At 45.4% G+C, this 144179-nt stretch overlaps 1 protein-coding gene across 4 annotated transcripts; it reads right to left on the bottom strand.

Moving 5' to 3' along the window:
* Positions 1-63233: 63233 nt before the first annotated feature.
* Positions 63234-143871, bottom strand: spsb1 (splA/ryanodine receptor domain and SOCS box containing 1). 4 transcript variants are annotated; one of them, XM_055659621.1, is made up of 4 exons: positions 143722-143871; positions 82981-83028; positions 79717-80546; positions 63234-64350 (listed from the first exon to the last, which is right to left on the bottom strand). In XM_055659621.1, the coding sequence occupies exons 3-4, from the start codon at positions 80405-80407 to the stop codon at positions 64223-64225; spliced, it is 819 nt and encodes a 272-aa protein (XP_055515596.1). In that variant the 5' UTR covers positions 80408-80546; positions 82981-83028; positions 143722-143871; the 3' UTR covers positions 63234-64222. The 4 variants fall into 4 exon arrangements, with proteins under 4 accessions (XP_055515596.1, XP_055515593.1, XP_055515594.1 ...); XM_055659618.1 differs by lacking the exon at positions 143722-143871 and adding an exon at positions 129329-129465; XM_055659619.1 differs by lacking the exon at positions 143722-143871 and adding an exon at positions 90346-90470.
* Between the last annotated feature and the right edge of the window lie 308 nt (positions 143872-144179).

Here is a 144179-nt window from a genome sequence, read left to right as displayed (position 1 = left end):
AAAAAGTCAAACTTGTGTTTATAGAACACCTATCATGGCCAGGAGATTCAGAAAAGTATTGTTAAGTGTTGCTACTTTTCTCCGTGGATCATTGTTCATGTTGTGCTTCTGTCTGAAAACAAACAAATAGTCCATGCAGCAGCAAGATGGAGACAGAACGAAGTGCAGATGCTGGAAACTTGAACAAAACACAAAGTGCTGGAGTAACTCAGTGGGTCAGGCAGCATCTGAGATGGGAAAGGGACAGAGAGATGAGAGAAGAGAGAAGAGAGGGGGAGAGGGGGAGAGGGGGAAAGAGAGAGGGGGAGGGGGAGAGGGAGAGGGAGAGGGAGAGGGAGAGAGAGAGAGAGAGAGAGAGAGAGAGAGAGAGAGAGAGAGAGAGAGAGAGAGAGAGAGAGAGAGAGAGAGAGAGAGAGAGAGAGAGACACACACACACACACACATCTTGGTGCACAATACGTAACAGCATGCCATAACCTGAGAGACGGTGAATGACCAACATGCACATGCACGCACACACTAATTGACATTAACTAACACTAAGAAATTAATATTGAATTGCTAAACTTGCTATTGTGTTGTACTGCTTACAGCTGCAAGAACGTGTAGCAATCAATAAAGGGCTATAGGCCTATTGCGAGTTTATGTACAGGGACATATCTATCCATGCACTGTATACTTGTATTTATACTGATGCATTTTAAATATGTATGTCATGTTTTATACTTTGGCAATATAACAATGTTTTTTTATCATGCCAATAAAGTTTTTAAATTGAAATTGAAATTAAATTGAGGGAGAGAGAGAGGGAGAGGGAGGGAGAGGGGAGAGGGAGAGAGAGAGAGAGAGAGAGAGGGAGAGACACAGAGAATTAGAGAGAGAGGAGAGAGAGAGAGAGAGAGAGGAGAGAGAGAGAGAGAGAGAGAGAGAGAGAGAGAGAGAGAGAGAGAGAGAGAGAGAGAGAGAGAGAGTACAGTCATGTTATCTGAGGAAATAAAGGATTTATTTGAAGTGTTATCAGTGCCAATTTGATAAGGGAAATAAAATATCACTGTACTACTGAATCATAACATTTAGATTTTATCATCAAGGATAACGTTCAGCTGTGAATAAATATTGCCTTTCTTGTGATACTTCACGGCTATCTCTAAGTAAAATCAATTGTTCCTGCAACCTAGAGCAAAGATCGCCTGATTTGGGGTCAAGTTGTGAGGGGTAGTGGTGTGGGGGAAGCCCAGGAAATAAATATTCGTCAGTGAATGTGAAGAAAAGTTTTGTGACTTTAGACTTTAGAGATACTGCGTGGAAACAGGCCCTTCAGCCCGCTGAGTCTGCACCGACCAACAATCACCCCGTACACAAGTCCTGTCCCACAGACTAGGAACAATTTACAGAAGCCAATTAACTAACAAACCGGCACGGCTTTGCAGTGTGGCAGGAAACCGGAGCACCCGGAGGAAACCCACGTGGTCACAGGGAGAACGTACAAACTCCGTACAGACTAAAAACTCATCTGTACTCCCAAGCCTTTCTTGACGTCCTCTGAGCGAGGGCTATATGTATGTTGTTTAAGAGGGAACTGCAGATGCTGGAGAATCGGAGGTTACACAAAAAAGCTGGAGAAACTCAGCGGGTGCAGCAGCATCTATGGAGCGAAGGAAATAGGCAACGTTTCGGGCCGAAACCAAGGGTTTCGGCCCGAAACGTTGCCTATTTCCTTCGCTCCATAGATGCTGCTGCACCCGCTGAGTTTCTCCAGCTTTTTTGTGTAACCTCCGAGGGCTATATGTATGTAGTTTGTTTGTTTATTCTATTCTTATACCAACGTAAAGCACTTTGGCCAACGAGAGTTGTTTTTTAAATGTGCTATATAAATAAATGTGACTTGACTTGACCCGTAGTCAGGATCGAACCCGGGTCTCTGCTGCTGTAAGGTTGCAGCTCCACCACTGTGCTGCCCTGAAACAGATAATGTGGGCATCAAGGTCACAAGGGAGGCAGAAATGAAGAAGTCTTTCAGACATGATTTAGACCCGATTTGGTCAGAGGCCCAATGTCGGTGGAAGATATACAGTTGAGGGATGGGCCATTAACAGCGATGGTGTGCGGAGGGGACAGGGATACAGGTACATAACTCCTGAAAATAGCAACTACGTTGAGAGCGATTGAGAGGGAATAAGGAGGTGTTACAGTACGCTTGCCTTCATCGGTTGTGGCACTGAGCATGAGTCAGAATGTCATAATGCAGCAATTCATTCTTTGATTGGGTAACATTTGTAGTAGAACCCTCACCCCTAACAACCTATTACCTGCCATGCTTTGTCCTGCCCCTCCTCTCTTCCAGTTTTCTTCCCCCCCCCCCCCACCCCCCTATTAAGGGGGGTCCTCAGCCCGAAATGTCACCTATTCCTTTTCTCCAGAGATACTGCCTGACCTGCTGAGTTACTCCTGCATTTTGTATCATTATTGCATGCAATTCTGGTTGCCGCATTGCAGTAACAATGTGGAGGCTTCAGAGATTGTGCACTAGAGGTTTTAAGGAGATAGAGTAATAGAGTGATACAGTGTGGAAACAGGCCCTTCGGCCCAACTCGTCCACACCGGCCAACATGTCTCAGCTACACTAGTCTCACTGCGCTTGGTCCATATCCCTCCAAACCTGTCCTATCCATGTACCTGTCTAACTTTCTTAAATGATGCGATAGTCCCAGTCTCAACTATCTCCTCTGGCAGCTTGGTCCATACACCCACCACCCTTTGTGTGAAAGAATTACCCCTCGGATTCCTATTAAATCTTTTCCCCCATCACCGTAAACCTATGTCCTCTGGCCCTCCATTCACCTACTCTGGGCTATTCCTGATCTATTCCTCTCATGATTTTGACAACGGCAAGATTTTTACACAGAGAGTGAAATGAAGGAGATTACAGAGAATGGTAGATACTGCTGGTCCATCATAGATACTGTTCTCCTCACAAATGAAGGTGCTGCCTTGTAAAGGCAGCCACTATCAACAAAGACCTATTCCACCCCAGCCACGCTCTCATTTCACATCATCAGGAAGGAAGTACAGGAGTCTGAAAACCGTGACCACCAGGTTGAAGAACAGCTTCTTTCCACCCGAAACGTCATCCATTCCTTCTCCCCAGAGATGCTGCTGCCCGTCCCGCTGAGTTACTCCAGCACTTTGTGTGTAGCTTCTTGCCAAATATCTCTCAGGCTCATGAACATTACGTATAGCCCCTGTCCCACTGTACGAGGTAATTCACCAGTTCCCACTGATTCGAACGCGGAGAATGCCCGTAGCGGCTCGTCCGAGTAAAAAGTAACGGGTTTTTTCATCGCGAGTATTTTTGTTACTCGTGGACATTTTTTACAGGGATGAAAAAACGTCACCAGTTTGCCGGATGTCCCGGGTACCTACCGTTAGCATTACGAGCCGCTACGAGACATCCACGAACTCCTACGGACCCGCGACGGACATTCTCCGAGTTCGAATCAGGAGAAAACGCGGGAGAACTCATGAATTACCTCGTACAGTGGGACAGGGGTTTAACACTAACTAAGGACTTTCTTTGATTGCACTAAGGACTTCGGGTTTTGGGGTTCTCGGTTCATAGGAGCAGAATTAGGCCATTCGGCCCATCAAGTCCCACTCTGCCATTCAATCATGGCTGATCTATTTTTCCCTCTCAACCCCATTCTCCTGCCTTCGCCCCATTACCCCTGACACCCATACGAATCAAGAATCTGCCAATCTCCAACTTAAAAATATCCATTGACTTGGCCTCCACCGCTGTCTGTGGCAATGAATTCCAGAGATTCACTAACCTCTGACTAAAAAATTCCACCTCATCTCCTGTATGTGAGGTTATCTACTTTGGTGGCAAAAACAGGAAAGTAGATTATTATCTGAATGGTGGCCGATTAGGAAAGGGGGAGATGCAACGAGACCTGGGTGTCATGGTACACCAGTCATTAAAAGTAGGCATGCAGGTGCAGCAGGCAGTGAAGAAAGCAAATGGTAAGTTAGCATTCATAGCAAAAGGATTTGAGTATAGGAGCAGGGAGATTCTACTGCAGTTGTACAGGGTCTTGGTGAGACGACACCTGGAGTATTGCGTACAGTTTTGGTCTCCTAATCTGAGGAAAGACATTCTTGCCATAGAGGGAGTACAGAGAAGGTTCAGCAGACTGATTCCTGGTATGTCAGGACTTTCATATGAAGAAAGACTGGATAGACTCAGTTTGTACTCGCTAGAATTTAGGAGATTGAGGGGGGATCTTATAGAAACATACAAAATTCTTAAGGGGTTGGACAGGCTAGATGCAGGAAGATTGTTCCCGATGTTGGGGAAGTCCAGAACAAGGGGTCACAGTTTAAGGATAAGGGGGAAATCTTTTAGGACCGAGATGAGGAAAACATTTTTCACACAGAGAGTGGTGAATCTCTGGAATTCTCTGCCACAGAAGGTAGTTGAGGTCAGTTCATTGGCTATATTTAAGAGGGAGTTAGATGTGGCCCTTGTGGCTAAAAGGATCAGGGGGTATGGAGAGAAGACGGGATACTGAGTTGGATGATCAGCCATGATCATATTGAATGGCAGTGCAGGCTCGAAGGGCCGAATGGTCTACTCCTGCACCTATTTTCTATGTTTCTATGTTTCTATGTATAAATGTATTATATTTTGTCTACTATAAATTACCTATGTCTATTGTGTTTTCAAGCCTGTTATGTTGCTGCTTTAGCCTCTTTTGATTGGGGATAGTACCTGCAATTAAATGAGCATGAAATGAGCATCTTTCAATAGTATAAAAAAAGAACTGCAGAAAACCAGGGAGAAAACAGTGGGGGAGGCATGGTTGCATAGTGGTAGCTACAGCCTTACAGCGCCAGAGACCCAGGTTTGATCCTGTCTACGGAGTTTGTACATCCCTCCCATGACCTGCGTGGGTTTTCTCCGAGATCTTCGGCTTCCTCCCACACTCCAAAGATGTGCAGGTTTGTAGGTTAATAGGTTTGTTGTAAATGTGAAATTGTCCCTAGTGTGTGTGGGGTAGTGTTAATGTGCGGGGATCACTGGTTGGAACGGACTCGGTGGGCCGAAGGGCCTGTTTCCGTGCTGTATCTCGAATTGAATTTAATTGAATTGAATTCCTTTATTGTCATTCAGACCTTACTGTCTGAACGAAACTTCGTGCCTGCGGTCATACATACAATCATACAATAATAAACAACAATAAACACAAATTAACATCCACCACAGTGAGTCCACCAAGCACCTCCTCACTGTGGTGGAGGCAAAAATCTTAGGGCTGCAGTCTCTTCCCTCCTCTTCTCCCTCTGCGCTGAGGCGATTCCCCACCGGGCGATGGTACAAACAGTCCCGCAGCTCACCGAACCCCGCAAACGGGCCGGGTCAAACACCGCGGCCCGGGGTGGTCGAAGCTGCCGCCCTCCAGTCCAGTGGACGCAGCCGCTGGCCCGCGGCTGAAACCCGGACTCAGGTCACCGCCGCCAGAACGCCGTCCCAGCCACCCGAGCACCGTTCCAGCCCCGAGCCAGATCGCCCTCACGTGAGTGCCGTTCCTCCCTCGAGCTGGGCCGCTCCGACGGAAGCGCCACAGCCCCTCACGGGAGCGTCTCAGCTCCTCGCCAGGCCGCCCTCACGGGAGCGTCACAGCCCCTCACGGGAGCGCCGTTCCAGCCCCGAGCTGGGCCGCCCTCACGGGAGCGAGCCCAGGGTGAGTCCTGACTGGCTGCCTCTAGAGTCTCGAGGTCGCCAGCTCCGCCATTAGGCCTCAGCGCAGACGGAGGCAGAGAAGGACAAAAAAGTCGCATTCCCCCCGAAGGGAGAGACAGCAAGCCCCGTTTTCCCCCCCCCCCCCCCCCCCCCCCCCCCCCCCCCCCCCCCCCCCCCCCCCCCCCCCCACACATAAACACAATCTAAAAACCAAAAACTTAACTAGACAAAACAAGAAAAAAAACAACACAAAAAACTCCAGATAAAAACTAAACTAAAACGGCGATGAGAAACTCAGGCGGGTGAATAATTAAGATGAGATTGTGTGACAATCCCTAATTACAAAGCACACACGGATCAGTCTCATTGCATCATCTCTAGTGCCCGCAGGTCGCTGGCAGTACTTTTGAAGTTCCTGAAATAAGATGACAATGCATTTTGACACTGAGCCAACTTCATCCCCATAGCAACGGTGCTTCCAGTAAAGCCTAAAATCCAAAGGCCCTGAGTTTTCCCCTATTGATTCCCTATTGCAGAAATACATTTCACTATTAAAGATGATGAGTGATGGAATGAGGTGTGGCGGAACAGGCCACATGCAGTACATAATATGTATTAAATACAAATGTAATAATCCCAATACTCATGCAAAATAGAAACATAGAAACATAGAAATTAGGTGCAGGAGTAGGCCATTCGGCCCTTCGAGCCTGCACCGCCATTCAATATGATCATGGCTAATCATCCAACTCAGTATCCCGTACCTGCCTTCTCTCCATACCCCCTGATCCCCTTAGCCACAAGGGCCACATCTAACTCCCTCTTAAATATAGCCAATGAACTGGCCTCAACTACCCTCTGTGGCAGAGAGTTCCAGAGATTCCCCACTCTCTGTGTGAAAAAAGTTCTTCTCATCTCGGTTTTAAAGGATTTCCCCCTTATCCTGAAGCTGTGACCCCTTGTCCTGGACTTCCCTAACATCGGGAACAATCTTCCTGCATCTAGCCTGTCCAACCCCTTAAGAATTTTGTAAGTTTCTATAAGATCCCCTCTCAATCTCCTAAATTCTAGAGAGTATAAACCAAGTCTATCCAGTCTTTCTTCATAAGACAGTCCTGACATCCCAGGAATCAGTCTGGTGAATCGTCTCTGCACTCCCTCTATGGCAATAATGTCCTTCCTCAGATTTGGAGACCAAAACTGTACGCAATACTCTAGGTGTGGTCTCACCAAGACCCTGTACAACTCAATTCAATTCAATTCAACTTTAATGTCATCGCACAAATACAAGTATCAGTACAACGAAATGCAGTTTTGCGTCAGTCCGTAGTAGTTGTACATAAAGAGAAAGAACAAGAAAAAAATAGAAAGAGAGAAGATACAGAATAATCAGGAAATACAGAATGATTAAACAAAGGGGGACGGAGGGACCAGAGAAGTCTATCGTCGGGACTCCGAGTTCAGCAGTGTGATTGTGTTGTTATAGAAGCTTTTCCTCATCCTGCTGGTACGTGACCTGAGGCTCCTGTACCGCCTCCCTGACGGGAGGAGGGCAAACAGTCCATGGTTGGGGTGTGAGGGGTCTTTGATGATCTTCCCAGCCCGTCTCAGACACCGTTTTCGGTGGAGGGCATCCATGGCAGGGAGCGGGGCACCGATGATGTGCTGCGCGGTTTTCACCACCCGTTGTAGTGCCTTCCTGTCCGCAGCAGTGCAGCTGCTGTACCATACCGTGAAGCAGGTGGTCAGGATACTCTCTATGGTACAGCGGTAAAAGTTGGTCAGGATCTGGGGGGACAGGTGGGCTTTCTTGAGCCTCCTAAGGAAGTAAAGGCGCTGCTGTGCCTTTTTGATCAGCTTGGAGGTGTTGAGGGACCAGGACAAGTCCTCCGAGATATGCACTCCGAGGAATTTATAGCTGGAGACGCGCTCCACCTCAGTCCCGTTGATATGGATGGCGGTATGACTGCCTCCTCTGGTCTGCCTGAAGTCGACAATAATCTCCTTCGTCTTTTTGGAGTTGAGGATGAGGTTATTGTCGGCACACCAGGTGGTCAGGTGCTGGATCTCATCCCTGTAGGCTGACTCATCGTTGTCGCTGATCAGTCCTACTACCGTGGTATCGTCAGCAAACTTAATAATGGCGTTGGATCCGTACTTTGGGATGCAGTCGTGGGTGAAGAGGGAGTAGAGGAGAGGGCTGAGCACACAGCCCTGTGGCACTCCGGTATTCAGTGTTATAGTGGAGGAGGTGAGGTTATTGACCCTAACAGACTGTGGTCTGTTAGTGAGGAAGTCCAATGTCCAGTTGCAGAGGGAGGTGGAGATGCCAAGTCCACTGAGTTTGGTGATCAAGCTGGCGGGGATGACGGTGTTAAAGGCAGAGCTGAAATCAATGAACAGCAGCCTGATGTAGGAGTTGTTGTAGTCCAGGTGGGTCAGGGCAGAGTGTAGGGCCGCCGATATGGCGTCCTCTGTAGACCTGTTGGCCCGGTAGGCAAACTGATGGGGGTCCAGTGTGGGGGGGAGGCAGGCTTTGAGGTGAGCCAAGATCAGCCGCTCAAAGCACTTTGCAATGACAGGGGTGAGTGCCACTGGGCGGAAATCGTTGAGACTCCCTGTAGCTGACTGTTTGGGCACTGGCACAATGGTTGATGTCTTGAGGCAAGTGGGGACAACACCCTGGGCCAGTGAGAGATTGAAAATGTCGGCGAGGACTGGGGATAGTTGTCCGGCACATGCCCTAAGCACCCGGCCAGGGATGCCATCGGGGCCGGCAGCTTTGCGCTCATTCACCTTGCTCAGTGCATCTTGTACAGCAGAGGTGGAGAGGCTGAGAGGTTGTTCATTCGGGGGTGGAGCAACTTTAATGGCTGGGGTTTTGTTGTCTCGGTCAAAGCGAGCATAGAAGTGGTTTAGCTCATCAGGCAGGGTGTCGTTGTCTGGGGGAGGGGTGTTAACTTTCTGATAATCGGCAAGAGATTTGATTCCTTGCCACATGCGCCTGGGGTCAGAGTTGTTGTGGAAATGCTCCTCAATCCGCCGTTTATGATTGAGTTTAGCAGTCCTAATTCCCATTTTCAGATTGGCCCTGGATGAGCTGTATCCCTCAGCGTCGCCAGATCTGAAAGCGGCATCGCGAGCCTTCAGTAGGAGTCTGACCTCCCTGCTCATCCACGGCTTCTGGTTAGGGAAAGTCTTTATCTCCTTGTGGGTAGTGACATTATCGGTACAGAATTTTATATAGTCCAGAACTGTTGAGGTGTACGAGTTGATGTCCACTTGTGAATTGGAGGTGGACTGAGTAGCAAAGAGACTCCAGTCTGTCTGCTGAAACTGCTCCTGTAAGTCAGAGACAGCCCCCTCAGGCCAGACCTTCACTGTCCTCATGGTAGGTTTCACACGTCTGATCAGAGGTGTGTATTTGGGGAGCAGGAACAGGGAGAGGTGGTCAGACTGTCCAAGGTGGGGGAGGGGGAGGGCTTTGTAGGCTTCAGTGATATTAGTGTAAACTAAGTCCAGAACATTGTTTCCTCTGGTTGGGCAGAAAACATGCTGATGGAACCTGGGGAGTACAGTTTTAAGGTCGGAGTGGTTGAAATCACCCGCAACAATAAATGCCCCCTCTGGGTGGGCAGATAGATGTTTGCTGATAGCAGCTTGCAGCTCTTCCATTGCTAGCCTGGCATTAGCGTCCGGGGGAACATAGACTGCAGTGATAACAGTTGATGTGAATTCCCTGGGCAAATAGAAGGGCCTGCACTTTAACATCAGGTATTCCAGGTCAGCAGAGCAGTGACTACCAATCTTAACAACGTCCGTGCACCATGTGTTATTCACATAAATGCATAGTCCGCCGCCCTTGGTCTTACCGGAGTCTTCCACTAATCTGTCGGCCCTGAAGACAGTGCGTCCCTCCAGCTCAATGGCGTTGTCTGGGATGTTGTCCTTTAGCCATGTCTCAGTGAAGACCATGGCGTTGCAGTCGGCGATCCTTCTGTGTGTGGTGATCTGCAGTAGATCCTCCCTGTTCCTATACTCAAATCCTTTTGCAATGAAAGCTAACATACCATTCGCTTTCTTTACTGCCTGCTGCACCTGCATGCCTACCTTCAATGACTGGTGTACCATGACACCCAGGTCTCGCTGCATCTCCCCCTTTCCCAATCGGCCACCATTTAGATAATAGTCTGCTTTCCCGTTTTTGCCACCAAAATGGATAACCTCACATTTATCCACATTATACTGCATCTGCCAAACATTTGCCCACTCACCCAGCCTATCCAAGTCACCTTGCAGTCTCCTAGCATCCTCCTCACAGCTAACACTGCCCCCCAGCTTAGTGTCATCTGCAAACTTGGAGATATTGCCTTCAATTCCCTCATCCAGATCATTAATATATATTGTAAATAGCTGGGGTCCTTGCGGTACCCCACTAGTCACTGCCTGCCATTGTGAAAAGGGCCCGTTTACTCCTACTCTTTGCTTCCTGTTTACCAGCCAGTTCTCTATCCACATCAATACTGAACCCCCAATGCCGTGTGCTTTAAGTTTATATACTAATCTCTTATGTGGGACCTTGTCGAAAGCCTTCTGGAAGTCCAGATACACCACATCCACTGGTTCTCCCCTATCCACGCTACTAGTTACATCCTCGAAAAATTCTGTAAGATTCGTCAGACATGATTTACCTTTCGTAAATCCATGCTGACTTTGTCCAATGATTTCACCACTTTCCAAATGTGCTGCTATCCCATCTTTAATAACTGACTCTAGCAGTTTCCCCACTACCGATGTTAGACTAACTGTCTGTAATTCCCCATTTTCTCTCTCCCTTCCTTCTTAAAAAGTGGGGTTACATTTGCTACCCGCCAATCTTCAGGAACTACTCCAGAATCTAAAGAGTTTTGAAAGATTATTACTAATGCATCCACTATTTCTGGAGCTACTTCCTTAAGTACTCTGGGATGCAGCCTATCTGGCCCTGGGGATTTATCGGCCTTTAATCCAGTCAATTTACCCAACACCACTTCCCGGCTAACCTGGATTTCACTCAATTCCTCCAACTCCTTTGACCCGCGGTCCCCTGCTACTTCCGGCAAATTATTTATGTCTTCCTTAGTGAAGACGGAACCAAAGTAGTTATTCAATTGGTCCGCCATATCCTTGTTCCCCATGATCAACTCACCTGTTTCTGACTGCAAGGAACCTATATTTGTTTTAACTAATCTCTTTCTTTTCACATATCTATAAAAACTTTTGCAGTCAGTTTTTATGTTCCCTGCCAGTTTTCTTTCATAATCCATTTTTCCTTTCCTAATTAAGCCCTTTGTCCTCCTCTGCTGGTCTTTGAATTTCTCCCAGTCCTCCGGTATGCTGCTTTTTCTGGCTAATTTGTACGCATCATCCTTCGCTTTGATACTATCCCTGATTTCCCTTGTTATCCACGGATGTACTACCTTCCCTGATTTATTCTTTTGCCAAACTGGGATGAACAATTTTTGTAGTTCTTCCATGCAGTCTTTAAATGTCTTCCATTGCATATCCACCGTCAACCCTTTTAGAATTAATTGCCAGTCAATCTTGGCCAATTCACGTCTCATACCCTCAAAGTTACCTTTCTTTAAGTTCAGAACCATTGTTTCTGAATTAACAATGTCACTCTCCATTCTAATGAAGAGCTCAACCATATTATGGTCACTCTTGCCCAAGGGGGCACGTACAACAAGATTGCTAACTAACCCTTCCTCATTACTCAATACCCAGTCTAAAATAGCCTGCTCTCTCGTTGGTTCCTCTACATGTTGATTTAGATAACTATCCCTCATACATTCCAAGAAATCCTCTTTCTCAGCACCCCTGCCAATTTGATTCACCCAATCTATATGTAGATTGAAGTCACCCATTATAACTGTTTTGCCTTCGTCGCACGCATTTCTAATTTCCTGTTTGATACCATCTCCAACTTCACTACTACTGTTAGGTGCCCTGGACACAACACCCACCAGCGTTTTCTGCCCCTTAGTGTTTCGCAGGTCTACCCATACCGATTCCACATCCTCCAAACTAATGTCCTTCCTTTCCATTGCATTAATCCGCTCTCTAATCAGTAACGCTACCCCACCTCCTTTTCCTTTCGCTCTATCCCTCCTGAATATTGAATATCCCTGGATGTTCAGCTCCCAGCCTTGGTCACCCTGGAGCCATGTCTCCGTGATCCCAACTATATCATAGTCATTAATAGCTATCTGCACATTCAACTCATCCACCTTATTACGAATGCTCCTTGCATTGAGACACAAAGCCTTCAGGCTTGTTTTTACAACACTCTTACCCCTTATACAATTATGTTGAAAAATGGCCCTTTTTGATTTTTGCCCTGGTTTTGTCTGCCTGCCACTTTTACTTTTCACCTTGCTACCTATTGCTTCTACCCTCATTTTACACCCCTCGGTCTCTACGCTCACACATTTAAGAAACCCTTTCCCTTTAACTCCATCCTCCACTATCCCATTCGACACCCCACCCCCCTTATTCAGTTTAAAGCCACCCGTGTAGCAGTGGCAAACCTGCCTGCCAGAATGCTGGTCGCACACCTGTTAAGATGCAATCCGTCCCTTTTGTACAGTTCCCCCTTACCCCAAAACAGATCCCAGTGATCTAAGAATCTAAATCCCTGCCCCATGCACCAGTTCCTCAGCCACAACCAAAATATAGTCGTTCGTGCAATCAAAGACAGTCCAGAGTTGATGTAAAGGGCCTGTCCCACTGTATGAACTAATTCAAGAGCTCTCCTGAGTATCATTCTACTGTGGTAAGCACGTAGAATGTACGTAGCGGGTACGTTGGAGGTCGGGACGTCCCTTAGTGGCTCGTAATGCTAACGGCAGGTAGTCGGGAAACGCGGTAAGCTCGTGAGGTTTTTTCAACATGTTGAAAAATGTCCACGAGAGCCCCGAGTACCTACGAGCGGCCATTACCGTAATTCACCGAGTTCGAATCAGGGGAAACTCGGGAGAACTCTTGAATGAACTCGTACAGTGGGACAGGCCCTTTTCGTGTTGTGCAGTGTTCAGGAGCCTGAGCGGGTATTTTGAAAGAAGCTATTCTTGAACCCGATGGTCACAGTTTTCAGATTCCCGTACTTTCTTCTCGATGGTCTGAGTGAAATGTGAGTGTGGCCAGGGTGTGAGGGGGTCAGTGATGCTGGCTGACTTTTGGAAGAACAACTTTTGTGCCGGCACGGTGGCGCAGCGGTAGAGTTGCTGCCTTACGGTGCCACATACCCGGGACCCACCCTGACCACGGGTGCTGTCTGCTCCGAGTTGGCACGTGGATTTTCTCCAGCTGCTTCGGTTTCCTCCCACACACGCACTCCAAAGGCGTACGGGATCGTAGGTTAATTGCATCGCTGGGCTGCCCTGAAAAGATCATTTAGTATATTATTCTTTATTGTATATTTATTATGAAGTTGCGTTAATGTGCTTGTAAAGACATAGCAAGTGAACACTTATTTGCTCTGTTTCCAGTGCATACAATTAAACTCTTTACCCCCATCCCCAAGCAAAGCTGCCTCAGTGTTTTTTTCCAATGACTAAGCATTCATGAGAACTTCCTCAGCCCAGCTAGCAGCAATAACATTTGTAACAGATTTACTGCTTCTTCCCCAAAACCCACTTTCCTAATGAATGACTACCAGTTCCCTGAATTATGCAACGTGCACTGAGCAGCTGCCAAGGAAGCGTGTCCTGGACTCCCTGAGGCAAGGTGGCGCAGTGGCAGAGTTGCTGCCTTACAGTCCCAGGGATCCGAGATCGATCTTGCCGCCTCTACGGAGTTTATACGTTCTCCGTGACTGCGTGGGTTCTCCCCGGTTGCTCCGGTTTCCTCCCACAATTCCAAAGGCGTACAGGTTTGTAGGTTGATTGGCTTCGGTAAAAATGGTCAAATATCCCGGGTGTGTAGGAGCTTCTTCTTCTTGCGAATGAAACATGAACCAAAAGGAAGAGTTAGATCTCAAGCCGGGTGTTGAGCAGCCAGGTTGTTGTGTCTGTTGGCGTCAATGTCTGCCAGGCCCTGACACAGCTCCATTGGGTGGGTGGTAGAGCGGGCACCCAGAGATGACATGGTTGGCTGGCTGTTGTTCTGCTCCGCATTCACAGGCTGGGCTCTGGCGGAGGGAGCCCCCATCTCCACACGCTGGCATTGAAACGCCCAACTCCTGTACCAAGTCTGTTGAGCTTCACCCGTCCACGCTCCTCTGGGGAGGTCAGACCCTGGACAGCTTTTATGTGGTGATAGGATAGCGTCAGTGTACAGTCATTGAAAAAAAAAATGAAATGATTCAATTTATTGTCATTGTCAGTGTACAGTACAGAGACAACGAAATGCATTTTTAGCATCTCCCTTGAAAGGGAGACACAGGGCGTCGCGGTGTGCCCGCGCCTGCCGCCGTAACATTCCATTACAGGCAAAGGTGGGTGAAGTGTCTTGCCCAAGGACACAACGACAGTATGCACTCCAAGCGGGATTTGAACCGGCTACCTTCCGGTCGCCAGCCGAACTCTTAGCCCATTGTGCTATCTGTCGTCCTGCTGGTCAGTGTGGACCCGGTGGGCCGAAGGGCCTGTTTCCGCATTGTGTCACTAAACTAAGCTAAACGAAACTCTCCCTCGCAGTAACTCAGCGGCTGCATTCTAGCTGGCGGGTTGGGAGTTCAACACAGAGGTTTGGCTACAAACAGTGGTGGATATCCCAGGAGGGCCAGGGGGACTCTGTTTTGAGAGGAGGGAGTTTACCCCCCTCACCCCCCTCACCCCCCCTCACCCCCCCCCCCCCCCCCCCCCCCATTTTTTGTAATCCGGATTTTAAAACCCGGTGAAATCTCCGCTTTCCGCGAGATAGTGGGGGTAGGACTGCTGATCGAGGCCGCCGATTGGACGAGAGAGACATCAGTCAGCAGGCAATGGGGGCTGGACATGATGATTCAGCGCGATGATTGGAGGAGGGAGGTGTCGATCAGGGGTGGAAGTAGGGGGTGGGACTGAGGATACAGCGCGGTGATTGGAGGAGGGAGACGTGCCCAGGTCATAGGGTCACAACGGCAGCCCTGGACACAGACCTGCGCCTCATCCGCAGCCACAATTGTGTCCCCCCCTGTCCCCCCCATATTTTGATAGTGATTTCCATCACTGGTTACAAATATCACAGCTGACGCTCTTGAGGGAGTGTTGCATCGTCAGTGATTCCAATATTACAGACGTGGATGAACCTTTATCTCCCCCCTGAGATGGACATGCGACAAGGCAGTGACATCCTTTGCTCGTGGACCCAAGGAACACAAATAACAGCTGCCTACCGCATGACAAAATTACAAAAACTTTAGCATGGAGTCTGCGGAGCTGGTGCGCTCCAATACTGAGAACTATATTCTGCACCCCGTATCTTCCCCTGTGCTCTACCGATTGCACTTGAGTGTAGCCTGTTTGGATTTACGAATAACATCTGGCATCTGAGAAAAGTTGAACAAAGTCAGGTTTGATTTGTGGCAGTTTTGCAGATTAGTTCTTCTTATTCAAGTGCCGTCTAATAGAGTTGTAGAGTCGTGCAGCGTGGAAACAGGCCCTTCGACCCAACGTGCCAATGCCAGCCCTCTACACTACTCCCACCTGCATGCATTCGGCCCATATCCCTCCAAATCTATCCTCTCCACCTACCTGTCCAACTTGTTTTTAAATATAGTGATAGTGCTTCAACTACCATCCCTAACAGCTTGTTCCATATACCTATCAATCTTTGTGTACAAAAGTTGCCCGTCAGGTTCCTATAAAATCTTTTCCCCCGCACCTTAAACCCATGTCCTCTGCTTCTTGATTCCCCTACTCTGGGTAAAAGACTATTGATTCCCCCGTTTGGGGCCGAGACCCTTCTTCAGTCTGAAAACTAGCACTAGTGTACTGGGTGACCATTGGTCAGCAGGGTCTCAGAGGCCTGTTTCCATCTGTATCTCTAAACGAACCTAAACTCTTGTGTTAACCCGTGCCCTCCAGTTCCAGCAACGTCATTGTGAATCATTCTCACCAGCATAATCGTACCCTCCCTGCAGCTGAGCGACCAGAACGGTGCACAACGTCTTGCAACATCAAACGGAGATGAGGAGAAATTTCCTCACTTTGCTGAATGTGCCTTTTTGAATTCAGCTTCGGAGAACTGTGGATGATCAGAGTACGTTTGCAGCTGCCACGGGGCTATGGGGAGAAGGCAAGAGACTGGGGGTGAGAGAGACAGATAGATCAGCCGTGATTGAATGGCGTGCGGTAACTTAATTCTGCTCCTATAACCTATGAACTTGTGAACTTCTGTGGAATCTGTGGAATTCATTGCCACAGACGGCTGTGGATGCCAAGTGAATGGGTGCTTTGAAGGTGCAGATTGATAGATTCTTGATTAGTCCGGGTGTCAGGGGTTATGGGGAGAAGGGAAGAGAATGGGTTTGAGAGGGAAAGATAGGTGAGACCAAAGATAGACACACAATGCTGGAGTAACTCAGCGGGGCAGGCAGCATCTCTGGAGAGAAGGAATTGGTGACGTTTTCGGGTCGAGACCCTTCTTCAGTCTCTATTTCTCTATCTTCGGTGTAAACCAGCATCTGCAGTTGCTTCCCACACATGGGGGTTTCAATAACTGGCTCATGTAACTCAGGCCCAATACACAGATAAACCATAGATACAAGAGACGGCAGATGTGGGTTTACTAAACTGACACAAAGTGCTGGAGTAACTCAGTGGGTCAGACCATCTCTGGAGAACATTTTTAAACAATTTTACTGGTCAGGGGGTTTTCTTCTTCGGACTGATAGTCAGGTGAGGGTGGGGGGTGTGTGGGGGGGGTGAGGGAGGGTGAGGAGGTGAGGGGGTGGAGGGGGTGAGGGGGGGGGAGGGGGGGTGAGGGGGGTGAGGGGGGTGAGGGGGGGTGAGGGGGGGGAGGGGTGGGTGAGGGGGGGTGGGGGGTGAGGGAGGGGTGGGGGGGTGGGGTGAGTGGGGGGGGGGGGGGGAGGGGGGGGTGGGGGGGTTGGGGGTGGGGGGGTGGGGTGAGGGTGGGGGGGGGGGTGAGGGGGTGGGGAGGGGGGGGTGGGGGGGGGTGAGGGGGGGGGTGGGGGGGGTGAGGGCGGGAGGGGGGGGGGGGGGGGGGGAGGGGGGTGGGGGGGGGGGGGGTGGGGGGGGGGGGGGGGGGGGGGGAGGGGGGTGGGGGGGGGGGGGGGGGGGGGGGGGGGGGGGGGGGGGGGGGGGGGGGTGGGGGGGGGTGGGGGGGGGGGGGAGGGGGGGGGGGGGGGGGGGGGGGGGGGGGGGGGGGGGGGGGGGGGGGGGGGTGAGGGGGGGGGGGGGGGGGGGGGGGAGGGGGAAAAAAGGGGGGGTGGAGGGGGGGGGGGGGGGGTGGGGGGGTGAGGGGGGGGGGGGGGGGGGGGGGGGGGGTGGGGGGTGGGGGGGGGGGGGGGGGGGGGGTGGGGGGGGGGGGGGGGGGGGGAGGGGGTGGGGGGGGGTGGGGGGGGGGATGGGGGGGGGGGGGGGGGGGGGGGGGAGGGGGGGGGGGGGGGGGGGGGTGGGGGGGGGGGGGGGGGGGGGTGGGGGGGGCGGGGGGGGGGGTGGGGGCAGGGGGGGGGGGGGGGGGGGGGGGGAGGGGGGGGGGGGGGGGGTGTGGGGGGGGGGGGGGGTGCGGGGAGGGGGGGGTATGGGTTTTATTGGCGGGGGGGGGTGTGGGGGGGTAGAAGGAGCTGACGGGAAGGAGGGTGGGGGCAGAGACAAAAACCTGGCAAGTGTCTGTGAGGGGGGGGGGGAGTTTTATTGGCAGGTGATTGGAAAAAGGCCAGAGATGCAAAGACAAAAGTCTGTGAGATGAGAAGATGAGTAGAGGCATGAAATATGAAGCCAGAGGAATGAAAAGGTGTAAGGGGACTAGTGTAAGGGGAAAGAGAGGGGGGAATAGTGAAATAAATGTGTGACCATGTAGGGGGGCAAAGAGAGGATGAAGGTAAAGAAGAGGAGGAGGGGTGGGGCATTTTACTTTAGACTTTAGATTTAGAGATTCAACATTAGAGCAACAGGCCCAGTGATCCACGCACGCTAGCACTATCCTACACATACGAGGGACAATTTACTATGTTACCAAAGCCAATGAAACTACAAACCTGCACGTCTTTGAAGGTAGACACAAAAGTGCTGGAGAAACTCAGCGGGTGCGGCAGCATCTATGGAGCGAAGGAAATAGGCAACGTTTCGGGCCGAAACCCTTCTTCAGAGTGTCGGAGGAAACTGGAGCCCCCGGAGAAAATCCACGTGGTCACGGGGAGAACGTGCAAACTCCGTATAGACGGCACTCGTACTCAGGTTGGAACCCAACGTAAAGGCAGCAACTCTACCGCTGCATATGAGATAATGACAATAAATTGAATACATACATACATACATACATACATACATACATACAAACATACAAACATCACCGTGTCGCCCTTGTTTGTGGATTAGTTACTTAAAATTGAAGAATGCAATGTTTGTTGTAAGCTACTTTGTGCCTTTCTATTTTCACAGACAAACCACAGTCTTCGTGGACAGTGAAGCCATCTCATACAATGAGCTGTATATACGGCTCCTCTGGTTAAGCCTACACTGGGAAAGGCATTGGAGGGAAAGAAAAAGATAATACAAGTCCCACGCTGCAGAGAAAAAACACATTAGCAGCAGGATAATGCTCAGTAAACAGCCTTTGAACCTAACACCACTTCTCACAACCCTGCAGACATGCTTGTAAAAGAATGACTGCACCATAAAACTTGACTAAATGTGGACTCAGTAACTATTATTACAAAAGGGCAGAGTAACCTGACACTGTGTGTGGAATACATCAGGGATCTTTACTCTCTGTTTAATGCACGGTCCGACCTGAACCAAAGGAGCTATTATCAGCCGGAGGAAAGGAAGCCTTATCCTTCCAGCGAGCAGCGAGACATCACGCAGAGAGAGCTATGTCTGACTTTTATCACCGGTGAAGAAAATAGAGCGAGTTTAAATTTATTACAGTGTCAATGTGTCTGACCCAGTCTAGACGGCTGGAATGAACAGTCCGATTGAGGCATACTGGATTCTTGAAGTCAGCTCTTTTTTATGAGATGTGTAGAGATAGAGCAGCTCATTTAATGTGGAGAATCACGACACGGCAGCAGGCAGGAATTGTCCAGGTCCCATTGTAATCAGCTGTCTCAGGTAATGGAGAAAAGACACAAAGTGCTGGAGTAACTCAGTTCAGTTTAGTTTATTGTCACGTGTGCCGAGGCAACTCAGAGGGCCAGGCGGCATCTCTGGAGAACATGGATAGTTTAGAGATACAGTGCAGACACAGGACCTTCGGCCCACCAAGTCCATGCCGACCAGCGATCCCCATTCACTATCACTATCCTACACACACTAGGGACAATTTACAATTTTTACCAGAGCCAGTTAACCTACAAACCTGCTCGTCATTGGAGTGCGGGAGGAAACCGGAGAATCCAGGGAAAACCCATGCAGGACAAGGGGAGAACGTGCAAACTCCATACAGACAGCACCGTAGTCGGATCGAACCCGGGTCTTTGGCACTTCTGATTGCGCTACAGTCTGAATATTACTTCACTCGAGAGATGCTGCCTGTCCCGCTGAGTTACTCCAGCATTTTGTGTCTATCTTCTCTAAACTTAGATATAATAATAATAATAATAATAAATTTTATTTATGGGCGCCTTTCAAGAGTCTCAAGGACACCTTACAAAAATTTAGCAGGTAGAGGAAAAACATGTAAGGGGAATGAAATAAATAGTAGAGACATGACTAGTACACAAAGTAAATACAGAATTCAATACAAAACACAGTATGAGGCAATTAATGCACAGATGAAAAGGTCTAATCCAGCATCTGCAGTTCCTTTCTCCAAGTAATCGGTGAATACAGTTGATGATGATGGACAAACGCCAGTGATGAAACGTGGGAGACAAAAGGATTAAATTGTGAATTGTGTAGGAATGCAGGTGGAACGGGTGAGGGTGGGGATAATGAGGTGCAAGTACAAGTGGGGTACAGGGGAGAGAGGGGAGCTTTGGTAATTGCCCTAAAATGGGGAATTCAATGTTCATACCATTGTGTTGTGAGCTACGCAAGGGGAATATGAGATGAAAGTTCCTCCAGTTTGTGTGTGGCCTCACTCTGACAATGGAGGAGGCCCAGGACAGAAAGGTCCGTGTAGAGGAGGGAAGAGAAGTTAAAATGTTAGCAGTCGGGAGATGCGGCAGAGCTTGGCGGACCTAGCACAGGTGTTCAGCAAAACGGACCACTGCTTGGTCTCGCCGATGTACAGTATGGATTCGGCCACCATTTCATCGAACACTTTCGAGTCCCGACCCGAAACGTTACCTATCTATTCCTTCCACAGGTGCAGCCTGACCCGCTGAGATCCTCCAGCACTTTGTGTTTTGTTCAGGATTCCAGCGTCTGCTGTTCCTTGTGTCCCGAAAGCAAAACACGCACTAGTTATGATTCTCACCTCACAGCTGAGGAGTTGATGAAGCTGGTTGTAAAACTGCTCCACTTGTGGTCAGTGCTGGCATCTTTTGGGTTTGTTAATGTCACACGTACTGAGATGCAGTGAACAGCTTTGTTTTGCATGCTATCCAAACAGGTCAGATGATACTAAACATAAATACACTCAAGTCAAACTCAAGCACGATAGTTCATAAGTGATAGGAGCAGAATTAGGCCATTGAAACATATAAGATTGTTAAGGGCTTGGACACACTAGAGGCAGGGAAACATGGTCCCGATGTTGGGGGAGTCCAGAACCAGGGGCCACAGCTTAAGAATAAGGAGTAAGCCATTTAGAACGGAGACGAGGAAACACTTTTTCTCACAGAGAGTGGTGAGTCTGTGGAATTCTCTGCCTCAGAGGGCGGTGGAGGCCGGTTCTCTGGATGTTTTCAAGAGAGAGCTAGATAGGGCTCTTAAAAATAGTAGAGTCATGGGATATGGAGGGGAAGGCAGGAACGGGGTACTGATTGGGAATGATCAGCTATGATCACATTGAATGGCGGTGCTGGCTCGAAGGGCCAAATGGCCTCTACTCCCACCTATTGTCTATTGTCTATTGTCTAAGCCTACTCCGCATTCAATCATGGCTGATCTATCTTTCCCTCCTAACCCCATCCTCCTGCCTACTCCCCATAACACCCGTACTAATCAAGAATCTATCTCAGCCTTAAAAATGACCATTGACCTGGGCCTCCACTACCTTCTGTGGCAATGAATTCCACAGATTGCCCACCGTCTAACTAAAGGTAGAGCAAGGGGGTGCAGGATATAGTTCTCAGCGCTGTAGAGTATGGAGAAAACAGGGAACTACAGACCAACTAGTCCAATATCACGAATAGAGAAATAGTCATAACAATCAAAGACATTTGGACATATCCATGGGTAGGAAAGGTTTAGAGAGATATGGGCCAAATGTTGGCAGGTGGGACTAGTCGGGTGGCATCTTGGTCAGCTTGGGCGAGTTGAGCCGAAGGGCCAGTTTCCATGCTGTGTGTGGGGTCAGGTAGAATTTCATAGATATCCAGATGTTAAGGGAATCTGGGTTTAGTGTCAGAATTAGTTGCTGAGATACGAGGTCATCATTATTTCATTCCCATGAAGAGGAAGCACCAGGGGTCAAATGGATTCCCCCAGCCTCTCTTCCTGATGATCTTAATAGATGGAGAAGGAGGATTTGAATTGTGTAGGAAGGATCTGCAGATGCTGGTTTAAACCGAAGATAGACCCAAGAATGCTGGAGTAACTCGGCGGGACAGGCAGCATCTCCGGAAAGAAGGAATGGGAAACTTTTCGGGTTGAGACCCTTCTTCAGATGGAGAGTCAGGGGAGAGGGAAACAAGTGGTCAAAGGGGATAAAGTTGAAGGAAAATGTAGAATAGATCATAGCTAGCTGGGGACGGTGACAATTGTTGGTCCTGATCACTGTTTTTGGTGGACTGCAGGGGTGATGCGCCGTTGTGTATGGCTGCTCCTCCTGCAGTCCGTCCTTTCACCCTTTTTTATTTTTATTTTTAGTCCTGTCCGTACAAAATGTTTATTGGAAGTCTTCTTTTATGTGGTGGGTGGGGGGAGGGGAAGGGGGAAACTGTTTTAATCCCAGTCCTACCTGGTCGGAGATGCGGTTTTCTTCCGAACCGCTTCTTTGTCCTCTCTGTGCGGCCTACCATCGAGCTGGAGCAGCGCTGGAGCGGCGTTTCCTGCCGGGACTACAGCTTCGCCGGCGGTGCAAATGCTGGGACACCAACATCGTTGAGCTGCGGCTGCAGAGCGTCCAGCCGCGGGCGGGCGGCACTGGATTTACAACACCGCGGGGCCTGGTATCCGAGATCGCCAGAGTCAGAGGTCCGGCCAGCGCGGCCTGAGAACTTTGGACATTGCAGTCTTCGGGGAGGAAGCGGCCGCTTCAGTCCAGGCCGCTGAAGAATGTTCACCCGACGCCGATGATCCAGCTTCGCGGCAGAGGGCCTGAAAACATCGGGTTGGCTGAGGAGGCCACATATAGACCCCGACCTCGGGTGGACTATGAGGGGGGAGAACTGGATATTTTTAGTGCCTTCCCTCACAGTGAATTCTGCTGTGGGGGGACGTTTCTTGTTGATTTCTATAGTGTACTGTTCTGTGTCTTTTTTTCTTTTTCTTTTTTATTTTGTATGGATTTATTGACATTTAATCTATTCAATTAGTTTAATCAATCTCTGTAAAGCACTTTGGTTCAAAGTGATTTTGTTTAAAAGTGCTATATAAATAAACATTATTATTATTATTATTATTATTATTATTATTATTATTATTATCAGTGGGTGGATGTGTGGGGGGTAAGAGATTCACTCTGCCTGTAATGTGGGTGCAATGTCGACAACACACAGCGGCGTGTCTGGTACAGCCGCTGCATCACAGCACCACAGACTCCAGTTCGATCCTGACCTCAGGTGCTGACTGTGTGGAGTTTGCATGTTCTTCCTGTGAACATGATTTCCTCCGGGTGCTCCAGTTTCCTCCCACATCCTAAAGACGTGCGGGTTTGCAGGTTAATTGGCCCTCTGTGAATTTCCCCTGGTGTGCAGGGAGTGGATGGGAAAGTGGGATGGCGTAGGACTAGTGTAGACGGGTGATCGATGGTCGGCGAGCACTCGCTGGGCCGAAGGGCCTGTTTCCCTGCTGCATCCTTCAGTCAATCAACTCAATCAAACTCTAGGTCAGATTTCAAAGTCCATACCAAGCATTTGATTCAATTCCAGTACCAACAAACTCAAAGATGACACATTAAACTGAGCCTCCGGCCTTCATGCCCAGGCATGATGCTAAGAAGCAGCAACACGATTAGGCCACACAGTATCTATCTCCAGTTTGATTCACAACCCAGCAAGTTAAAACGTCACAGGTTTGAGCAGGAAGGTCTGAGAATGCATAAGCATTCCTCCCTTGACCTATACCACCCATAAAAACATTGCCGGGTCAGTTACAAGATATCAAAAGTGACTGCTTTGCCCACACGAGAGTCAAGGTTATTCAATATCATAGTTGGCAACAACCCAGGGGAACTGAAACTACACGACGTGAACACCCTTAGTCTCTGCATCACAGTCAGTGCTTATGAGGCAACCGCTCTTTCATCATCTCAGGAGACTTGTTTTTCTGACCGGGTCAAAATATCCTGATCGTTCCCCCACAATTCTCTCGGCACGGTGGCGCAGCGGTAGAGTTGCTGCCTCACAGCGCCAGACACCCGGGTTCCATCCTGACCACGGGCGCTGTCTGTACGGAGTTTGTACGCCCTTCCCGCGGCCTGCTTGGAGTTTTTTTTTTAGTTTAGTTTAGTTTACTTTTTAGATACAAAGCGGAAACAGGCTCTTCGGCTCACCGAGTCCGTGCCGACCAGTAATCCCCATGCACTAGCACTATCCTACACACACTAGGGACAATCTACAATTGTTACCAAAGCCAATTAACCTACAAACCTGTACGTCTTTGGCGTGTGGGAGGAAACTGAAGATCTTGGAGGAAACCCACGCAGTCACAGGGAGAACGTACATACTCCGTACAGACAGCACCTGTAGTCAGGATCGAACCTGCATCTATGGCACTGTAAGGCAGTAGTTCTATCGCTATACCACCATGCCACCCGTGTAGGTTAATTGGCTTCAGTAAAACTGTCCCTAGTGTGTGTGGGATAGTGTTAATGTACGGGTATCAATGGCCGGCACGGACATGGTGGGCCGAAGGGCCTGTTCCCACGCTGTATCTATAAACTAAACTAAAAGTTCTACCCACTTATTATCATTCGTAGCTTCTGCAGCCCATATTCCGACCTCGGCTGCTGTCTGTGTGGAGTCTGCACGTTCTCCCTGTGATCACATGGCTTTCCTTCCACATCCGAAAGACGTGCAGGTTTAAAGGTTAATTGGCCACTGTAATTCACCCCCAGTGGGCAAGTGAGCCGTGGAGTCGAAGGGGAATTGATGGAAATGTGAGGAGATTAAAAACAGGATTGGAGTAATGTCAGTGTCAATGTGTAATGTGTGCCTGGTGGGCAGTATGGGCCTGATGGGCCAAAGTACCGATTTCCATGCCCAGTCAGTCTATGACTATTTTTCAATCGTTCAGATGTTTCCGTAAACCCCATTCTTCATCGCCTGGTTGCCATGTGATTTAGTAATCCCCTCTCCACGCCATTAAAATGTCTGCACCCTTCACACCCTCGGGCTGAGGCTAAACGCAACACAGCCAATGAAGTCACAGAGTCATAGACCATTACATCCCGGCCACAGGCCCTTCAGCCCATCGGGCCATCTTTGATAGCACCTTACTGATCTTTATCTTGCACTAAACGTTATTGGCAGGCCGGCAGAGTCGACAGAGCCCGCGGCTGGGGCCTGGGTCGGCACCACGGAGGACACGGCGGTGTTAGTGGAGAGGTCGGTGCACCGGTCAAGATGGCGCCGAGCGATGTACGATGACGGACACGTGGAAGTGAGGACGCTGCTCCCGTGGGAAGGAACATAGGAGGACACGGTGTGGGGGGGGGCCGCCATGAGTGAGGGGAGGGGGGAGGAGAACAAAGGATGACCTGGCGCGGGGAGACTTTGACAGTGCTCTTTATGGGCGACTATTTGCATACCTTTTGCATACCAATTACATACCATTTCACCGTGACAATAAAGTATTCATTCATTCACTCATTCATTCTCTGTCTCATGTATCTGTACGCAGTCGACGGCTCAGTTGTAATCATGTATTGTCTTTCTACTGACGGGTTAGCACGCAACAAACAAACATTTCCACTGTACCTCGGTACACGTGGCAACAAACTAAACTCAATCTCAACCATGCCGACCAAGGTGTCTCACTGATGGAGAATGTCTGGCCAACAGCCCTCTAAACCATTCCTATTCACGTCTCTGTCCAAGTCTCTTTGAAATATTGTAATTTCACCTGCCCCAACCCCCTCCTCTGGCAACTCGTTCCATGTACACACCGCACCCTCTGTTAGTCCTCACTCCCCTTTTAAATATTTCCCCTCTCAGCTTAAACCAATGCTCTCTAGTTGAAGAAAGGTCTCATCTGAAGGAGGGTCTCGACCTGAAACATTATCCATTCCTTCTCTCCAGAGTTACTGCTTGTCCCACTGAGTTACTCCAGCTTTTTGTGTCTATCTTCTCTCTAGTTTTAGATTCCCTTACCCTGGGGGAAAAGACTGTGGCTATTCACCTTATTTATGACCCTATATATGTCTATAAGATCACCACTTGGCCTTCTATGGTCCAGAGATGAAAGACAGCCCATGGCATCTACCTACAACTCAAGCCCTCTCAACCATCTCAATCCTCGTGAATCGTTCTTGACTCGTGTCCAGTTTAATGACATTCTCCCTATAGCAAGGTGATCAGAATCATAGACAATACCCTAAATGTTGTCTTGTAATCTTTTGTACAGCTGAATCATGAAGTATTGAACAAGAAGGGACCCAACCTGAAACGTCACGTATCCATGGTCTCCAAAGATGCTGCCTGACCCGCTGAGTTGCTCCAGCACTTTGTATCTATCCTTGGTATAAATCAGCATCTGCAGTTCCTTCCTTTACCACCCTGTCCACCTGAGTCGTCACTTTCCTGGACCTCGGTACCTGCAGCCATTCGACCTACAAACCTGCACGTCTTTGGAGTGTGGGAGGAAACCGGAGCACCCGGTGAAAAATCGGCCGCGGGATCTTCCATCGCCCCGCGGGCAATTTGCTGCGTCGAGGCAATCGAGGCTCCCGTTGTTGAAGCCCCCACCAGGCAATGATCCCCAGCGGGGCTTCAAGATCCCGCGGCCGGTTTTAAGCCGCGCCAGGCGATGAAAGGCCCCGCTAACGGGCCGATTGAAGCCCCACAATTCAGGGCGGACGAAGTTACTGGAGTTCGGAGTCAGTCACCAACCAGGTCATTTCTCGATGTTATCGTCCACAGGGCCCACGGCCAAAGCCTCGTGTGTGTGTGCGCATGCGTGTGCGGCCACCAAGATATTGTGTCTCCCCCTATGTTTTGATCGCGATTTCCGCCCTGCGTTCCCCCAATGACTGCGTGGGTTTTCTCCGGGTGCTCCGGTTTCCTCCCACACGCCTACATGTTTGAATTGGCTTCTGTAAATTGTAAATTATCCCTAGTGTGTAGGATAGAATTAGTGTACGGGTGATCGCTGGTCGGCGTGGACTCGGTGGGCCGAAGGACCTATTTTCACACTTGTATCTCTACAAAAAAAATCTAAAGAAAGAGTCTCGACCCAAAACGTCACCTATCCATGTTCTCCAGAGATGCTGCCTGACCTATTGAGTTACTCCAGCACTTTGTGACTATTTGTGTATTAAACAGCATCTGCAGTTCTTTAAATCTAAATGTATTTTTCCCTTCCCTCCCCCTGCTCCACCCACCGTTCCCTGGATCTTAAGGTCAACAAGAACAATGAGGGAAATGCTTTACTTCCAACTCCTTTGTTGCCTTTATTACTACGTACATGCCTGACGTTACCAGTGCAAGATTGTCAGTAAATATGATTAAATTAACCACCCATCGAGAGAAGTGACTACCCCATGGTGAGAGTAATGGTGACCTGATGGTGGAGGGCAGTTCAACAACACACACCAAGGGTTTATAAAATCAATGGGGCCCACGTCAAATTGTTTGTCTCCAGTGCGGTACTTCCTTGAATTCGATTCTTTGCTTATTTGAGTTCCCCAAACATTGCATTATAACACGATCCAAAGTTTCTTCATGGTTCAGAGAGTATTGTGGTTACATGAAAGTTGATGCTGAACGTTTCACTTCATAGAGCAGAAGATGTACCGGACGGCATACTGCACACAGCATGGTGTTAGACTTTTGGCCGTATTTTTTAGCATGTCTTAAAGTTTGTTTTTAGTGTTTTATAGACAGTAGTGGGGGGGGGGGGGGGGCAGGAGGGGGCCATTCGGCCGCCTCGAGCCAGCACCACTTTTTCAAGGTCGATCCCCCGTCCCTAATCAGCGAGGTTCCGGCCTTCTCCCCTATCCCCGGGACTCCACTATTCTAAGAGCCCTATCTGGCTCTCTCTTGTCAGCATCCAGCTGGGGCTCGCCTCCACTGGCGCTCTGTTCAGAGTTGGCCCGCACAGACTCAGCCTGAAGCTGCGGTCTGCAAAGCTGTTTCTCGCGGCGTCTACAGCCCGGAAAAAGTCGTGGGAGACCCGGGGGTTTAGAGAAGCTTTACAGCCGGCCCGCGGCCAAAGACTACAGCGCGGAGATACAGGACTTACAACACCCCTTCGGCCCCACCGAGTCCGCACCGCCGGCCCTGCCCGCTGCATTAACGGCTGCCTACGTGGGGGAATTTTTTACATTTACAGCCAAGGCCTTAACCAATTAAAATGCCGCGGTCTTTGGAGTGTGGGGAGGAAAACATTCTGGAATTGTCACTAGTGTGTGTAACCTTGTCTGGTGTATGGGGTTCGCTGGTTGATGCGGCAGAGGGTGGGTCGAAGGCCACAGGGGGAAACAAATTGTGTGCCTTCCACCACAGTGATGAATGCTGTGGTGGATGTTTATGTTAAAATTTTATTGTGTTTTTGTGTGTGCCCTTTATCATTGTATCGCTGCTGACGTATCATTTCACTTGCACTTTTTGTGCAATGTGATAAATAAACGTTGTATTGTATTGTAGACGGCAGACTGAACACATGGACCTCGACTGGCCGTAGTTGCCAGCATGTTTAGTTTAGTTTTGTTTTAAAGACAGTAGACAATGGACAATAGGTGCAGGAGTAGGCCCCCCCCCCTTTCGAGCCCTCCATTGTTCCCATTGATCATCCCCACATCATTACCCCGTTCCTGCCCCTCCCCCCCACCATCCCCTGTGTCCCAGCTGGGCTTTGTAAGTTCAATTTCTTCCCTCTCTCTTGAAAGCTCCAGAGAACCTGCCTTCACAATTTGAAAAGCTTCTATCCTTCCATCTCTGCACTTCTGTGAAAAAAAAAACCTCACCTGTATGCTCTCACTTAGATAAAAAAATGCTGAGAGTAACTCAGCAGGACAGGCAGCACAGAAGGGGCAGAAGGAATGGGTGACAGCACGGGGTCGAGACCCTTCTTCAGATCGAGTTCGCACCGACCAGGTTTTGTCCTGCACGTTCCTCATCCTACACTCGGGGCAATTTTTACAATGGTACACCCTGCCTCAACCAATTCCTCTTGCAGCGTCTTTGGATGTGGGAGGAACCCATTGTAAATTGTCACCTCTGTGTGTAAGGTAGTTACTGGTGTATGGGGTTGCCATTAAATGCTTTCTCCCTGGGTCGAAGGCCGCTAGGTCAAGGGGTTCTCGATTCCCCCGTTCTGGCCTGGCCTGCATGGGTCATCTGTGCCCTTTTGTTCAGAGCAGCGTCCAAACTTTGACTTGTTCTAGGTTTGTACGCTCCAATTGCACGTGTGAGAAACTTCAGTAACATTTCACAAACAGCGCCTGGGTCGAACAGCCCAAGGTGAAAGTCTGAAGAATTCTCCATTTTTCGTAATAAAAACCCCCCCCATTCCTTCTCTCCATCGATGCTGCACCTCATTATTCCGCTGAGTTCCCTCCCAGCATTTTGTGGCTTAGTTCAATTTCTTCCCAAGGTGAACTCTCCTGCTCATAAAATCAATTTGAATAACCCTATCCTTCCATCCATTGCACTTTGACGAACGAAAAACACATCATCTGTATCTACCTCTCACTTAGATACAAAATGCTGGAGTAACTCAGCAGGACAGGCAGCATCTCCGGGGCGAAGGAATGGGTGACGTTTTGGGTCGAGACCCTTCTTCAGACCTTTCACTTGTCAGGTTTTGTCCTGCCGTTCCTCACTTCCTGCAATGGTACCTGCCTCAACTACCTCCTCTTGCAGCTCGTTCCATACACCCACCACCCTCTGTATAAAAACGTTACCCCTCAGGTTGCCATTAAATCTTTCCCCCCTCACCTTAAACCTATGTCAGTGAAGGAAGGAACCGAGATTCCCCAATTCTGTGTATTTACCTCATCTGTGCCCTTTTGTGTAGACCAACATCTGCAGTGACTTGTTTCTAGGTTTGTGTCTTATTGCACGTTGCAACTTCAGTAATATTTCACAAACAGCCAAAAGAACAGGCTAAGGTGAAAGTCTGAAGAAGGGTCTCGACCCGAAACGTCACCCATTCCTTCTCTCCAGCGATGCTGCCTGACCCGCTGAGTTACTCCAGCATTTTGTGTGTATCTTCAGTGAGAATGAACAGTCAGCCAGAACTTCCTTCTGATCTCCTGTCAATATTTACTGCCCGAAAAAGTAGTTGGCAAGAGAACTGCAAGAATTTTAAGAGTACGTATTTCTCCCTTCCCCCCGCCTCATCCACCGACAGCAAGTGGGGCACCTTGTGTCTTGGTTCTCTTGAAACACATTTAGTGCATTGATGTAGAGAGAGATGTTGGGATCCAGGTCCATAGCTCCCCAATAACAGCAACATAAGCTGGAAGAGTTTGTGTGGGAAGGAACTAGCAGATGCTAATTTAAACCGAAGATAGACACAGAATGCTGGAGTAACTCAGCGGGACAGGCAGCATCTCTAGAGAGAAGGAATGGGTGGCGCTTCGGGTCGGGACCCTTCTTCAGACTCAGAGTTCTCTCGCTGCTCCCCCTCTGTGGTTCTCCTCCTCTCCAGAGATGCTGCCTGTCCCGCTGAGTTGCTCCAGCTTTTTGTGTCTATCTTCAGCAGAAAGGGTTTGTCGTCCTCCAGTCATCCGTTAAGGCCAAGAAAAATGTAGACATCTGTCACAGCCCAAACAATCCCCACTGCATTCTGAAGTACATCTCATCAGGTCCTGCTGACTTATCCACCTCAAAGCTTATTCAGACAACTTAAAGGGGCTGTCCCACTTGGGCAACCTAATTGGCGTGTTTAGAAGAGTTAGAAAAAATGACATGTTGAAGACCTCCTTCGACTATGTTGAAGACTAGCTACGACTAGCTACAACTAACTTTCGGGAAAATTGGACACCGAATAGTGGAGAGTGAAGACGACCTCCCTTCGACCTCCCTTCGACTATGATCAAGACTATCTACGACTACCTTCGAATACCCTCGATTACCTACGACTAACACGCCGACCTACTATGGCCTACTACGACTAAACCTACGAGTAAAAAAAGTATCGATTTTTTCCATGGCAACCTTTTTTTACTCGCGGGCATTTTTTTAAATAATGAAAAAACACCAGGACTTAGCTGAGGCCTTGAGTGCGCGGAGACCACACTCGAGCATGAAGGAGAGTTACGAAGACCTCCTATAACCTCGTGTCGACCATGCTGCGAGTACGAGTCGAGGGCAAACTCGCCAGAACTCGCGGATTAGGTCTCCCAAGTGGGACAGCCCCATAATACCTCCTGCACTGAAATGAAAGCAAATTCCCCTCCCCAAGTTCTCCAACTACAATGGACTTCTCCTTGGGGAATCCAGATAAGAAATATTTATCAAAGAAGGGAAGGCGGGAGAAAGCAAGGACTACCTGCATTTGGAGAAGTCAATGTTCATCCCGCTGGGGTGTAAACTACCCAAGCAAAATATGAGGTGCTGCTCCTTCACCAATACAATTCTTAAGGCATTGGCAGACAGGAAAAATGTTCCCCATGTTGGGGGAGTCCAGAACCAGGGGTCACAGTTTAAGAATAAGCAGTAGGCCATTTAGGACTGAGATGAAGAAAAACATTTTCACCCGGATAGACGTGAATTTGTGGAATTCTCTGCCACAGAAGGCACGAGAGAGTTACATATAGCCCTTGGGGCTAAAGGGATCAAGGGATATGGGGAGGAGGCAGGAACGGATTTTGGATGATCAGCCATGATCATATTGAATGGCGGTGCTGGCTCGAAGGGCCTACTCCTGCACCTATTATTGATGTTTTGATGTTTCTATCTATGTCCTCTGGCACCAGCAGAGACGGCCATTTTGGGTCCCAGTTCCTGGTTATCAGTCTCCATGGACTTTCAGTCTGAAGAAGGATCTCGACCCAAAACGTCACCAATTCATTTTATCCAGAGATGCTGCCTGACCCTCTGAGTTACTCCAGCACTTTGTTTCTATGCTGGTTATCCTCTTGTCGTTAGCATGCTTTGTGATTTAGTTTATAGTTTAGTGCCACGAGTATTGTGGTTGTGTGCTATCCAGTCAGCTGAAAGACTATGCATGATTACTATCGAGCCGTCCATACTGTACTGATACAGGAATAAAGGGAATAGCGTCTATTGCAAGATAAAGTCCAGTAAAGTTCATGTAATGATAGTCCCAGTATCTCCAATGAAGTAGATGTACGTCAGGACAACTCTTGTTGATAGGATGGTTCCGTGACCTGATAACAGCTGGGAAGAAACTGCCCCTGAATCTGGAGGTGTGTGTTTTCACACTATTGTACCTCTTGCCTGATGGGAGAGGAGAGAGGAGGAAGTTGCCGGAGTGAGACTCATTGCTCATCAATGATATTCCATGTCCCTTCTTTATCTACTACTTCCTTTTATAGGTATCCCCAACACTTTCCAATCTCGTAAAGTCCCTCTCCCATTATCAGTTTTCCGCAGTTCCCCCCACTGCTTCCTTTGTTTATTCATGCAGCCCTCACTACCTCTCAATATTAAAAGTTCCTTGGACCTGTTTTCCTCACATATCGCCTTTTCACGTTGGCCCTGAATTCTCACTATTTCACTTTTAAAACACTCATATTTATTGACTTAGCTGCTCTCAGTTAATTTTTGCCACATTCTGTCTTACGATATCAAAATCGGCCCTCCTCCCGGAATGGCACACCATTTATTATCTGAATGGTGTCAGATTAGGAAAAGGGGAGATGCAACGAGACCTGGGTGTGCTTGTACATCAGTCACTGAAAGTAAGCATGGAGGTACAGCAGGCAGTGAAGAAAGCTAATGGCATGTTGGCCTTCATTGCGAGAGGATTTGAGTTTAGGAACAAGGAAGTCCTATTGCAGTTGTACAGGGCCCTGGTGAGACCACACCTGTAGTATAGTGTGTAATTTTGAGGAAGGACAATCTTTCTATTGAGGGAGGGCAGCGTAGGTTCACCAGGTTAATTCCTGGGATGGTGGGACTGACGTATGATGGGCTTGTATTCACTGCAGTTTAGAAGAGTGAGAGGGGATCTTATAGAAATATATAAAATTCTTCAAGGATTAGACAGGCTAAATGCAGGAAAAATTCCTGATGTTGGGGGAGTTCAGAATCGGGGGTCACAGTTTAAGAATAAGGGGTAAGCCATTTAGAAGTGAGACGAGGAAAAACTTCTTCATCCAAAGAATTATGAATCTGTGGAATACTCTGCCACAGAAGGCAGTGGAGGCTAATTCACAGGATGTTTTCAAGAGAGAGTCGTCTTAGGGCTAAAGGAATCAAGTGCTATGGGGAAAAAGAAGGAACATTTCTGATTTTGGATGATCAGCCACGATCATATTGAATGGCGGTGCTGGCTCGAAAGGCCGAATGGCCTACTCCTGCTACTATTTTTCTATGTTTAACAGGGTCCGCACCAACCAATGATCCCTGAACATTAACACTATCCTACACACACAACACACTAGGGACAATGTTTTACATTTATACCAAGCCAATTAACCTACAAACCTGTACGTCTTTGGAGTGTGGGAGGAAACTGAAGATCTCGGAGAAAACCCACGCATGTCACGGGGAGAACATACAGATTCCGTACAGACAGCGCCCGTAGTTGGGATCGAACCCGGGTCTCCGGCGCTGCATTCGCTGTAAGGCAGCAACTCTACCGCTGCGCCACCGTGCCGCCCCACGGTTCCTATGTTCTATGTTTCTAAAATGCTGGAGTAACTCAGCAGGACCGGCTGCATCTCTGGAGAGAAGGAATGGGTGACCTTTCGGGTCGAGACCCTTCTTCAGACTCTGCCTTCTTCAGAGATGCTGCCTAGCTCGCTGAGTTACTCCAGCATTTGGTGTCTATCGTCAGTTTAAACCAGCATCTGCAGTTCCTTCCTAAATTTCCCCCCCTGGCTGTTTGGGTTAAACATCAGACCCATTGTATGCAGATATCTCGTGCTCAGAAGTGCCTTTGCTGTAATTTGTCTCATTACCAGAGACTCTGGTGTTCTTTAATGTGAAACTGATGCAAAACACAGACAGCTTCTTTTAGGCCATGACGCAGTGGATCAGTGGAATTTATCAAAGGATAAGATTCAACAGACAGAATCTTAGCAGAATCGAGAACCAGAGGACATAGGTTTAAGGTGAGGGGGGAAAATAATTTAATAGGAATCCGAGGGGTGACTTTTTCCCACAAAGGTTGGTGGGTGCATGGAACGAGCTGCCAGAGGCTGGGACTATCGCAATGTTTAAGAAATATACAGACAGGGGGTATGTGGATAGGACAGGTTTAGAGGGATATTGGCAGGTGGGACTTGTGTAGATGGGACATGTTGGTTGGCGTGGGCAAGTTGGATGGAAGGGCCTGTTTCCACGTTGTATGACTATGTTTTCAACCAATTCTTTCTCAAATCTCCCACCCAAGTCGTTGTACTAGTTTCAAAATCGTCTTGTTGAGTCTCGTTGTCTGAAACTCATTTTCACTCGAGCCCACAGCCTGTTTCCTTCATCATTGTTACTTTTTCTTGCACATCTTTGATTCATTTGTCCTCCATCTCTCTCCATCACTGTCTATACCTCTCGTTTCCCTTTCCCCTGACTGACTCTCAGTCCGGTGAAGGGTCTCGACCTGAAACATTTACCCATTCCTTCTCGTCAGCGACGCTGTCTGACCCACTGAGTTACTCCAGCTTTTTGTGGCGACCTGATGTTTATCCAAAGAGTGTTTAAGAGGGAACTGCAGATGCTGGAGAATCGAAGGTTACACAAAAAAGCTGGAGAAACTCAGCGGGTGCAGCAGCATCTATGGAGCGAAGGAAATAGGCAACGTTTCGGGCCGAAACCCTTCCTCAGACGGAGTCTGAGGAAGGGTTTCGGCCCGAAACGTTGCCTATTTCCTTCGCTCCATAGATGCTGCTGCACCCGCTGAGTTTCTCCAGCTATTTTGTGTAACCTTTATCCAAAGAGTTCCTTTATGGCCTACTCTCCAGTGACATCAATCTGAAATAAAAGTGTAGTGTGCAAGATCCAATCTGCAGTCAGGAAGACTTTTGATGTCTTTACCTCAGTTGACTGACAAGGATTAAAGGCTGATGAGATGCGCATCTTATGTTCTTTGAAATTAAAACTGTGATTAATGAGAATCAGACGTTTATCTGCAGCTAAATTCCCTGAAGCCCATTTGTTTAGTAGTCACAAACCAATGATCCAGGTCATAATCTCCAAAGCCCAGGCTCACAGGTCCCTCTTCCCTGCCTGAACACCACACGCACTCTTATAATGACACTTTCACACACATCTGTGAACAATGATGCACTTCTATGCTTTGTATTTCTTTGTGATATTAATTGTATTACGTAAGTGAGGCCACAAGCTGCTTTCCCTGATTGCTCACTCTCACTTGAAGTTTGAGTCAGAGTCATAGTGTGTGTAAACAGGCCCTTCAGCCCAACTTGCCCATGCCGACCAACATGCCCCATCTACACTGGTCTCACCTATTTACGTTTGGCCCATATCCCACTAAACCTGAAGTTTAGGAAGTAACTGCAGATGCTGGTTTAAACCGAAGAAAGCCACAAAAAGCTGGAGTAACTGTGCAGGTCAGAGAGAGAAAAGGAACTGTCTGACCTGCACAGCCCTCCGTTTCTTCCTCGACCGCAGAACCAGCGGTCGAGGAATGAAACGTCACCCATTCCTTCTCTCCAGAGATGCTGCCTGTCCTGCTGAGTTACTCCAGCTTTTTGTGTCTGTCTTCGGTTTAAACCAGCACCTGCAGTTCATTCTTACGCAATTAGCATCAGGATGTGACACAAACATTGCATCCGCATTCGACACACGCTGACGTGTCAGCGGCACATTGACAAGGGTGGGTTGAAGTGTTTATCTCCACTCTGCCTCTACAATGTGTATCTTGTCCTGATCAAACATGACATAGCTCAACACCTGTCCCGTTCATGAAACAGTTCCTCTTTTACAGAACTACAGATCAGGAACTACAGAGCTTGGTCCCACAATCGGAAAATACACAAAAATCACTCGGCATGGCAACCACACACACCCCCGCAATAACTTAATGAACGGTATCAAACGCACTAAACACATGAATAAATATTACTGAATGCGGAGACAGAGAGAGAGAGAGAGAGACAGAGAGAGAGAGGGAGAGAGAGGGAGAGAGAGAGAGAGATAGATAGAGAGAGAGAGAGGAGATAGAGAGAGAGAGAGTCTGGGTGAGAGAGAGAAGAGATAGAGGGAATGAGAGAGAGGGAGAGAGAGGGGGCGGAGAGAGAGTGAGGGAGAGAGAGAGGAGAAAGAGAGAGAGAGGAGAGAGAGGGGGCCGCTGAGAGAGAGAGAGGGAGAGGAGAGGAGAGAGAGAGAGAGAGAGAGAGGAGAGAGGGAGAGAGGGAGAGAGAGAGAGGGAGAGAGAGAGAGAGAGAGAGAGAGAGAGAGAGAGAGAGAGAGAGAGAGAGGAGAGAGAGAGAGAGAGAGAGAGAGAGAGAGAGAGAGAGAGAGAGAGAGAGAGAGAGAGAGAGAGAGAGAGAGAGAGAGAAAGGCCCTGTCCCACTTGGGCGTCATTTGCACGTATATTACGCAACATAATTTACGGGTCACGACACATGACGTGCGCACGGTGCGCGGTGACTTAGGCAGTGACGCGCGCGGCGCCCCGGGATTTTGGAATGTACAAAATCTTCGCTCTCCATCTGCGTGACGCGCAACTGACGCCCAAGTGGGACAGGCCTTTACACAAAGTACTGGAGTCATTCAGCAGGTCAGGCAGCATCTCTGGAGATGATGGACAGGACAGCGGATGTTTTGTGTTGGGACTCTCCTTCAGACTCGGGTTCCATGTTCTCCAGTAATGCTGCCTAACCCATCGAGTTACTGCAGAACTGTGTGTCCTCAGTGTAACCCAGTGTCTGCAGTTCCTTGTTTCTACATTAGAGAGAAAATTCGGAGGAGAGAATGTACGTACAGTACGTATGTCAGTCTTGTGAATTTACTAGCATTGTGGGAGCTCGATCATTCTGATGTCAGGCTTTCGACTTTAGAGATACAGCACGGAAACAGGCCCTACGGCTCACTGAGTCTGCACCAACCAGTGACCTCTGTACCACTAACACTATCCTACACACACTAGGGACAATATAGAATTTACCAGAGTCAATTAACTGACAAACCTGCACGTTTTTGGAGTGTGGGAGGAAACCGGAGCATCCGGGGAAAATTCACGAGGTCGTGGGGAGAACGGTCAAACTCCGCACAGACAGCACCCATTGTCAGGATCGAACCCGGGTCTCTGGTGCTGTAATAAGGGAGCAACTCTACCGCTGCGCCACCGTGCGGCTCCAGGCGTTTGTAACCCAGACATGGGCTCTACCCAAGGGAGCTGCTGAGTCAATGAACACAGGCAGATGTCCTCCACCTCACTGCCCCCTCACTCCAGGAGCCGCGGGCGGAAGTTGCAAAGTTGTCAATGCCACACGTGAGCCGCTTGCAAACACAGGGGCCATTAGAGCAGCACTACATGGTTAGAACCATTCATTAACCAGCGCCACAAGCTGTTCACGAGAGTTGGGGAAGACACTAAGTGCTGGAGTGACTCAGTGGGTCAGGCAGCATCTCTGGAGAACAAGCCCATTCTTCAGACTCGAGACCAGGGTCTCTGGACAAGGGTCACAACCCAAAGCACGTGTGAAGAAGGGCCCCGACATGGAACGTCACCTATCTACGTTCCCCAGAGATGCTGCCTGACCCACTCTCTGTTGTAAACCAGCATCTCCAATTCCTCATTTCAGCATGACTCAGGGGTTTATTTCTCAGAGGTAATTGAAAATAAATAAGTTGTCGTCTCCAACGAGGTGCTGGAGGAACTCAGCGGGTCAGGCAGAAAGCGTGGAGGGAAAAGGACGTACATGTTTACAGATTGGCATCCTTCATCAAACCCGACCCACTTGTCCGAACAAGAGTCCTGACCCAGAATGTATATTTCTCTCCACAGATGATGCTGTCGGACCCGCTGAGTTTACAGTGTACTATGTTTACATATTCTGTTGTGCTGTAGCAAGTAAAGGGCCTGTCACACTTGGCGTCATTTGTGGATCATTTACGTGACATCATTTAACGTTATGATGCACGCATGTCGTGCATTACCCCCGCGTGGTGAGACGTGGTGGCGTAGACAGCGACGCACGGTTGCATGCGGTGTCCCAGGGTTTTGGGATTCACAAATTCTTCGCGAGCCACGTGCGTGACTCGCAAATAACGCCCAAGTGGGACAGGCCCTTAAGAATTTCATTGTTCTATCCGGGACACATGACGGCACTTTGATTTTTGCTCAGGATTCCGGCGTCTGCAGTCTCTTGTGTCTCCCCGCGTTTGTCCCAGTTTAGCGGAAACCAGTCCCTGCTCTTTCACTTCATCTGACGCCATTTAGAACGTGCAGGTGCAAAGCCCGCGATGGGGATAAAGGTGTAACCGGCTGCTAAGAATGAATCAGGTTGCAGTCGCTCCGGGACCTGAAAGAACTGGTTCTGCCGTTGCTACGTAGCAACCAAACAAGATCTTTACCAACCAACCGTCGGGCAGAAGTCCCCCAACAATGCGTGGCTGGAACCTAACCCCAATGGGACCGCACTGAGCACATTGTCCGATTATCCCACCTGTACAAAAGAATATCATTCAAGCCACATTGTTTGCTGGATAATGCTATGGGTCCCAGCTATAAATAGGTTGTAAGTACCTTGCTAGCAATTAGGTGAATGTTGTCTGAAACCTAGAAACAAAGATAGCAAAGTCACAGTGATAGGGCAGGGAAACAGGCCCTTCGGCCCAACATATCCATGCCCACCAGGATGTCTATCCAAGCCAGTCTCATTTCGAGTTGTGAGGGGTTAAAGATGTTTAGTTTAGTTTAGGGATACAGGGCAGAAACAGGTCCTTTGGCCCCCGAGTCCGTGCCGACCAGCACATTAACACTATCCTACGCACACCAGGGACAATTTACATTTATACCAAGCCAATTAACCTACAAACCTGGACGTCTATGGAGTGTGGGAGGAAACTGGAACTCCTGGAGAAAATACACGCAGGTCACTGGGAGAACGCACAAACTCCATACAGACAGCACCCGTAGTCAGCACTGAACCCGGGTCTCTGGCGCTGTAAGTCAGCAACACCACCGCTGCACCCATGTCTGTGAATACGTCTGCTGGCTGATCCACACAGGTCTTGTGAACATGGCCACAGGCTCCATCCAGGCCGGTCCAGGTACGTCGACCTTGCGCCTGCCACAGTAACCGTTGGTACAGATGCTCCCGAGACTGGCAGAGTGGGTGATGTACCCCCACCAACCTTCACTTCAGAGCGAGTGTAGAATGCATTGAGTTCATCGGGAAGGAACCACTGTTGCCATCGGTAAAGCAGCCCAACTTCGCATTCAAGCCGTTGCCACAGAGGGCCGTGGAGGCCAAGTCAGTGGATATCTTTTAAGGCAGAGATAGATATTCTTGATTAGTACAGGTTTCTGAAGTTATGGGGAGATGGGGTGAGGAGGGAGAGATCGGTCAGCCATGATTGAATGGAGGAGTGGCCTTGATGGGCCGAATGGCCTAATTCTACTCCTATTCCTAATGACCTTATAGTGTGCCAGCCATGCCCCAATCTAGGATATCCGTGACACTGCCAGGAGCCTCCAGCTCGGTCCAGGATTCCCTCTCGGCATACTTACTGGCCTGTGAAGGTTGTGGATAGATTCCTTGCACTGCTCTGGCTTATTTAATTTGAACGATGCAGACTTGGACTTCACACGGGAGTGGACCTCATGGTCCATCCATGGTTTCCGGTTGGGTAACACACATATCCTCTTCATTGGTCTGCAGTCCGCTGATGAAGTCTGGGCCAGCAGTAAGTAGCATGTGGAGGAAGGAACTGCAGATGCTGGTTTAAACCGAAGATAGACACAAAATGCTGGAGTAACTCAGTGGGACAGGCAGCATCTCTGGAGAGAAGGAATGGGTGACATTCCAGGTCAAGACCCTTCTCGTTTCAAACTCTCCTCCGAAGACAATACCCCCACATGCTTTGTCTAAACAGAATAAATACTGGTGCTATATTGAGAATTAAACATCTATCCCCCCGGTTTAGGACTGCTGAATATTTTCTTTAAAGTGTTTGATAAAGAGTTTTCAACCAGAATCATCACAGTGGTAGATACAACATGCTGGAGTAACTCAGCAGGACAGGCAGCATCTCTGGAGAGAAGGAATGGGTGACGTTTCGGGTGGAGGCCATTCTTCAGACTGAGAGTCAGGGGAAAGGGAAACGGGAGCTATAGACGGTGATCTATAGAGAGATACAGAACAAATGAATGAAAGATATGCAAAAAATGTAACGATGATTAAAGAAACATGGAGCCCACAATGGTCCATTGTTGGCTGTAGGCTAGGTGATAACGGGTTATACTGTCATGGTGGTGCAGTCCTAGAGCAATACCCCACAGAAACAAGCCCACCAAGTCTGTGCCGACCATCAAGCATCCATTTCGGCTAATCCCATGAATGTACAAGTAAACATGCATTTTAAATGCTATGCATCCTTGCACCTCTTATTTTGCAACAAAAAAAAAGGTTTGGTGGTTCATTTGACCAAAAAACCATAAGACATAGGAACAGGATTAGGACATTCGGCCCATCTAGTCTACTCTGCCATTTTCTCATAGCTGATCTATTTTTCCCCCTACCCCATACATCTGCCTGCTCGTCATAAACGTCACTAAACATGAACCATACCATCTCTCCTGCCAATGAGTAGGAAGGAACTGCAAATGCTAGTTTATACCAGAGAGACACAAAATGCTGGAGTAACTCCGCACGTCAGGTAGGGCCTTTGGTGTAAAGGAATAGGGAAGGGTTCCAGCCCGAAACGTCACCTGTTCCCTTTCTCCAGATATGCTGCCTGACCCGCTGAGTTACTCCAGCGGTTTGTGTTTGCCTTCAGTGTAAACCATCATCTGCAGTTCCTTCCAACACAAACAAAACCAAGCCTCCTTCAGTCTAGTCGATGGCTGTTGAATCACCACTGATGTTGACTCCCCGTACACTATCTTGCAGTTCAAACATCCACATTCAGTGAGATAATGCAGAGGGGGAAATTAAAAATGAAAACTCAAACACCACAAAGAAACCTCACGGTAAGATTCAGATAATAAATAATGGCCGAGTTTCGCTTAACTTTGGCAGAGAAAGTTGTCAACTCAAAAGGTTCTTGGGCAAAGAACTATAGAGACAGAGCCCACTTAGAATGGGTCTCCGATGTACCTGATAAGTCTTGATCCCAGACACACATCACTGGGGCTACTGTGATGAACAAGATGCAAAACTAGTCTTGAATAAAAAGTTCACACTCCTTGTAGTGGACAAAGGTAATATTTCCTAATGTTAAGGTAAACAGTATTATCAATGGGCATGACTTGAAGCTGTGTAAATGTTAATGCTCTGATATCTCTTGCTCATAACAGGTTTAGGGATACAATAGATTAGTTAGTATGGTAGACTGAGGAAGGTTATCTAATTTTGGAAGATTTTAGTTTAGTTTAGTTTAGTTTAGTTTCGTTTAGTTTCGTTTAGTTTAGAGATACAGCGCGGAAACAGGCCGATCAGCCCACCGGGTCAGCACCAACCAGCGATCCCCGCACACTAACAGTATCCTACACACAAGGAGCGATTTACAATTTTTACCAAAGGCAATTAACCTGTTCACTATCAAGGGTTTTTTTTTTACTATTGTACACTCGAGGGTGGCACTGAACAGATTAACCTACAAACGTAGTTTTGGATGCTTGTCAATCAAAACGCATTACATTTGTCAAACCTTTGGATGTTATTGGAGTGTGGAAGGAAACCTGAGCTCCCATGCAGGTCACAAGGAGAACATACAAACTCCGGACATACAGCACCTGTAGTCAGGATCGAACCCGGGTCTCTACCGCAGCGCCACCGTGCCATCCTAGATCAGTTGGGAGGTCAGTCAAGGAACAGCATGTGGAATTTAACTCTGACAAGTTGGAGTGTTGCACTTTGGTATTTCAAACCTGGGGTAGAAGATTGCAACCTTCACGTGGTCCGCCCTGTTTCGACTAATGCAATCAACTCGACGTGCACAAACGGAAGATCAAATAGAACAAGTTGTCCAACAACTTCAGGCTGTGCCCGCCACACGAAAGAAGAAGAAGATTTCAAACCAGGGCAGGGCTTGCACAGTAAATGGTAGAGCCGCGAGGAGCGTTACAAAACAGCGAGATCTAGGAGTACGCGGAAGTGGCGGCGCTGGTGAACGGACGGCTGCGGCTGCGGCTTGCCTGCAGTCCGTTTGTTTTTACTTTTTTGTGTTGTTTTTTTCGTTTTGTTTAGCAACGTTTTTGGTTTTAGGTTGTGTTTATGTGTGGGGGGGGTTGAAACAGGGCTTGCTGTCTCTCCCTTCGGGGGAATGCGACTTTTTTGTCGTATCCCCCTTCTCTGCCTCCGTCTGCGCTGAGGCCTAATGGCGGAGCTGGCGACCTCGAGGCTCCGGAGGCAGCCTGTCAGGACTCGCCCTGGGCCCGCTCCCGTGAGGGCGGCCCAGCTCGGGGCTGGAACGGCGCTCCCGTGAGGGGCTGTGACGCTCCCATGAGGGCGGCCTGGCGAGGGGCTGAGACGCTCCCGTGAGGGCGGCCCAGCTCGAGGGTAAAGGCGCTCCCGTCGGGGCGGCCTGCCCGAGGGGGCTGAGACGCTCACGTGAGGGTGACCCAGCTCGGGGCTGGAACGGTGCTCCGGTGGCTGAGACGGCGTTCTGGCCAGGCCGCGGAGTTTGAACCGGCCCGTTCGCGGAGCTCGGTGAGCCGCGGGACTGATTTACCATCGCCCGGTGGGGTATCGCCTCAGCACAGAGGGAGAAGAGGAGGGAAGAGACTGCAGCCCTAAGATTTTTGCCTCCACCACAGTGAGGAGGTGCTTGGTGGACTCACTGTGGTGGATGTTAATTTGTGTTTACTGTCTGTTCGGTTGTCTATTATTGTAATTGTTGTATGTATGACTGCAGGTAACGACATTTCGTTCAGACCGTAAGGTCTGAATGACAAATAAAGCATCTAATTCTATAAAAATGCCTCCCTAAAGGTGGAACAGTGAGACATGTGGACAATGTGGTGATGGCAGCAGTTGACAAACTCACCTTCTTTGGGAAGGGTAGCGGATACATTGAACTGCTTGGTGGGCAACACAGCTGTTATCAGGCAACAGAATTATCCTACCACAACTGGAGAGTAGTCCTGGACTACCATTCTGGAGAAGAAAGACAAAATTTGAGGAAGGGTCTCGACCCGAAACGTTACCTATTCCTAGTAGATCAAACAGTATTGCTGTTTTGATCCATGTCTGGTTTTGCTGCTGACCTGATCCATAATCCATGTCATGTTTCCACACTACCACCTAGGGCATGCGGGCAGCCTTGTTAGTTAGTTCAACTTACGACTACAGTACTCATTTCGATGGTCTCTGTATGTATTCTAATTAAAGTAGTTGTAATGATATATAATGACTCTGTATCAATAGTACTTTGCACATGGTACCATCTCTAAAGATGGTGTCTGTCCCGCTGAGTTGCTCCAGCTTTTTGTGCCTATCTTCTGCATCTGCAGTTGCTTCCTACACATTCGACTGGCTAGACTCTCTGGTTGGAGATAGTTAGGTTCTGGACTTCCATGGTGCAGATTTACCTGCCGCTGAGCTGATGCTTGAATGTTGTTCAGGTCTTGCTGCACGTAGGAACAAACTGCTTCATTGCTTGAGTCAAATTCAAATGAAATGGAATCTTGTGCAATCATCAGTAATATCCTCACTTCCGAGTATGGAAGGAAGGTTACTGATGATATCATCCAAGGATAGTCATGTCAAGGACACTACTGTAAAAAAATGATGCAATGCCGTCCTGGAGATGGGATGATTCACCTCCAACTACCATATCCACCTTCCTTTGCACAGGTGTGTTTATCCCCCTTGATACCAGGTTTCTCAGGGCCCTGTCGGCACTCAGTCAGGTGCTGCGTTAACGATAATGTACTCAGCCTGATGGGCTGCCACAAGTGAGGCTCGTCCTAGTGAGGTGGAGACCGTCGCTTGGTTTTAGTCTAGTTCACAGATACAGCACGGAAACTGGTCCTTCGGGCCACCGAGTCGGCGCCGACCAGTGATCCCCGCACACTGACACTATTCCTACGCACACTCGGGACAATTGACATTTAGACCAAAGCAATTAACCTACAAACCTGTACGTCTTTGGAGTGTGGGAGGAAACCAGAGCTTCCCCGAGAAAACCCACACAGGTCATGGGGACAAACTCCGTACAGACAAGCACCCGTAGTCAGGATCGAACCCGGCTCTGTGGCGCTGTAAGGCAGCAACTCTACCACTGCGCCACCATGCCGTCCCTCGGTTCTGTCCCTCAACGCTGAACGAAGGGCCACAACCCGAAACGTCGACTCCCCGTCTTCTCCAGGGATGTTGCCTGACCCGCTGAGTTACTCCGGCTGCTTTGAGTCTACCTTTGGTATAAACCAGCATCTGCCGTTCTTTGTCCAAGGAAGGTTACTGATGGAGCATCTGAAGATGGTCATCCTTCCATTGCTCCCTTGCCCATCACTCCTCTACCGTGATGCGGTTCTGCAGAGCATAATCAACGGCTCACTTAGCGATCATTTCCTATCTATGGGCTTGGGTTCTTTATGAGAACCTCGATCAGAGATCTACCCTGATCTATCAAGGCTCACGTACAGAGCTTGAACCCACAGATATGAAAGGTTCACCAACAGAGCCACAGATGAGAGACAACATGAGGCAACAACCCCAATGACCACATCCTCACCAATCTGCACACTACAGGTACCTCTACCCACAGCAACTTGTTAGGGTTGCCAAAGGATCCTGCACTCTGACTGTGAGCCAACAAAGCAGCCTGCTGCAGCTTGCCCAGGTAGTCTAGTTTACTATAGGCCTGTGATCCCCGGACAATAACACTATCCTACACACTGGGGACAATTTACAATCTTTACCGAATTCAATTCACCTACAAACCTGTACGTCTTTGGACTGTGGGTGGAAACCAGAGCACCTGGGGAAAGCCCACGTGGTCACGGGGAGAATGTACAAACACCACACTGACAAGCACCCGTGGTCAGGATCTAATCCGTGTCCCTGGTGGGGTAATGCAGTAATTACACCTCTACTCCATTGTGCTGCCCTTAAATGAGCTAGCCATGAGTAACAGGTGAATCAATGCACTCTAACCTGTTGCTCGTGGGTTAACACACGCTGATTACCACGAGGCAGAGGTCAGCTCTGGTCCATTGAGGGAGTCTGGATCAGAGTGAGAGGTTTAACGGACCACTTTAACACAGCAGTTCAATTGCAAGACCTGTTATTGATGTTCTGAAGATTTTCATTCAACTCAAATCTCAGCAGCCAGGAAATTAAATTAGCCAAGTCTGGGATTTCTAAAAGTTGGTCTCACTAACAACCGACATGAAGCTAACAGATACAGTAGATCAAAACCTGATGTTTCACGGGTGCCTTTTTTAAAGTTTAGGGATACAGTTCAGAAACATGTCCTTCGGGACACCGAGTCCACGCCGACCAGCGATCGCCTCGTACACTAACATTATCCTACACACGTTCTAGCTGCGGGACTTACCATCCGGAGCGGGATCCTCGCCGAGAATCCCTGGAGAAGCTCCGACCGCCGGCCTGCGGCCTACAACATCCTGAAGCCGCGGTCTCCAGTAGGGAAGCGCCGATGCGGGATTACCGTCCCGACGAGAGGGCCTGTACATCCGGCCGCCCGCAGCGGCAACTGCAGAGGTTTATGGCCCCGACCACAGGGGAACAATGGTGGAGGACTGACTACTTTGTGCCTTCCACCACAGTGAAGAATGCTGTGGTGGATGTTTGTGTTAAATTTCTATTGTGTATTGTGTGTTCTTTTTTTGATTGTACTGCTGCTGGCAAATTCATATCACTGCACTTTATTGTGTATGTGATGAACAAATTGATTGATTGACACACTAGGGATAATTTACAATTTTTACCAAACCTAATTAACCTACAAACCACACACAAGCACTCAGATACATCTTAGATAAGCATATCAGATACTGTGCAATTGGATATAGGTAGCAGTAGTACACAGGAGAGGATGCAGAGGAGATTCACCAGGATGGTGTAGGAAGGAATGGCAGATGCTGGTTTATACTGAAGATAGATACATGAGCGCCTGACTCATCAGGCACTTAAGCTGCAAACTACTGTAATACTGGACTCGAGAGATGCTGCCTGAGCTGCTGAGTTACTCCAGCACTTTGTGTAAATCTTCACTAGGATGAAGCCTGCGACAATATGTTTTGAATTACAAGGAGAGACGGCCAAATCGAGGGATACAAAATTATTAGGGGCATTGATGGGGGAGATAGAAGCCTTATCCATCGTAGAGGCGTCTTCAACTAACAAGTGTAGATTTAAGTGCAGGTAGAAAGGACTTGAATTTTTTTCCATCCAGATATAATTGAAATGTGGAACACTTTCTGAGATGTGTAGGTTCTCTGTGTTTATACATTTAGATAATATACAGTTAAGTGCTGGAAAATTGAATCAAATGAGATGTGAGATGCAAGATAGGACCCTGCTGGAATCTAAAGCAAAAACACTCAGTAGGTTGAGAGTCCAGATGAAGACTGGTCCCAGAACATCAACTGTCTATACATGTATACATTTCGTTGTCTAATGCATTTCGTTGTCTCTGTACTGTACACTGACAATGATAATTAAAATTGAATCTGAATCTGAAATTGAATCTGAATCGGAAGGAAGTGCAGATGCTGGTTTAAACAGAAAATCCAGGAGTAACTCAGCAGGACAGGCAGCATCTCTGGAGAGAAGGGATGGATGAAGTTTCAGGTCGAGACCCTTCTTCAGACTCCATTCCCTCCACAGATGCTGCCGGACCCACAGAGTTCCTCCAGTAGTGTTCCTTTGCTTGGTATAGGTCGGGGCTGGATTGTTACATCCACTTGGGCCAAAGAGCCTGTTTCCACAGAGTCCAACTCTGATTCTCGTGCTTGTCCCATCCATGAGTTTTAATTCATTACTTTGAAGCAGGTATCATTTATTTGATGGACTCATCACCCATACCATCTTTCAACCAGCATCACCTGCACAGGTACCTGTATATAACAAAACCTCCACACAGACGATGTTAGTGGTTCCCAAACTTTAATCTGCCCCAGAGCCACAAACCACAGTGTTACACTTGCCTATTAACTTTGATTGATAGATACAGGATAGAAATAGGCCCTTCAACCCACAAAGTCCATGCTAACCCATTCACACTAGTTGTATGTTATCCCACTTTCTCATCCACTTCCTTCACACTTGGGATGATTGACATTGGTTCAATGGCGTTTTATTGTAACCTGCGAACCACAGTGAAGTTATGTTACCAGTCGCCCGATTTGGCACCATTCTGAAAGTCCAGTCCATGTGCTAGGCCTTATGGAGCGGCTCCTGATCCAGGCGAGCCCCAGGCTGTTGCAGGGCCTCCAGCCATCGCCTTTGTCTGGGTTGTTCAGTGAAGCGACGTCCCTCTCCTCGCCCGCCCGCCCGCCTTTCTGCCCGGTGACGGCTCCAGCAACCGGCCTTGAGGCCACGTACGCTACAACCTCAGTTCACTTCCGGCCTTGCTCCATGGGACCGCCATCGCCGGCTCTCTCCCCGTCGGTTCTCCGGTCTTCGGGGGACGAGCAGGGGCCGGGCTCGGTGGCGTTCACCCTCCAGGCCGCGGCCCACCGGGTGTCTCCGTGCTGGTTCCCGGTTCCGTGGCGTGGGGCCAGCTAGGCCCGCTGTCGGGTATGGCCGCAACTCGCCGGGGCCATTAACCTACAAACCCGCTCGTCCTTGTGGGATGTGGGAGGAAAACAGAGCACCCAGAGGAAATCCACAGTCAGAGTGAGAACATGCAAACTCCACACAGAAAGTGTAGAGTTGCTCCCTTACAGTGCCAGAGATCCGGGTTCGATCCAGACCACGTGTGCTGTCTGTATGGAGTTTGCACGTTCTCCCCGTGACCTGCGTGGGTTTTCTCCAAGATCGTCGTTTTATCTCCTTCACTCCAAAGTCGCACAACTTTGTAGATTTGTGGCTTGGTGGAAATGTAAAGTTGTGACTAGTGGGTGTAGGGTGGTGTCAATGTGCGGGGATCGCTGGTCGGTGCGGACTCGGTGGGCCGAAGGGCCTGTTTCCACGCTGTATCTCTAACTAAACTAAAACGACAGAGTCAGTGGTCAGGATCGAACCGGGGTCTCTGGCGCCGTGAGGCTGCGGATCGACCAGCTGTGTCACTGTGCTGCCCTTACTTCTGGCATCTTGAACATCCTCCCCGCTTGAACATTCTGCTCTTTGCAGCAACGTCTGGAGATGCCCAGACTTCAGGGTTCTCCCCCCAATCCCCACTACCCTCTTATAACAATTACAGCACGGAAAACAGGCCATCTCGGCCCTTCTAGTCCATGCCGAACACTAATGCCCCTGTCCCACTTAAGAAAGCTGAACGGAAACCTCTGGATATTTTGTGCCCCACCCAAGCTTTCCGTGCGGTTCCTGGAGGTTCCCGGGGGGTTTTGTCAGTCTCCCTACCTGCTTCCACTACCTGCAACCTCCGGCAACCACCTGCAACCTCTGGGAACCGCACGGAAACCTTGGGTGGGGTGCAAAGTCTCCAGAGGTTTCCGTTCAGGTTTTCTAAGTGGGACAGGGGCATTACTCTCACCTAATCCCATCTACCTGCACTCAGACCACAACCCTCCATTCCTTTCCCGTCCATATACCTATCCAATTTATTTTTAACTGATAAAAACGAACCTGCCTTCACCACTTTCATTTCTTAAAACAAGTTTTTTTAGTCATTTTCCCGGATCAATCTCCCGCCCCTGGCTGTTTAATTGCATTTAATATGTTCTGCCCTAACACAGATTGCTGTGTTTCATTCTGGAGGTGCAGATCCGAGAGAGAAAAGAACGGTCTTTTACGCTTTCCACAAAGAAATTGCCACGTTGAAGCTGAAGAACCAAATGGGAACAAATATGTAAAACTAATTTACATAATAAAAATTTAAAAAATAAAAATTCCTCCCACATCCCACTTGTGATGAAACAAGATCGGACAACATAAGTCCGAGTTAAGCACTCGATTCAACTTTCCAACTACTTGGAACAGTTTAATGGAAATTAGTAGGTGATGGAAATGGAGATGGAAACATGCCAGAATGGAGTGGGGTCTTTTACTAGTCACAGTTGGAAGGTGATCATTTGCAGGTCCGCGCTCACTGGCACCAACTTCAAATACTCCCACAGCTGCGGTAGGTCTCAGCCCAGAACTGGGTTTCGAGATCCTGCAAGTGGCAAGAAGCGGCGAGCTTACAGCATTATTTAATGCACGAGGTATTAAAACAGTATTGTTTAAGTCTCTAAGAAGGAACTGCAGATGCTGGAAATTCAAAGGTAGACAAAAGTGCCGGAGAAACTCAGCGGGTGCAGCAGCATCTATGGAGCGAAGGAAATAGGCAACGTTTCGGGCCGAAACGGCCCGAAACGTTGCCTATTTCCTTCGCTCCATAGATGCTGCTGCACCCGCTGAGTTTCTCCAGCACTTTTGTCTACCATTGTTTAAGTTCCTCTCTCTCTCTCTGTCCAAACACCTTCGCAGCATTCCCAACTATGTCCAAATACAAACTTAATAACGCCATCCGCACAGGCAAAACCAGATGAACTAGTTTAAATACAGTAACCATAACAAACTTGCAGATATATAACATCTTTGGCATCCTTTTCTGTATGATCTGACGTACTTTGCAGAGCAGGGAGGTTCCAAGACTGCAGCAGTCAAAGTTATAGTATTGGACATGCTTTTTCCCCACTGACTTTGAATTACCAGGGGTCGCCGTCTGGAGCCCGGAGTGCTGGAACTGCTGCACCGACATCATGGAGCTGCGGTTTGCGGAGCTCCCAACGCGGGCGGCGCTGATCAACAACACGGGGTCCTGCGACTCTGCCCGGCTCGACCTGCGGACTCGGGAGCTGCGGACTCCGGCTGCGGGAGGCGGCTGATCGGGAGGTCCGGGCCACTGAGGAGGAGGATGTTCACCTTCGGGGATCGGCGTTGGCGTTCCACTAGCCCGGCGTGAGGGCCTGAACATCGGGCCTCCCAGGGGCAGCGACTACGGGTGCTCGATAGACCCCGACCACAGATGAACATCTGGGAAGATCGGAGGGGAGGCTGGCTGGACAATGGTGCCATCCTCACCTTGATACCGCTGTGTTGTGTTGTGTCGTGGACTTTCTGTGTTTGTGCTTTTTTTTTTAAATTCTATTTTATTTTTTTAATATGTTTAAATATTTATTATTTATTTATTTTTATGATACTGACTGTAAAGGGAAATTCATTTTGTTGTCTCTAATTGAGACAATGACAATAAATTTGAATACAATACAATACAATTAAATATAGTAAAGGGCCTGTCCCACTTTCACGACTTAATTCAAAACCTCTGCCGAGTTTAAAGGACCTAAAAAAACAAATCAAGATCGTGGTAATGTACGAACTCCTACGACCTTCCACGACTATGTTCACGAGCTCCTATGACAATGTCTACAAATTCCCACGGCTATTTTGATGCCCCCCTTACGAGTAAAAAGTTGCAATTTCTTTCGTCCCGACACCATTTTTTTTTACTCGTGGCCATTTTCTATCGGGCTGGAAAAAACGTCCCAACTTACCTGATGTCACGAGTAGCTACGGTCAGCATAACGAGCCGCTACGATATATCTAGGAACTCCAACGGACTCGTTACGAACATTCTGCGAGTTTGAATCAAGGGGAAAACCCGGGAGAATTCGTGAATTACCTCGTGAAAGTGGGACAGACCCTTAAGGCACCGTTAATGCGGCAAGCTTAAGACTTGGATGCAAGATTGGCCATTTGCAAACTATTAAATATTATCCCAACTAATACTCAAGCACGCTGGTGCTTCAGTTTTAAGATGTTACATAATAAATAGCATAATAAAATTTCCAGCAAACTCACAGAGTGTGGGAACAAGATTCCTGGAGAGCCAAATGCCAAACCAAAACTGTCTAATCAGATAGCCGAGTTTGAACTCCTTGCACCCTGGTAGCGTATATCTTCCATATATCTTGGTGACGCAAGGTCCAGCTCACGGTTTCATGGCTGACGGTCGATCCAGCTCGAGGTTTTCCATGCAACTGCCCTTGAACTTGAAGGTCGAAGACAGTCTTGTGAACTCGCGGATTAGGTCTCCGCAGTGGGACAGCCCCTTGACACCCACAACTAACACCAGTATTAACCAAAGGTTTGTAGAACCTTGTGATATGGCGCAACATGTCCACAATATAGCATCTCACTCCCAATAAACATATTCATCCCATGAAAGGAATGCCTGCTTTCCATCACTGAGTTTTTAATTTCACAAATGACTTGATTTTTTGACTCCATGGTGGGATGTCAAGATCAGCAAAGCAAGCCTTGCAACATCTTAACCATAATGCTACAGTAACTATTTTATTCTCAAGGTCTGGTGAATGAGTATTTATTAACCCTCCAAAGACATACAGGTTTGTAGGCTAATTGGCCTGGTATAATTGGAAAGTGTCCCTGGTGTGTGTAGGACAGTGCAAGTGTGCAGGGATCGCTGGTCGGCGCGGACTCATTGGGCTGATGGTTCTGTTTCCACGCTGCATCTCTACCGTTGCACCACTGTGCCGGCCTTCTTTGGTTCCAAGGTTCTTTGGCCTATTAAGTCCACACTGACCACCAAGCATTCCATGACACCAATACTACACCAATTCCATTTCCACCACATTGCCAGATTTTGCCGGTTAAACATGACAGAGTAATACAGCACAGAAACAGGCCCTTCGACCAAGATGCCCCAACTATACTAGTACCACCTGCCCACATCCCTCTTAACCTTTAAACTTCTAAACCTTTCCTGTCCAAGGGCAATTTGGTGGCCAATTAACCCATCAACCCACATCTTTAGGATTTTCAATGAATGTGTGGTACGGACTAGATGGGCTGAAGGGCCTGTTTCTGCGCCGTATCGCTAATCTAAACTTAAAACTAACCCTCCAGCCACCTTGGAATTGAAGTGGAAGCAAGTCATTTGGCTCTAATTTAATTCCAACTAGTTTGTAGGCTAATTGGCGCGGTATAATTGTCTATTTGATCTCTGAACGCCTGCCCAGGGCATCTAGAAAGTTGGATACGAACAAAGACCTCTGCTCAATCCAACTAACCAAAGAGTTAACATTTGAGTGAACACAGTCAGAGCCCATGGCAAGTTGTAATTGCCCTTGTGTATAATGAGTCAGCATTTCATAGAAGCCCGTGATATTTTTAAAAACTGTTTTTATTTCTGCCTTTCGCAGCAGTTGCCAATTAGAGTGTCTAAGAAGACTGCAATGTTTTGTTGCGACAGTGCTGTTTAAACAGTGAACACATCAAGCTCAGAGAAGACTCATTTATTTCAAATATTCAGCATTGCTGGAACGAGATGATGTTTGGGTGTCTGGATTCTACAGAGCTATTTTTTTTATTGTGAGGCAGTTTTCGGATTTTAACGCAGACATTCCGAAGAAAATGTGTCTTAGGAAGCAGTTATTTAGAACCCGTTTTACCACATATGGTAACTCAGGAACTACTGGGTTCATGTTAAACTCTTACCAGTGGCAATATTCAAAGGAATGCCAGACCACTTTGTTTTCCCCACATTTTGTGTCATGAACTATCAGCATTTAATTCAGACTTCCTTTCCAATAATATCCCATTGCTATTGCCAATCACCAAGCTTTCAAAATTAACTAGAATAACATCTAGACTGGATCCAGCTGAGATCAGCTCTGGAGGTTAAGGTTAACTGGACCAGCAGACAGCAGACACAGCTCCTCACCACTGATCCGGAAATGCTAAATTCCTTATCTCAGGGGCGGCACGGTGGCGCAGCAGTAGAGTTGCTGCCTCACAGCGCCAGAGACCCAGGTTCGATCCTGACTACGGGTGCTGTCTGTACGGAGTTTGTTCGTTCTCCCCATGACCTGCGCGAGCTTTATCTGGGATCTCTAGTTTCCTTCCACACTCCAAAGACAAACAGGTTTGTAGGTCGACCCGAAACATTACCCATTCCTTCTCTCCAGAGATGCTGCCGTGCCCGCTGAGTTACTCCAGCATTTTGTGTCCATCTTCGATTTAAACCAGCATCTGCCCTACACAGGTTCGTAGGTTAATTGGCTTGGTTAAATAGTAAAATGTCACTAGTGTGTGTAGGATAGTGTTAATAGGCAGGGATGGACTCGATGGGCCAAAGGGCCTGTTTCGGTGCAGTATCTCTAAACTAAACAACATTGAAATCAGATCTCTTTTCTAAATATATCCCATTGCTATTCGCAAATACCAAGCTTTGAAAATTAACTAGAATAACATCTATCTGGACTAATTCCAACTAAAATCAGCTCAGGGCACTGAAGGTTAACTGGACTAGCAGACAGTTCTGGACAGCTGATCCGGAAATGCAAACTTCCTCATCTACTATGGGATTCAGGTTCAATAAAGTTAAAGTTAAAGGCTTGTCTCAGTAACAGTAAACATGGAATTCCTGGATCAAGGAGGAACATCTGCCATCTGCAGGAACATCCAGTATTGTAAGCTCATCCTTGCTTCGAGATGGACATAGAATGCTGGAGTAACTCAACCGGTCAGGCAGCATCTCTGGAGAAAAAGGAATAGGCGATGATTCAGGTCAAGACCTTTCTTCAGACAGAGATTCAGGGGAGAGGGAAACTAGTGGTATGAAAAGGTATAGAACAAAACAGAGATGGCTCCGATGGCTAAAGAGCCCACAATAGGTCACTGTTGGCTGTGGAAAAGATGATAATGAAGGGATACGAACAGTGAAACGAGGGTGACTAGGGTTGGGGAGGGACGGAGAGGGAGGGAATGCAAGGGTTACTTGAAATTAGAAAAATCAATAACCATACCGCTGGGTAGTAAGCTGCTCAAGCGGAATATGAGGTGCTGTTCCTCCAATTTGGGCATGTACCGAGGTACAGCAAAAAGCTATTTGTCGCATGCTAACCAGTCAGCAGAAAGACAAAAACATGATTACAATCGAGCAATAACAAAGCCATTTACAGCGGATATATACATGAGAAGGGAATAAAGTTTATTGCAAGGTAAAGCCAGCAGAGTCCGATCAAGGATAGTCCGAGGGTCACCATTGATAGTTATATGGACGGGAAGGGAATGGAAGGTTATGGTCTGAGCGCAGGTATATGGGACTAGGGGAGAATATGTGTTCGGCACGGATTAGAAGGGTCAAGATGGCCTGTTTCCGTGCTGTAAATTGTTATATGGTTATATGGTTATTGTAATATTGAGGTGGGTATTAGATCAGCACTGCTCTCTGGTTGTGGCAGGATGGTTCAGTTGCTTGATAACAGCTGGGGAAGGAAGCCCAGGTCAGTGTGGGAACTGGAGTTTAAATGTTTGGCAAATGGGAGATCGCGTAGACCAAGGCAGACTGATCTTTGCTTAGTTTGAACTGGGACCCACCCAGCCTATCTCCTTCGCTCCATAGATGCTGCTGCACCCGCTGAGTTTCTCCAGCATTTTTGTGCACCCACCAACATTGTTGCCTCCTCTGCCGTGGTCAGAAGTGGACAATGAATATCAACAGAAGTTTAACACTACCGCCTGTGTTAAATAAATTAAATAGCTTGTGGTTGCCGGACCCATCGATGAGGAACACAAACCAATCAACCATGACCGAAACACAGATTATGACAAGTGCGGAAAAGTATAATTCAGCCCTGTGCTTCCCAACATCACAACCATTCCCAAACTGTCGTGAGAAAAACTACTAAAATACAAGTCGTCCTGACTGTGTGTGTGTTTGTGAGATTGTGTGTGTGTGTGTGTGCGTGTGTCACAAGGCTAGTTACACAAATCTGGAAATAATAATGTTCAAATTGGGCATGATTAGAATTTAGACACAGCACGGAAACAGTCCCTTTGGCCCACCATGTCCATGCCGACTAGTGATCCCAGTACACAATGAAGGCAGGTAATCCACTCTGGGAGCAAAAGACTCCTAACGTTCAACGATGTGCACAAAACAAATGGTATGTAATAAACACCATCTGATTCACCATTGGGGCAGGGACCAGCTGTCTTTACTTGATCCGACCCTGTACAAGACTCAGGTAGACAAAAGTACAGGAGAAACTCAGCGGGTGCAGCAGCATCTATGGAGCGAAGGAAATAGGCAACGTTTCGGGACAAGGTGTGAAAACGTGGCATCAAAAGATTTTTGTGTCTCTCTTCAGTGTAAACCAGCATCTGCAGTTCCTTCCTACACTAGAAATTAACTTGAGTTTAATCGCAGTTCTCGTCTGTGGCCCTTCAGGCTATGGTTTTCAACTGCTCATCAGGTACTTTAACTGCATTTAGAGATGGACAGTAAACAGCCAGAACACATAATGGAATAAATATGTCAGGTATGTCTCCCCATTGTGGACCTTGCGTAACAAAGCCTTCAGTGGCTCATGGAATTGTTTTTGATTGGTTAAATGCAAAAGTGCTCATTTCAGTACAGTCACTGGACATTGTTAACAGACAAACGAGTCATCTGTTCTTTGGCAAATAACCACAGACATTTATTCCATCAGGATTAAATTATACCAAATACAAAACATGACTTTTCCAAGGGCCAACTGTAGGAATCTGTCAAAACAATCTAATCAGGAATTTAGAATTTCTTCATGGATATACTTGGTTAAAGACTTATTTACAGATGAGTCTTTTTGTTTATTCTCTGTCCTAATCTCATAATCAACCCAGTACTTTGCTAGATACTGCATTGTTTTAGTAAAAGTCATACACCACAGATCCAGGGCTTTCGGCTCACTGCCTCACATCCACCATCAAACATCCACTTGCAACCACTCCATTTTCCTCTTACACTCATCAATTCTACTCACTGCACCCCACCTGCCTTTCTCCTCCCACACCACTGTACAGGGCAATTTACAATCATCAATTCACCTTCAAATAATCTCAAGACTACATAGTTTAAAGAAGGGTTTTGGCCCGAAACGTTGCCTATTTCCTTCGCTCCATAGATGCTGCCGCACCCGCTGAGTTTCTCCAGCACTTTTATCTACCTTCAAGACTACATAGATTGCTTTTGTATGTTTGCATGCATGTGCGTCTTTGTGTATGTATGTGCGTGCGTATATGTGAGCATATATAAAGTTCAGTGTGTGTGTGTATATATGTACACACACACATATATACACACATACAAATATATATACACACATATATACACACACACACACACATATAATAGTATGTAAACGATATAATAAACGTGAAAAAGTTCAGTTTGTGTATATCAGCGGCTGTACGTGTGCGTGTGCGTGCGCGCATGCATATATATATACACATATATATATACACATACATATTATATATATGTATACACACACACACATATACACACACACATATTATATATGTACACACACACACACAAATACATATTATATATATGTATACACGCACACATACATATACACACACACACACACACATTATATATATGTACACACACACACATACACACACACACACACACATATATATATATCTACACACAGTGATATACACACACACTACATATATAAATATACACACACTGAACCATTTTCACATTTATTGTTTACAGATTTTTACATATTCTGTTGTGCTGCTACAGGTAAGAATGTCATTATTCTATCTAGGACACGTGACAATAAAACACTCTTGACTCAACATGTTTGGCATTTGGAAACAGGGAAAACAAAGTTAAACTCCATGGAGCCCGTAACCGCCTGCAGCATCAAACTCTGGTGTTGAGGCTCGAGGGAGCAGCGCCACGCACTGCAGTTTGCTGCCTTCAACAACTTTACTGAGGAACACAAGTTGCTCAGCAAAATGTTGCTGCACGAGAACGAGGACCAGCTCCAGTAGTTGTGGCTGAGAGTTGGGGGCTACAAATACAAATTGCATTTGCAGGATCCCGATTACTTAATGAGCCTACTTACAAGGCAAGTCAATTGGTTCTGGAGCTTTTTGTTTAAAAAAAAAGTTTTTCAGCTTTAATATAGTTTTTGTCAAAGAATGTGACCATTTACTAATAATGGCCAACAACCACTGAAGATATATAGTCAATTATTTTCTAATGTTCCAAACTATAAAAGTCTGGAAGAGTGCAGGAGCACCCTTCGAGCCAGCACCGCCATTCAATGTGACCACGGCTGATCATCCCCAATCAGTATCCCGTTCCTGCATTCTCCCCATATCCCCTGACTCCGCTATTTTTAAGAGCCCTATCTAGCTCTTGAAAGCATCCAGAGAACCTGCCTCCACCGCCCTCTGAGGCAGAGAATTCCACAGACTCACCACTCTCTGTGAGAAAAAGTGTTTCCTCGTCTCCATTCTAAATGGTTTACTCCTTATTCTTAAACTGTGACAACCTGGTTCTGGACTCCCCCAACATCGGGAACATGTTTCCTGCCTCTAGCGTGTGCATGCCCTTAACAATCTTATATGTTTCAATGAGGTATCCTCTCATCCTTCTAAACTCCAGAGTGTACAAGCCCAGCTGCTCCATTCTCTCAGCACATGACAGTCCAGCCATCCCGGGAATTAACCATGTAAACCTACGCTGAATTAACCATGTAAACCTACGCTGCACTCCCTCAATAGCAAGAATGTCCTTCCTCAAATTAGGGGACCAAAACTGCACACAATACTCCAGGTGTGGTCTCACTAGGGCTCTGTACAACTGCAGAAGGACCTCTTTGCTCCTAGCTTGGTTAAGTTTGTAAATTGGCCCTAGTGTGTATAGGATAGTGTTAGTGTGGAGGCCGGCACGGACTCGGTGGGCCGACGGGCCTGTTTCCACGCTGTATCTCTAAACTAAATTATCCATTCCAGGGAAAGAACCTCGACCCATCATCACAATGCTGATTTGATAATTGCTAGCTCTTGGCTAGAGAAGTGTCAATTACCCTGATTGTAAACCTATCTAACTTCAGTGCTGACTAATGTGTTCAAACACAGGCCTCCTCTCGCCTCCAACCTGCAGGAACTCTTGTTCCTCAGGAGCTACTGCCCCATTGTTCGGCTTTGCCAAGGAGGCCATCTTATCGGTAGGGACAGGAAATGGCTGTGCCATCACCCCAGGGATCCAAACACTAACTCCTTCTCAAAATCTTTCCATCTGTCTTTAGCAGACAGAATCCTCTGCTTGGATTAATTATATTTGGCTTTAACTTGGGAGGCATGGATAAATAAATAAATACTGATTAATAACACTGATTTAAGCTATTCACAAGAGTTCACAATTTGAAGAGACACCCCCCTCTCACCAGTACAATTCCACTGTAATTTGCATCTTTCCTCATTGAGAAATAACCAAATATTTTGCTTCAATTATTTTTTTCTTGTTTCGAAACTGTGAAGAAACCAGGCGTGTTTCCTCATACATCACTAATACCAAGCTGTAGCCAGTCTAAATATTTATTCAACCAGAGGCTCACTTTAATGCAGAACTTTGAGGGGAGCAGGAATCTACTTGATGTCAGACCAGATATCTTGTTTCTGTAAATTCACTTTACTATTTATCCTCTACACTCTGCCCATCATATTACACAGGGATCAATATACAATTTTAGTTTAGCTTAGAGATACAGGGCAGAAACAGGCCCTTCGGCCCATTGAGTCCGCACCGACCAGCATTCTCCGTACATTAACAGTCCTCTACACACCAGGGACAATTTACACTTATACCAAATCAATTAACCTACAAACCTCTATGTCTTGAGTGTGGGAGTAAACCTAAGATCTTGAACTCACACTGTCACGGGGAGAACGTATAAACTCCGTACAGACCGCACACGTAGTCGGAATCGAACCCGGGTCTCTGGCGCTGCAAGGCAACAACTCTACCTCTGCACCACCGTGCCACCCTGACTAGTAGAAATTCATAGCTACATTAAAATATCTTTTCTGATATTAAATTAGTAGCACAAGCATCAGCAGTGAACCAGCAATGACAGAAGCATTCGCACGAGTTGCTGCCAGAAAGTAGATTGTGATCTTTTATCCAACCTGATAGAACTGTTGGCCCGAGTTGCATGTGGGTGCCCAAATGCTCAAAATGGGACCTCCAAAATACTCTGGAAAATGCTGGGCTTGTCACCAGTTCATAAGTGATGCAGAATTAGGCCATTCGGTCCAGAAGTCTACTCCCCCATTCCATCATGGCTGATCTATCCTTCCCTCTCAATCCCACTTTCCTGCCTTCTCCCCATAACCCCCGACACTCATACTCATCACGAATCTATCAATCTCTGCCTTAAAAAGTATATCCATTAATGGCCTCCACAGCCTTCTGTGGCAATGAATTCCACAGATTCACTACCTTCTGACTAAAGAACTTCCTCCTCATCTCCGTCCAAAGGCACAAACTTTAATTCCGAGGCTGTGGGCTCTTGTCCTGGACTCTCTCACTAGAGGAAACACCCTCCTCACATCCACTCTATCCAGGCCTTTCACTATTTCATAAGTCATGACACCTACAATTCCATGACTCAATGAATGTGAAAAGATAAAGATGAAATTCAATCAAGCTGGGGTTAAGAACATTTACAAATGATGAAAAGAATGGACAGAAATACTGGTCCTTTGATGTTTACAACTGATAGAAACATTTAATAAAAAGGACCATGTCTGGTGTTGACAAAAAAAAACCCAGTTAGAAGCATTTGAGAAGAGGGGGGAAAGCACAGATTATAAATGGAAGATGGTTTACTCCTGCCCAGTCCCTATCCTTTAGAAAATAGGAGCTGTCAAGCACATTCTGATCAATTACTGCTCAAGCCGTGTCCACTGGAAAGTTTAATTCATAACCAGCCACTTTTCCAATAAGTTGTTACACTTTGAAGCAGCTCGAGATGTACAAAGGTAGCACATTCAGTTTAAGCAGCAGACTGCAGAGGGTGAGAATTCACCCATTACGCGTTGGGACCAGCAGTGCAGTTGCTGCTTCACAGCTGCAGAGAGCCGGGTTTGATTCAGACCTTGTGAAGTTTGTACATTCATCCTGTACATCTGGGTTCCTCCCACATTCCAAAGACATGCAGGTTGATTGGCTTCCATAAATTGTCTCCAGTGTATGGGATAGAACTGGTGTACAGGACTGTGTGGGCCGAAGGGTCCATTTCTATGCTGTGTCTCTAAACTGGAGAGATTGGAATAGGTGATTAAGTTAGCATCTGGTCTTGAGTGCCAAGGACTGCTGGTCTAGAGAAGTAAGTTCAAATCCCACCAGAACTGGGAAATGTTTTAACACAAGACAGGAATCATAAGCTTCAGCGAGTGACAAAGTTATTGGGACTGTCATTAAAAACCTCTGGCTCACTGGTGTACCGGAGAGGAGTATAATCTACAGGACTCGAGTCTTTGAATTGCAAATGTGCTCAGGAATGGGCAGTCAATACACTCTCGGACCCCATCACAAATGGTGAAATGCTGACCGAAGCAGCAACACCAAACTTACTCAGAATAAAAACTCAGAATCTTCCACTAGCGCCTGGATTCAATCAGCAAAAGATGAAAATCACACGCAGATCAGCAGCAAAATATGAATGGTTGGGCGAGTGCTGCACACACACACACACACACACATCCCAAGTATGCCAGCGAACAGATTCATTGTAAAAGACTGGCCCCGCTTTAAAAAAACTAGTACATTACTTCAGCAAATATATACAGTATTCTGCAGAAATCCCTGATGCAGCACAACAAAGGATGTCATATTGGTGCAGAGGTAGAGCTGCTGCCTTACAGCGCCAAAGACCTGGGTTTGAATCCAACTACTGGTGTCTGGATGGTGTTAGTACGTTCTCCATGACCTCGTGGGTTTTCTCTGGGTGCTCTTCTTTCCCCCACACTCAAGACAGTTTTTGTGGGTAAATTGTCTTCAGTAAAATTGTAAATCATCCCTAGTGTGCAGGATAGTGTTAGTGTATGAGGTGATCGCTGGTCGGCACAGTATCGGTGGGCCAAAGGGCCCGTTCCCACGCTGTATCTCTAACGTCCATAGAAAAAGCTCCTCATTACTGTTATCCTTTCAAGGTCCAGTTTATTGTCCCTTTGGGACATGGGCTGGGGGAAGAGATAACAGAATGATGGAAACAAAGCAACAAACACGATACCTGCCACATCTATTTGGCCATCACACGATGAGATTAATAGAATGGTAGTCTAATCTGATGATAACATCATTTCAAAAGCGAACCTTTAAATTAATGTCAAGCATTTGCATTAGTAAACTTTTCAATTCTAAATAGATTTAAAAATATTTGTATACAATATCTACGGCATAATAGATTTATTATTTTTTTATTTAAATCGTTGAAAACATTAGCGACGCAGCGGTGCCGGTTTCTGACGGGCATTCCTTACAATGCTACGTAAGCCAGTGGTCGCAACTTCCACTGAAGTGTGGATGGCCTTTTGCTCGCTAGGAGCTCATCCGCCCTTTGACAGGTCTCATTTTTGGTCCTGCTGGGGGTCCACAGCCCCCTCCTCACCTGGCAAACCAGGTGGGGTTGACGGTTTAGTCGTATAAAGGTTCAAGATTTGTCTCAAATCAGAGGATCGCAGCATTGAAAATAGAGGTCAGTTGAACGGATTTGTTGAGTTCATGAAGTAATGCGCAGGCTGCCCTCGATTAAAGTGGTTCCTTCCACTAACAAACACTTGGTGACTGAACTGATACTTTTCTTCAGTTTATTATACAATATTCCATGTGGACACAAGATTCAAACCATATATCAAAGTATAAATCAAAATATATATTTTGTCATATCATAAACCATATATCAAAATATTTTAGACAAAGCTGGAGTAAGGTCAGACAGCATCACTGGAGAAAAGGGAATCGGTGACGTTTCAGTTAGAGACCCTTCTTCAGAATTAGTAACTACATCAGCAGAAACAAGTCATTTTCCACTTGCCCAGAGATGCCGAATCAGACTTTAAACAATCCCAATAATTGCTGCAATCAAAAATGCACGAAAAATGGTCCAACTTCCTTCAAGGTGCAATTAAGTTAAGTTGATAGAGTTTCACTGATTGCTGCAGCTTTGAGGCTTAGCCAGACTTCCTCAAGCTCGTTCAGCAGTTACAGCAACCATGTGTGCCACAGACATTGGGAATTTCTTGTAGAATCGCTAATCTGCTAACAATGTTTGCTGTTGTAAAAACACTGCTCCTTTCAGCGAAACTCAAACTTCAGAGGAAGCTAGGAAGTTATGGGCTTGTATTTTCTGGCTTGCACAGAGATTGGTGATAAAGCCAACTGTTCTCATTCCTTCCAAATCAGAAGGAAATGCATTCATACTGATGGCAGCCTTTATCATGAAGTGAGCAGGTGCAGTTAATCGTCTGTTTAGACTAAATTGTGAAAACTTATGGCATTGAACGAGCTTCAAAACGGACTAGTGACTGTTAAATATACAGCCATTTTAAACCACCACTCTTAACCCAATAAATGGAGGCTTCAGTCAAGAAGCAAATAGACCAATGGAAAAATATCACAGGCCATATGGTTCACCTGCAAATCTATTTTTGGTTGCCCTCTGATACCAATTTAAAATTAGGTCAATTGGTAAACTTGTTTAAATGTAATATACTATGCCCTTTGAATTGCCCCTTCTCGGGATACACAGCAGTTCCCCTTGCAAGTGATGCCACAGAGCTTGCAGCAAGGCAACCCACAGGATACATCTGACCTTGTACACATACTCATTTTAAACTATGTCAGTTGCATTCCTGGTCAGGTTTATCACAGAGTTACCGAACTGAAACCATGATAAGGAAATTGCACAAACTCTCATTAGTGCCTTCAAAGTATTAGACGGCAGCACAGTGGCGCAGCGGTAGAGTTGATGCTTTACGGAGCCAGAGACGCAGGTTCGCTCCTGACCATGGGTGCAGTCTGTGCAGTGTTTGCAGGTTCTCTCTGTGACCACGTGGGTTTTCTCCTGGTGTTCCGGCCTCCTCCCACATTCCAAAGACACGCAGGTCTGTAGGTTAATTGGCTTGGTATAAATGTAAATTGTCCCCCATGTGCGTAGGATAGTTAGTGTGAGGGAATCGCTGGTTGGCACGGACTCGGTGGGCTGAAATGTTTCCGCACTGCATCTCTAAACTAAATGTACAGGTTTTTAGGTTAATTGGCTTCTGCAAATTGTTCCTAGTGTGCAGGATCAAACTAGTGTACAAGTGATTGTTGGTCTGTGTGGACTCGGTGGGCCAAAGGGCCTGTTTCCAAGCTGCATTCCTAAACTAAACAGAATGCAGAAGTAAAGCAATAATGTTTGGCAGCGGCTCATTTAAATATATTGGCAACACACAAAAATAGATCCAAGAGCTGTGATGTTCCACAAGACTTCTGTTGACATCTTTCAGCAATCACCTGCAGGATTCAATTCCAAACTTTGTTGCAAAAAAAGTTAAAACTCTCAAAATAAACAGAAGGCAATTTAGAATTTAAGTTTTATTGAATGATAGTTTTAAAAACAACCATTTTATCGACATATTGCACATTAAAACCAAGAGGCACTGGGTTACCTTCAGACCAGGCAGATATATCCCCCCCCCTCCCCAAAACTAATCACATATGTAGTTACTTGCAAGTGTAGGTATTAGGAATACATTTTCTACCAGCACGGCTAGTAAAGTCTTTGTAATTAGGATTTTGGCATTCAGAAACAGCATTCCTTTTATTTACAATTTGGATACATTTTGTGCACTCCAGCAACAATGGGTCAACTCAAAACGACACGACAATGATACCCGACCAACTTCATAAAGTTAGGTTAGGATAATTTAATGTTAAGATTTTTATTATAAGAGAGAGTAATGAATTCAGTATTAGAGGCAAGTTTCCTTTGGATAGACTAAATCGGGTCTTTTCAATGGACTGACTTCAACCCAACTAAAATCTTCAAAAAAACTTTCCCTCCACTCAAACATCCAATGGAAATTTCCCCACACCCAATGCTGCCACCCACCCATTCTCTACACCAAATACTCTAATGTTTCTCCTTAAAGACTCCAATAGCAGCTTTTAAAAGAATATATTTTATGCCCAGCATTATTTTTTTTGCGAAGTAGCAATACACTGCAGAAAAACTAGAACAAATCTCTATTCTGACAAACTGAAATGTAGATTATAATCATTTTAAAAGAAAGCTGCCATCAAAAACTGTAAAACAACAGTATCTTTGGGGATTTGGCCGATTCTATTTCAAAAGTTAATGGAAAGGTTTCCACAGATTAAAAAAAATCTCCCAACTTGTAAAAAAAAATATCTCTGGACCCCCAAAAATGACTGGATGAAAATGTTAGAGTTGCTGGGCTTTGGGGAAAATAAGACCAGAGTTTTAAAATAATGCCCACCACACAATGGATGGAAGATAAATGGGTTAACTGCCCATGTCTGGAGGTTTCAGTCCTTTTCTTCAGCTGTCATTGGTATGCAAGGTAACTCTTCAGGGATGCTGGTAGTGGTAGAGACTGGATTTCATTCAAGCGATCCTTGCTGAGAGCGACTCGCACTGAACGCCGACAGAGGTCCATCAATGGCAGTGGTTCGGCTGAAAACAGAAAGGGGAAAGCTTTATATTTAATCTGTAATATATTCACAGTGCCCAAGCTTTCAATGCAAAATATCCGATACTAAAGCCATTGCATGCTTAGTTTAGTGATACAGCGCGGAAACCCTTTAGCCCACCAAGTCCGCACAGACCCGCGATCTCCACACATTAACACTATCCTATGCACACTAGGGACAATTTAAGTTTATACCATGTCAAATAACCTACAAATCTGTACATGTTTGGAGCATGGGAGGAAACAGACGATCTCGTAGAAAACCCACGACATGGTCACAGGGAGAATGTACAAAGTCCGAACAGCCAGCACCTGCAGTTGGGATCAAACCCACATCTCCGGCGCTGAAAGCAAGGGACTGCTGTGCCACCTCTACTGGAGTCACTCTGAAACGCCCCACCCCCCCTGCATTGGGGAAGTCACAGTGGGTACATTATGCACAAGAGTGAAAAGCCACCAATGGACATCTTAACATTTCACTGGCAAATACTACAATTAAAGCATAACATTTGTTAAAAGGAAATAAATGAAACTGCAAACTATTGCTAAATGCTCGGGGCACGAAAAACTTGCAAAACTCTCAGAAACAGGGCAGTTCCTACTAGTTGCTTAGGAGCTCCAGACTCCATGATGGGTCCTGACATTTGACACAGCCTGGTTTATACAGCGCTCAGGAGCACAGTGACTGATAGCATACCACAATTACAGGAACAGTATAACTACCTGTTTGAACTGGTAAATACAGGACAACCCCTCCAATTAATTCCTAGAGTATTTCAAGACATACTTGTGTGATAGATTCTGTACATTTTTGTACTAAATTCAACAGTTAAGGGAGTTTACACAAGCTGAGAAAATGCAGGAAGGAGTCTTCATTCCATATTCTAAACTACTGTATTTGGCATCAAGCTACAACTGCCCTCCAAGGATGAAGCTGCTGGTTTAGAGCAGCTGCTAATGGGACAATAGGACTCCTTGGAGGCAATGACTGCTCTACAGCTGATGTCCAGTCACCTCTCTGGGCCATATTGTACATGGCCAAAAGCTGACCAACATTCTCAGACACAAACTCATGCAGAAAGACAATAATCAAACTGTTATTCCACGTGGCTTTAAAATTAGACACCAAAAGCCTCAACTTAAAAAGAAAATCAGCTGCAGGTAGTTCTGCTATAAACTGCCATTCCATAACGTGGGTCTAAAAGGCCCGGCCAGACCCAAACCTTCACCTATTCATGTCTTCCCGAGCTGCTGCCAGACCAGCCGACTACTCCAGCAGTTTGTCTTTTTCCATAATTCCAATTGGATAATGTAAGAGAGCAACTGGGAAACATTTGCATTACAAAGGCCAAATTGTTAGAACACAAATTGGATTGTTAACCAGAGAACCACGTGTTACTTTGGAAGTTGACAAGCAAGACAGTCTTACATCTGGGCAGAATAGGGGCTAAAAAGCTTCCATTTAGGCTTTGCCAGTAATCAGACACCATTGCTACTTTAACTGTGGATGGCCATTGTAAACTGATCGCTTTTGTCACTTGTGCAACATTATTCTTGAACAATCTAATATAGAGGCTGTGTAAGAAAGAACTACAGATGCCGGTTTAAATCGAAGGTAGACACAAAATGCTGGAGTAACTCAGCGGGACAGGCAGCATCTCTGGAGAGAAGGAATGGGTGACGTTTCGGGTCAAGACCCTCCTCTCCAGAGATGCTGCCTGTCCCGCCGAGTTACTCCAGCATTTTGTGTCTACCTAATATATAGGCTTTAATTTTAGCTTGCTAATATATAGGCTTTAATTTTAGCTTGCAGAGGCAGAGTATGCAGCTATTAAAAACACTTAAAATAACTTTGTCCTCGAGGGTCAGAAAGTCCAGCCGCTAACCTCTTTTCCCCATTGCCAGATTTTATGACACTATTTTATACAAGGTTTTGCAGCAACTATCATCATAGGTAGCATGATTACCTATTTCAATCTGTGATGTAATTCCACAGGGTAACCAAATTACCACAATAAACAATAATCTAGACTCCTCTGGACCTTCTGAACGCCAGATTCTAATGGTGCGTAAAGAAAAACTGCTGGTGGAATTCCATAGGAGAGGCAGCATCCCTTATTGTCCCATTCCCACACAATTCTCTTCCCCCCCCCCCCCCCCCCCACTTGTCCCATCTGCCCACACCACCTCCCTCCACCCCCACCAAACCCTTCCCAACCTCCGTTGCCATCTCCACCTTGCTCTCCCCAATAAACTTACTACACACCTCCTCAACCACGTATTGCTTGCCAGATCTTGCCCCCTTTCCTTTACCACAAGACTGGCCATTTCCCCTATACTCAGTCCAAATGAAGGGCCCATTGCAGATGCTTCCTGACCCACCATGTTCCACCAGCAGTTTTAAGCCAGAGGGTGACGGGTGCCCGGAACAAGTTGTCAGGATGGTAGTGAGGCCGAATCTATAATGGCATTCAAGACTTTTAGATAGGCACGGGAATGTAGAAATTTGGATCAATTGAAGACAGGGGCATCATGTTGGCACAAGACATTGTGGACCAAAGGGCTTTTTCCTGCACTGTGCTAGGCACTAACCTACTGAATTCAAATACATTGACTACTGATGGTACCAGAGCAATAGAAGCCAGTGGGGCCCAGTGGTCTCCAAAACTATCATTCCACCATAATTTGGATATCAGGGGTCGTTACAAGAACAAAAACATGCCCAAAACAAACCGAAGAGTGGAATTGGAAACCACTTAAAACATCCAGTTAACTCCTTTCAGCATCATAGGCCTAAAGCTGCTGGAAAAAAATTCTTAAGTAGTCCAACTAGTCACAAGACCCAGACGTGGGTAAGAATGGAGAGTGATGAATAACCAGTTAGTTATCTAGCATCCCAAACACAAGCAGGAAATGTTGCAAGATAAAACCTTGTGCCAAATGGCTTCATTGCAAATGCTGCCAACATCCTCATTCTAGATGCATACTGCACTAAACTCCCGGCACCAAGACATTCATAGTTGGTTCAAACAAGGTCTCTGATCAGAAATTACTTTCAATGAAGCACTCGACATATTATGCCACCAGAAATTAAATAGGAAGTGCAGGCTCAGGCAGCATCTGTGGATAGTTTAGGTTCATGTCACATGTACTGTGGTACAACAAACAATTTTTGTTGTGTGCTAACCAGGACCAAGAGTAGACAGCACTTGCTTCATCCACCTTGAACCTCTGGTGCCTGCCAATTTATTTCACCTCTCCATGCCAACATTTGTCGATTGTAATCATGTATTCTCTTTCGGCTGACTGGTCAGCATGCAACAAAAGCTTGACACTGTACCTCGGTACATGTGACAATAAACTAAATTGGCCTGTAGCAGAATTCATCATTTCTGCTCATCACCGTGGTCAGATTTTCCTTATTCTATTTGTACATACGTCCTCCCTGGACACATTTCATGCCATTTACAACAATTAGACACAAGCTGCTATTAACAGCTGCAATTATTCTATCAAGATTCACCCGGAGATTCTCTTTGCTCACCGATCCTCTCTCCTACTGAAAACTTACTATCTTGTTGCCTGGCATTGTCCCAGATTCAAAACATTAACCATTGCTCTTTCAATAATTGTGGCCTGACCTGCCAATTGCATTGTGCACTTTGGGTTTTACTTCAGATTCAGTATTTGCAATTTAAAACATAGTTTTGGCATGCCACTGGCAGCCATTACCAAGCAGAAAACTTGTGGCAATCTTCAGGGATGCCTCTGTTGTCGTTCTTCCCACCCATCTCTTCCACCACTGCCCCCTCTCCCACCATCACCTCCAAACCAGTGGCTACTTGCTTGAGCAGATCCAGAACTCTCAGATCTGAATACAACATTTGACCATCACTTCACCCCGCTTGATATTAAAGCCACACACAGCCCATCATTGTGGACCCGACCCCGGTCGCGCCTGCAAAACTCTACATTTCCGCTCCAGAGGAGCGTGGGCAGGATTTTTGCAAACATTGAAAAAAGTTGGGTTTACAACTGCACATACAGGCTGTGAATGGAGACAGTGTTTTGAATTTCTACTTGGCAATGGTGTGTTAGCTTGTTCACGTTCCGCATACCAGCACTGATATTCCAGCTAAGATGAACACTGCTGATTTAGGTTTGGAACTAAATTCTAATCAATTGAGTAGTTGTGCAAAAAGAATCTAAGTTCAAGTAACCCCTTGCATCCCCTCACTCCCCATTCCTCAGCCTACCCAAGTTGTTGTACTGGCTTCAAAGTAGTCTTGCTGAGTCTCATTGTCTGTAACTCATTTTCATCTATCCCACAGCTAACAATGACTTGTTTCCTTTATCGTTGTCACTTCTTTAAAAAAACATCTTTCATTCATTTGTTCTACATCTTTTCATGTCACCATCTCCATCACTCATTTGTCTTTCCCCTGACACTCAGTCTGAAGAAGGTTTTCGACCCAAAACATCACCACTTCCCTTTCTCCAAAGATGCTGCCAGACCCAGTGTTACTTCAGCTTTTTGTATCTATCTTTAGTTTAAACCAGCATCTGCAGGTCCTTCTTACATATTCAATTAAAAGTCAGACAGGAGAAGTAGAGGCTGCTGTATGTTATGTTACAGGTAAACACTGATTACAAAGATGCAGGAAACATTCACGAAAGGCCGAGTAATAGTTAAACATCTTTAACCCAAACTATTTTCTCTTTTCACAGAAGCTATCCGACTTGCTGATTATTTTTAGCATTAGTTACATATTTCTAGCTTCTTAAGTTTGACATTTAGATATTGTTGCCTAAAAATTAAATGTCCCATTTCAAGTGTGCTCAAATGTTTGGATTAAAACAAAGTGCCAAAACCACCAGTTACTGGAGAAGAAAAAGACTCAGCCAATGAGTATTTCACTAATTTACTGATTACTGCAATCTAGAGAAGAAATATTATCAGCAAATCAAGGGGGATTTTGAAAAGGAATGGACCAAAATGGCAGAATCAGTCTGAAGAAGGGTCTCAACCCAAAAGGTCACCCATTCCTTCTCTCCAGAGACTGCCTGTCCCACTGAGTTAGTCCAGCATTTTGCTCCATCTTTGGCAGAATCATTTTACTGACTCTCCAAGGGCCACGGTGGCAGTAACATCACTTACATTCAGCTGGCTCACAGGCAAGTCACAATTTACGTCTGGCACCAGAAACAAGACGCTGATCTCATCACAGAAAGGAGCTGTGTCCTCTCACAATGGGCTCAAGAATGACCAGTCACCTCGTAGAGGGAAAAATATCAGCAGACTTGTGAAAATATCCAGTCCTAGTGCACAGAGAGAGGGGAGAGGACAGAGAGCTGTACATAGAAGCCAGTCACATTATGAGTATTTGAAACTTTTTCCTCTTAAACCAAGCTAGTCAGTCAATGACCATCTGCTTGGCCTAGAAACATAGAAAAAAACAGTAGGCCATTCGGCCCTTCACCTCCATTCAATATTATCACAGCAGATCTAAAATCAGTAGCCCATTCCTGCTTTTTCCCCCCATTTCCCTTGATTCCTTTAGCCTCAAGAGCTAAATCTAACTCCTGCTTGAAAACATCCAGTGAATTGGCTTCCACTGCCTTCTGTGGTAGAGAATTCCACAGATTCACAACTTTCTGGGTGAAAAGTCCTCACCTCAGTCCTAAATGGCCTACCCCTTATTCTTAACCTGTGACCCCTGGTTCTGGACTCGCCCAACACCGGGGACATTTTTCCTGCATCCAGCATGTCCAATCCTTTAAGAATTATGTTTCTATAAGAACCCCTCTTATTCTTCTAAATTCTAGTGAACACAAGCCCAGTTGACCCATTCTTTCATCACCTGGCAGAGTCTGCAGTCCCACGTTGGCCTCACCGACCCTACTGACCTGCGGAGGATGGGCGAGTGCCAGCAGGATCAACTGGGGGAAGTATTCTGGTCTCTTGGTGGATCAGCGGGAGGTGGACTCCCTGCCGGAGATGACAGCTTATGTGTGGAGCACCACGCACCTCCTCTACCTGGGGGTCTACCCAAGTCCCACTGAGGGGGCTTGGCCAGCAAACGGGCAGGAGCTAGAAGCGAAGGTCTTCGCCCAAATAGGGCGTTGGGCAGGCCTCCTTGGCGTGCTCTCTTACGGGGGGGGGGGGGGAAAGCATTGGTCATAAACCAGCTGGTGGCCTCTATGTTGTGGTGCCAGCTGGCCACTCTGGTCCCATCCTCTTCATTTGTCACTATGATCCAGAGGAGGTTGGTGAACTTCTTCTGGCAGGAGAGGAATCATTGGGTCACTGCAGAGGTTCTGGTTCTCCAGTTGGAGGAGGGCGGTCAGGCGCTGGTTAGCGTCCGTACCCAGGTGGCTGCTCTCACTCGGGACCCTGCGGAGGTATATGTATTCCGAGTGTCCTCATAGATGTCACGCGCTGGTGACGTACGTTTTCCGCCAGGGTCGCTGCCTTCAGGAGGGCACACAGCTTCCGGTGGCGGGCATCAGTCAACACGCTAGGTGGGAGTTGCCTGGCTTTTATTTGAGATCTACTTAAAGCCAGGAATCTGGTCACCTTCAGCCATGGAGGCAGCCCAGGACAGAAAGGTCAGTATGGAAAGGGGAAAGAGTTAAAATGTAAGCAACCGGGAGATCCAGCGCGGCTTGGCGGACAGAGTGCAAGCGTTTGGTGAAAATGCTGCAAATTGTTCTTGCTGTTTTTACATTGAGCTGGTACCATTGGTGTAGGAGGAGTAATTCCGATCCAATGAACACTCATTTCATTTGTACTCTGAAATAAAAGAATGTCATTTGCAACTTGCCAACTGGGGGCACAAAAACATAGTACTAAATAGAATCTATCCCTTCCATGCCTTGCCTGGGAAATTTCCTTGAACTTTTCACTAATTCCGATGTTATTACCTCCAGTCAACAAGACAATCCAATCACAAGTCAACACGAATTGGTCAGAGGATTAATAAACTCAGGCCGATGAGATTATTTCTCAATTCTCATTGTCTATCTCGTTTTTACCTACGCCACAGCTAATAAAGGCCTGTTCCCTTTATCATTGATTCTAGAGATAGAGAGTTTATTGTCATGGGTCCCAGATTGGACAATGAAATTCTTGCTTTGCTTCATCACAACCGAATATTGTAGGCATAAATACAGAACAGATCAGTGTGTTCATGTACCATTGAATGTATATGTGAATGTGAATGTATATGATATGAATGTGTGCGTATATGCATACACACACACACACATAAATTGCAATAGGCTACAGGTGCACAACCTTTTATCCGAAAGCCTCCGAATGGAAGATTTTTAGCGTAGATTAGGTAGGTAGCGCGGGCGGCTTGAAAAGTCTGGAGTGACTGCCTCCTCCCTGGGGAATCATTGTAAATCATTGCATAAATGTTAGTCAGTTAGTTTGGAGGGATTTTAGGTGGTGGTGGGGTGGGTGGGTGAAGGGGGAAACTTTAATTCTTAGTCCCCTACCTGGTCGGCGACTCCCAGCATCGCGGAGCTGGGGGCTCCGTCCGGCTGCGGGCGGCGCCGGTTGTAGCTCCGACCCCGGCAACTCTACCCCTGGCTGCGAGGCGCTCCAAATCCAGCGTCGCCCGCGGCCCCAGCTCCGCGAATGTTGGGAGAAGGCGACCCGGTAAGGCATTGCCCGCTCCCCGCTGGTATCCCAGCGCTGCGACGCCGCCGACTCCCAACATTTACGGAGCTGGGGTGGGGGGCGTCCGGCCGCGGGCGGCGCTGGATTTGGGGCGCCTCGCAGCCAGGGGTAGAGTTGCCCGGGTCGGAGCTACAACCGGCGCCGCCCGCAGCCCCAGTTGGGAGTTGGCGGCCACAGCGCTGCGGAGCTTACTGCACGGCGACCCGGTAAGGCATTGACCGCTCACCGCCTCTCCGACCAGGTAGGGGACTAAGAATTAATGTTTACCCCTTCAACCCCCCCTTCACATAAAAGCCCTCCAAACTAACTGACTAACATTTAAGCAATGATTTACAGATGTTTAAGTGTCTCCCCGGTCTCCGGGGAGGAGGCAGCCGCTACAGTAGTACAGACCTGGGTTGACCACGGGTCGTTTCGGGTCAAGTTTGGCGCCAAACGCGAGCTTTGGTGTGCCGATGACATCCTGGAAAAAATGGCCGGTTTTCGGAGGTTTTCGGATAAAAGGTTGTGCGCCTGTACTAAAAAATTGTTACTTTTTTTGGCATCTTTCATTCATTTGTTCCATATCTCTATATCACCGTCTATATCTTTCGTTCCCCTTTCCACTGACTGTCTGAATGGTCTCGACCCAAAACACCCCATTCCTTTTCTCCAGAGATGCTGTCTCACCCGCTGAGTTACTCCAGCGTTTTGTGTATCACAGGCTATATAAGGGAACATTTCACATCAAATCTGAGTCAATGCCACCTACACAGAACTGTTCCAGTATGTTTACCGTCTTCAAAACTTAAGATTAGTCAAACAGAAAGGTTAGCCTGAACACTTGTGAGTTGGAGTGCTTCTTACAGGGAAGCTGATTATCATTTACATTGGTCTACGTAGTCTAGACAGAAGAATGTGGCTGCCAACAGAAGTGTCTCAACACAATTGCACCAAGTTGATGTCGCAATTGATATTGCATAAAGATGCTGGGAATTAAAATCCTCCCACCTCGACAGGAATTGTGAAGCCAGGAGCCATGTGCCAGTTTTCATTGCGAGTTGATGGCAGAGCTGACAGTTTCAATTTTCTGGGCAATAATAGATGAGATAATTTGTCCTTGGGCCAGCACAAAATGTAATCATGAAGATAGCGTGTCAGTGACTACTTTTTAAGAACTAGATTCAGCATGTCGCTGAATAGTCAAACAAACTGCTACAGATGCACTGTAGAGTTGGTGGCATCACCTGGTACAGTAATCCCAACATAGCGACATGGTGGCGCAGCGGTAGAGTTGCTGCCTTACAGCGAATGTAGAGCTGGAGACCCGGGTTCGATCCAGACTACAGATGCTGTCTGTACAGAATTTGTACGTTCTCCCCATGAGTTTTCTCCAAGATCTTCGGTTGCCCCCCACACTCTAAAGACATACAGGTTTGTAGGTTAATTGGCTTGGAAAAGAAAAAATTGTCCCAAGTGGGTGTAGGATAGTGTTAGTACGGAGGGATCACTGGTCAGCGCTAATCCGGTGGGCCTGTTTCCACACTGTATCTCTAAACTAAACATACGAATGCAGGAGACAGCAGTGGTTGACTCGGCCCAGTGCGTCATAGCATCAGACACCCTCGCATTGCGAAGCTCTACCTCAAGGCAGCAGCATGCATTAAGGATCCACACCCATCCAGGCCTGCCATCTTCTTGCCGATTCTATCAGGTACAAATCCTCCAGTGTGGGCTTAAAATCCCACACTACCTTCGTCAGGAACTGAACTGCAGAGCCCCAACCCTATTTGGCTACAGAAGCAGGACACTAAGCACTACCACAGTCACCTTTCCTAATTGGGTTGGGCACATACAATTTATTTTATTTTTGCAGTCTTTTTCACTGCCTTGTAGGATTTATGTGCAATGTACAAATGCCACCTCAGGATAAACATGTCCCTATCATTATTAAAATCTACTTCCATCATTTCAAGGTGGACACCCACCAGCTCCAACAGTGAGAATCATCTGTGTAGGAGAAACTGCAGATGCTGGTTTCCACCAAAGATAAACAAAATGATCAAGTAACGCAGTAAGAGAGGCAGCATTACTGGAGAAAAATGTGGACTGGAGTCTGAAGAGTCGTGACCCAAAACATCACCTATCCTTTTTCTCCAGAGATGCTGTCTGATAAGCTGAGTTGCTACAGCATTTTGTGTCTATCTTCAGTGAGAATCAGCTTCATAGTTCACCAAATCTCAAACGACTCCTTTTAAACAATGACTGCGTTGCTAGTTTTGGCAAGGTGGTAACCAAAACACCAACTCACTTGCACCAACTGCATCAAACGGTGCACGTCACCCATTTACCTGGTGGGATGAAACTCCCACCTTAGACCAAGACTTCTCTCCATCTTTAAAAGCTGCCAGCCAAGGATTTATTTTGGAAAGTAGCTTTTGGTTACTTCCATTTCCTTTCGTTGCTTAGCGTTAAATATTGACATGCCTCAGGACAGTGGAGATGCTGTATTAACTGCAATATGCGGAAAACATCCTGCACAGCTCAAATCACCTTGTAATCAGTCAACAGCTCACTTTAAGTACCACAACCTTCACCTAGTTTACAAAGCTCTTAAAAACAGCATCCATCTGATTCTTCAGTGCATTTACATGATCATAGACGTCTTTGAATCTAGCAGAGCAAGTACATGCGTTATAATCTGTAATACTCATGGAACGCACTTGAATATTTCAGCATGTTTCCATTAGCATTTGAATGGGAAGATTTTGAAGCAAGTTTCAATACCAATCTTTGTGCAAAGTTGGTGGTAGATTAATGAACTACAATCAGATGTTCCTTCATAATAACTTGAGATACACTAAAACCTGGTGTTCAGTGCATGGACCAAATGCTTCACACTCACTTATTTTCATTGGGATGTGCTCAGATTTGGGCATAGGCCTTCACCCAAAATTAATGAATCTGTTGCTGTATCAATCATATCCTCATATTACCTCATGTCCATGCACGAACCACTTAACTATTCTTTATCTTCAAGTCATTCTGCTTCCCACCATTGCTGTTGGCATAAAATGTTGGACATGCCCAATTTTACATTGTTCCCCATTGGCTTTACTGCCATGGAGGCTTCCTGTGGCTTTTTTTGTTGTGAAAACTTCCATTCTACACAGAACTCACATAACTAGTTATTTTTGATTAACCCTGACTTTAGACTGGCATGTTGAGGACATGCTCCTTTTCCGAATCCAACCTCTCTGTCCTGGGCCTCCTCCATGGCCAGAGTGAGCACCACCGGAAATTGGAGGAGCAACACCTCATATTCCGCTTGGGCAGTCTGCACCCTAGCGGCATAAACATTTCATTCAATTTCCGGTAGCCCTTGCTGTCTCCTCCCCTTCTCAGCTCTCCCTCAGGTTCTTCACTCCATAGATGCTGCTGCACCCACTGACTTTCCCCAGCACTTTTGTGCTCCTTTTTCTTGCAGTTGGATGTGCCAATTTAAATTTACTAGCATGTAATCCATAGCCTCCTGTTAGTCTTCAAACCAAATTGCATCAGTCTTACCATTAGCCTCTGAGCAACAGTCAAGGCGAAGGACCCCTGAAAGTAACCAGGGGCAGCTACATCTCCTTGCCAAAAAAGGTGGCGTCGAACAACTTGAATGATTAAAAGTTGCCCAAATCCACCAAGTTCTCAAAATGTGTCGGAAAGAACTGTAGATGTTGGTTTAAATTGAACGTAGACACAAAATGCTGGAGTAACTCAGCGGGACAGGTAACATCTATGGATTCCTTCCCTCCAGAGATGCTACCTGTCCCGCTGAGTTGCTCCAGCATTTTTGAGTCTATCCACCAAGTTCTCCATCTAAACCATTCATAAGCAACCGCATTTCCAGTAAGTCGTTACACCCTGAAGCAGTTCAATAGTACCATGGTAACACATTCAGTTTAAGGAGTATTCCACAGAGGGCGAGAATTCACCTGTTATGGCGAGAAACAGCAGCACAACAGGAGAGCTGCTGCCTTACAGCATCAGAGACCCAGGTTCGGCCCTGACCACCGATGCTGTCTATATGGAGTTTGTATGTTCTCCGTGTGACTGCATGGGTCTCCACACGGTATCTCTAAAGTAAACTAGCCTGTATGGTCATCTTAGTTGGCATGGACAGATTGGGTTAAAGGACTTGTTTCCATGCTGTATAACTGACTACAAGTTGCCATGACAAGACAATACTTGGCAGCAGTCTTATGAACTAGAGATGATTCCTAATTCCAAAGTTGTAGCTTTCCACAAAAGTTTAAGGGTTGATGAGACCATATAGCGTTTCAACATCGATAACATCTTTTGCATTCTGTGACAATCATTCACCAAGATAAAGTCTAATGATTTAGTGGTCGCACTCAGTAGAAACACTTAGTCTGAAGAAGGGTCGCGACACTAAACATCACTTCTTCATGTTCTCCAGAGACACTGCCTGACCTGCTTGGGGAAAGCAACATTTTAAGATTTTACCAGAAAAAAAAAAAATATGAAAGGGCAAAGAATGATAATTAAAAACCCCAGAGTGACTTATTTTCATAACAGAGTAGAATTAGGCTTTTCGGCCCATCAAATCTACTCTGCCATTCAATCATGGCTGATCCAATGCTCCCTCCTAACCCCATTCTCTTGCCTTCTCTCCATAACACCGGACACCCACACTAATCAACAAATTTATCTCTGCTTTAAAAATATCCACTGACTTGGCCTCCACAGCCTTCTGTGGCAATAAATTCCACAGATTCACCACCCTTTGACTAGAGAAATTCCTCCTCGGCTCCTTCCTAAAGGGATGTCTTTTAATTCTGAGGCTATGACATCTGGACCTACACTCTAGTTAAAGAGGCATAAAGTAAAACCTAAAACAACTCCCCAGGTTATGACAGGGTTCTGTCCCATGAACCACTCATAATCAGTTTGCTAGACAGAAGTGCGGGAGAAGCCAGTTGGCAAAGGATACACACAACAGTTGGTAAATCCATTCCAATGGTCATCCAAATGTTCAGTAGTGTGTCGGGGTTGCACACGTCAGGCATTCATAACACGGGGAGGAGCTGTATATTTAATGTCAATTCCCAAAGGAAAGTCACCTTTGGAACAGAATATCCACAAACTGCACTGTTCCAGGTTTCTGGATCAATCTATGCATCAAGTACTCATAAGAATGTTCGAAAGGAAATTAATGGATTTTGTGGTGGAAGACTGCCCAGACAACTTTTTTAAAAAAAAACTTAATGATAGTTGAGGAAGTAAGCACACTTCCAATAGCTAGAACAGTTTTCTCAGAACTCATCCCTTATTCATGGCACCCAGCCGTGTCATCAGTCTCAACCCAGTCTCCAAATTGACAAGACTGCTTCATTAACAACTTGCTCCCAGACTAAAATCATCCAAGCGTCTCAAACCATTGGTTTCAATCCCCAGAATACACGTGACTGTCTGTCTGTTGGCAACTCTGATCCTAACTGCTCAGAAACAGTCTCCTATTCTCCTATTTGGCCACGATTATCCTCCCAACTAAAATGTACCACACCAAGAATGTCATTTCTACAGAAGATTAGCAACACCACTTTTGTCGTAGCCCATTAGCTGCTCAAATCCACAAACCACTTGTTCTATCGGCATGTCTCACACTGCACCCTTGCACTTCCACAACTTAACCTCACCTCAACATTTGTCACTGTCCAAGAGCATTTGGTTTGCCCGTTACAGTGCCAGCTAGTCCAAACATCCAATTCATATGCCTCATTTCAAATTGCATTCTTCATAAATCCCACCCCTCTAACCCCAAGTCTTTAACTTTGTCCAGTCACAATTCATGTTGTGTCTACATTGCTTCAAAGGAGATATCATTTGCCATTTCTAATCCTTTGTAGATGGTCCTCAAGACATCTGGTTGAGTAGGAGGTACGTTATATTATCCTACATTTCCTTTGTATAACAAACACATTTGTTTACTGTACTGAGATCTCAGTATTTGCTAAACCACAGGCTGAATATTCCGCTGTTTTATTTACCTTGTAGGGTTGCAGACTATATTTACCACACAGTTCTGAATGTCAAATAAGAGCAAAATGGCTAATTTGTTTTTTTTTCTAGAATATTTAATATTGAATTCAATTATGCACCCCTCTACAGCATAGGGAAAAAAACCCACTATTTTTTATGCTGTAAAACATCCTCCAATAGGCTTCACAGCTGTATCTCTGTACTGTACACTGACAATGACAATTAAAATTGAATCTTAATCTGAATCTGATTTAAAGTAAACAAAGTTCTGCAAGATGAAGAAATACTAGAGTCAAAATTAAAGAGTTACAAGATCAAGAACCAGGTCATACAGTGATCAGAAATAGTGGGTAGAAGGGAAGAGATATAACACGATCTAGCTGGTGCGTTAGTTTAGATTACCAAGTCTGTAGACTAGATCTAATCGCTAGATTTGACAAGTCTACATTTCAGACCAGTCTGCTACTTCCTACTCACGGGCTTTCCCCTAACCCAACTCAAAACTTTCAGCTTCCTTGAACCACATTGGTTCCTCAACTACAACATTACACTTAAATCAGACTACAAATCTCCTCCAGACCGATGATCCAAGCAGCAATTCTGGCCTGACGACCATTTAAAGTTTCTCCACTCCAAGCAACTGTCTCATCTATGGAGACCAAATGTTCTCATGTTTTTAGAGGAGATGCAATGGATATTCCTGGAATGATTTTGTGACTGAACTCACGCTTGTTTAATTAAACTCCAGACAAATAGTTGCTCATTAATGTGCAATGTAACTGCTATATTATTAATTCAAGTTACCAATGTATGCATTAGGATCTGTTCCAACTTGAACACCTCGACAGGTGTTCAAATTAGTTCATCTATAAAAGCCTTCAGCATCTGACAAAAAGATCATGAAAAACAAATATGCAGTTGCAACTATGGTGGTCCCCACTTTCATTTCAGATTTGCTCTATAGATTTTGCCTTGATTGCATTCATTATTCACGGCAGGTGACAAAAGTTATTTCTGCAAGGTATTGGAAGAATGTTGCTGCCGACAGAATCATGTCATTGTGTGCGTCAATACCCATGGGAGGTGGCAATAAATCGTAAAGTCTCATTTATCTAAACTGACTCCACCTCCCCAAATACAAGTCACGTTTTGGACCATTAAACATTTAATACTGTGCACATGCATGGAGGTAGTCTGGAAAAAGCCATTTCAAAGAGTCACATATTCTACGTTCCCAGAATAAGCAGCACTTTTCACACCAAAGCACCAGTTAATAATTAGAACAAAATCGTTGCTTATTTGACAGAATCAAACCAGACCTGGTATCAAGTTTCTACCCAATGACGCAACTAAAATGGAGAACTGTAACCGTTCCAGTCATCTCGAAATATGATTGAGCATTATTTCATTTCCATTTAAAATTGACTTAATTTGCAACTTCAGATAAACAATGTATTTCAACTGGTTAAAGTGACCACGGCACTAATTAAATAACCTGTATTTGTGAATGGACAAAACATTTGAGTTAGTCAGATATTAGACCAGATTTTAAACTTGCCTTAAGTTAGACGAGCTGAAAATAAAGGTTGTAATAAATTAGTCCACGACTCCAAATTAGTTTTAGCTTACTTACGTTCAAGTCCATTAATGTAGCGCAGTCGGATTTCACAGTGACCCCAGACGGCACTTACAATAGGATAAAGCTTTTTCCCTTTAAGTCCTCGATATGCTATTCCCAGATAGTGTCCATCCACCATATAACTCAGAGTTCCTTCGTCCATGTCCAAAACAACTAGGAATGCATCAGGCACAATAAAAGTCTCATGGGGCTCCAGGTAAGCTGGATAGGTCTGGCTTGGCTGATTTTTCCCATCATAGTAGAGTTTGTTACGACCAAGGTCCCAGCCCCAGGATTCACAATTACTTCCAACAAGTGCCGTGTAACCGACAGAGTGCAAAGGAGAATCTCCTGTAGCAACGCCAACCACTGCATGTGTCCCTCGCTGTCTCATTGCCCAAGTAATTTCCCACACGTGTAGTCCTCTGGTGTATCCGACCTTGCCTCGTATGCCATCGGTGCTCTGCGCCACTGGATGGCGATGAAATATTAACTTGTCGTCTTCTTTAACAAATACATTCAGTGATCGGTCGTCATTATTCCACGAGTTCGATAACTGGACCTCGCAGGAAACGGGCGGCATGTCCAGTAGCATGTCCAGCCGAGCTGGCTTACAATAGTCGAGCCCCTGCTGCTCATGTCGAAGGGGCCTGTAAGGATCTCTCACATCCACAGTCTTGAGTCCAACAGCAACTCGTTGCCCCATGGTTAAACTTCAGAACAGAAAGGAAAAGAGCCAAACAAACAAACCTCCTTTTACCCAGCCTTCCAATTCGCTCAGCCTCAAATCGAATTCTCAAGTCAGTCAAAAACATCAGGCAAACGGAAATATTTAGCTTCACTTCCTGAATGATAGAAGCACATTAAAAAGACACGTCAACATTCATTCTTCAGATATTGTTTGCAAGACAATTCTACAGCTAATATTCATACAGAACTTGCAAATCAAAAACATTAAACACAATTGAAAAGATAACCAACAATAACATAGAGACTTCTCTGGGAGAGAGGCAGCCAAGATATTTATCAAGCCAGGGTAATGCCTCCGTTAAGCCCTCTACGAACGCGTTTCAAAAGAGGTCACTTCATTTTAAGCCTTGGTAAAACAGACTTAGTTTAACAATCTCACCCCACTGCCATCTCCAAAACCAGTCTAGGGAATCTTCACTGCACTTCTCATGGCAAGTACAACACTTTTTGGGCAAAATGGTGCACAAAGCTGAAGGTGTAGTCTCAATGCAAACCTATAATTATAAACCCAAATTTTGTCCGAGGCCAACATGCCATTTGCCTTAATAATTGCTTGCTGCACACGCACATTTGTTTACAAGTAAACCCAAGTACCCTTCATTCACAATGCTCAATCTTGGCACTTCTAAACACTGCTTTTGTTTTGTGCAAAGTGGGTAACTCAATTCTTTCCAGATTATATTACTCCTGACCATTTATTGGCTGTGTTCCCTTAAAATCTCAATTTTCACCTCTGTACTCAATCCCATCTAGTCAACCTTAGAAACAAGGCAAAAAGGGACCAAAGGTCAAACTGCAAATAGCTGGGGCTCCAAACAGATTCCTCCAGACTCTCATGGGGCTTTCTCACGGGGCGACTTGATGCAAGAGGTAACCAGAGTTGAACATCGTGGGAACCTCGTACGATAACCGTACGGCATTCGTGGACCAACGGCAGGTACTCGTGTAACTTGTTGACTCGGGAGAAAATTCAAGCAAGCTTGAATTTCTCCAAGAGTGACTTGTACACTTGTCGTTGAACATTGAAACATTATATGGACGTAGTGGCCAGTGCGATATCCGTAATAACTCTTGTGTTTACCGTGAGAACTCCTGCGAACCCGGTGCTCATGTGAGTATATATAACGATATATTAGTACATCAACAGGAAAACCATTTAATGTTATCCATGATTTAAAAACATACATTGCTATTGATGTAAAAGTGCTGTTTTTGCAGTTAACTTAAACTTCTCTTATAAGTGTGTCTGTGTCCTGCAGCTGCAAAGTAAAAAAGTCAGACAGCTTTTACACGCTCTGTGTTTGAAGTTGGAATCATGTCTCCAAGAGCCATAAAATAAATTATGCATGAGGGCAGGCAATTTTCACTTGTAATGCTTGTCTTAAAAAAGGCTATCTGTATTTACAAACTTGTGCTCGGGTATCCAAGAAGCACAAGAAATACCACATTAAATGCGGCGGGCAGGCTCTTAAACAGGGCTGCTGCATACAGTGCATCAATGAAAAACACCACCATCCTGTACTCGAAACTTAGTACAGGCATGTCTCCAAATGAGCCAATTCAACCAAGGGACGATATTTATAGTGTATGAAAAAAAAAGTTACATCATTTGTGTCACGTGATGATTTAACAACACTTCACAGTTCACAATGTTCATTCAAGATTTAACGGGAAAGCTCGGGAGACGGACAAGTCACTCGCACAAATAACAGAAATGCCGAGTACCCGTGGGAACTCTTTATCTACCCCTGTTATATCGTGTGATATCGTGCTAGACCACGACCACTTCACTCTGGTTACATCTTGCGTCAAGTCGCCCCGTGAGAAAGCCCCTTAACTTCTCATCCAAGACCCATTTCTTCCTGCCCAGTCTTGTCCAATAACTAGTTCTCGATTCCATTCAATAATTACCCCTCTTGCCCTTTGTTGACCATGTTCGTGCATGGGATCTTGTCGGAAGCCTTGAACCCAAACACATTACAACCGATTCACTTCATATATATTCTACTGGGCGTTTACTCAAGCCATTCCAGTAGATTAGCCAAGTCTGGTTTCATGGATCCATGCTGATTCTGTTCAATCTTAATGTGTTGTCGAGTGATATCCTACTTTGCAGACATTGGACCAAATACCCAGTTCTCCATTTACAAAGTAAGGACATATTTGCTACCCTCCAAACCTAGAATTCCAGAATCTATCGAATTTGCGTGACCAGCAAAGTAATCACTCTCTGAAGTTAGCCCTTTCAAATCAAAGTCCAGAATGCAAAGTCCAGAATTTACAATGAAAATGTTTTAATTTCCATGTTTTCACATGATTACTTAGGGCTGCTACTTTTCTGCAAGCTTCCACGCTTTTGCACTATGAAAAGGCAAGGTGATCATCACTAAAGGAATGACCCAGACCTTCATTATGCCAGCCAAGAGACTTCCCAACAGAACACTCATGTTCACAGTAAGACACACCAAATACATTTAACAAGTTTTTTTTTTATTTTTTTTTTAAACTGAATGCAATGAATAGGCATACCTCACATTGCTTTAATCTCCGCTGTGCCAAAACATACTTTCAAATGATCTGGAAGGAAAACAAAAATCAAAATCAAGACACATTCATCATTTGCGAATTCAGTCTATTTATATTTAGCAGAAGAGGAATTGAATCCAATTAATACAGTGCAGCATATACCAAGTACTCTCTACTTTGAAAGTTTTCAACTACAGAGTATTTAAAGCTAACATTGCAAATTTACAATTTAAGGAGCAACCCTGGTACAAAAATTAAAGTCAAGATGAAGCAGACATTACCAAAGATAGCTTTAAAATGTGGTTAGGAGAACAGACCTGTCCCATTTGCAATGCTGGCAAAAGTGCTCTTAGTAAGGAATCTACGTACTAGCAATTAAATAGGCATGACAGTGTGCATGTATAGGCTACGTCAGTATTTGACAAGACACGCCCATTCTTCAGGGCAAAAGAGTAGACTATTCATCACGACAAACCCAACGTGGCCTGAACAATCGAGACGGAAACAAAACAGTGATACTAAACTTGCTAAACTTCTTGCATGGCTTTGGCTAGCTCGATTGTTATAGCTTTTTTAAATAAAGAAGATCGCTTGTAGAATTAGGTGATCGACTGGTGATACTTGCAGCAAAACCTCCCTAAATGCTTATCCTGGAATGCTATACAGACTGGCAATACTAGTTCTAATAGATTAAACACTTCATTCTCAACCATCCAGCAAATCTGGAACTTAAACTTCACATGACCCACTGCTACAAAGCAGCTAATGTGTTAGAAGGCATGAAGAACTATAAAGTGCACCTTTCAACATAGATTGCAAACATAAAAACTATTAACAAGTGTCAAGCTAAATATGCTAAATATTTGCAGCATATTTCAGCAAATGCCTCTGACCCCTCTCCCACCCCCACAAAAGATATCATCAATCCCACTATCATAGCTGTTTATTTTATAAGTCAAAAAGTGATATGCAATCTTTAGGATTTGCTATGCAATCTCCACATTAACTGTGCAGAGAATTCATACATTAAATGGCCTCCTCGAACCAAGGCAGTAGACTCAAAAAGGAATCTATTAGCAATGGATAAAGATTGGAATAATTTGCAAAGGCTTTGGGAATAGATAATATCTACCAGTTAACACTGCTGAAGGTACACTCAAAACATGTTACTGTACTGTGCAATATCCTGCAACCATTCATTTTTAATCTTGCAACTTAAATTAGTAGAAGCACCAGCATTCAAAGACTTGTCGCAAAATTCAAACTACAAAGTGGATACAAAACCAGTGCAACTCTAGCCAAAACTGGATAGGGCAGCATACACACGGTCTGGTTGATTCACATACTGGGGAGATTGTAATCTAAAAATCAACAAAGCCCAAGATGAAAGCTCATTCATTATATCTTTTACCAATCCCCAGTTGAGATTCACTGGGGGAGGTCAAAATACCCGACAGGTTCTTTCCAGACCAACTACAAATGAAAATGTTTAATTTGGTCATAGAAAAAGCATATCAAATTATAAATCTTACTGTCTTCCAGTACTGCGTGAATGAATAAAATTGATTAATTTTGCAGTTTATTTATCGGTTTCCCCACATTGCATTCCGCAAGAAAACAAATTTCATTACCATATAATATAACCATATAACAATTACAGCACGGAAACAGGCCATCTCGGCCCTACAAGTCCATGCCGAACAATTTTTTTTCCCCTTAGTCCCACCTGCCTGCACTCGTACCATAACCCTCCATTCCCTTCTCATCCATATGCCTATCCAATTTATTTTTAAATGATACCAATGAACCTGCCTCCACCACTTCCACTGGGAGCTCATTCCACACCGCCACCACTCTCTGCGTAAAGAAGTTCCCCCTCATATTACCCCTAAACTTCTGTCCCTTAATTCTGAAGTCATGTCCCCTTGTTTGAATCTTCCCTATTCTCAAAGGGAAAAGCTTGTCCACATCAACTCTGTCTATCCCTCTCATCATTTTAAAGACCTCTATCAGGTCCCCCCTTAACCTTCTGCGCTCCAGAGAATAAAGACCTAACTTATTCAACCTATCTCTGTAACTTAGTTGTTGAAACCCAGGCAACATTCTAGTAAATCTCCTCTGTACTCTCTCTATTTTGTTGACATCCTTCCTATAATTTGGCGACCAAAATTGTACCCCATACTCCAGATTTGGTCTCACCAATGCCTTGTACAATTTTAACATTACATCCCAGCTTCTATACTCAATGCTCTGATTTATAAAGGCTAGCATACCAAAAGCTTTCTTTACCACCCTATCTATATGAGATTCCACCTTCAAGGAACTATGCACGGTTATACCCAAATCCCTCTGTTCAACTGTATTCTTCAATTCCCTACCATTTACCATGTACGTCCTATTTTGATTTGTCCTGCCAAGGTGTAGCACCTCACATTTATCAGCATTAAACTCCATCTGCCATCTTTCAGCCCATTTTTCCAAATGGCCTAAATCACTCTGTAGACTTTGGAAATCCTCTTCATTATCCACAACACCCCCTATCTTAGTATCATCTGCATACTTACTAATCCAATTTACCACACCTTCATCCAGATCATTGATGTACATGACAAACAACAAAGGACCCAACACAGATCCCTGAGGCACCCCACTAGTCACCTGCCTCCAACCCGATAAACAGCCATCCACCATTACCCTCTGGCTTCTCCCATTCAGCCACTGTTGAATCCATCTTGCTATTCCTGCATTTATACCCAACAGTTGAACCTTCTTAACCAACCTTCCATGAGGAACCTTGTCAAAGGCCTTACTAAAGTCCATATAGACAACATCCACTGCTTTACCCTCGTCAATTTCCCTAGTAACCTCTTCAAAAAATTCAAGAAGATTAGTCAAACATGACCTTCCAGGCACAAATCCATGTTGACTGTTCTTAATCAGACCCTGTTTATCTAGATGCTTATATATATTGTCTCTAAGTATCTTTTCCATTAATTTGCCCACCACTGAAGTCAAACTAACAGGTCTATAATTGCTAGGTTTACTCTTAGAACCCTTTTTAAACAATGGAACAACATGCGCAGTACGCCAATCCTCGGGGACTATTCCCGTTTCTAATGACATTTGAAATATTTCTGTCATAGCCCCGGCTATTTCTACACTAACTTCCCTCAATGTCCTAGGGAATATCCTGTCAGGACCTGGAGACTTATCCACTTTTATATTTTTCAAAAGTGTCAGTACTTCTTTTACTTTGAACCTCATAGTATCCATAGCTACTCTACTAGTTTCCCATACCTCACATAATTCAATATCCTTCTCCTTGGTGAATACCGAAGAAAAAAAATTGTTCAATATCTCCCCCATCTCTTTTGGCTCTGCAGATAGCTGTCCACTCTGTCTCTCCAATGGACCAATTTTATCCCTCGTTATCCTTTTGCTATTAATATAGCTGTAGAAACCCTTTGGATTGACTTTCACCTTACTTGCCAAAGCAACCTCATATCTTCTTTTAGCTTTTCTAATTTCTTTCTTAAGATTCTTTTTACATTCCTTATACTCCTCAAGCACCTCATTTACTTCATGCTGCCTATAATTATTGTAGATCTCCCTCTTTTTCCGAACAAGATGTCCAATTTCCCTTGAAAACCAGGGCTCTTTCCAATTTTTACTGTTTCCTTTCAACCGAACAGGAACATAAAGATTCTGTACTCTTAAAATTTCCCCTTTAAATGTCCTCCATTTCTCTTCTACATCTTTCCCATAAAACAAAATGTCCCAGTTCACTCCTTTTAAATCATCTCGCATCGCATCAAAGTTAGCCTTTCTCCAATCAAAAATCTCAACCCTAGGTCCAGTTCTGACCCTCTCCATAATTACGGAACAAGGATCTGCAGATGCTGGGTTATACCAAAGAGACAAAGTGCTGGAGTAACTCTGCGGTCAGGCAGCATCTATGGTGAAAAGGGGTGAGCAACGTTTGGGTCGGGACCATTCTTCAACGAGTAGCAGTATGCAAATTCAATTTGGGAAAGTCTCCACTAACTGAACAAGAGTCACCTGTACTAGCTCTTCAAGCCATTTGTCAAGTTACCATGTCTTGCTACAGTGCTCTCAAGCAAAGATTTGAGAATGTGAAGCACTATTTTTGTTGGTGCAACTTGCAGCACAGCAAATTCACAAGCTCATCTCAACTCTGCCATTGGATCAATCAAGCTAGAAGCTACTGCCTGTGCTCTGTAGGTTATTTGGCCACTAATTTGCCTGGGTGTAAGTTAATGATGAACATCTGGGTAGATTTAGACCATGTGGACAGAATTAAGTGGGGTTTATGTAGAATTAGTGTTGATGCACAGCTGGCCATCATAACTGTGGTCAGTTTGTGTTGCATTTCTACGACTACCAACTAATCCGAAATAGCCCGCAGTGCAAAGGCTTATATTCCTCAATGTAAAGCCAGACAATAAATCATGCCCAACAGGACTTGAATAGGGTGTTTGGCAGTGATCAGAATATAATTTTAGACAGTCCAAATCATCAAAAAAATTCAAGGGGTGGACTCAAACGTGGCAGCCACTGAAGCATCCATCTGAAAGAGGAAACAAAAATTTTGGAATTCTATGGTGTGGATGTGGTCAGCCTTGGTAAAATGATGGCATTTCAACAAATTCATGTGCAGTCTTTCCTTCATTCCTTCCATTTTGAGAAAAAGTTTGAATTGTTTTGAACAAATACCATGGACCAATTTAAGAATCCACAAGTGGCTTCAGAATTCCCCAACCCTGCAAGCAGATAGCATATTCATTTAACAATTCCAAAAGTCATACAACTAGTTTTAATTAAATGTTTTTTGTAATCCAATCTACTAAAATAAAGTGATTTAGGAGATTGGATCTTTTGCACGGTATTGTTTTACATGAAGTCAAATTCAAGGCATCCAAGAGAATTTCAAAGTTAGCTTGCACACCAAGAAATCTTACTGCATTGGCAATGTATGATCAGATAACTACAGAGATTGGAATTCTGAAATGGGGACCAATGCTTGATCAACAGATCAGGCAGGATATGGGAAAGAAAGAGTTAAATGCTTCTTGAAACATTAGAAACTACAGATGCTGGAATCTTGAGCATAAAAACTGGAGGAATTCAAGTCTATGGAGGGAAATGGATAGATGATATTTTAGTTAGTCCTGCCCCAGTCTGTTCATTTCCCTTCAGATGCTGCCTGGACCGTAGTTACTGCTCCAGTGGGTGTCTGGAACATTAACCGTTTCTTCACAAATGTTGCATAAACTGTCGAGTACTTCCAGCATCTTTTGTTTTTAATTAACATTTAAAATAGATTGACATAAACCAGCTGCACAACTGCAATAAAATGGCATTTAAATCAAACTTCAAATAGTCCATTTTAAATCGCAGGCAGTTAACTACAATTGCTGCAAGACAAGGCAAAAATCCTTGCACTGAGTTAGGAGGGATTCCCCCATTCTAACATAGAGGTTCTGAAAGCAACACATTTACATTTGGATCCCAAAACGATTGTCACCAAATCATTTCTGAACTGCAGTCCTACCACAGGAAGAGTGCAACCAATTTCATGGAACAGTTTCAGTCACTCTTTCTACGAGGACCTCTGGCCAGGAAACAGACTCCTTTCGTAGAAACAAGGAACTGCAAATGTTGGTTTGCAAGAAGAAAAAAAAAGTGCTGGAGAAACTCATCGGGTCAAGCAGCATCACTGGAGAATATGGAGGGGAAAAGTTTTGGGTTGGGGCCCTTCTTCAGACAACTTTACTACAATAGAGTATACGGGCATTACTATCAATAACCAACACTAAGGAAAGTCTACACCTCTCCAGATGGAAGAGCCAATTGCAGAGGCAAGAAGCAAAGAAAATTTGGCCCAAAGTGGCAAAGAAAAATATCTTGAAATTCTGGACTTCAATTTTAATATATTATTATTCCTAAAAGGATACACACATCCCAAGCTGTCCTGCTACAAGTTAAAAGCGAGCAGGAACAAAAAGGGTTATCAGCAGTTCTGCTAAAAAAGCATTGCTGCTCCAGGGATGTTGCGAAGGTAGGCATCAAGATCAACTCAAATCCATTCCTTTGGGGTGGCCGCCCCAAGCATTCCCTGCTGAGCATAAGGTTAAATTTACAAGGTGGTCCCGCAAATGATCACTCAATTGACGAGTTTGAGCCCTCTTTATTTATAGCCATGCTATATTTAAGAGGGAGTTGGATGTGGCTCTTGCGGCTAAAGGGATCAGGAGGTATGGAGAGAAGGCAGGTACAGGATACCGAGGTGGATGATCAACCATGATCATATTGAATGGCGGTGCAGGCTCGAAGGGCCGAATGGCCTACTCCTGCACCTATTTTCTATGTTTCACCAAGTCTCCAACACTGACCAAGAAAAACCAGCCATGCATTAATTTTACACAAATCCAAATTAGTGTGACAAATGACCTGCAGTCAACGCAATCAATCAAAAATCAAAGGACACAATCAAGAAGGACCCTAACGAAAAAATGAACTAGTCTAACTGGCAAAGTGAACACGATACCCAAAAGTCACTCTGATCAAGCATGAAACGCATCAGTTGAAACTATGCTCAGAGGGCCATTCAAAAAAGGCCACTAAATTCTAATGGCAACATCAAACTAAACAATTTTACACTCAAATCTACATTCAGCACCTTTCGCATAGGCTTTTCAGAAAGTCCATATTCAGTTTAGTTTACTTTAGAGATAAGCAGGCCCTTTGGCCCACTGACCCCTGCACACCAACATGATCAGACACACATTAGGGACAATTTTTACATTTATACCAAGCCAATTAACCTACAAACCTGTATGCCTCGAGTATGGGAGGAGCTCAAAGAAAACCCAGGCAGATCACGGGGAGAACGTACAAACTCCTCTCAGGCAGGTGCTGGAACCCTGGTCTCTGGCGCTACAAGGGCATAACTCTAAGGGGACGCCACCGTGCTGCCTGGTTGTCAAAAATTCAGATTCATAAGCAAAGATTAATTCACGGACTCGAGTTATGGCATCTCATTAGTATAAACACAGCCAACACAACCAAGAACACAATTTATTGCCCTTCAACACCCCAAAGCTGTCAATGCTCTTAGTGGAAACCACTACCAATTTGCAAACAAAGGCACAAACCATGCCATGAACCATATTATTGCAGTTAGTGGCAGTGCGCCATTCTTTCCTTGAAAGATATACTCGTATTTGAATTGGAATTAAATCCATTACTTTCTCGTCCAAATGAGCTAAGTCTACTGCACAAAACGTTGGAAGCTGCCAAAGTAACCACAAAATTAATGTTACATAAAGTTTAAGAGGAACTGCCTACCATTTGAAGTCAAATGTAGCTTGGGTAGAGTAACGTGGTGTAGTCTAGAGACGCGAGATGGTCACACACTTGTGCACCAAAGCCCAAACGTGGCTGGTCTATTACTATAGCAACTAGAGGGTGGAAAAACAGTATGGAATATATTTAGGCCAAGCCTGTTTGCCAAGTGTGCATATGACGGAGGACATGAAGTCATGCAAATCGTCAACATCACAAGAGGGGAAACTCGTTATGCAACTTCGCAGGTCCAACAGCAAGTAAACAATTTATATTTATAGAATAGTCGAAGGTATTTCACGGACCTGACAAATCAAATAAAGATTTGATCCCAAGCCACATCATCGGTTAAGGATAGAGGAGCAAAGCCTCAACCCCTTTTGAAAACTGTCACTTTGGTTATGAGAAGATTTGGGGAAGATCAGTCCACATTTGAAGGGAGGAGCAGGCAGCAATTAAATTCAGGGATGCTTGAAACAAAGTTATTCACAATGTTGGATTACAGGAAGAGGCAGCGTCACAGAGCTACAAAGATAAACAAAGATAAACATCTCCGCAAAAGCTACGCACTGGTAAGTAAGGTGGAAGACAACAACATTCTAGTGCGAATTAGCAAGACATGGACCAAAGTCAGACATCCTGAGATTCATAGCTCCAATTTAGTTTAAAAACTAGTTTGAACAACATGGGTAGGTTCAAAACTTAGTCCGAATTTAAGAATGTTTTTTAAGAATCCACCTCCAACAACAAAATCAGTTTTAAAGGCACATTTCCATTACAGCAAAACACTGGGTCCGAATATTTGCCAATTCATTCAGCCTCGAGGAAAAAAAGAGAAAAAAAAAACAAAACAAAAAAAACTTCTCCCATCAGGCAGAAACAATTAAAAAATTTGGCATGCAAATTGGAAGCTGCAAGTATTGCTGTGGTTTTGGGAATAACTGAACATTGCAGACTCTACAAGCAGATATCAAGCTCCTTTCACCTCAATTAATTGGAGCCATTTTTCTAGTGTTATAACAATTTAAATATGGGTTTTTTGTAAAGTCAACCAGGACCTCGAAAACAAAAACAGGTCATTTTTAAGCAACCTCAATAGTTACCAGGCTACACTTGAAGAACAGGATCACAACTGCTAACAACTAACACCAATAAACAATTGCAGCTCAAAGGTCATGGGTCCTGCTCTTATAAACAAGCTAATATTCTGGATTTTTCCAATGAGGTGTGGACATTTTATACAGTCACAATTCCTGTGATGAATTTTGTAATTACGAGGAAACAAGATATCCAGAAACATTTATCATAATTAGTGTTTTGCACAAATACCCATCCAAGTATTTGACCAGGGAACATATTTGTGTGCTGTATACAAGGCAAGGAAACCCCAATTTCCACTGAGAGCATTCAATCACCTTTCCAAGCCAACGACAATCTGATGCAACATTGTTTTGATCAGAAAATAGTGGCATGTTGCTTGTCCAGTATATAATGGCCAAGCCATCCTACTTAATGGTTAAATTATCCCCATCCAACACGGCAGGACTGACTTCTCTCCACGCTTCCTGCTTCAGCATAGCATTCAGCACTCCTCCAATTTGCCAATATCCATGGAGTGCAAGTAAGGACGAGTACATTTACACGCTCTTCTAATGTCGCTATCTGGACATGAAACTTCACCATTTGGAGCTGTTTGCCAAAAAAAATGTTCACTGAAAACCTTTTTTTTTTTTTTTTTTTTTTTAAATTAATATAAATGGGCATTTTCCCAATAGGTAAACCACAAAATAGGAAAATGGAGGTTGGGTGGAAATCAAGAGATTTTACAATAGAACAAAAACATACAGTTGCACAAACCTCAAAAAAGATTAGTGTTACACAGTCCTGGGCTGATTGAGCATGGTGCACATTTTCAAACCTGCAGGAAAATTGTCAACTAGCTCAGATTTATAAAATACTGTGCAGAAACTCCATTAAGGTAAATCATGTGTGCTTTTGGGTCCATAGCATGGCAAGCAAGTCCTTACCAGCTCCCTACATATTCAATATTAGCTCGGAAATAGCTTCAATGCCTGGGCACTGAATAGGAATCGCAAAAGTCACTCATGTCAGAAAAAAGACTACATATTCTGCAAATCATGCATTCATCAATATTAGCCACACTATTTCGATTAACAATTCAATGCCTCCGTGAAAGACTCCTGCCTCTATTGACAGGATATTCTTCCAAAATGTTCTGTTTATAAATATTGCAGGTCTAAATTTTACTTCGATCCATTTTCAATTAATATCCAAAAGTCAAAAGGTGCACACCAGTCATCATAACAATAACATTAGAGCTATGATAGTGATTTAAAGGGAAATAACCCAAAGGATCGGCATGTAGCAAACTTAAAGACAAATCAGACGCAGTTACCACAAGCCTACTTGTACACACACACACACAAAGAAATGCAATCCTTCCGCCTTGACGTTCAGTGATCCAGCTGTCACAGCTCTGTGGAATAGAAAATCTCAGGATTCAAAATCCACAAGAAATTCCTTTCAAGTCTTTAATGCACAACTCCTTCTGAAGCCAAGCCTTCTAGTTCTACTAGATTTTCTAGGCAAGCATTATACCTCAGTACACGGGACAGTAAACTAAACTCAGCTCAACTGTCAGCATTCACGTTAATCCTCGGCTTCAATTACACCACTCGATCAGTAACTCCAATAATGGCCTAACCTGCTCAACCTTAAATATAATAGCCCCTTTCTTGCAGGAGTAAATAATGCAAACTTCTCTTGAAAGGAGACCAAAACTGTACACGGTACTCCAGTTGCCGTCTCCAATTCCATGCAGCTGTAAAAGTACTCCCACTTCTATACCCCAACCCCCAGTAATTGAGGCCATTTTATTATTAACTTTCCTAAATACTTGCTGGACAAACATGCAAACCTTGCGCTTCAGTTAAATGAAAGCCCAGATCCCCCCACACGGCATCTGCCGTCTCTCCAGAAAGCAATATTCTGTATTTCTATTCCCATTAGGACAAATAACCTCACATTCCCCAACATAGCTCTCCGCCAAATATTTGCCCACTCGCTTATCATTTTGCAGCCTCTGAACATTGTTACTTCCTTTTCACTTGGCTTCACATTCTGGCGAAATGTGGCGAGGTATTTGGCCTGGTTATCGAAGTTATTAATATGGATTGTAATACTCAGGACCTCAGCACAGATTCCTGGAACATCCTACTCACTGCAGCTCGCTGATCTGGAAATGACTTCTCCAGACTTTGTCTCACAGCCAATTCTCAATCCATGTTATTATTTCTCCCAGAACTCTCGGCAGCAAGGACTAGGTTTATACTAAAGATTATAATGTGGCATTACATGTCATACAAAGATGAAAATGCTCCAATAGACATTTTTTGACTATAACAGAGGCAACTTTTGTAGCCAACTCTATTATTGGCAGACATCTACTACAAACCCGACTCCCATAGCTATCTTGACTACACTTCTTCCCACCCTGCTTCCTGTAAAGACTATCCCCTACTCCCAATTCCTCCATCTACGCCACATCTGCGCCCAGGATGAGGTTTTCCATACCAGGGCATCGGAGAAGTCCTCATTCTTCCATTATAGATGAAGCCCTCCTGGGGTCTCCTCGATATCCTGCAGATCCGCTATTACTCCCCCACCCCATTCGTAACAAGTACAGTCCCCCCTGTCCTCACCTTCCACCCCATCAGCCATCGCAATCAACATATAATCCTCCAACATTTTCGCCACATCCAACGGGATCCTACTATTGACCACATCCACCCCTTTCTGCTTTCCGCAGAGACCGTTCCCTCCGTAACTCCCTGGTGAACTCGTCCCTTCCCATCCAACCCACCCCCTCCCCAGGTACTTTCTCATGCATCCGCAGGAGATGCAACATCTGTCCCTTGACCTTCCGCCCCTCAACACCATCCAAGGACCCAAACAGTCTTTCCAGGCGAGGCAGAGGTTCACTTGCACCTTCTCCAACCTCATCACTGCATCCGCTGTTCCAGGTGTCAACATCTCTACATCGGTGAGACCAAGCGCAGGCTCAGCGATCATTTCACTGAACACCTCCGCTCAGTCCATCTTAACCAAGTCGATCTCCCTGTGACCCAGCACCCAACTCCCCCTCCCATTCCCAATCTGACCTTTGTCCTGGACCTCCTCCATTGTCAGAGTGAGACCCAGTGCAAATTGGAGGAACAGCACCTCATATTTCACTCGGGTAGTTTATACCCCAGCGGTATGAACATTGACTTCTCTATCTTCAGACTAGTCTTACTGTCTCCGCCTACATTCTATCTTTGTCCAGACCCCTGCCCTGACATCCGTCTGAAAAAAGGTCTCGACCCGAAACTTCGCCAATTCCTCTCTCCATAGATGCCATCTCACCTGCTGAGTTACTCCAGCATTTTGTGTCTATCTCCTATAACAAGCATTAGTACTAGAGGTGCACACTGATGCAATTATAAAGCTCAACATTCCTACTTTTCTTTTTCTTTCTTTTTTTTTAAAAGAAAAGTAGATTTGATATTTCAACAAATACTCAAACATCTACAGGTGTATAACGGAGGACACATTGACTGGTTGTATCATGGCCTGGGTCAGCAACTCAAATGCCCAGGAACAAAGAAGAATACAAAATGTGGAACCGCCAACCACTGGCACTGATCTTCCCAATGGACCTATAGGAGTCACTGCCTCAAAAAGGTGACCACTATCATCAAGGACCCACATCACCCTGGCCACGCTCCAACTTCACCCCTATCTGAAACTACAGGAATCTGAAAATTGACCTCCAGGTTCAGGAATTGCTTCTTCCCTACAAACAACCTATTCAATACTACAAACACCAACTGGACTTTCAAACTACAAACTGTTTTGGTCACACTAAGAATTCAAGACTTTTGTTGTGTTTTTCCATAAATATTGGAGTTTATTTATTGATTGGACTTTGTTGATGATACCATCCATTGAGATGTGTTTACAGACTCGTTATACTGCTGCAAGTATGAACTGCATTGTTCAGTTTCAATAAGAATAGCAATTAAACACTAGACTCTTGAAGGTGGAACAACAAATCTCAATAATGCACATAGGGCTCCACAAGCTCGACTTCGAATGGGGGTGGAGAGGAAGGCAGTCAAACCATGTAGGGTGGTGTGAAACAGGCTCTTGCTATGGTTCCTGTCAACCTCCCAAAACATTTACTTGCTAAATCAATAGAACTACAGGACAGATTAACAGAATCAAGATCAAAGATCTGCCTTGTGTACAGGGACTGAAGAGGCTGTCCCACTTATGCAATTTTTTTCGACGACTGTCCCCACCTGTCATAGTCACAGCAGGTGGCCAAAAATTTTCAACATGTTGCAAATCCAGTGGCGAGCAGCAAAAGGTAGGACTCTTTGGGCGACTACTCACAATCATACAGGCATATCTTTTTCTGGTCACCGCTGGATTTTCACCATGTTAAAAATTTTTGGCGACCTGCTGTGACTATGACGGGTGTCGATAATCGCCAAAAAAAAAAATAGTGCAAGTGGAACAGGCCCATTATCGTTATCACCTGCTCTGAAAGCAGTATACAAGTCTGTGAACAAAGTAGAATTTTTTTTAATACAAATGTAGGAAATTAAAAGGGCAGAAACATTTCACCCACAAAAAGCAAAAATCAAGTAGTAGTTCTATACACTGTTAGCCATCCACAAACACTCAAGCTGGGAACAGCTGCTGCCTACAATCAGCAGAGAGGATTTCTGCCAGAAATTCCCCATTCTCTTAATCCTTCAGTGAGAATGGAAACAGTGAAACCAACCAAGTTCAAGGCATGAACAAGTTTAATGTTTTTGGCATTTGCCCCATCTCCTCAAGGGGCCAGAATTGCCTGGTGTGCCATTACTCAAATTGCTGCTTGGCACCAAGAAATTGACCCGTTGCATCAGGAAAAAAGGCAGTCACGCTCTTACGCAGTTACCAGCGGGATTTACTGGGGATTAAGAGCGTGCGAGTGGTGGCCAATTTCTGCTCATCCCAGGGGTCAATTGTAATTAAACTATACCAGCGCTTAGGCCGAGATTAGCTAATCTCACGCCAGTTTACAAAATCTTATCCTATTTTCAAGAACTTTGAATGGAAATTTCAGGATTTCTGCTGACAAGGCAAGTCCATTCTGCACGTATCCAAATGGACAAAAACAATATCTATTATTAAATTCGGTATGGTTTTTAAAATATTCAAATTGGGATTCAAAACTGATAGCTGAAGCAAATTCAGGATTCTATACCCTCTTGTACATGGATTTTATCTGCTGACTGCTTGGATATGGCGTTTCCAGTAGTGGGAGAGTCCAGGACCAGAGGGGACAGCCTCAGAATAAAATGATGCACCTTAGGAATAGAGAAGCCGAGAAATTTCTTTAGCCAGAGGGTGGTGAATCTGTGGAATTCATTGCCCCAGATGGAAACGGAGCCAAGTAATGGGCATTTTAAAATGGAGATTGATAGGTTCTTGATTTGTAAGAGCCAAAAGGTGGCAGGGAAAAGGCAGAAGAATGGGGTTCAGTGGGGAAATGGATCAGCCATGATCAAATGGCAGAGCAGACACCATGGGTCAAATAATCTAATTCTGCCCTAGTCTTATTACCCATCTCAGCAAGTTTTTCTAAAACTGCTATCATGGAAATATTCTGGCAACTAGTTCAATTTTAAAATTGCCGATGGGTATAAAAGTACAAGTTCTAGCCTCACTAGATAACTTCAATTCTCAATTCATAATTTCAAGATAAGATGTATATGAAATGAAAAAACAATAAAGCAAATGTTGTTTAGAGGTGGATGTTTGGATTAAATGGCAGAGAATCCGGACAGTATTCAGTTTGTGCAATATTTAGCCGTGGGAATGATAAATACAAGGATGTTTCAAAACCCATGACAGCATGGGTAATGTGGAAACAGAAGTGTTTAAGGTTTGCTCAATCCATAATTTTGTTCTAGTGTACAAGAGCTCTGCGTTAAATGACTCATGCCGCCCAGTCAACAACCTTACTACCGCATTGCGAAAGTCTAGACAGTGGACTCTGACACAGACTGCCCAATTCAACATTTACAAAGAGAGCAAGTTAGAAGGGGCAAAGAAAAGGAAATGAATTCCTCAGTCTCCAACATGGACAGATGACTTGTTAGTCTGTAACTGCATTGATGGATGCGGCTTGTGGCGGCACAGCAGTTGTGGAGGACACTGACACATCGCCTGGCCAGGCCGACCATTGCAATTCTGACCCAGTTCTTTTTCTGCCAGAAGAAAGGGGCCTTTATGGTCAAATTAAAACTACTTTAAAAATTAGAATTTGGAAGAGTGCAGGATGGCACCCACAACGTAGTGACTCGTGTAGTGACTCAGTGTGGGCTGCTATTTGATACTTATACCTAGTATGATTTTGCCTAATTTATAGCAGGATTGCCACTAAACAGTATGCAAAAAAATGAATTTCACTGTACTCTGTACACATGAAAAGTACCACTGAACTCCCAACTCCGAGGTAGCATTTACAAAAAAAAAAAATTAAGATGCAATAATTAAAACATCTACTTGCTGCGAGTGGGTTGTTCTGCTGGAAACCAGAGTATTCATCCATTCTCCTTCCCCTCTCCCCACTAACCTATGCAGCAAGCTTGTCATGAAATAATTAAAAGAATGATTACCCACCCTTCAGCCTGGATGCAAATGAGAAGTCTTTCAGCAAGTTCTTGGGAGTGTGTGAATAGCAAAATCGACAGAACACACCGAACCATACAAGAGTGGCCAGGCTCCTGCATAATCTATTAAATTACTGGGAAGTACCGAACTCTGAATCATTGGGGAAGTGAAAGGCAAAGAGCACATGTTCCAACATACTGGGAGAGAATTTGAATTTTAAATTCTCTCTGGCATTTACCCAAGTCTTAACATATCTGACAGGTCAATTCCACAAACAACATTTAGGAAAGTTCATAATCGAGATGAGTAAAATAGCATTTTAGTTACTACACTAAATACACAAATGGCATTCTGTTCCTATCTTGAGAGTGGGGCCATGGAGTAGAATCCAGTTTAGCGAGAAACACCTCCATTGCCAAGACCCTTGGCTATGTCTCAAAGAAACCTCACTCATTTCCTGGATATAAAAACCCTCATTGACTAAATAGAGAGTTGGAAAAAAAAAAGACACATTTGACCACCCCACATTTCAGCATTATCAATTGTTTCAAATTACTTTGTTCGGAAATTACTTGTTCGGAAGTTACCTCAGATTAACTTTCCACAGATGCTGCCTGACCAGACGAGTGTGCAGCAGCACTGTTTTTATGACAAACTCAGCAGGCTTTTGCCAGTTTCCCTTCTACAGCATCCACGACACCAACCCATAGGCTAAATCTCCTCCAAGTCAAAAATCGGGCAGTCACGGTGGCTCAGGGTTAGAGTTGCTGCCTTACAGCGAATGCAGCACCGGAGACCCGGGTTCGATCCCGTCTATGAGTGCTGTATGTATGGAGTTTGTATGTTCTCCCTGTGACCTGCGTGGGTTCTCAGAGATCTTTGTTTTCCTCCCAAACTCCAAAGACGTACAGGTTTGTAGATTAATTGGTTTCGTAAATGTAAATATTGTCCCTAGTGGGTGTAGGATAGTGTTAATGTGCAGGGATCGCTGGTCACCGCGGACCCGGTGGGCCTGTTACCGTACTGTACCTCTAAACTAGAAAAAGTCAGCCCATTTAACCTTTGTTGTTCTTCCTACATCATGTACATCCTTGGAGTTGGGAGGAGACCCACACAATATTCCAGGTGCCATCGTGAGTACATGACCTCCTGCCCTAAAAGGCTAACACCGTTATCCATTATGGAGAGAAGGTGGACGCAAAATACTGGAATTTCGGGTCAAGACCCTTCCTCAGTCTCAACCCGAAACACCACCCATTCCTTCTCTCCAGAGATGCTGCCTGTCCTGCTGAGTTACTCCAGCATTGCGTCTCCGCTGTTTTAAACCAAGATCTGCAGTTCTTTCCTACACATGGGGAGAAGGTGGTTTGTCTTGTGATGAGAATTTAATTTATCTTCCACACCTTTATTCCTTAATGCATACCAAATGCTTTAAAATGTTAACAATTTTCAATAAAGCAAGTTTCAGTTGCGCAGGTTGATCAGTCGTTTATCAATTGAGCATCCATTTTGTGGAGAGGCCGTTTCTTACATTTGGCTGGAATACTCATTAAAGCCTATTAAAGGGCCTGTCCCACTTGGGCGTCATTTGCATGTCACACAGGTGGCGCGCGAAGATCTCGCAAGTCGCAAAACCCTGCGGCACCGCGCGCAACTGCATACGTCACCGCTCGCGCGTAAATGCACACCATGTGCGCATCACGATGCGCATGTTGTGACGCGTAAATGGGACAAGCCCTTAAGTGGGTTAATCCTAAAATACAGTTCCACTGCCGATTTTCTGGCACCCTTGGTTCCAGAGCCTTGCTGGAATATCTGTTTTTCCAGACCAGAGGTCACAGCCTCAGGGAGGAGTTGAACGGGTACTGGGATGGCGCAGAGGGGCTGAGACACCAGCTCTCAGTCAGACATAGGAACGGATCTGCCTGACCAGGGCCCCAGCTGCAGAGCGCAGATACGACCTGCTGAGTGGCTGTGGAAGTCCCGTTGAGACAGAGATTGGCTGGCCCACGCAGCCTAGGTGCCATATATTCTGGAAGGGGATTGGTGATTTCAAGCGCACTCATCATTTTGTCTGGACCACAAGTTGCTGGAAAAATTGGATGACGATCTATGTACTGTAAGTGACAAGGTGCAAAACAATTTGCAACAGTAACTTGTGGGAATCTTATAAATAATTAGTCAAAGCTGATCGGACTAATACTTAAGGAAGCCAGGTCAACATGGTGAGAATAATGGTCCCAATTCCAGACTTCAATATCAAAGTCCTTGATCTCAACATTTTCTTCAACGACTGCATGCACCGTTACACAAATTTAATTACACAATGCCTGCAGATCAACTGAAGGTCAAGATACAGTAACACAGTTTCTTCTATTATCCCAAAATTAGAAATCACTAGTTAACAATTTACCTTGATTGTTGTTACGATACATTAATTCTCCAACTTCATATCTATCACCGTTTAGTCCTGGATACATTATTTCCTGTACTCTTAACTACACTCTCTAGAGTATTTGTAAGTGTCTAAGCCAGCTTTGGTATAAGGCTACCCTCCAGGTAAAAAAAAAAGTCATCAACAGGACAGCCTGCAAATGCACTTAAAACAATGGATCAAATTCACACATACAAATGACCAGGAAGGACAACTAAAGTTAATTCATTAATACACATTTCTGATGAAACAATGGTGGACAAAATGCTGGAGTAACTAAAGAGTGAGAAGGAATGGGTGACGTTTTGGGTCGAGACCCTTCTTCAGATCGTTTCTGATGAAACAATCCAGCCTTGTTGCAAGACTGAAAGAAATTTGATATTTTTCCCACTTGACAATTAGTCAGCAAGAACTGTCCAAACATTTCAGACATTATGATTAGAGCGATCACCACATCCAGAGAAATATTCAATGTAACTGGATAGGTTAAAGAGTATTAAATAATTTCATGCCAACTGAACCTTGGGCAATGGTATGTTTAGTTATTTAACTACACCAAATAATACGGACCTTTAAATGGAGAATCGATTCGGTCAATCTAAGCCCTAGTTTAAAAATTAGCCAAATTCTACATGTACTTACTCTGTTAACTACAAATTTTCCTGAACAGAGTCTTCTATTAAACATCAAATGTACTTTATACCATTCCCATCATTGTTACATTTCAGGTCAGCTTAACTTTCTCAACTGAGTGACTCAGTAAAATTGTCACAAGTGTGTATCTTTGAGGAACAAAACATCAAGTTCTGGCCCTATAACGGTCATGGGCAAGCCTTTAGCCTGTTTGAGATAGTCACACCAGCAGTTCCACACAAATGCGTCTTTATCATTGGCGCAGATATCAACTAAGGTCACATCTACTGCAGTTGTACAGGGTCTTGGTGAGACCACACCTGGAGTATTGCGTACAGTTTTGGTCTCCAAATCTGAGGAAGGACATTATTGCCATAGAGGGAGTGCAGAGAAGGTTCGCCAGACTGATTCCTGGGATGTCAGGACTGTCTTATGAAGAAAGACTGGATAGACTTGGTTTATACTCTCTAGAATTTAGGAGATTGAGAGGGGATCTTATAGAAACTTGCAAAATTCTTAAGGGGTTGGACAGGCTAGATGCAGGAAGATTGTTCCCGATGTTAGGGAAGTCCAGGACAAGGGGTCACAGCTTAAGGATAAGGGGGAAATCCTTTAAAACCGAGATGAGAAGAACTTTTTTCACACAGAGTGGTGAATCTCTGGAACTCTCTGCCGCAGAGGGTAGTCGAGGCCAGTTAATTGGCTATATTTAAGAGGGAGTTAGATGTGGCCCTTGTGGCTAAGGGGATCAGAGGGTATGGAGAGAAGGCAGGTGCGGGATACCGAGTTGGATGATCAGCCATGATCATATTGAATGGCAGTGCAGGCTCGAAGGGCCGAATGGCCTACTCCTGCACCTAATTTCTATGTTTCTATGTTTCTATCTTCAGTCGGTTAGTGCGATGCCATCAGTTGCAGGCGGGGTGGTTGGGTGAGAAACTGCTCTACGTAAATAATGCCTTCCTTTAATACAATTAGCAAGCTTCAAGCAAATAATTTGTTGTAAGACAATGGGAAAGCGATTACATTTATTTCTCCCGTGTTTTAACAGTGTCAGACTGGAGATTCTTTATCCATACCAAAGAGATCCATTTAAACGTGTAGTTTTGTCGTTAGCATAAGACTACAAAAAAATACAAACCGAAGTAAAATAGGGATGCTTAAAAAAGAGAAAAAAAAAAAAAAAAAAGGCCCTCCCCACATAATTCTCCTGCAAATAGAATACCTGTTCCTATATCTCTGCCCTTAAATCCATCAAGGGAGCCAGCTGCCCTTGCAGGTAAATGAAGGGCAAGGTCAAAATGTGTATGTATCAAAGGAGAGAGGGCCCCAACAAACCTTCCTTAAAATTGGATCATTCAATATTTATGCTGTTGGATTGTAAGCTACCCAAGCAGAATCAGAGATGCTCTTCCAGTTTGCAAATGAGGGCCACAACAGATAAGTCAGTATGGGAATCAAGGATAAATGCTAAGCAACTGGGAGATCGTGTAGGCCTTGCTGACTGATTGCGAAAGTCGCGGGGATTTGGGAAGCTGCTTTTACCCACAATATATGGAATTAATGTTGATGGTAATACATCAAGCTGGGACCTTTAGTTTTTAAATTATGACAATGTGAATAAAACAAGTTGGATCTGGCATTTCCCCATCTTCACTATTGGAAACTCCCTGCACTTCAACCCTCCCAACGATTTCAACTGTGGATAAAAGCCAACTTCCCAAATGTACACAGGATTTTTTTTTGTCACCACAACTCCACAGCACAAGCAACTTCCAGAAACCCACCGCGACTTTAATTCCAAAGCTCACCCTGAATATTGAAATGTTTTGTGACTATACAGAATGCTGTTTAGAATGGCGGAGACTTGAAGGCTCAAGGTAAAAAGCACAAATTTGGAATCAAATTTCTTCACACTTGTTTGACAAGCCTGCACTGTGTTTGCACCTTGGTTTAAAAAAAAAAAATCAATTGGGCCACCCACTCCCAACCACCTCTACCCACTGAATCGGTCCAATTCTGAAGCAGACCTTTGCAGCAATAAACTAGTGTGCCATAGGATTACTTGAGAAAATAGTAGTTAAGTACTCCACAAGCAGTATCAAATGGCACAATTTTTATAGTACAAACATCAACATAGAAACACCGGCATTCAATATGATCATGGCTGATCATCCAACTCAGTATTCCGTACCTTCTCTCCATACCCCCTGATCCCCTTAGCCAGGGCCACATCTAACTCCCTCTTAAATATAGCCAATTAACTGGCCTCAACTACCTTCTGTGGCAGAGAATTCCAGAGATTCACCACTGTGTGAAAAATGGTTTTCTCATCTCAGTCCTAAAAGACTTCCCCCTTATCCTTAATCTGCGACCCCTTGTTCAGGACTTCCCCAACATCGGGAACAATCTTCCTTCATCTAGCCTGTACAACCCCTAAGAATGTTGTAAGTTTCTATAAGATCCCCCCTCAATCTTCTAAATTCTAGCGAGTACAAGCTGAGTCTATCCAGTCTTTCTTCATATGAAAGTCCTGACATCCCAGGAATCAGTCTGGTGAACCTTCTCTGTACTCCCTCTATGGCAAGAATGTCTTTCCTCAGATTAGGAGACCTAGACTGTACGCAATACTCCAGGTGTGGTCTCGCCAATACCCTGTACAACTGCAGTAGAACCTCCCTGCTCTTAAACTCTAAGCTGTTACCATTCTCATCTCTGGAAGAAACAGAAGCCCACAACGTACAACTCCTGAAAACACAGCAAACCCAGTTTTGAGCACAAGCAAACTGCCAATTTTTGAAGCTCATTCGGTAGACATTATTGTTCAGGATTCTCCTCAATCTAGTCCTTTCCTATCCCCACTAAGAGAGAAAATCAACAGTGGAGAATTTGATGCATCTTATGAAATACATTTGGCAAGGACTCAGCCTACAAGAAGTAGATGGCAACAAAATACTTCCAGAACACAATGTAGAACAATTTAGTGTTTAAGAAGTAACTGCAGATGCTGGAAAATCAAAGGTAGACAAGAGTGCAGGAGAAACTCAGCGGGTGCAGCAGCATCTATGGAACGAAGGAAATAGGCAACGTTTCAGGCTGCACCCGCTGAGTTTCTCTTGCACTTTTGTCTACCGTAAAACAATTTAGTCTTGGACTAGACAGACATTAAAGTGTAGTCACATCGTTTAGGAGAAATGGTGGCTACTAATGTCATACTGCATTCTGCCTGACCCAACTAACTAGATTTCTCTGATCAACAATTCCAAGGCAAATTGACCACAAACTTTAAACATGCAACAGTAACTTTACTCCTGTGCACTAGAAAAATTCCATTGGAAAAAAATCGATCATTTATCCATCAACTCAAATTTTAGGCAAAAAGCTAGCAACCTCTCTTCTTCTTCCCACCCCCCCCCCCCCACACCAGTCAGTCTAGCCTTGCCATTCCGACCGACAAGTCAACAAACAGGCCACATCCCAGCTACGAAATAAAGTGTTGTAGAAGCAAACTGCAGTGCCATTGAAGAATTTAAGTCACAAATCCAGTCTCACTGTCCACATCTGGAAAGATGTACCGGAGAATCCCAGACGCTATAAGGTTGACCTTTAAAACAAACCAACCCCTGCGGTGATAACAGCATCTCTGCATATTACAACAGGGAACAGGAGTTCTCTGAAGATCTTTCCTGGTCCGAGAACACTAATGCAATTATCAAGAAAGCTCATCAGCGCCTCTACTTCCTGAGAAGATTACGGAGAGTCGGTTTGTCAAGGAACACTCTCTCTAGCTTCTACAGGTGCACAGTAGAGGGCATGCTGAACGGCTGCATCGTGGCTTGGTCCGGAATTTGAGCGCCCTGGAGAGGAAAAGACTGCAAAAAGTAGTAAACACTGCCCAGTCCCTCATTGGCTCCGACCTGCCTTCCATCGAGGGGATTTATCGCAGTCACTGCCTCAAAAAGGCTGGCAGTATCCTCAAAGACCCACACCATCCTGGCCACACATTCATCTCCCAGTTACCTTCAGGTAGAAGGTACAGGAGCCTGAAGACTGCAATAACTAGGTTCAGGAACAGCTACTTCCCCACAGCCATCAGGCTATTAAACCTGGCTCGGACAAATCTGATTATTAATAACCCATTATCTGTTATTTGCACTTTATCAGTTTATTTATTCATGTCTGTATATATTTATGTTATGGTATATGGACACACTTATCTGTTTTGTAGTAAATGACGACTATGTTCTGTGTGCTGAAGCAAAGCCAGAATTTCATTGTCCTATACAGGGACACATGACAATAAACTCACTTGAACTTGAACTAGTGGCCAATATACTCGACCAACACCTCCCAGCAGCAAAGGTCACTCCCCAAATCACAACTTCACCAAGTGTAGCCAGCAGCCTCACTCGCAATGCATTACCTCTTCACCTCTTAAAAGTACAGACGTACAATTATAGGGACAGGAATTTCTGCACAAATTAATTTGCCTTTAAATTACAGTTTTACATTTTTTCATGTCAGCACAAACCAAAACTCAATGTCAAACGGGGGCAGAGTCTTAAAACCAATTTCAATTGAAGCTTTACAAAGAAATAGTCAATCTCAACCCATTAGAAACTATTCAACCTTTAATCAATTCCTGATTGTCATCAGTTTCAGCACCAAGACGATACATGCATTTGCACACAAAGGCGCAGGCGTCTCTCTTCTTGATTTATTTACTGAAGCATAAAGGGCATGTCCCACTTACGCATTTTTTTTCGACTGCCGGCATGTCCCAAAATGCGTAAGTGGGACATGCCCTTTATGCTTCAGTAAACAAACACTGTGACGGGTGCCCGTGCAGCGCAGGTCGGCAAAAGTGTTCAAAACGTTGAAAATCCAGCGGCGACCAGAAAAAGGTATGACTCCCTAGATTACTTACGACCATACAGGCATCTCCCAGAGACCCGCGGGGTGAGTATGGTTGTGAGTAGTCGCCCAAAGAGTTGTATCTTTTTCTGGTCGCCACTGGATTTAACATTTTCGCCGACCTGCTGCAACTATCGTGGGTGCCAGCAGTCGCCGGGAAAAAAATAAATAAATAAATAAAAATCACGTAGATGCGACAGGCATTTAAAGGGCAAAAATACTAAGATAGAGCTGATGTTTCCACACATTTGAGTAATTTTGAAAATTCCCTCATTGATTGCATCTTTAAGATTTGCATTTACAGCTTAGACAATGTTTACAATATGCAATTCTCTAACAAATCGTGATAAATCCAAATCAATTGTTGATGCAAAACCAGATACAAATTCCAGGTAAACAAAACATTACTCATCCCCAAAGTCCTTACCCACAGTCACAGATTACTACAAGGAATCTTTCTGGTGCTGGGATACTCAAACAACATTTATCCTTTGAACTTCACAAGATTCCAGCAGCCAACCTCGATACATCAGGGACCATGCTTAGCTATTCTGCACCACCAAAAATTCAAAAGGTGCTAAAAACAGCAGCTTGTAATATTTAATTATGTGCAAAATGGAGACTGCCAACTGGAGATTTTGGGGCTCCCCTGATAATTCATTGGCTGAAGTTAACTGGCAGGTTGCCAACCAAAACACATTCAGCATCCAGGTCAACCACTCAATTATGAGATCACCTGGTTTGTTAGCACTGCTGCATTTGATTAATACCGACTGAACACTTCGATTGCCTGTAATTACACTGTGGAAAGACTTTATAACATGTTTGGAGTGGAAAATGGAAGAATTGTTTTTTTTTTCAAATTCTGATGTAGAGGCATAAAATTTACGAATGTTAACTATAGTGCCAATGTGGACTGTAGATACACGGCACTGCACTTTAACAAAATAAACACTGGAGTAACTCAGTGGATCAAGCAGCATCTCTGGAGAACTTGGATCAATGTTTCAGGTCAGGGTGTGTAACATCGCCTATCCATGTTTTCCAAGGATGCTGCTTGAACTATTGAGTTACTCTAGCACTATGCCTTTTGGCCTATTTCAACTGCCAGGGTGATCAAGGCACAAGAACATGACAAACTAACATTGGCAGTGCGCAAGGAAGGCAAGTAGAAGGCAGTAAATTGCAATTGTGGGATGCATCAGTGAGGGGTGGGAAGCTGAATACAAAGTGGCAGTCAACAACTTTGTTGAGTGGTGTGGGCGAATCACCTGCAGCTCTACACAGACAAGACCTCGATACATCAGGGACCGACAAGACCAAGGAGTTAATGGTGGACTTTAGGAGGAGGGAAACACCCTTGTCCAGTCTCCATCAATGGTGTGGACGTGCAATTTACCAGGGAGTACAAATACCTTGGAGTGTACCTGGACCAGGAACGCTGGGGCACAGTAAGATGCTGCAGAGGCTCTCCCAATCGGTGACAGCCAGTGCCATCTTCATTGCAGTAATGTGCTGGGGCAGCAGGGCGAAGGTTACGGACGCCAATAGGATTAACAAACTCACCAGGAAGGCTGGCTCCGTCCTGGGCGCGGAGTTGGATCCACGGGAGGTGGTCTTAGAGGGGAGGATGCTCCTCAAACCACAGAAAATCATGGATAATACAGCTCACCCCCTCCATGACACTGGTCAACCTAAGGAGTACCTTCAGCAAAAGACTGGTTCCACCAAGATGCAGTGCAGAACGCCACAGGAGATCCTTCTTCCCTGCGGCTATCAAACTTTACCACCCCTCCCCCTTCTGTCGTGGGGTAGACGGGGACCGACTCTTTCTCCTCCCCCCCTTTAATCTTTGCACATCCCAATCCTTTCCATTCGTCACTTTGATTTCATGTTTCATGTATTTCGTGTTTTTATGACTGTTGGCAGATCAATTTCCTTCCTGGGATAAATAAAGGTCTATCGTACCGTATTAGATTCAACAGCAATTAAAGTTTTTAAAGTGACGGTGCATGCAAAATTCTAAATACAAGCTCAATGTGAAGTTCGCAAAATACAGCTATAAGCACAATTATAGAACACAGGCTCCATTTGCAAGATCAACTGTGGCACAGGCTAAGTATTGACTACCCTCCCACATTCCCTGGTTTTCACTGATGAATGAGATAACGTTGAAACGGCCGCGTTGGTGCACTGAGTCCTTGCCAACCAACTATTCCTGCACATTAACACTCTCCTACATTAGGGAATTACAATTATACAAAGCCAATTAACCTACAAACCTGTGGAACGAAACCAGAGATCCCGGAGAAAACCCACGCACGTCACGGTGAGAATGGGCAAACTCTGTACAGACAAGCACACAGTCACGTTTGAACCCGGGTCTCTGGCGCCGTAAGACCACAACTCTACCGCTGCGCCACCGTGCTGTCATAAAAGTCCAAGGATGAACAGGTGCAGGAAATGCTGAAGCATGATGCACAGGTTAAGCTAGGTTAAACAAAAATGCAATTTGAACATTCAGCATTTTTTTCCCCCCACCTTGTCCACTATTTCAGCGAGGGTTTGTGCATCCACCACTGCCTCAATGTTGCAACTTGGAGCCACTATTGAAGACGGCAGACTGAAGTGAATGTTATGGTAGGTAAGGAGTTTAGGATTTGGATTCAGTGATGAAGGAATGGTGAAGTTTCCAAACAAGCACACTGTAATTTGTAAAGAACCCATGGAGTGAAACATTCCTGTGCCTCCTACCTGTGCCCTTCCAGTTCAAGGATCTGGGAAGTATCAAGGATGCTTTGCCAAGCTGCTCAAGCACACATTCAGCATTATGGTGCTGATGATATAAACGGTCTGCGTTACACAAGGTGCTAGTTCCTGCAGTGTGGAGCCACAATTTATGTTTAGTTTTCTTTGCAAGACTTATTTCCAACACAAGAACTGGACCACAATTGATTGTCAGAGATCAAGAAAAATCAGATATTGGAAGGATACAGCGAGAGCAAGTCAGGCAAATTCAAACAGTTTAATATAATAAATGCAGGCTGTAGGCAGCTTTGATTTTGTGTACACTTCAACATGACAAAGAAGCAAACTGGATCTGTCCATGCAAGTAACAAGCATTAAGCACGTTCCACTTGAAAACAAAGTCATATTGGAGGAAACAAACAGTCTTCTTGCCTTCAGCATAACCTCCATCAACACAGCAGTAGAGTTGCTGCCTTCGTGCCAGAGACGTGGGTTTTATCCAGACCAATGGGTTTTAACCTTTTCACTCACGTTCCAGACATACAGCTTTGTGGCTCAATTGGCTTTGGTGAGTTGCAAGATAGAGTTAGAGTACCAGACGATCGCTGGTCAGCACGGACTGGGTGGGTCCAAGTGCCCGTTTCCATGCTGTATCACTGAAGTCTGTTTTAATTGCTGGAGCAATGATTTTTTCTTCTCATTTTACTCAAATCTTTCATCTGATGACAATATTATGGCAGATCATTGGTGCAAGTGACACAAGTTGCCTGACCTTCAAGTCAATGATTAAAGCAGAGACACTTCGTGGCCCGGTTGACTTGGGTCTCAAAACACATCGTACAAGTGCACATACAATTTAGCAACAATTTCCACAGATTTGTTCATGTGCAAACTTGCAGTTGAAGCTCAAGACAAGGATGCAACAAATTTCTGCAAAGGAATGCCCTCCATTCAGTGCACAACATTAGGCATCATGTCCACTGTGTAAATTCACATTGTGTTTTTGATTTTTGTTTTTGGACTGAATTCTGTTTTTAATTTGTGTTTCTGTGATGTCTTTATTATTTATTTTATTCTGATTATATGTTTATATTTCCTGTTAACCTATGTAAGGCGTCCTTGAGATGTTTGAAAGGCGCCCAATAAATATAATTTATTATTATTATTATTAAATGTGGGGAAAACTAATCACTTAGCAAATCTTATATCAGAAAAGATGAAAGCCAGCAACACCTTCTCTGCCAGAACATCTTTTAGCCTTTAAGGAAAGGTTTAATAAAGACTATTTGAAACAAACATGGTCTAATCAGGCAATGATCACCACCAAATGGGAGCATGTTATATGGACAGAGGTAACAAAAAACTTTCATATGCTACCTAGTCAAGTCATATAATACAATACTACAATCAGGCCATAAAGGTAAAACACCAGAGCACAGTATATAGTGTTACAGCAAAAGTACATATATTGAAAAGCACAAGAGCTGTAATAATGTAGGTTGGGACTGCACACTTGTCTGAAAAGGGTCTTGACCCAAAACCTCACCCATTCTTTTTCTCCTGAGATGCTTAGTGTACAAGATAAGTCCCAGCCGTGCATGTGCAGATTTATATCTACGCTTTGAAAAATGTTAAATGTTAGGGCAAGGGCGACGTTGGGCACATCCCCCCCCCGAATTGCGGCCCACCCTCAACCCCCAGATGAACTGGAAGGCGGCCCGGGTGATCCCTGTGGCATGGGGGGGGGGGGGGGGACAAGCCACACTTGCACCAAGTACAGCAGCTCCGAGAGTACACCTAATGCCCGAGGCACTCCTTTGATCTTACAAAATAAGTTGTAGCACTCAAGTTTCCAGAAGGGGTTTTGATTCGGAGGTGAACAATTAACAATAAGGCAAGACTGACACCCAGGGACAAAAAGCTGCTCTCACCAATTGGTATGCAACACCTTTTACTACAGTCTGATCAACTTCCTTCAGACTTACACTATTGTGACCACATCCTTCCAGCAAGCCAATTGTGGCATCTTCATCAGATGCTGCTGCACACAACCCACTGCTAGGTTTGCACCTTTTCTTAGAATTAAGAGATGAATAGCCAATAGAACAACATTTAATCCTTCATGTTGGTTGTCAGAATTTTGATAGGAACAACCGTAGCCTGTAATTCACCAACTTCTTATATAACATTTCATTTCCTTTTGGATCCTCAAATGCAATCGTGGGTTTCCCCAAGATGACAAATCTCCACTAATATCACACTGGTGGATAAAAGAGAACCAACCTCACACAAGTAAATATACTTCTCTTAGAGCACTTCAAGTATGAAAACAGCACATGTTAATAACCTCCAGATTCTGTATTACACATAGAGAAATGCATCAAGCCTCATTTGCAAGGCCCTGCCAGATGGCTGTGAAGGATGTTCAATGGCACAGATGAAAGCTAGTTTAGTTTCCAAGCAACACAGTCAACCAAACCCTTGTTATAGCAGAACATGGGGAGTGGAAAATGGCCGTTACAGCCAATTGTCCGAGTAATAGAGTATCATTGCACGTAGTAGAAACAAAGAACTATAGATGCCGTTTAATACACAAAAGGACAGGGCTGGAGTAACTCAGCATCTCTGGAGAACACAGAGACCCTTCTTCACTCTCGATCTGGAACTGGGCCGAGAATCCATGCGACTTGACGGCCCTGGCCTGTTGGGGGCCAGGGGTAAGAGGCAAGGATCAGAGGAGTCAGTTACTCCAGGCACGAATCCAATACGTGGTTTGATTGCAAGCCCCCAAGTACCACATGCAAACTGCCTTTGCGCTGCATTTAGTTAAATATACATGATCCACTAATTTGTTGCGACATTTCTGAACAGATATGAGCAACACCATTTTAATCGTACAGGCAATTTACTAGCTGTCTGTCAGAGTTTCAATGCACACCAGACCTTACACGATGGTTTTAAAAAAAATACTAAGAGCCACTGTCTTTCGGATGAAAATTAGAGTCTCCTCTGCTACCTCAGCAAGATAATAGCCAGGACGTCATCTCAATGCTTTAATCTTCAGTAATCCCGATCAGGAAGTGCTATTTCAGATACTTTAGCATCTGGACAGTGGAAATGGCTGCTGCATTGACCATATCATCGACTAAAATAGTTTGAACCTCTAACTCAATATATTGTAGGCACCCGGTGATATGCATCATTCCAAAATGGACTAACTTCTGGTGTGAACCCAGAGCAGTTATAAAAAAGTCATCTTGGTGGAAACAAGAGGATAAATACTGAACAGAACCAGGAAGAATTGCTGCATTTCAACTAAAGAAGTGCCACCACATTTTTTTGCAAGGAAAAAAAAGGGAGGAACTTAAAGATAAAACCTCACTTTAGTCTAGATTGTGATCAAGTACAAAGTCAATTGAACTTGAGAATATCAGAATATACAGAGTTTACAAAAGACAGGCAAAGTGATCACATATCGTGCAGTTTAAAATTCAATAAGCACCCGAAGTTTAGGCAAGGTTCAGTTTCTAGAGCTGAAAAATTCCCTTTGTGGCAGAGTTTCAATTCCATGAAGTGAAAAAGAACTCCCACAGAAAAAGGGAAGTACAACATGCAGACATCCCACAGTCTGCACTGAGGAGTCAACTGGTGAAAACAGAAGAGGCCACAATCTTCTTTGGTTGGTCCTTGTTGAAGTGAAATATTATACTACAAGACTCCACGTTGAATCAACAAACTTGTACTATTCACTTATTGATGTATAACAGTCTCCCAGGGAGAAGGGGGAAGGAATTAGTCAAAGGAGTCGAAAGCAATGTTGGGAGAATAAAACAAAGGGTTTCTATAAAATCGAGGCTTGGTCAACGCAGTGGGCCAAAGGGCCAACTTCACTGCCGTACAACTACGTTTTATTGCACGAATATATCATTTTAAACGCACAATGGATTTAACAGACCAACAAGCTCCTGCTGGAATTTCAATACTTGACTCTAGCATTAAATGCCTGGACTGAATAAAGATACATTACTTTGTATCGCAGGATATGTTACATGCTAAAAGTAGACAAAGTGCTGGAGTAGCTCAGTGGGTCAGACAGCATCTCTTCAGAATGAAGGATCCCAACCTGAAACATCGCCCATCCATGTTCTCCCGAGATGCTGCCCGACCCACTGATTTACTCCGGCACTGTGTCTATCTTTGGTGTAAACCAGCATCTACAATTCCCTTCTACGCATGTTACAAGTCAATGTTCCTTGATCACTGATGCAATAGCATTAAGGCAGTGTAAAGTAGTGACAAAATTACCTGCTTAAAAACAACATTCCCAGTTCTTTAGAAAAGGAATAGGCGACGTTTCAGGTGAAGACCCTTCTTTAGACTGAAAGGTCTCAACCCAAATCGTCATCTATTCCTTTTCTCCAGAGATGCTGTCTGACCCGCTGAGTTACTCCAACTTTGTGTCTATCTTTGGTTTAAACCAGCATCTGCAGTTACTTCCTACACACTTGCCAGTTCTTTTCTTCTCGTCTGTTTCCTAACTTTGCACTACACTATCCATGTATCCCCGTACTGTTGCAGAGCAGAGTATTTAGCAATCCAGTTCAGCACATACAATGCTTGCTCAGGTACTTGCAACCAAAAAGTCATGGATTGTAAAAATAACACAAACCCAATCATTTTCCCAAATCATGACACAACATATTAATGACAAACTAAAAGGCAGTGCTCTGTTACAATGGCACGTTGGTACAAAGGCCATTTCCAACTGAAGTGGTTGACACCACCAATATTAAGAATTTTAAAGGCACTTAAAGCTCATCAGGGCATCTGCATACAGAACAAAGTGGGTGGACATAGCAGGTTTGTGCAATGGGCTAGATCGATAATGATGTGGCCCACACATCCTCCCATGGTCAGTACAACATATCCTGTTGTGCTGCAGCAAGTAAGAATTTCATTGTTCTATCTGGGATATATGACAGTAAAACACTCTTGACAACAGCCAACCTGAGACGGTAGGGGCATTGGTGACACACAATAGCTTGAAAACTCAACAGTTTGAACCACTGATGAAACACAAATGACTTTATGATAAAAACTATCAAGTACCATTGCAAAACCCCACCTCCATTGACTGAAGCATGTAAATGCATTGCCAATCCTATCATCATGGATAAATTGAATAGCATAAAAGTGTAAGACTAGAGTCTCCAGTGACAGACTCTATAATTATACCAGACTTGGTTGAAAGATATCCAAAATCTAATGACAATTTGTACTAGCGAGACAGTAAACCCTATGTCTGACACAAAACAGCACTTACTGGATTATGCCCAAGTCTGAATTCCAACAGAAGGAGGAAAGGTTACTTTGGCAACTTTCCATCAATCTCTGCACAAAGCACTTGAGGAATTTCACATGGACAGAATATTAACTTCCATAACCAATGGAAAATAATCTTTTTTGGAAGGTAGTAAGTATTAAAATAGAACAGCCATTACACAACATTGGGACCCACTACACTGCTGCTCATAGTCCATAAAAGGAAGATGAGATTTTTCTAGTCTGGTGAAGTGTTCCAAATGAATTTGCCTAGTCACAGCTAGCCCTGGTACGAACCAAATCACTCAAGCTGGCAACAACGGCTCAAAATTAACACTACAAATCATACCATTTAAGCCATTTGCTTTTAAGTATTTGCCTTCATGAAGAAAAACAAACTCCATTTGGACCAGGTCGTGTGTTAAATTGCACTGCAAATCATTCATGCATGGTTTATTGGATCATACAGTCAAAATGCACATTAAGCTGCCGAATTAATTTTGATGGCCAGACATTAATTATGTCATAAGACATAGCCACATTTACACCTCCATAGAAAACATTGATTGCACCCAGTTTATGTGGTGGAACATGAACCTTGCCTCTGACCCTTAAAGCACAAAGGGCCTTGCAGCTCACACCGTTCTGCTTGTCAGAAATAATCCTCTGCTTTCTAATTTTCACTGCTTTGCGTCAACAGACGATCACAATATTAGCCAGTGTTTGTATCTGTGAACTCACTCCCATGTTACAGCATCTACCACAAAGTAGACCTGGGTTTAATCCCGACTATGGGTGCATGAAGTTTGTACTTTCTCTCGGAGGCTGTAGGTTTTCTCCAGCTACCCAGTTTCCTCCCACATCCCCAAAATGTGCAGGTTTGTAGGTTAATTGACCTCTGTAAACTGCCCTTGGTGTGTAGGATGGGATAGCATAGAACCAGTGTACAGGTGACTGATAGTCAGCATGAACGCGATGGGCTAAGGGACCCTATCCGCACTCACCTGCTCACTAGTTTCATGTTATCCCACTTTCACATCTACACACATTAGGGAACAAGGCATCCAAAAAAAAGCAAAGATAGACAGACAATGCCCTGGGGTTTTTTTTTGTTGTTTTTTTTTAAACAAGGCCTTGTGCCCCCTCAGTACACAAAACACCTTCTGCCAAAGTACTTCTGATGTACTTTGCACCAACAATCTAATAAATTTCCATGCAGAGATTTTAAATATTAAAACTATAGGGCTATATTGCATATCAGACTATAGAATTTTAATGCAACAGATGACCGAATATTTAACTGCATCTGAACTTCTGGGGATTTGGAACAGAAAATTTGAAATTACAGTCAGTTTTCATTTCAGCCCCAATTTTCTGAAGTAATTTCTTGCGGCTTGTGGAATTCAAAGGAATCAGCTCCATGAAATCACCTCCGATTTTCATTAATTACCCTTACATTTAATGCCAGGATTAATAAGGTTATTTAGCCCAATGCCTTTTTTCTACCCTCCAACCTTAGTTAGCAATTCTTTATTCTGCTTCTTGTGCTTGAACTGATTTGCAGCCATTTTACAGGCCTTTCACCACATTTATTAACATAATTTACCCACTGTGACAAGTTAAATCTTCAAGCCATTACATATTTGACCAAAAACATGTCCTCTTCCTTGGCACTTTGTTACCTGCCTGAACATACCCCTGTAACTCACCATCATATGATTGGTCACCAAAAATTCCCATTAAAACTCTTGGGACACAAAAAAGACACCAAGAGAAACAAAGTTGCTGCTGTGATATTCTGAACAAATCTAAACTAGCAGACTCCTAAGACAATAACGCATGCTGCCAAAAATAGTACTTTAACATTTAGCAACTCAGTGGCGGGACAGGCAGCATCTCTGGAAAGAAGGAATGGGTGACGTTTCGAGTCGAGACACTTCTTCAGACTCCATCTATCATTGGTTTAAACCAGCATCTGCAGTTCCTTCCTCCTACACCTTTAACATTTTTAAAAAAAATACGACAGATACAGCGCGAAAACAGGCTCTTCGGCCCACTGGGTCCGGGCCGACCAGCGATCGCCACACATTAACACAATTTTCTGTGATGCAAACCCATGTCATCTGCACATGTTTGAAGAAACAAGATATATATTTTTTTAATTAATAAATTGTAAACACGAATAAATTAATTAATAAATTATAAACACGAATTTCATGGACAAATTATTCAGAGTCAGATCCTAATGCAAATGACACAATGCCAATTTTCTGTCATCTGACCTGCTGTAGCATGCATATATTCTACACTTCTACCCCTTCAAGCATCAAAATAACTTTTCAATAGGACTGGCTCATACTGCACATATTCAAAGACAAAGTATTGTGATTATTTGCAGATTCAAAGTAGTGAAAATTAAGCAGAGGATTCTTAATGTGACAGAATGAAGTGAGCTAGGAGGTCCATTGTGATTTAATGGTTACTTTTTTGTATCAAGCCAAGGAAATGTTCCACACAAACACAAGGCAAGATCAAGAATTCTATTCTGACATGCATCTCTATGGTCTCATTACTTCACCAGGAGACAGTTTCAACACTACAAACAGCTGTTATTTTTGTGCTGCATCCAAAGATACACCAGCAAAAAAACACTTTACTCTCAAGAGAAAACAATTCTACTTAGTAATAAGCAAGTAGTATCACTTAGTAATAAAATTGATTTACAGATGAAGTGGACTTTCCCCATTTTGTACTAACAATAACCCTTCCAATCCCTTACATTGTTAAATATCCCCTCGACCACCCCACCCCTAGACCACTATTGGTTAATGAAGTCTAAAGGTTCAAGGTAAAAACATGTGAAAGAAAACTACTGCAGTCGTGAACAACAATCTCCATTTGACCGACACATGATTCTAGACACCAGCTGGGGGAAAACATGCCAACATTCACCCCCATCAACCCGCAAAAGGGAAAGCTCTGAATGGGACTAGCTCATTCTTCCAAATGAAATTTAGAAAGACAATTCCATTATTCCTAGGATAAAATCCAATGCAATTTCAGCACACCTCATCACAAGGCAAAATCACAAGACTTGGAAAAAAATAAGATGTCTCACTAGGGCGCTAAGCAAGTTAAAGAAAGATGGATCGATCCTCGTACACAAACCGTTCCTCACCAAAGCAGAAATGCTATTAACCTTCCCAATAGCTGTGAATATCTGAGTGTTCACTTTGTGGCTCATGTCCAAGAACACTCAGATCTTTCCAAACATCACCTTTCAAATATGCAATTTTTCAATAACATTTCTATCAAACTGGACGAATTTGCTTTTCCACATTATATTCCATTTGATATCCGCATTAGTAAAGCTTTACTCGTCTTCATCTCATTCTGAAGGACCCTGATAGACGTGCTGTCTGTCCATTCACTGCATGGATGCTGCCGAGCTCACTGGGTTACTCACCCACTGCTTTTCACTCAGGATTCTGGCATCTGCAGTTTCTTGCACCTCCAAAGCTTTTCTACTTCCTCCTCACAGCCCACATTGCAATCCAGCAACTATTCAGAAATTATGAACAGTACACTTAATTCACCTCTTCCATATCAATAAGGACTACACAGCTGGAGCTGCAGCTCGAGTTAGTTTCTCTCTGGTCTTCATCCCACTTCTAATCTTAATTTACTAATCCCTTTACCACACTCATGTTGCACAACGACCATTTATCTCTTGTGCCCTGTATTTTAATCCATTCCCTCTGTACTTTAAATGCAGTTTAAATCCAACTTCTTCCAGTTTTGGTTATCAACACAAAATGTTCCCCATTTCTTTTGAAAAGTTGGCTGAACCAAGCAGATCCCACTGCTTTCTCTATAATTCCACCTTTAATCTTTCCTAATGCTTAGTACAAAGAAAAATAGCTGCTAAGATTGCTTTAGAATCACAGGTTACAATGACCTACAGCAAACATTACAAATCAGAATAGATGGGATGATTCCAGGCACACTGATCAAAAACTTTGGGGAGGAAGGTACACGATCCAAACATTATTTCCTCGTTGCCAGAGTCACTAACGAAAACACCATGGAGAACACTGCACACGTGACAATGCAAGCACTAGTCAATATTCTTCACTCAAGATTAATGCTCGAGGCCAAGGTAAAGCAGAATCACTCCTCCTAAGGCTGCTACTCACCATACAGTGGAACAGTGAACCACACAAATCCAAAAGAAAATGCACACTCAGCACGGCTTCCATTCAGAAACAAGTTACTACGAGTTTCATGTAGTAACAGAGAATTGCCACTGAGCTTCTCTAAAATAACCAAGCATCAAATGTTTCATGTCAAATTATGTATTGATGCAACTAGTACTGCAATATTTGTAGGAAGCAAGGTTAACCAAGTGTCAGTATTTAACGTAGACAAAAGTGCTAGAGAAGCTCAGCGGGTGCAGCGGCATCTATGGAGCGAAGGAAATGGGTAACGTTTCAGGCCATTCGGCCCAAAACGTTGCCCATTTCCTTCGCTCCATAGATGCTGCTGCACCCGCTGAGTTTCTCCAACACTTTTGTCTACCTTCGATTTTCCAGCATCTGCAGTCCCTTCTTGAACACTTTGTCAGCTGGCAGTTTAATCAAGGACCCACACCTGGCCACACACTCATCTCCCTGCTACATTCAGGTAGAAGGCACAGGAGCCTAAAGACTGCAACGACCAGGTTCAGGAATATCTACTGATGAAGCCGAATTTTAGTTAAAAATACAAGAAGATATTAAATTGGCTTCTGGGATAGCTTACAGCTTATATTTAGTCTCAAATTAGGCTTGCCTCAGGTTGCGGTGTGTGAGATAATAAATACTATAACATTGTCTCCCAAGTGACGAGGTGACAGAGGAAGAGAGAGCTAGAGTCATCTCTTTGAAGTAAGATGTCGTAAACCAAGTGTCCTGTGTTTATGAGGGAGGAGGTGACAAGAGAGAAGATAGACTGATCTAAGGGATTGTGACAAAATGCCTTTGATGTGATGCCTTTTCCTGTACCTCTGACCATGACTAATGTCTGTGGAATGTGCTAAGGTGACAAAGAAACACTATATAATGCGATGTAATTCTGTTGTTCAGAGAAGTGGGGGAGGACGGTGAAGTGTCTGTAATTGCTCACTTGACGTAGAATTCTTCCTCCCTTCCATCGGCCGATAATAAGTAAAGTTTTGAACTAGTCTACCAAACAGTTTGTCTGTTTAATAATAATAATAATATCTTTTATTGTCATTGCACATCAGTGCAACGAGATTTAAGAAGAGAACCCGTTTAGTGGTTATAAAAGTAACCTTTTCACCATTTCCCCCCAGTCATCGGACTATTAATCTTGGCTCGGACAAAACTCTGAACATTAATAGCCCATTATCTGTTATTTGCACGTTATCAGTTTATTTATTCATGTGTGTATATATTTATATAATGGTATATGGACACACTGATCTGTTTTGTAATCAATGCCTACTATGTTCTGTTGTGCTGAAGCAAAGCAAGAATTTCATTGTCCTATCAGGGGCACATGACAATAAACTCACTTGAACTGGAACCTTCTCCAGCAAACAGCTACACCACTACAACCTTGCAATAAGAATAATGACGACAACAAAAGCTGCTTCCCACACTTCCAGTTCATGAACACAAACAATGATCAATGTTCCTTCCCTGTATTGCACTAGTCCATAGCTCATTGAGAGCAATAGTGGAAGAGATGCCTCAGCCAATACAAAGCAGTCACCTGGCTTCATTGAATCTACCCTTGTGTACTTCAGGGACTTGAGCCACAGCCCTCAAAATAGAGAGGGGGCCCCAAAGATACATTATCTGCAAAATCCTTCACTTCCACTGGCAGATATGCAAAGCTGCTTAAGTAGCTTGGCCAGGCTATCGCCAGAGACCCCAATTAAGTCAGTTCCAATGGACACCACCACCACCCATCCCCAAATGCCAAGCCATGCCACCAAGACAGAGGCTCTCAAAACCTCATGTGGAAAGCACAACATTCCACTAATTCATAGGAATTTGACACTCTACTTCTTAGAATGGTGTCGAGAATAGCACTAGTCCAGTTTAAATACCACCAGTCCCCAAATTACTCATCCGCCCAACCAGAATGTCCCATTGTGATCTTAGCTCGTAACACAAGAATTAGTGGAAGCCCTCACTGGGACTTCCAAGTTCCCCAAGTTGCGAGTTCCCCAAGTGGGGGATGAGACATTCAAATATTTGTCAATTCTTTTCCTGGTTTAAATAGCAATTTTCCCAAAATGTAACCAAGTTATTTTATTTAAAAATAAAATCCCAAGTCTTAATACCAGGCTGCTCTGACAGACGAACAAATATGTTAGCTTCAAAACAGTCACACAGGACCAGACACTTAACAGCTGCGAACTGTTTTAAACAAGTTTAGGGAAATGATAGATCAGCTTGCTTTTACCGTTGGCATGGATATTTTCCAGATTAACTGAGATGATTTCAGTCATGCCCTTAAAACAAAGTCATAGCTACAATAACATATTTGCTGCCGAGAAGGAATTTCTGGTGAAGGAATTATTATTCTGGAAGAATTCCTCCCACTTAGTAGGCTATAGATTTGAGGGATATTTTTCTCTGTTCAGTGTGGCACTAAAGAACATGGAGAGATGTGTTGTGCCTTCAATATGCAGGCTCAGTCTGTGCACCAGAAAGATTCTCACTAAGTCATCTGCATGTAGTCTTTGGCCATTAACTACAACTATTGACAATGCTCATCGATTTGAGATGGAGAGAATTTAAAAAGAAACATGTGCCAATCCTTAACAATCACAGGCCACAGAACTACCCAAAGTGATTACAGAAAAAAAGCTGTCAAGACACATTCAAATTTGGTTAAAACAAAAACAGACAAAGGGCTGGAGTAACTCAGCGGGTCAGACAGCTTTTACAGAGATCATGGATAGGTGACTTTTGGGTCTGGGCTGTTCATCAGACTCAGCCTCCTAATAGCAACCTTTAGGGGGGGGGGGGGGGGGGGGGGGGGGGTATATGATATGATATAATAGATGTGGCAACTCAAGAACAAGGCAAGTTTAATTTATCCCTTCATTGTTCATTGCCAGTACACATGTCAATTATACACTGGACTCTAGAAGAGATTGAAGGTGTGCACGCCATGAAGGTGCTGCCACAAGTTGCTCAAAATAGTCCATCCACCCAGCAAGCCAGGTTACCGTTAAATACTCAGTTTGCCCAGTGGGTTCACTCCAGCTTGGGTCAAGCTTTGTAGCCCCATCCCCTAACCAACCACTCTAGGTGGTGAGAGCAGGTATTGAGGGGGGGTAGTCCTGGGACACCAGAACCAACCGTTGATCCTTCCTGAGATGTTGTGAGCCCGACTCAACAAAACGCCAGCGGAGAGAGGAGCCCACGAGAAAACCCCAATAATATAATGGCATATTATAAAACTATAACCCTTGTTTTTGTTGTTTTATAAGTTTATCTGTGCATTTTTAAAGGCATTTTAAACTCTCATGTAGCATTTGGATTGGGTTACCTGGTTAAATATTTAGCTTGTGCGTTTGTTCACATGTAGACAGCTTATTAGTGAATATGAGGCCAGTTATTGTCCTACAGCACAAGTGTGTATAGGGAGGTTGGATACTCTGTTGGCATTGCCTTGGTTTTCTTAGTTGAGCGCTTATCCTGGTGTTGGAGCACATACCTTGTGTTTTCACAATAATACCCACCTACATTTACAATTGCCACGATCAGCCCTGCTTCCTTGACAAACTCACCTCTTGTCTTTAAGACACTAACATTTTTTTTAGCCCATTTTTGTGCTCAAAAGTAATGCAACGTCTTTGGATGAATTTCACTACAATAAGAAAATAAGCCATTGCTGCTGTTCGGGATGTCCAGCAAAGATCTGAAACAGTTCTGACATGTTGATTACAGCAGACACTAGCCTACTGCCCGCGTTAATGCGGCTGCAACCTAGTCTTCATCTTCAGGCCCTGGGGGCATTTCGTGTTTACAGAAGACTTCTGGGACACTATCCAGGAATCCACTAACACTGGGGGGTAGTGGAATGAACACTCTGGCATTTCTTGAAAGTGACAAAGCCACTTAATACAAAGGGCATTTTTCACTTTGATATTCTGGCCCCGCATTCAATACGACACCTGGTGTTTGGCCGTCAACTGTATGCTTGCACTTCAAAATTGATAACCAAAGCCTCGCCTGTTGCATTGTTATAGAACAGATCGCTCGTTTGCATCATTGTGATCGCCATTCAATGCAAGCTGTGCAAAAGGGGGAATTGAAGAAGGTTCATCGTCTTCACCCAGAGGTGGGATTACGGCAGACTGCACCAATCTGTTTCACAGTTTATCAGTAGAGAAAATCCCCTCAGTCTCCTTCATCAAGATGACAGAGGATTCAAACTCCAATACAATGGCAGTTGAAATGTATCAGGAAACAGATTAATCAGCAGCAAAAAACAGTTTAATACTAATTCAGAACTACTAAAGATCAAGCACCAAGAGGATTGAACGACAAGCAAAAAATACATTTTAGCAGAGGTCGACACAAGTGCTGGAGAAACTCAGCGGGTGAGGCAGCATCTATGGAGCGAAGGAAATGGACCATAGATGCTGCCTCTCCCGCTGAGTTTCTCCAGCACTTTTGTCTACCTTCGATTTTCCAGCATCTGCAGTTCGTTCTTAAACAATACATTTTAGCCGCTGATGGTTGAAACCAGATTTTTCTGACTGCAGGGGAGGAATCTTACCCAAAGACAGGTGCAAGGCTGAACAGGTAGATGCTGGAAGAGGATTCTTCAAAACGGGAGAAAATAGTCATGATGAAATTGGTCTGCTGAGACTAACTAGAAGCAAATTTCGTCCCATCTAATCTTGAACTTTTGGATTACACACATCTAAGAAGTCTTTAAATGTACTCAATCTGGTGATGGATCTGAACTAATGTTAGGGAAACAGGCAAGAACATTGAATGAAGACTCAGTGGAGGTCAACCATGTCACTGACTGAAAACCATACCATAGGAGACTCCATTTATTTTACTGCACAAGTAACACAGAATCATAGCTAGAAACCAAACCTTTGGTTTGCATAACTGACCATTGATGTTTGCATACCCAAGACCAAGAAAGAAGAGTCTCGATCCAAAACGTCGCCCATCCCTTCTCTCCCGAGATTCTGCCTGTCCCGCTGAGTTACTCCAGCTTTTTGTGTCTATCTACTAATGGACAATTTTTGCATATTAACTGCGAAAGTATTCCATCTGAGTATTAACAATGAAGCACTGCATTCCAATGTCTAACGGACAACAGCCCTCGGGGCTTGATGTTACCAGCACGTGCCGGCAACACGAACACTCATCACCATTTAAATGTCCCCGTCAACCCTGGAGGTGGAACTTCCCTCGAGCAGAGAACAACTCTGAAGCCGTCAATACCCAGATACACCTCCGGCGGGCAAGGCGGGAGTTCATAAACCACAGCCCCAGAAGACTCATTATTGACCTTCATGTGATGACGCAGAAGATCCTGGGCCTCAGGGTAGTGGATCAGGCACGTCATCACTTACTGGTTCAACACAAATGCAACCTGGACAACTTATTTATTATTTATTTATTTATTTTTATTTTTAAGTGCATTAAAAAAATTATTCTATACAATTAAAGTTCTCAAGCCATGCTGGTAAACATTTTTCCATCTTCCTATCATGGGCTTTGATTTCTTTGGTACCCACTTTTAAAATGAATATCCACAGCACTTCAGACAATTCATTCCATTGAATAGTTATCAAAAATGCATGATCCTTCCTATCCATGGGGATGCATACTTACTCTCTCCCTCTCTCATTTCACTCCTATCATCGGGAAGGTGGTACAGGAGTCCGAAAACTGACCACCAGGTTCAAGAATAGCTCCTTTCCAACAACCATCAGGATCTGCGTAGGGAGGAACTGTAGACGCCGGTTTACACTGAAGATAAGACAAAATGCTGGAGTAACTCAGCGGGACAGGCAGCATCACTGGAGAGAAGGAAAGGGTGACATTTCAGGTCGAGACCCTTCTTTGAAGAAGTTCTCGTTGAAGAAGGGTCTCGATCTGAAATGTCACCCTTTCCTTCTCTCCAGAGATGTTGCCCGTCCCGCTGAGTTACTCCAGCATTTGGTCTCTAACCAGCAGGATCTTGAACATTACACACTGACCACAACTATGGACTCCGATTGCTCAAATTAATTTTTTTTGGCTCTGGTATTCTGCTTATTAATGTAACAAAAACAAAAAATAAATTATCTGTATGCATTGAGTCTACAGGCCAGCGAAGTTTATGCAAGAATGTCATTGTCATCAGTACATCCGAAAATTAAACACTTAACAGTTTGGAAATGTTGTTATGTGGACAGTCACCAACAGCCAGCCTCTTATTTAAAAATGAATATTGAAGAGACCACCTTTGTTATTGCATTTGTTCAATACGGTGCTCCAATTTTTGCAAGCATGACACCACAAATCCAAACCAACTTCATCATCCACAATGTAGAATATCAACCCAGCACATCCCACACAAGAACTATGAATCCCAATCAAAAGTAGGACAGAAAACACCTGAAATCTAACCCCACCGCAACTTGGCAGAGCACATGGACATAGCAAAACATGAAGGGTTGTTCAAAGCTGAACAATTCATGTACAATTGATAGCTGATGTACAATTCACAGCCAGAATCCGGCCTGGCTGCAGCATGAGGCCACAGCATCCTACCCCCAAACAAGCTCAGGCGATGTCTGCGAGTTGAACTTGCTCTATGATTATGCATTAGACTAGTGCACAGATGGAGCAGCAGTAGATTTGCTGCCTTACAGCGTCAGAGAGCTGGGTTCAATCTGGGCTATGGGTGGTGTCTGTGTGGAGATTGTATGTTCTCAGTGTCCACATAGGTTTTCTCCCGGTGCTCCGGTTTCATCCCTCATGGCAAAGCGTGCAGGTTTGTAAATAGCTCCTGTAAATTATTCCTAGTGTGTGGTAGAGAGCTAGTGTATGGGCGATTGCTGGGCGGCGTGGACTAGATAGATAGATAGATAGATCCTTTATTGTCATTCAGACCTTTCGGTCTGAACAAAATTATGTTGCTTGCAGTCATACACAGAATCAATAATAACAAAACATACAATAAACACAAATTAAACATCCACCACAGTGAGTTCACCAAGCACATCCTCACTGTGATGGAAGCAAAGTCTTAGTCTCCGTCTCTTCCCTCCTTGTTCTCCCTCTGCGCCGAGGCGATTGATCCAGGCCGAAGATGCCGCTCTCCAGTCCAGCGGACCTCCGTGGTGATGTCGCTGATGACTAAGTGGTACAAAGAGCCCGTTTCCACACTGTATCTACAAAACCAAAACTAATAAGGAGATCCAAAACTTGCTGCTCTCAAAAAAAAATAAAAAGGTTTTCGAGAAGAGCAACCCAAAGGTGATCCTTGCCTCTGGGAGAGATGGGTTCCTCATGAATGCAGCACCTCACGACAGGCAGCGCAACAGGTTTAACATAACACAAACTGAATCCCCAGCAACAAACAGAATGACGTGCGACCTGATGACAATGGGTTGCCAGAAATGCAGAGTCACGCTGTTATCAAAATGCACCCATAAATAGCATGACCAATTAGCACTGGGACACATTTAATATAATGAATTGTGCATGCCGCATAGAATGTCCATGGCTCATATGGCCCATTAAATATAGACTCAGAAGCTTTGAACAAAATGCTGGTGCCAGTCGCACAAATGCTGCCATTACAAGTACAACTGACCCAATGATCACAGCAGGATATGCATTCAACACTGCAGACCCACCAACATTACGTTAGAATATTAACAGTGTAGCACAGGAACAGGCCCTTCAGCCCACAATCAAGTTTGTGCCAAACATGATGCCCAGTTAAACTGAACTCATCTGCCTGAACAGTATATATATTTATTGCTCATTATTCTATGTTCGCTCTTCTGAGAGATGCCAACTGCATTTCGTTGTCTCTGTACTGTACACTGCACAATGACAATAAAGATTGAATCTGAATCTGAAATCTGATTCATATCCCTCTATTCCCTACATACCCATGTGCCTATCCAAAAGCCTCTGAAATGCCACTATGCCTCCACCACCACTCCAGGCAATCTGTTCCAAGTGCCCACTCCTCTGCAATTTTTAGGCACTTCAAATATCCAGCACAGCTTCATTTAAAAAAAATCTATGACTTTGAAGCTGTACTGGATATTTGAAGTGGCCAAAAATAGCTTTGGGGTGCAATATAGTGTAAATGTGAAGAAGGGTTTCGGCCCGAAACGTTGCCTATTTCCTTCGCTCCATAGATGCTGCTGCACCGCTGAGTTTCTCCAGCATTTTTGTCTACCCAAGACATTAACTCCACTCCTCTTTACAGAGATGCAGTCCAACTAGCTAAGCCTTTCCAGCGTTCCCCATGATAACAGGAATCTTTTCTGCCCAAAGTTTCACCTGTATCCAATTATCAATTAAGATAGACACAAAATGCTGGAGTAACTCAGTGGGTCAGGCAGGTGACATTTCAGGTCGGGACCCATCTCCAGAGAAGCTGCCTAACCATCTAGGTTACTCCAGTACTTTGAACCAGAAGGGTTTCGGCCCGAAACGTCGCCTATTTCCTTTGCTCCATAGATGCTGCTGCACCCGCTGAGTTTCTCCGGCAATTTTGTGTACTCCAGTACTTTGTTTGTGGTCTATCACTGGTAGAAACCAGCATCTGCAGCTCTGCGTTTCTCCATCTATCACATTCCAGGCTTTGTCCCAATCCTACTTTGCTTTTCCAACTTTCTCTCCACCTCCCTCCCCACTATAATTAGTCCGAAGAAAAGACCCAACCGAAAAACACCCCCCCCCCCCTAATTCAGATGCTGCCTGACCCATCAAGTTCCTCCAACACTGTGCATTGCTCAATATTCCAGCATCTGCAGTTTCTCGTGTCTCTAAATAAAGATTAAGTTTTGTTACCCAATTCTATAAATTGCCAAATACTTCATACTCCAGAGGACATAGTCATAGTGGAATAGATTCATCTACACTCATCAACCATTGTCTTCCCAATACCCTCCTCCTCAAACCACATGCAATCGACAGTTAGATCCTCGAAGTACCACAGTAAAATTCCAATAATCCATCATTTGAAAACCCTACTTTAAGATTCTGATCCTACAGGACACCATTTGCCAAGTTCTCGCCAAACTCAGAATTACTGGGAATGTTATCATAAACAAGCATGAATCAAGATGCTGGGTTATTAATAGGAATCGCATCTAATAATTTGAAAAATCAGCTGGTCTGGTACCAAAGTTCCAAGGATGCCAGAACACTACTTTTATAGTAATTTCACCACAGAACTCATGCTTGGAACAAGGCAGAGAGAAAGCAAACTACTGGAGTATTAATGCAACTTGCGCTCGCATAATGAACCTAGAGACTAGATCTATAATGTCTTCCAACATTCTTCCCCTTCTTCCCTTCTGCATTCATTATTTTCAGCAAGGCTGGAAGACCCAAACATTGCCAAACATACACCGTTGCTGTTTTGTTTTTTTAAAGCAGCAAAGAGCCTCAGACCCCGCTCCAGATGAGTATGCATTTACCATCTGTGCAAACTATCAAACATTTCTGCAGAGAACAATGCTGAGATGGGGCCATAGAAGGAATCACTGCACACCAACTGAGTAAGTAAACAGAAGAGTGGGGGGCAGTGGAATAAAGCAAATGAGGACAATTGAGGCTGGCCTGAAGATCTGGAGAAGGCACTCTGTGGTAGCATCAAATACAGAGTGGGGGTTGCACAGAGGAATTATATAGTAACCTACAGGTTGAATCAAGCCGATCTGAAAAGTAAATTATAGGTAGGGTGGGTTGGGGAAAGAGAAGTACTGAACAAAATGCCAGGCACAAAACTCAGTATGACAGTAAAGTACAAAATACTGCAATAGATGTACCATCTTCCAAGACTAGACACTAAACTGCAGTGCCAACTGCCCTCAAGTGGATACAGGACCCAACCACATTATTTCAAGGAGTAGGTAGGCAAGCTCACATCACCATCCTCCCATGTTCCGGCCAAAAGTATTTTGTTCTCTCAACCAGGTCATTACCACACTTTAAATTATTGCTATGAGAACAACCACGGCGGTGCCCAGATCTGGAAATCGTAACAATAAAATTCCATATACTTGGTTGCAAAAGACTTTGGTCTTTGCACTAGTACTACAGTTCTTACTTTATTCAATTAAAAAAAAATCTTCAGTGCAAAAACCAAAGTATTGGATGCAACCAACGGCAGTTCATAGAAGTTCACAGTTGCCGACTTTTGCATTCACAGACGTGTTAAGTTGCTGCAAGTACGAATTTCATTGTACCATTGGTCGGTAAACAGGACAATTAAACAACTCTTGCCTCTTGGCGAGAGATTTAATAAAGTAACACAACCAAAGGGGACGGTAGTTCTTGCAAACAAAGGGGCGCTTCAGGGCAGCGGGGCGGGTGCAAGTGAGACTAACCAGACGACCAAGAATATGAGGAACATTGCTGGAGATTGAGAAAAATAAAGTAAGTAAAAGTGACACAAGGACTTGGGGCTGGGAAGGCACCGCCAGCTGCAGTGGAGGGGGATTCAACATCAGTTGTGTAGCTGCACGGACAGAACAAGCACAGTGTAGAGGGGCAACTACTGTGTTTAAGAAGAAACTGCAGACGCTGGAAAATCGAAAGTGGACAAAAATGCTGTTGAAACTCAGCGGGTGCAGCAGCATCTATGGAGAAGGGTTTCGTCCCGAAACGTTGCCTATTTCCTTCGCTCCATAGATGCTGCTGCACCCGCTGAGTTTCTGCAGCATTTTTGTCTACATAGCTACTACTAGTGGGCTAGTACGGGCGCAGCGGGCCGAACTGCAGGCTTCCTGCTCGGCGGCGGGTAAGTGCGAGGCGCCACAGCAATGCAGGGACTAGGGGTCGGGTCGGGCTGCAGGCGGGGATGCGGCCTCGGGGGAGGGGGAGCGGGGACCCGGGGAGAGCGGGGACCCGGGCCCGGTGAGCCCGCCCGCCCTGACCCTCCCGGCGGCCCGGCGGCCCAGTGGGCCCTCATTACCTGTGCGACGACCCCGAGCGTCTCCTTCTCCTGTCGTGTCCCGCTGCTCGCGCCGGTTATGGCGGCAACTCTCCGGCCACCTTTTATCCGGCAGCGCTGCCCGCACCGTACAGCCCCTAGTAGCGGCGCACCCCAAATCCCCACCACCCCACCGCACCCCAAATCCCCACCCCGTACCGCCCCTAGTAGCGGCGCACCCCAAATCCCCACCACACCGTACCGCCCCTAGTAGCGGCGCACCCCAAATCCCCACCGTACCGTACAGCCCCTAGTAGCGGCGCACCCCAAATCCCCACCGCACCGTACAGCCCCTAGTAGCGGCGCACCCAAATCCCCACCGCTAGTACAGCCCCTAATAGCGGCGCACCCCAAATCCCCACCGCACCGTACAGCCCCTAATAGCGGCGCACCCCAAATCCCCACCGCACCCGTACTGCCCCTAGTAGCGGCGCACCCCAAATCCCCACCACACCGTACCGCCCCTAGTAGCGGCGCACCCCAAATCCCCACCGCACCGTACAGCCCCTAATAGCGGCGCACCCCAAATCCCCACCGCACCGCACCGTACAGCCCCAAAGTAGCGGCGTACACCCCAAATCCCACCACCAAATCCCCACCGTACCGCCCCTAGTAGCGGCGCACCCCAAATCCCCACCGCCCACGTACCGCCCCTAGTAGTGGCGCACCCCAAATCCCCACCACACCGTACAGCCCCTAACCCCAAATCCCCACCACACCGTACCGCCCCTAGTAGCGGCGCACCCCAAATCCCCACCACACCGTACAGCCCCTAATAGCGGCGCACCCCTAATCCCCACCGCACCGTACCGCCCCTAATAGCGGCGCACCACAAATCCCCACCACACCCTTACCGCTCCTAGTAGCGGCGCACCCCAAATCCTCACCGCACTGTACAGCCCCTAGTAGCGGCGCACCCCAAATCCCCACCCACCGTACCGCCCCTAGTAGCGGCGCACCCCAAATCCCCACCGCACCGTACAGCCCCTAGTAGCGGCGCACCCCAAATCCCCACCGCACCCACACTGCCCCTAGTAGCGGCGCACCCCAAATCCCCACCGCACCCACACTGTCCCTAGTAGCGGCGCACCCCAAATCCCCACCGCACTGCCCCTTGTGGTGGCACACCCCAGACCCCCATCGCCCCTAATAGCAACGCTCCCTATATCCCCACCGCACCGCCACGAGTAAAGGCACTCTCTAAATCCCCACCGTAACACACCACCCCTTGTAGCAGCACCCCCTAAAATCCCCACCGTACTGCCCCCAGTAGCAGCGCACTCTAAATCTCACGGTATCGCCCCTAGTAGTGGCGCACCCTAAATCCTAGGCTGTTCCTATCCTAGAACTGTCAGGAAAGAGTAACAAAGGAAAACTTTTTCTCACAGAGAGTGGTGAGTCTGTGGAATTCTCTGCCTCAGAAGGCGGTGGAGACCGGTTCTCTGGATACTTTCAAGAGAGAGCTAGATAGGACTTAAAGATAGCAGTCGGGGGATATGGGGAGAAGGCAGGAACGGGGTACTGATTGGGGATGATCAGACATGATCACATTGAATGGCGGTGCTGGCTCGAAGAGCCTAATGGCCTACTCCTGCACCTATTGTCTATTGTCTATTGCCATGGAAGCAGTGGGCTTTTCCCATCTGCTCCCCTGAAAGATTAGAGTGAAATATAGAGCATTGAAAGCTGAGGGGTGATCTAAAAGAGGTGTATAAAATTATGAGGGCAATATATAGGCACAGTGTCTTTTACCCTGGTTCGGGAAACAAAAATCAGAGGATATAGGTTTGAGGTGAGAGGGGAAAGATGTAAAAGGAACCTGAGGGGAAACCTTTTCACACAGAGGGTGGTAGGTATGTGGAACAAGCTGCCTGAGGAGGTAGTTGATGCTGGTACTATAACAACATTTAAAAGACACTTGGACAGCTACATGGATAAGAAAGATTGAGAGGGATATGGGCCAAACCCAGGTACAGTGTTGCAGCGGTAGAGTTGCTGCCTTACAGCGCCAGAGACCCAGGTTCGATCCTGATTATGGGTGCTGTTTGTACGGAGTTCGTATGTTCTTCCCCTGACCGCTTGGATTTTACCCGGGTGCCCTGGTTTCCTCCGACATCCCAGAGTATGGGGTTCATGGTTGGCGCGGACTCGGTGAGCACAGTACCTCCAACATCTAAACTATAACACCTAGATGGGGCATGTTGGGCGGCATGGACAAGTTGGGCTGAAGGGCCTGTTTCCATGCTGTATGACGCCATGACTCCAACAGTTACAGCACTCTTCACGTTGTAAATTAATGGTTTGGACAAGGGGATTGAAGGCTTTGTGGCCAAGTTTGCGAATGGTACGAAAATAGGTGGAGGGGCAGGCAGTGTGGAGATAGCAGGGACTGCAGAAGGACGTGGACAGGTTGGGGGAGTGGGCAGTGAAGTGGCAGATGGAATAAAGTGTAGCAAAGTATGGAGTCATGCATTTTGGTAGTAGTAATAAAGGTGTATTTAGATATATCACTTTGATTGAATGGCAGAGTAGACAGAAACATAGAAAATATGTGCAGGAGGAGGCCATTCGGCCCTTCGAGCCAGCAGCACCATTCATTGGGATCAAGGCTGATTGTCCTGAATCAATAACCCGTGCCTGCCTTCTCCCCATATCCCTTGATTCTACTAGCCCCTAGAGCTCTATCTAACTCTCTCTTAAATCTATCCAGTGATTTGGCCTCCACTGCCCTCTGTGGCAGGGAATTCCACAAATTAATAACTCTCTGGGTGAAAAGGTTTTTTCTCACCTCAGTCTTAAATGGCCTCCCCTTTATTCTAAGACTGTGGCCCCTGGCTCTGGACTCGCCCAACATTGGGAACATTTTTCCTGCATCTAGCTTGTCCAGTCCTTCTATAAATTTATATGTTTCTATAAGTTCGCTCCCTCATCCTTCTAAACTCCAGTGAATACAAGCCTAGTCTTTTCAATCTTTCCTCATATGATAGTCCCGCCATCCCAGGGATCAATCCCGTGAACCTACGCTGCACTGCCTCAATCACAAGGATGTCCTTCCTCAAATTAGGGGGCCAAAACTGTACGCAATTTTGCCAGACTTGATGGGCCAAATGGCCTAATTCTACTCCTATTCTTATGATCTCATGATCTTCTGAGGACAGAAGGCCATTTGGCTCATTGACGGAGAGTAAACCTGATGAAAGATGTTGGAAGGTCAGGTCTGAGGAAACCTGCTGGGCCTGCTGTTGTTTCTGTGCTGTTGTGTGGCACACTCACTTCCCGTTCTATTCACCAGAAGGTCGTATAATTTTTTTGTGATGCAAGAACCTTGCTCTGAGTCAGCCCGGAGGAAGTGCCTGCAATGAGTCACATTTCGGAATAAAGGTTGTTCAGTGGAAGCGGCCACAGATAAGGTGTCTCCTGCTGGACAGGGCAGCACCCTATGGCTGAGGAAACCTCTCCCAAACTGATCTTCACTCTACACTTTGGAGATACAGCGCGGAAACCGGCCCTTCCGCGCCGACCAGCGACCCCTGTACACCAGCACTATCCTCCACGCACTAGGGACAATTTACAATTTACAATTACAGCCAGTTAACCTACAAACCTGCACTTCTTTGGACTGTGGGAAGCAACCGGAGCACACAGGGAAAACCCACACAGGTCACGGGGAGAACGTGCAAACTCCATACAGACAGCGAACGTATTCAGGAATGAACCAGGGCCTCTGGCGCTGTAAGGCTGCGACTCTACCGCTGCGCCACTGTGCCACCCCAGCACCAACTCAGGAAGCCGCCAGCTGGCATTGACAGGATGTGAACACACTGTGAAATAGCAGTGATGGAGGGGGGGGGGGTCATAGTTGAGAATGGGATTGGGAGGAGAAGATGGGTCAACTATGATTGAATGGCGGAGAAGACTTGATGAACCAAATGGCCTAATTCTGCTCCTATGACCTATGATCTAATGAATGCTGTCTGACCCGCTGAGTTACCCCAGCACTCTGTCTTTTTGTAAACCAGTGCCTGCAGTTCCTTGGGTCAGAAACTATTTATGATCTCAGTTTACACCAATTTAATCCGTACAACCAAGATTTCAGCTGCAATGCCGACCAAAGATCACAGAGCAGAGCCTCCACCAGCACCACTGGCAGCACATTCCACACACCAAGCACCCTCTGTGTTAACAAATTGCCCCACACATCTTCTTTAAACGTTGCCACGCTCACCTTCTCAAATTCTATAAAAGACACAAAGACAAAGACACGAGTATATCTAGGATGTCCGTCCTCTTCAGCGCAACAATCACATTTTAGTTTAGTTTAGTTTAGTTCAATAGTCAATAGTCAGATTTATTTGTCACATACACAATGAAGTACAATGAAATGAACTTGCCAGCAGCGGTACAATTAAAAAAGAACACACAATACACAATAAAAAAATGTAACACAAAAACATCCACCACAGCATTCTGCACTGTGGTGGAAGGCACGAGGTTCAGTCAGTCCTCCTCCATTTTTCCCCGTGGTCGGGACCATAAACATCCGCAGTCGCCGCTGCGGGCGTCCAGATGTACAGGCAAGGTAAGTCCTGAATCGGTGCTTCCCTACCGGAGACCGCGGCTTGAAGATGACGTAGGCCGCAGGCCGGCAGTCGGAGCTCTTCTCCAGGGATTACCGGCGAGGGATCCCGCTCCGGATGGTAAGTCCCCGCCACGCCCGCGGTTAGAAGCACCGCAGACTGCGGCTGCAAGCTGATGTAGGCCGCGGGCGGGCGGAGCTCTGAGAGACACATCGCAGAAACAGGCCCTTTGGCCCACCGGGTCCGCACCGACCAGCGATCCCCGCACACTAACACTATCCTACACACACTACAGACAATTTACAGTTTTTACCGGCCAATAAACCTTCAAACCTGTACTTCTTTGGAGTGTGGGTGGAAACTGAAGCACCCGGGGAAAACCCACGCAGTCACAGACAAAACATAAAACTCCATAGAGACAGCACCCATCATTAGGACTGAACCCAAGTCTCTGGCACTGTAAGACAGCAACTCTACCGCTGTGCCACCTTGCCACCCATTACTGCCCAACTTGGAAAGACTCATCCTAGGGGACGTTCCTCTATGATAGAATGTGGCTCGTGATAAATCCTGCAAGATTCAGTTTGGGTTTCTTTGAGTTCTACTTCTTAAATAGGACATGCATTCCCCAGCGTCACATCCAGACTCAAACTGGACCCCACAGACATTGGATTATCATCTGTAACGTCCACTTTCTTGAACAAGAAACCACCACCAGACACTCACTTTCCTTCCCTGCAGTCTTATGCAATAGATTGATATGGACATCCGTTTATCATTGTCACGCATGCCGTGATATAGAGAAAGGTGTTGTAACACTAATTATCTTCCAAACATTAAGATTAGTTTAGACACAAGGGACTGGTTTACAAAAAAAAAGACAAAGTGCTGGAGTAACTACAGAATAAGGCACTCCACAGAAAAAGGCACAAAGTGTTAGAGTAACAAAAAAAAAGTGCTGGAGTAACTACAGAAAAATACCCAAAGTGCTGGAGTAAGTCAATAGAAAAAGGTACAAAGTGCTGGAGTAACTCCACATAAAAAAGCCATTTGAGTAAGTACTGGAGCAAGATTAACATTGTATTTGTGTTCTCTTCCATTGGGAAAGCGATTCTGACTGAATGTTTGCCGGGTGTTGCTATGTTTCCGCTTGTAATATCAAAACCCATCTTGGCCGCTGTAAGATCAAAACCCATCAGTAGGAAATCTGCATTGTTACACTTGGAAGAAGTGACTAACAAATCCTTGGCATGACTATTCTCGTGGGCCAACCTCAATTTGTGAGGTCGAAGCCAAGAGTGGCGATGGTGGAAATATTTCTCTTTCCTCCTTCCTGGCTTCAGGTTTGTTGCCATGAATATTTCATATCCTCAGTCCAATAATCGAGATGGCACAGCTCGTCAGAGAACGGCTAGGAGCTCGACGAGTACTTAGTAACTGGTTAAACTTTAAAGAGGACACACTGTCATAAACCACTGCTCAAGTGTACTGATATCCCAGAGTTAAATTTCCACTGGCACTGAAACTATAAATATATTGATGCTTCGTTACGGATTGCACACAGTGGGATTTTCACGTCCCCAACCAAGGACGTACAGGTTTGTAGGTTAATTGGCTTGGTAAATGTGAAAATTGTCCCTAGTGTGCGTAGGACAGTGTTAATGTGCGGGGATCGCTGGTCGGCACGGACACGCGCTGTATCTGTAAACTAGACAAAGCCAACCCCATGGTCAAGAGCAAGTTTAAGATTACTGCCATCATACCAATCCACACAAACATTGTACACGGCAAGTGTTGCTGGACAATGTTACAATACAATACAATACGGTTTATTTGTCACATTGCACATAAAGTGCAAGTGAAATGAATATGTCAGCAGCGGTACAATGTTGCAGCCCCTGTAGAGTTTTAGCCATGTATTCATCAGCTGGACCGATAGAAACATTGACCTGAAGACATGAGGAACTGCAGATGCTGGAAGCTTCAGCAAAACACCAAGTTTAGGGATACAGTATAGAAACAGGCCCTTCGGCCCACCAACTCCGCGCCAACCAGCAATCACCCTGCACGTTAACACTATCCTGCACACACTAGGGACAATTTACAATTTTACCAATGCCAATTAGCCTACACACCTGTACGTCTTTGTGGAGTGTGGGAGAAAACCGGAGCACCCGGAGAAAACCCACTCATACAAGTCACGGGGAGAACATACAAACTCCGTGCAGACGGCACTCGTGGTCAGGATCGAACACGGATCTCTGGCGGTGTAAGGCAGCAACTCTACCGCTGCACCACTGTGCCGCCCAAAGTGTTGGAGGAAGTCAGCTGGTCAGGCAGCATCTGAGAAAGGAAATGGACAGGCCTTTCAAGAAGGGCCCGAAATGTTGCCCATTCATAACCCCCACATAAAAAATAACCTGAAGTGCATTTGTCACGGATGGCTTTACAAGGGCTGAGTGATGCAGGTATACAAACTGTATTGTATCGTATTGTGATTGCATAGTAATTAATTTATTAGCCAAGTACGTAAATGAACACCGTCACAGAATGAGATATCGGAGAATGAGGCCAATCAGCCCATCGTGTCTCTGGGACAGAACAATCCATTTTGTTTCATTCTCCCTGTTCTTTCCTTCAAGTCAAACATATTTTAGGTATTCCCTTCTGAAACCAAATCTGCTCCCGGCGCGTTTCCAGAAAACGTGTTCCAGAAATTAATCTGTGCAAGAAAAATCAAGCGTTTCAGAAACAGTGCAGAGAAGCTTAGGGTGGCACGGTGGTGCAGCGGTAGAGTTGCTGCCTTTACGGCGCCAGAGACCCGGGTTTGATCCCGACTACGGCTGCTGCCGGTATGGAGTTTGTACGTTCTCCTTGTGACCATGTGGGTTTTCTCCGGGTGCTTCAATTTCCTCACACCCCCCAAAGACGTAGAGGTTTGTGGGTTAATTGGCTTCGGTGAAAATGTCCCTGGCGTGTGTAGGATAGTGTTAAGGTGCGGGGTGATGACTGGTCAGCGCCGTCTCGATGGGCTGAAGGGCCTGTTGCCACTAAAGTCTAAAGAAGCTGCAGAGAAAAAAAAACCCACAAAATGCTGGAGTAACTCAGCGACGGCAGAGAAGCAGGGTTAGGGACAGGGTCGATGGGCCGAGTGGCCTGCCCTGTCTAATGCCGATGATCGCCTGCCTTCTGCATGAACAAAGCTACAACCGTTCCCGTGACAACACTGTCGTCATACACACTCTTCTCAGCAACTCGCAGGGATAATGCGGGTGACACGAGGAACTGCAGATGCTGGAATCTTGAGCAAAACACAGCGTGCTGGAGGAACTCAGTGGGCCGGGCAGCATCTGCCGTGGGAATGGACAGGCGAGATTTCTGGTTCGGACCCTTCTTCAGACTGGAACAGAAATAATGCAGGAGTGGATAATGAGAGGCGTGTGGAGTGAACAGGTGGAAAATTGAAGGTCACTTTCCAGTTGGTGACTTCTGCTGTGTTGCAATCAGAACGCAATTATCTCCTCAACTATTATTATTGGTTACGTCATCCAGTTATACTGCATTTAATAATTGATGCATTTTGCCTCCATTATCAGGAAAGGTTTGCATGAATGCAGCTCTCATCAATAACCTTCTCAGATGCCCTGAGGCAGTTTACGAGCAATTAATGCACTGAGAATAGCCATTGTGGAAATGGAAGGAACTTGGCCAATTTTCAGACAATGCGGTCACAGAAAGAGTAACGTGATAATCAGGTAATCTGTTGTTGGTTGTGTTAATTGGGTGTTAAATTTAGGTCTGGACTTCAGGGAGAACTCCCTTGCACGTATTCCAGTGTAATGGGAACACTTACTTCAAGCAGAGAGCAGAGACAGGTCCCTGGACAAACACATCACCAGAGAGAGAGCTTCACCAACACCCCACTTCAACAAGTCCCAGCCCAAAAGGTCACCTGTCCATTTCCTCCACAGATGCTGCCTGACCCACTGAGTTACTCCAGCACTTTGTTTTTTTTTGTTCAGGATTCCAGCATCTGCAGTTCTTGGTGTCTTGCTGTTTGATTACAGTGGGTATTAGTTACATGAAGAGTTTACTCTACTTTTGTTCAGAGATACAGTGCGGAAAACATGCCCTTTGGCCCACCGAGTCCGCGGCGACCAGCGATCCCTGCACACGAAAGCGATCCACCACACACCGGGGACAACTTACAATTATACCAAGCCAATTAGCCTACAAACATGTACGTCTTTGTAGTGTGGGAGGAAACCAGAGCACCCGGAAAAACCCGCGCGGTCACAGGGAGAACGTACAAACTCCGTACAGGCAGCACCCGTAGTTGGGATCGAACCCAGGCCTCTGGCGCTGTGAGGCAGCATCTCTACCGCTGCGCCAGAGGTCGGACAAACTTGGGTTGTTTTCTCTGGATCGTCGATCGTTGAGGGAAGACCTGATAGAAGTGTATAAGATTATGAGAGGGATAGATAGGGTAGACAGTCAGAGCCTTTTTCCCAGGATGGAAATGTCAAAGATAACTTTAAGATGAGAGGGCCAAAGTTTGAAGTGCCATACAGGGCAGGAGAGTGGTTGGTGCGTGGAGGCACTATCAGGATGGCGGTGGCAACATATTGGCACATGGATATAATGGAAGGATGGGGATTATGTGCAGGTAATTAGTTATTAAAAATATTGTTTTTAGTAAATTTAGGCGATTAGTTTAACTTTAGTACGTTTAGGAGATTACTTTGTTTACTTTACTCGATCCCGACTATGGGCACTGTCTGTATGGAGTTTGCAGGTTCTCCCCGCGACTGCGTGGATTTTCTCCAGGATCTTCAGTTTCCACCCACACTCCAAAGACATACAGGTTTGTAGGTTAATTGGCTTGGTATAAATGTAAATTGTTCCTGGTTTAGGATAGTGTTAATGTGCGGGGATCGCTGGTCGGCGCGGACTCGGTGGGCCGAAGGGCCTGCTTCCGCGATGCATCTCTGAACTAAACTAAACTATTAGTGATATTTTAAAAATCATTTCTCATTATTATATCATCATATTATGATTAGCTATATCACCATCTGCATCTCTCAATTCCCTTTCCCCTGACTCTCTGTCTGATGAAGGGTCCTGACCCGAAACGTCACCTATTTCTGCCGAGATGCTGCCTGACCCGCTGAGTTACTCCAGCTTTTTGTGTCTATTCTCATTATTAATATTTAGCTTATGGTGTTGTAACATCCAGCTCCAAGCTCTGCTGGAGGACTGTTACTGCCCTCTCCACTTAACTGGGGAGACATTGCCACCTTAAGACAGACAAGAGAACTGAAAGTAAAGGAAGACTTAAATCTCTGCAAAGCTAACAGCCTGAGTTGAGTTGAGATTAGAGATACAGCGTGGAAACAGGACCTTCAGCCCACCTATCAGCGACCTCCGCACGCTAACACTATCCTACACGCACTAGGGACAATTTACAATTATACAAAGCCAATTAACCTACAAACCTGTACGTCTTTGGAGTGCGGGAGAAAACCGGAACACCCGGTGAAAATCCACGCAGGTCACGGGAAGAACGTGCAAACTCCGTACAGACAGCACCCGTGGTCAGGATCAATCCCTGGTCTCTGGCGATGTGAGGCAGCAGCTCTACCGCTGCGTCACCGTGCCGCCTGGTATGTGGAGGTACAGCACGGAAACAGGCCCTTCGGTCCACTAGGGGCGCCGCATGATGGCAGCCTCTGCCTACAGTACAGTCTGTCTGTTTTTCCATCTTTTTTAAATTTTTAGTCTGTTTAAAAGTATTTGTGGAGGTTTCCTTAGTTTTTCTATGTGGGGGAGGTGGGTAGGGTAAGGGGGAAACTGTTTCCCAGTCACTTCCTGGCGAGGATGCGACTATTCTCCGAGTCGCGTCCTCGCCCCCCCTCCTCGCGGCCTACCAACTGGATTGGCGCGGCCTTTCCTGACGGGGACCGGCCAAAGCTTCAGTAGCGGCAGCGCAGCACTGGATTCACCGCGGAGCGGGCTATGCCTTACCTTGGATCGCCGTTTGAATCTCCGGAGTGTTGGGCCTGCTGCTTCAACATCGTGGAGCTGTGTTTTGCGGAGCTTCCAGCGTGGGCGGCGCTGACTTCAACATCGCGGAGTCCTGGGATCCCTTTGCCGATGGCCGCCAGCGTTGAATCCCCGCCCAGCGCGGCCTGTGGACTTCGGGAGCCGCGGTAGGAAGTGGCCGATTCGGACGTCCAAGCCCCTGAGGATGTTCTCCCGTTCCAACGACGGAGTTCCATCATCCCGGCGAGAGGGCCTGAACATCGGGCCACCCGTAGCGGCGACTGTGGGCGGGCTTCGGGAGGTGAACACCAAAGAACATCAAAGAGGAGGATGACTAAACGTTGGGCCTTCCCTCACAGTGGGAAACTTTGATTCCACTGTGTGGGGGATGTTTATGTTAAAGACTATCGTGTTCTGTTCTTCTCTTTTTATTATTTTTATTCGTATGGCTGTATGGTGACCCCATTTTCACTGTACCAATTGGTGCACGTGACAATAAATGTCTCTTGTCTTGCCTTGTTTGTACTAACAATCAACTGCTTAAATTAATTCAAATATTGTTATTCTCTGCACATTCTCTTCAGTGGCACAGATAGGGTGAATGCACATAATGGTTTTACGTCAGGGTTGGAGAATCAAGATCTAGAGTGTAGAGGTTTCAGGGAAGAGGGGAAATTACTCATAGGAACCTGAGGGGCATATATTTCCACACAGAGAGTTGTGTGGAACGAGCAGCAAGACAAAGTGGTGGAGGTGGGTACAATAACAACATTCAAAAGACATTTGAATAGGTACATGGATAGGAAAGGTTTAAAGGGATATGGGTCAAACGTGCTCCACTGCGATATCTCCTCATGGTACATCAACTTTGAAGAGATTCTCCTCCTCTCTCCAACGAGGGTTCTGTGCCGACCAGTCTGACTGTCCCTCTGATTACATAGTATCGCTGTTTGTTTTGTTTTCACCTTCTCCGAGCTAAGAATGTTCTACATTTTCCCTGATCTGCATCTCTTTTGATCTCTTACACTTCCTTATCTCTGTAACTCCCTCTCCCCTGACTCTGTCTGAGGAAGGGTCTTGACCCGAAACATCACCCATTCTTTCTATCCAGAGACGCTGCCTGTCCCGCTGAGTTACTTCAGCTTTTTGTGTCTATCTTTGTGGATTAATTGGGACCAGCTTTGATGGGGCATGTTGGTCAGCATGGATGAGTTGGGCCGAAGGGTCTTTTTCCATGCTGTATCACTCCATCCACGCATCGTTGGAATAGTCACATGCCAACCAAAATGCCCCTTCTACGCATGTTAGTTAAGGATGTGGGAGGAAAGCAGAGCACCCAGGGGAAACCTACATGATCACAGAGAGAACGTGAAAACTCCACACAAACAGCACCGGTGGTCAGGATTGAACCCGGGTGGCTGGAGCTACGAGGCAGCAGCTCTACCTGCTGCGCCACTGTGCATTTTGTCAGAAGGTCTCAAAGGGGCTTGGCCATGAGATGCTTCTTAAACATAGAAACATAGAAAATAGGTGCAGGAGTAGGCCATTCGGCCCTTCGAGCCTGCACCGCCATTCAATATGATCATGGCTGATCATCCAACTCAGTATCCCGTACCTGCCTTCTCTCCATACCCCCTGATCCCCTTAGCCACAAGGGCCACATCTAACTCCCTCTTAAATATAGCCAATGAACTGGCCTCAACTACCCTCTGTGGCAGAGAGTTCCAGAGATTCACCACTCTCTGTGTGAAAAAAAAATAATTCTTGAAATGGCATCATAAAACATGAAACAGCACAGCCATTGGGCCCACCATGTTTATGCTGGACACGATGCCAAGACCAACTCTTACCAGCCTGCACAAGATCCATATCCCACCATTCCCTACACATCCATGTTGTGCCGATTCAAACGCCACTATCATATCTGCCCCCACCACCACCTCCAGGCAGTTCTATGTGATCCCACTTTCACATCCACTTCCTACACTCAAGGGGCAATTTGCGGAGGGCCAATTAACCCACAAACCCACACGTCTTCACGATGTGGGAGGAAACCGGAGCACCCGGAAGAAAGCCAAGCGGTCACAGGGAGAACCGTGCAAACTCCACACGGACAGCACCCGAGGTCAGGACTACACCCACCGCTGACACACCACATTGATGGATGATCAGCATCATTTCCCTGCTGCAGGAAGCAAAGCAGGCGAGGTTTACAACCCGCAAGAGTTGCACAATGTACAAGGGCGGGGTGGTGAATGCAAGTAAGATCGTGTCAGCAAAGCAACTGGATCTGCACCGACTGTGTGGGGGAAGCAGCACGGTGGCGCCTCAGGTAGAGTCGCTGCCTCACAGCGCTCGCAGCGCCAGAGACCTGGGTTCAATCCCAACCTTCAGGTGCTGTCTGTGCGGAGTTTGCATGTTCTATCTATGATCGCGTGGGTTTCCTCCCACACTCCAAAGACGTGCTGGTTTGTACGTTAATTGGCCCTATTATACTGCCCCTAATGTATAGGGAGTGGATGAGAAAGTGGGATAAAATAGAACTAGTGTGAGCGGGCGATCGATGGTCGGCATGGACTTGGTGGGCTGAAGGGCCTGTTTCCATGCTGCATCTGTAAAACTAAAATAAAAGACTGAGGCGCCAGTTGCCATGGACAATGAAAGGTGACTCCATCATCAAACCTCCCCCGGTAATAACGTCTACTGTGCCCAACTCCCACCTGAAGATATTAGGAAGGTACTGCAGATGCTGGTTTATACCAAAGATGGATACAAAGTGCTGGAGTAACTCAGCAGGACAGGCAGCATCAGTGGAGAAAAAGGATAGGTGATGTTCCGGGTCGGGACCCTTCTTCAGAGATTGAATCGTCACCTATCCATGTTCTCCAGAGATGCCGCCCGACCTGCTGAGTTTCTCCAGCACTTTGTGTCTATTGAGCTGAAGGTAACTGGACGGGCCACGGAGCTACTGAAGATATTCTGTGGCTGCTGACTCATCGCCCTCAAACCCTCAGACAATCTTTGATCAGACTTTACTGGACGTCATCTTGCATGAAACCACATTCCCTTTGCCCCATTCCCATCTGTGCACTGTGGAAGGCTCGATTGTAATCATTTATAGTCTTTCGGCTGACTGGTTAGCAGGCAAGAAAAGCATTTTACTGTACCTCGGTGACAATAAACTAAGCACAACTAAACCTATGCCCCATTTCAGTTGTTTGGGTGGCACAGTGGCGCAGCTGGTAGAGTCGCTGCCTCACAATAAAGTAAACTCAAACTCAAACTAAACCCCCGACCACACATCCCTCCTGCCGTGGGTTTGTGTGACACTCTGGAAGAGTGCCGCCCCAACAACAAACATGAGACTCAACGCCACCCAGCCAACTTAACAGGCAGCCCATCCACCCCGATACATTGATCACTAAATCACCGTGCGGCGCGGTGGTAGAGTTGCTGCCTTACAGCGCCAGAGATCCGGGTTCGATCCTGACTACGGCTGCTGTCTGTACGGAGTTTGCATGTTCCCCCGGTGACCTGCGTGGGTTTCCTCCCACACTGTAAAGACGTACAGGTTTGTAGGTTAATTGGTTTGTTATAAATTGTAAATTGTCCCTGGTGTGTGTAGGGTAGTGTTAGTGTGCGGGGATCGCTGGTCGGTGTGGACTCGCTGGCCCCAAGGGCCTGTTTCCGCGCTATATCTCTATAAAACAAAACCCCTCCACCAGCCGCACAGTGGCATCATTCACAGTTTCTCACCTGTGTTACTCCATCCGCTCCCCTCACCGTCTGTTGCTGGGAGTGACGAGGGCGGAAGCCCGGGTCCTCTCGAAGTGGTAGACCAGCCTGCACTGGAAAAATATCCCAGTTCCCTCCGTGTACTCTGGAACACCCTATCCCACAGCGCAGGGGATGCATCGACATCAGAAGCACGGGGGAGTTCAAGGCGACAGCTCACCACAACCTTCCCCGGGGCCGTTAGGGATGGGCAACAATTATCAGACTCACCAGCAACACCCATCCCATGATTTGCAAAAGGAAATGAGTGGGGTTTCGAAATATTTGGACAGGTTACAAGTTAAACAAAGTTATGCTGGTTCAAATGTAAAACAGAGACAGGAAGCACTTAGAGTCTGAGAGTCATCAGGCGTGGAAACAGGCCCTTCAGCCCAACTCATCATGCTAACCAAAATGCCCAATCTAAGCTAGTCCCATTT

This window comes from Leucoraja erinacea, chromosome 30, assembly GCF_028641065.1.
Source record: "Leucoraja erinacea ecotype New England chromosome 30, Leri_hhj_1, whole genome shotgun sequence".
Lineage (NCBI taxonomy): Eukaryota > Metazoa > Chordata > Chondrichthyes > Rajiformes > Rajidae > Leucoraja > Leucoraja erinaceus.
This window is presented reverse-complemented; position numbering and strand designations above follow the sequence as displayed.

Excerpts from the sequence above, each read along its gene's own strand:
- spsb1 (XM_055659621.1), bottom strand. The coding sequence starts at position 80,407 with ATGGGGCAACGAGTTGCTGTTGGACTCAAGACTGTGGATGTGAGAGAT. Across the intron at positions 64,351-79,716 it reads CTACATTAATGGACTTGAAC|CCGAACCACTGCCATTGATG; the intron begins GTAAGTAAGCTA and ends TTCTGTTTTCAG.